The 122,366-nt window shown below is 36.8% G+C and overlaps 1 protein-coding gene across 5 annotated transcripts; it reads left to right on the forward strand.

The window, feature by feature from the left end:
• Window positions 1-4,359: 4,359 nt before the first annotated feature.
• LOC106058937 (adenylate cyclase type 9-like) lies at window positions 4,360-113,802 on the forward strand. Of its 5 annotated transcripts, none has more exons than XM_056037246.1 (11): window positions 4,360-6,188; window positions 8,203-8,410; window positions 85,247-85,330; window positions 91,332-91,471; window positions 93,771-93,800; window positions 94,310-94,409; window positions 101,384-101,512; window positions 105,730-105,812; window positions 107,335-107,453; window positions 108,425-108,653; window positions 109,467-113,802. In XM_056037246.1, exons 1-11 carry the CDS (start codon window positions 4,893-4,895, stop codon window positions 110,751-110,753), a joined length of 3,705 nt encoding a protein of 1,234 aa, XP_055893221.1. In that variant the 5' UTR covers window positions 4,360-4,892; the 3' UTR covers window positions 110,754-113,802. The 5 variants fall into 5 exon arrangements, with proteins under 5 accessions (XP_055893221.1, XP_055893223.1, XP_055893222.1 ...); XM_056037248.1 differs by lacking the exon at window positions 101,384-101,512 and adding an exon at window positions 95,249-95,260 and having other exon boundaries at window positions 4,361-6,188; XM_056037247.1 differs by having other exon boundaries at window positions 4,361-6,188; window positions 108,440-108,653.
• The last annotated feature ends 8,564 nt before the right edge of the window (window positions 113,803-122,366 follow it).

A 122,366-nucleotide genomic window follows, 5' to 3' on the forward strand; every position in this document is an offset into this window, starting at 1 on the left:
TGTTGGTTCTTAATACATTTTCTGTGCCCCTCTAAGGTTCCAGATATTGAAGCTGCAATTGCATATCTTTAAGGTCCACGTATAAATTCAAGCTCAACTTTTTTTGTAGACATTTTAAGATGTTAACTTGATCTCATCAGCTTTTTTGTCTCCCTTACAATCGTATAACTTCTGAATCTGATCAGCGTGTGCTATGTCAAGTGTGTTGTCAAACAAAATACACAAAGGTGCTTACAGTCATTCTGACTTTAATATCTTTTACGACCTAACCCTTTGCTAAAACATTAATAAACTTTTTAACATTACAGATGTACTTTCTGCGTTGGGTTTTATGAATGTAACATTTCCATCATCTCATGGAGTAAATTCTATATTCAATAAAGACTCGTTGTTAATATGGTCACAAATGCCAAATATTCTGCTTTTATAGAAACAGACCGTGCACTATCTCCTTCCATAGTTTTTCTTCTTTACACCAATCATAGCAACGACTTCCTTGTCAATTGTATTTGTACCCGGATGCTCTTATTTTCCAATTTTTCAATCCAGATGAATTCTTCATAGGTCTTTTAATATTCCTATTTCGGACTTTATTTCAACCACACATTAAATTAAGTTACAAATTTCTATTTTATTTCTATAGAATTAGTTGAAAATAAACGAAAACAAAAGAATACAGTTTTTTTTTGCTATTAAGTGAGTAACTCATTCCCATTAGAAAGCATCAGAACTATTCTTTTCACTAGCCAAGAAGAAGAATCCCCTAACAGATTCAAGTATATCATTCGACTGAACATTGTAACATTTCCTTCATCTTGGTTAGAGCTTTTTTTTTTTTGTTTTTTGTTTTACAGAAAATGAAATAATATAATAATATCACCAACAGAAATTTCATTGGCCACTTATTTACTATGCAATTCTACAAAATTTACATTAATTACAAGTGAGATTTCAATAGTATGTTATGCCTGAAGAATGTCGTTATTTGTTAAACAAGGACTATTGGTTGGCATCCTGATATTACAGTGCTAGCTGCAAATTCAATAGATTTGATTAAAACATTTTTTTAAATCGAAGCAGGGTTCATATACATACATGCAGCTGGTATACAGCTGAAAGTAACGTTTCACGTTTTCCTTGTGATATTAAGTATGATATAACATTTTAAACCTTTTGATAGAATTCAAAAATTAAAATATGTTTAGTCGAAATGAAAAACAAAAAGTAAATAGATCTATTTATTAATTGTGAATAACATGTTCCAATAGTTAGCCACTGTCGTTTATTTTTTCTTAATTTTCAGTTATTCACAAAGTGCATTTTTTTTTACTTGGGTGTCACCCCCCTAACGGGTGTCACCCAGTGCGGACCGCACCCCACTAGTGACGCCACTGTAAATCAGTGACTTAAACTCTGCTAAGTCGTTGGTTTTCCTAGTTAATTTCCTATTAAAATAAATAATAATAATCCATTCCATGCCCTAAAAGAACGAGGGAAGAAGGAGCACTTGTATAAGTTTGTCCTAGACTATGGAATAAAAAATGTTCCTCTATCTTTGTGTCTTTTTTGGGTATTTAATACGTCTTGTTTGTTGTATTTGTATTTTACTTTTTATTCCTCTGTTCTGAAGGGCCTCGGAATTTAATTACTTTCAAACAAGGAAATACTTTTTGTTAGATGTATGTGGGTCCAAATAATAACCAGAAAGACACAAAAATAGATGAAGCCTAACGTCCACTCTTCATTAGAAATAGTACTTTGGACACGCTGGGAGGCCCGGTGGCTGAGTGTTAAAGCGCTTGGCTTCTGAACCGGACGTTCGAATCCTGGTGAAGACAGATATTTTTACTTTCGGGATCTTTGGGGTGGAAAGGGGGGGGGGGGGCTTTGAGTCCACCCAGCTCTAATGGATACCTGACATTAGATGGGGAAAAGTAAAGGCGGTTGGTCATTGTGCTGGCCCTCGTTAACATGATAATCTAGTTAGCCGTGGGCTACAGAAACAGATGAATGACCTTTACCTCATCTGCACCATAGATCACAAGGTCTGAAAGGGTTACTTTACTTACCTTGCACATGCTTAGCGGGCGGATATTTTACTATTGTGGTACCGAACATTGAATTGTTTCGTTTCTAAATCTTTTAAGTTCTTCTCGAAACTGCCAGTGGTTAAGTCCCCTAGCTGACTGAGATAATTAGGTCAATAACATGCTTGATATTCAATGCAGCTTTGCACAAACTTTTCCGCGTAGAGGTCAGAGTATATGGCTGGGAGTTGTTTTTTTTGTGTTTTTTTTTTTTTTAATTTTATCAACAAATCAGTTTTTCTCAGCCAAAGCACGGATTCAGTGGTTATACTCACCATTTTGTTTTATGCTATCCCAATACTTTCAACACTGATGTTCATAGCACTGAATAAATACTGACCTGAATTTGTGTCTTTTGAATGTTTTGATATTGGCCAATGGACCTCATTCACCAATCGTAAACAAACAACATTTAGTCACGTGATCTTATTGATAAAACAATGGAAAAAAACTGTCACGTGACAACCATCATGAATTAAACATGAGATCGTAAATTATATAGAAGAGATAGAGCACCACGTAGCTAAATGTTGTTTGTTTACGATTGGTGAATGAGGTCCATTAAAAAATCTTCGTTCAAGTTAAACTTTTTAGAATGACATTTCTAGAAGATGTTTCTTTATCTTATATACCGAAAACTCAAAACATGTTCTGTGCAGTAGACAAAATTGTAATCTTGGGGTGACATTCAATATGGAAAATACCAATCCTACTCGCGATTTAAAAAAAAAAGTCATTGTCATCTTTTATTTAATAAAAAATAATAAGGCGAATTTTAATCAAAACTGTATGTTCCAATTCTTAATGTATTGTTATAGTCAATGTGATTTAAATATAGATCTAAATCTATCTCAATCTCTTTAAAAAAATTAAAAGCGATATTTTGCTAGTCGATAGTAAATCTAAAAGGCAGATCTGAATGTTTATCGGCTTTATGTTGGAAATCTACCTTCTATTGTAGATGGCTCGTAAAGTTAATTTGTTCGTGATTTTGCACTTAGTAAAGTACGAATGAAATGCAAGGACGAATTTATTCTCAAATAAAAAATCTTAATTTTCAGTTTTTATCATTATCCCTACCCAAACTAGGCCCCGCGCAATCCGTTTCGCATAGGGCTCCGCAATCTTTAGGACCGGCCCTGTTGTTGACCACTTTACCTACCCGGGAAGCACAGTGTCCAATGATGCGTCACTGTCCAGAGAAATAAACAATCGTCTCGCAAAGGCCAACAGCGCTTTTGTCGCCTTAAACTGAGAGTATGGCGTAATAGATCTCTTTACCTAGCTACAAAAAGCAATGTTTATACAGCAGTGGTTCTCACAACTCGTTTGTTTGACTCTGAAACCTGGGTGCTCTATCGAGGACAGTTAAGGCTCCTCGAACGCTTCCATCAAAGGTGCCTTCGCTCCATAATTGGCATAGGCTAGCAAGACTAGGCCTACCTTACAAATAACAAACTTCTGCTGGAGGCCGGTGTCGACAGTTAAGAATCACTAATTACCATTTGAGAGCTAGGTCGGACACTTATCCAACATAAGAGACTACCGCGTGCCAAAGGCGGTATTTATTGGCTTTAACGCTATAAAGATTAACTCAGGCGCCATTTCGCCTTCATTTGGCATAGAGGAAAATAGATGGCAGCAGATTGCTTCTGAAAGAGACAGTTGAAGAAAAATTTAAAATTTAATAGACCACCGGCAAACAAAGTATTTGTCTGCACTAGATGCGGAAAAATATGTAGGCCGCAACTGGGTTTGCGTAGTCATGTGAAACATTGTACTAATCCTTGATCTTCGGAATCGAAGACATTGCCATTATTATTATTTTATATGTTATAACTCAGAATTCATAACACAAAAAACAAAACTATTGTGTTTTCAATAAATAATGATTTGGATCTTTGCAAAAATCTCGACAATCAATAGGTATATGTGAATTAATACAACGTATAGGCCTAATTCGCCTAATAGTTCAAAAGTAGGGGGGGAGGGTAGATCAATTATATGTTTTAAGAGGTAATAAAAATATAACTCTGCTCCCTGTTATTTTCAATCTATAAATAATTGTTGTAGCAGACTATATCTACTTACAAAAAATACAACAAAAACAAGTAGATCTAGTTATAAACACGATTAATTTGTAAGAAAAACAAACAAACACAAAAAAAAAAAAACGGGTATTTTTAAACGACAGCAGCAACTCTGGTGTTCATAGGAAAGCCACCTCGCACGTTTTAAAATTTCTCCCCCCTTCTGTGTGAACACCGTAGCAGCGCAAGGCGGTGACTTTGAGCAATCACCGTGTGTGTTGTGTAGTGTTGCCAGCGATTGTGTGTATACTGTGATTGTGATGGCAGAGGCTGACGATGGAAATATATATAAATCTAGATCTAGTCTAAATATTTCAGTGACAAAATTATTTCATTAATGAGTTCTGAAATTCAATTGTGTTTCACGAGTGCATATTCTTTTGTAGATCTAATCGATTTGATAGTTACACCGGCAACTTTCTATCTCTTCGTGTGTATAACAACAACAAAACAGTGAAACGGAAATAGACTATTCTACTTTTAACTTTACTAAGTCTAAGCACTCTACACTACTTGTCTAGTTCAGTGGATGATCTAGATAGTCTTAGATATAGAGCCTAGTTTCCACACCTAGATCTAACTAGTCTTGATATAATACATATAGAACTAGACTTACTAGTCAAGATCTACCAAGGTGCCATACTACTACTAGAATCTAGATGTAGATCCAATCCAGGTCTAGGTCTAGATAAGGCTTTAATTTCCATTTCAAACTATGGCGAGTTGCAGAACTAACAACACTGAAAATAGTGATGCTAATTTTACCAAAGAACCAAGGGTTTCTTTCTCAGGAGACACATTAGACAATGACCATTGTAAAGTGACCATTCGTACCCCTAGTGCCACTTCAAAAAATAAGAAACACAAACATGATCATTTCTTACCCAAACCTTTTGAACGCTCAAATGGAAGTTTACTGAATCCTAAATTTGATAGTGAAATTCTTGAGAATTATCTGCAAAAGTGTTATTTCCCACAAGCGAAAAGGTTATTTAGACATATTGTTTACTATGTGACTATTGCTTCCTTTTGTTGGTTAGTATTTTTCGGACTCAAGCAAATAAAATTTAAAAAAGAAAACTGGCTATATTTTGTGGGCGGCTCAAGTGCCCTGCTGGCTATCATGCTAACACTTTTATTTATCACCTGTACAAGACATTACGCAGTTTACTCTAAATCAATAGCCTACATTTTAGCAGTCATATTAGTAATAACAGTGCAGCTTCCATATGTGTTTGAATCTCCGGATATATCGCCAGTAGGTACCTTCTGTGGGGTTGTGGAGATATTGATTTTATTATATTCATTTTTTCCCATCAATTTATTTGCCGCTGCTGGACTTGGATGCTTTCTGTCCATATCATATGAAATCATTATCGCTCTTAGATACCCAGAAATGTGTAAGGCTTACTTTATTATCTCAAAACTTTTGCTTCATCTCATTGTACATCTGATCGGAACATTCATATACATTATGTCAAATACGAGGGCACGTAGTAGTTTTTCAAAAATTGGTCAGTCTGTTAGTGCCCAGAGAGATCTGATGATAGAGCGAGAAATTAAAGAAAAAATGATCCACTCACTCATGCCCCCAGTTGTAGCACGCTCTGTCATGGCGGCCCACCCTTCGAAAGAGGATGAAGAGAAAGATGAGAGTGAGAAAAAGAAGCAAAGAAAAACCAAACACGTCAAGGGTGAAATCATTTTCAGAAAATTTCAAATGGATGAGATGAAAAATGTGAGCATTTTGTTTGCGGATATCGTCGGCTTCACAAAGATGAGCTCAAATAAAAGTGCTGAGAGGCTTGTCGGTCTGTTAAATGATTTGTTTGGCAGATTTGACAAACTGTGTAACGCCTCAGGATGTGAAAAGATCAGTACACTAGGAGATTGTTACTATTGTGTCTCCGGATGCCCAAACCCTTGCGAGGATCATGCGAAATGCTGTGTAGAAATGGGCCTCAGTATGGTCATCGCCATCAGAGCATTTGATGAAGATCATAAAGAAGAGGTGAGATTATTTTATATTTTGACAGATCTATATTGTTTGCCAAAGGCAAAACAAATACTTTACATTTAACTTAGACTTAAATTTGCTTAGCTAAAGAAGTTCTTGGCTTGCTCTTTGACAAATCTAACCATTATAAAGTTGTATTAATTACTGATTCCAGGGCCTGAACCAAAGATAGAGTCTGGTTGACTTTAAAAACAACAACAAATATTTTAGCTCATTACGATTTTCAAATGTTATAAATCAAATAGTGTTTGTTTATTTTACATGTTTCAGATGTTCCTAAATTATGCCCTAACCCAAACCATTTGAAACAGTGCAGGGTGGCACGAGGCAGGGTCTGAAATGGACCAATGGGGATGACAGCTCAGAGTGCATAGCACACAACTAGACAGCCATCCAAAAACTATTGTTTTTACATTATATAAAAAATATGCTGTCAAATGCAGCAGTTAAAAAAAATAAACACAGTAGCTGTAAATGTTTTTGTGACAAAACTGTTGCTATGCCTGCCTGTCTTGTGGTGTATGCACTTTGGACTGTCATCACAATGGTTATGAGTTTGAGTCCTGGCTACTTATTATTTATACAAATAAAGCACAACAAATATGTTGAAAGTATATATTATGCTAATAAAACTAAATTCTACATCTCTAGATACTTTTATACTATACCTCATCTTATGTTGTGTTATTCAACAATATTGCCACATTTTATAAATATTGTTTGTAAGTAAAAAGTACAAAAGTTCCCCTTTTAGACCATGCAGTGTATAGTACAGAGATGATGTAAAGGTCATCTGTTTCTGTGGCCTGTGGTTAACGAGGGAGTTATGTGGCCAGCACAATGGCGAAACGTCTTTACTTTTCCCCAACTAATATCAGGTATCCATTGTAGCTTGGTGGACTCAGAATTACCATAAAGATCCCGAAATTAAAAATCCCAGGATTCGAACCCTTGTTCAGAAGCCAAAAGCTTTACATCTCAAACACCATGCCTCCAATATTGTTTTTAAGTCATACAAATCAAAGCCATTTGTGTAAGTTTTGAAATGTAAATTTATTTATCTAATTATAATACATGGAGCTCTGTTACTCACAGATCTTTTTTATGTTCAGCTGAAGTTCTAGATTTTAATTTCACTGAACATTTGAGATTATTTTATTTAAATTTACGGACATTCTTGAATTCACCTTTGTCTCACTGACATGGCGGTAAAGTTAAATCTGGCAATATAACACCCTTATAATTATGGGCTACAGAAATTCCTGTTAATCTTTCAAGTATTAGCTTTGTTTGTAAGATTTGATAAATACTTCAGATCTTTTAACTAATATGCTCTACTTGTGCATAGAATTCATCTTAGAAAATTTTTTTTTTATTCAAGGTCAGTAGAGCTCTTGTAGTTAACATTTATTGTGTTTTTAAAAGCTTAGTTTATATGCATTGCTGTTTGCCAAACAGATGACTATTTTAAGTACATACATATATAGATTTTCAGCTTAGATTTTTAGGTAAACATTCAGAGATTAGAAAAAGCAAATTACAACAGTGGAGTAAACATCATTCTGATTATTAAAGTAAACATTTAGAAAGCGTTTAATGGTATCTTTTGGAAAAGAATAAAAGTCAAGCAATTATACATAGATTAAAAGATACTGTCATAAATATTTGTTGCCTTTACAGATGTATATATTTGAAATGCAAAAAGCAAAATATATATATTACTATGACATTTTTTCATTGTGTAGTTTAACCTGAGGAAAATGCGATCAATGCATGCAAACCATTTTTTATAGTTATTATGAATAAGATGTAAAACTTTTGCTTATTTGTATAAAATGTGACATTTTTTGTATTACTTTTGATTGATACTCTATGTTAAAGACAGTTTGAACTCAATAGACATTTGCTGTACATTGCCATATGGTCAGAAATGTATTTACAAATATTGATGATGATGAAAGTTATTTGTTGAAATTCATTAACCAATGACATTTTTGTTTTGTGAAAGGTGAACATGAGAGTGGGTGTGCACACTGGCACAGTGCTCTGTGGGATTGTAGGAACTGTTCGTTTTAAGTTTGATGTTTGGTCCAACGATGTAACACTCGCCAACACCATGGAATCTACTGGGGAGCCAGGAAAAGTTCATATTTCAGAGTCGACAAGAAGTTTCCTTGTGGATGAATACGAGATGGAAGAGGGAGTGGAAGTGCCAGGTAAGATTCTATAGGATTGTCAGGTTAAACTGTATGTAGATTGTCAGGTTAACTGTATGTAGATTGTCAGGTTAAACTGTATGGAGATTGTCTGGTTAAACTGTATGGAGATTGTCAGGTTTAAGCAGTATAAAGAATTTTAGGTTAAATTGTATGAAGAATGTCAGGTTACATTGTATGAAGAATGTCAGGTTAAACTGAATGAGGAATGTCAGGTTAAACTGTATGAGGAATGTCTGGTTAAACTGTATGAAGAATGTCAGGTTAAACTGTATGAAGAATGTCAGGAATGTATGTATGAAAATTATTATGTTTAAACTGCTTGAAGATTGTTTAAAGACTGTAGATTTAATCTTTATGAAGATTGTTAGGTTTAAAATGACTGATGACACTTAGTTTCTTTGTGTAAAATGGCTTCTGTCTCTTAACATTATTCTTTTATATATCACTTTTATTGGTATACCAACTTTTAACAACAGTATTAAATAACTTTTGTGTGTTTGGAATAGTCCACAATCTAAAGATCCTGAATGACTATAAACGTAAACATCAATGCGTGAATCTTCTTGTTATTGCTTCATTGAAATAATTATCTAATATATTATGACAGACTCTAACACGGTGAGGACACTTATACCATTGTAGTCTCTGGGTTTAAATGCATCGCTTCATTTATATACAGTCAAAGCTGTACAGCTTAGAATTCCACTATATTCCCATCCACATTACGTAACATGTCAGGTTGCAGAGATTTCACACTTGTAAAAGTAGAATTACTTACAGACAGGCAAGGCCTCCGATAGTTGAAAATGCAATATTGCGGTTTTCTTATTGTTTCTTTTTTAGATCAACATTTTAGCGTACACCTTTTGTTTAAATCCCATCTTTTCTAGTCATTCAGCGTCTTTATTACGTCATCAACTAATGCGCTTGTGCCAAAGATGTCGCTCGTTGGGTAATTCGTTGTGGAAAGGATTACTTTTCTAAACATCATATATCCCTCACGGATATCATTGGACTAATGATGCGTTGTTTCCCCTCCGAACTTAGGTTTGCGGGTCTTTTCAGGACTCCGGACCAAAGGTTTGGAACTCACTCCCCATACAGCTCAGGCAAATCTCGCTTCATTTCATTCAAGAAAACAGCAAAGACTTGATCTGTTTGAAGCTTACTTAATTTGGCTTAGTTTTATCTCGTATTTTTGAAAGCACCTTGAGCGTACAGTATGTCTAACAGCGCTAGCAAAGGTAAAGTTCCCCTTTCAGAGCTTGCGATCCATAAGAAAGATGATGTAAAGGTCATCTGTTTGCATGGCCTTCCGTTAACGAGGGTGTCATGTGGCCAGCACAAAGACAAAGCCTTTACTTTCCTCAACTAAAGTCAGGTACCCATTAGAGTTGGGCGGACACAATGGCATCTTAAAAATCCAGCAGCTCAAAATCCCAGTCTTCACCGAGATTCGAACCCGGGACACTTCGGTTCGGAAGCCAATCGCTTTAACACTAAGCTACCACAATTCATATTATGATTAACTCCAAGTCTATATTTGTATAAATAAGGCTGGAAATCTTGAATGCCAGAACAAGATCTGCTACATATAACTCCTTGTTAGATTGTGTTCGTGTTTAGCAGAATTCTAAATAGATTCAGAATGCAAATCTTTTCCTGCACAACTAATTGCATGTTGTATTCTACGGGAGCATATCAGTGGGCTGCTTTTAGTGGTACGGTGAAGATCTAATTAGTTGGAATTGTAAAAACCTAATTAGTCATCCTCACAGTGCGGAGCGTTTCTCAATAAGTAGCCGATGTGGCCTAGAATTGATTTTGTTTTTTGGTTCATACTCTTTGGCAAATGTTGACCATGAAACTATAGAGGCAGTCTGGGTGGTAGCAATCGTTATGATGTAAATATTGACGCTATTGAGGAGATAGGTCACATCGTCGTAGGGCACATGATGGTGTATGGCATATGTTGAGTACGAGAGAATAGAGCTCTATAGTTAGGCCTGGTGTGTGTGATGCACTCCTCAAAGTGTGGATATTTATAGGCCTAATAGATAAAAGAATATCTTTAAAAAGAAAGGTGTAAAGAAAACTTAGAGTATTTTGTCTCTATCTCTCCTTGATGTAGGGTATTTCATCACAACCAATACCGAGTGTCCTCCCACCTGCGACTTAACCAGATTTTTTGTTTTGCGTCTCTCTCTCTCTCTCACTCTCTCTCTCTCTCTCATTCTTCTACGACTATTCTCTCTCTCCCTCCCCCCTTTTCATGTAATTAAATGATTAACATAATTATTCTTGCTATTAGTCAAGGTTTAGGGCAAAGCGTAGGCTACATTGAAGCACAGACTTGGTGACCTATATTGTATAAATAAGCTTTTGTGGAAGAGTAAATGAGTAATCCTAATCCAGGCGAACATCACATACATTTAACTAAAGGGGAACTTGTCCCTCTGTTACAGGAAATCTTGTTCTTCTTTAGTCTTCTGTAGTGTATTATTACTAGGTTGATCTACTGATTCTCAAAACATGTGAACTATATCTATAGAAGATTGATAAGTATGAATAAAAAAAATAGTAGGCCTGACTTCAGTTTAGTAAAGCTGTTTAGTACAATTATATTGCACTCGGTATTATGGTTTATTGTCATAGTGTTATTTGAAACACACTACGTTTTGAAATGGCAAAGATACTAGTTCTCTTTCTCGCGCTGTCCTGGACTAGAAGCGTGTAACCAAGCTGTGTCTACCTGTAAGGAGACGGCGACCTGCAGTCTGTACGCAGTGAGATGCCAGGAGTTTGTTCCTGCTATCGCTAGGCCATGAGGCTCTTACCTTCAACTTTGCGCTATCGAGGGTGGCGCCTTTAACTTTTGGTCTGAACGCCGTGTAAAAGTTCACACCCTAGGTTTTTCTTGTTGTCTCTTGATAGTAAAAATGGAGGCTCAAGCTTACCTGAGATTGCGGATAGATACCAGAATGGGTAAACCTTTTTAAAAAAAAATTAAAACTAAAACATCAATGGGTCCTAAATAATTATTTTTGATTGAAGCCCCTAAACATGAATGCCATGGGGATAAACCGTCGTTAGTCACACTACTGACACTATGCATTGTGTCTAATATGTTTACTGAGGATTAGGGGCGCTGAAAGCCAGGTTAATGAGACCTGTGATTGAGGACCTCTTCCCCTTCGTATGGCTTCAAAAAGTAATTTGATATTCGATGAATTTTATTTTAGGAATAGAGGTATTTGGAAGAGTAAGAAAAAGCTTTGTAGAGGGCGTCCTACATAGATTTCTTATGCCATATGCTAGGACAAACTCGTATAAGGCTTGTTATTTTCATAATACCATTTAAACGTGGGACCCAGTTGTTAATCTCTCTGTCCTGTTTTAATCCCTATTTAACATTAACGATTGGATCAACACTTGCATAAACGTAGGAGGCAATATCCGTTTTGTTTCATAGAACTGCAATTTATACGATGTGAATGAACGATAGTGCACTTATGCAAATACAATGCACCGCAATGTTATCAGAATTTCAAATGTTAATGTCATGGCTAATGGAGACCTTTTATCCCTATTAGACAATTGCAAATGTCTTTTGACAACATTTGCCAATAACAAAGATAAGTGATTCGTGTAAGTTCTCAGTCGCAAAACGTGATTCTCGCGTGTTGTCAATAACAACGCAATTTTCCTCGATGTTATCAGTAAAGGTCAAGATGAGCAGTAGTTGAGAGATTGGAAGAAGCATTTCGGGTGTCACATTTGACGCACTTTCGACCAAATGCACCGGATAGTAAGCAAGTCGCTTAGTCTCTTCTCATGATGTTTCTACTCTGACCTACTTTGGGCACAGTGTAATGATTATCTAAATGCTTTTTTATTTGTCTGGTACAAATGTGTATGAACTCCCTCCGTCAGTCTGTCTGGTACAAATGTGTATGAACTCCCTCCGTCAGTCTGTCTGGTACAAATGTGTATGAACTCCCTCCGTCAGTCTGTCTGGTACAAATGTGTATGAACTCCCTCCGTCAGTCTGTCTGGTACAAATGTGTATGAACTCCCTCCATCAGTCTGTCTGGTACAAATGTGTATGAACTCCCTCCGTCAGTCTGTCTGGTACAAATGTGTATGAACTCCCTCCGTCAGTCTGTCTGGTACAAATGTGTATGAACTCCCTCCATCAGTCTGTCTGGTACAAATGTGTATGAACTCCCTCCGTCAGTCTGTCTGGTACAAATGTGTATGAACTCCCTCCATCAGTCTGTCTGGTACAAATGTGTATGAACTCCCTCCGTCAGTCTGTCTGGTACAAATGTGTATGAACTCCCTCCGTCAGTCTGTCTGGTACAAATGTGTATGAACTCCCTCCGTCAGTCTGTCTGGTACAAATGTGTATGAACTCCCTCCGTCAGTCTGTCTGGTACAAATGTGTATGAACTCCCTCCGTCAGTCTGTCTGGTACAAATGTGTATGAACTCCCTCCGTCAGTCTGTCTGGTACAAATGTGTATGAACTCCCTCCGTCAGTCTGTCTGGTACAAATGTGTATGAACTCCCTCCGTCAGTCTGTCTGGTACAAATGTGCATGAACTCCCTCCGTCAGTCTGTCTGGTACAAATGTGTATGAACTCCCTCCGTCAGTCTGTCTGGTACAAATGTGTATGAACTCCCTCCGTCAGTCTGTCTGGTACAAATGTGCATGAACTCCCTCCGTCAGTCTGTCTGGTACAAATGTGCATGAACTCCCTCCGTCAGTCTGTCTGGTACAAATGTGTATGAACTCCCTCCGTCAGTCTGTCTGGTACAAATGTGTATGAACTCCCTCCGTCAGTCTGTCTGGTACAAATGTGCATGAACTCCCTCCGTCAGTCTGTCTGGTACAAATGTGTATGAACTCCCTCCGTCAGTCTGTCTGGTACAAATGTGTATGAACTCCCTCCGTCAGTCTGTCTGGTACAAATGTGCATGAACTCCCTCCGTCAGTCTGTCTGGTACAAATGTGCATGAACTCCCTCCGTCAGTCTGTCTGGTACAAATGTGTATGAACTCCCTCCGTCAGTCTGTCTGGTACAAATGTGCATGAACTCCCTCCGTCAGTCTGTCTGGTACAAATGTGCATGAACTCCCTCCGTCAGTCTGTCTGGTACAAATGTGTATGAACTCCCTCCGTCAGTCTGTCTGGTACAAATGTGTATGAACTCCCTCCGTCAGTCTGTCTGGTACAAATGTGCATGAACTCCCTCCGTCAGTCTGTCTGGTACAAATGTGTATGAACTCCCTCCGTCAGTCTGTCTGGTACAAATGTGTATGAACTCCCTCCGTCAGTCTGTCTGGTACAAATGTGTATGAACTCCCTCCGTCAGTCTGTCTGGTACAAATGTGTATGAACTCCCTCCGTCAGTCTGTCTGGTACAAATGTGTATGAACTCCCTCCGTCAGTCTGTCTGGTACAAATGTGTATGAACTCCCTCCGTCAGTCTGTCTGGTACAAATGTGTATGAACTCCCTCCGTCAGTCTGTCTGGTACAAATGTGTATGAACTCCCTCCGTCAGTCTGTCTGGTACAAATGTGTATGAACTCCCTCCGTCAGTCTGTCTGGTACAAATGTGTATGAACTCCCTCCGTCAGTCTGTCTGGTACAAATGTGTATGAACTCCCTCCGTCAGTCTGTCTGGTACAAATGTGTATGAACTCCCTCCGTCAGTCTGTCTGGTACAAATCTTCTGCGAGTTTTTTTCTCCCACTTCCAATTCTCGGATCACTTTGAAATTTCGATAAAACATTCATAGTCCATGAATCAATTTAAAAGGTTAAGCAATTAGTTAATCAATTAGTGGTAATTAAATTTGTTTGATATCGAAAAAGGGAGTCAAGCCCTGCATTCTTGAGATATACAGTACTTTCCTTTGGAGAAGCTTTTTTTTTAAAAAGTAATTTTATACTTTACTTCTTTGGTATGAAATGTGTGTTGTGTATCTATGCTGATTTAATACGCGTACTATGACTTAAGTGAGATGTTATTTCTGAAGAAATGGGAATTTCATTGAGTTTATTTCAAAAAAGGAACGTGCGTTGTTTGAACAGGAAGTGAGGGCTGATGAAAGATGAGTAGTCACGCGTGGAGACACAATGGCAACAGCAAGTAGATGTGAGCAGTCCAGAGACAACTGTTCATTACGTTAGTTTGTGTTGAGCTGTGAAGCTCTACTAGTACTGCACTGATAATGAAAGGCTGTAGACATTTGAGCTTGGCTTGTAGACAGAAGGATTTCACGCTTTAATGAAACAATCAGGACCGGACTTAGACTTGATAAGGTTCAAAGCTATTTGAAATCCCCCTTTACAATCAATAAGGTTCTAAACTATTTGAGAGCCCCCCTTACAATCAACATGAAGCAATTTACTCCTTTTCTTTTCCTTGAACATTATATTTGTGGGAGCCCTAAACTCTAACTATGTTGCTACTAGTAAATCCAGCATTGCCAACCAGGTAGATTTTGTTTGGTGTCTGTAGCTACATCAATACTTTTGCTCAACTACTACTACTGCATTGTAGAAGTACTATTTTGGTGTAGATCTGTTATAGACTTGTTTCGCTGGTCACTTTGCAGACATACCTTACCGCCCCCCCTCCCTTTCACATTTGTAATGTATGTTATGTAATTTTTTTTTTGTTCTTCTAAGTTGCACTCCGGTGGGTGTTTAGAAAAGAATCATTTAAATGATACCAAATCCAAACGGTCACGTGATAATATTGATAAAATTACGAAAAAAAAACTGTCACGTGATAGTCATTGTGTATTAAAAATTAGGTCATAATTTGTATAGAAGAGATAGATATCCCGTGGCTCAATGTTGTTTGTTTACGATTGGTGAATGAGGTCCATTGGTGCGTGAACTTTTACCAAAACGTCTGGGAACCCCAGACCGTGGTGTTGTGAAAAGATCATGCTGTTTGCTACATTGAACGCTGTTACTCCTGTAGTGTCTCTCCCGAGTCCCACGTTCTAGTGTCATCTCTAATCGGTTGTTAGTTGGTTTGTTCACATCGATCTTTCTTTCCTTGTTGGTGTAAGACTGCGGGGAAACCAAGTGCATGGCGCTTCAATACAACCTGAAAGAGAGCTTTCTTAGTACATGTCCTTTTAACACAGCTTATATCAGCTCTGTCTGTCTGTGTGTCTGTCTGGCCAAACGTTTGTACACGTTATTTCTCCGACACCCAAGCATTACCTATTGGTAATAGTACTGTCGTAGTCGTGGTATAAGCTGAATGAGTCCCCTTTATATTAGGCTGCCGTCTTACACAAACATGAAATAGAAACAATAGATAGCCATACTATCTACCATGTTCATGGACTCTTTGCTATTGGAGTTGTTACCTTTTTTGGCTTGACAAGTATGAGAGGGCATTAGCTCACATTCAAACTAAGGACGTCTTTTGAAAGGCTTTTTATTGTTACAAATGGTTTTAGATTTTTGTTGTCAAAAATTTGTATTGTTAAGTTTAGCAAGTTCTGTCATACTAACTACTACATTTTCACAAACAAAAATGTTAACATTTTTTTTAAAGAGTAAAAATGTAGTTAGTATGCATATAGATCTAAGTTGGACATAATTTAAAACAACAATTAATACGTTGTTTTTCATATTATCGCGTGAACTGTGGTTGCATCGGTGCTACTATAGAACACTAAACTAACTGAAAAATTATTTTTTTTGATTGATCCTTTACAAAACAATTAGATCAATTAGATATTCATTATAAAACATCAGTTAGGCCAGGTTCACATCTAACTTTACATTCACTTTCACCTATCCTTTGGTTTGCTGGACCGCTGGGGCACCACACCAGATCTGTCAACCTTCCTTTTCCGTTATTCTCTGTCATTTGTCTTTAATAGAGTTTCATTCTGATGTTTTTTTCTGAAAACATTGAAACCTGCCTTTTTACCTGCCTGTGTGGACCACTTCGGGGGGCCGATATTGAGTATGTGTATCCACACAAACTGTAACCTTGTTTATTGTTAGATCTGTTACGAATTTAATTGCATGACTGATCCAAACTAATTGATACAAGTACACTTAATGTAAGCTTTTAAAAAAAATATTTTAAATGTTTTTTTTCAGTTAAGCTTGGTGTTGACAGATTGATTTGAATATTACTGGATCTAATTAGAACTATTAATAAAATATACAATTGTTTTTTTTTTACTATTAACTCGGCACTTGTCAGATAGTCCCGTAGAAATATTTCTTTAGCGACCGACTTCAATGCTAGAATCGTCAATTTTTTTTTCTCCTCTTCGCTAGAAGCGATTCCAATGATTTCGTCCTTCTAGTAATGAAGTTACAGAATGAACGCTGCTGGCGGTATCGATACACCAGTGAAATCGTTCAATGTGTCCAGTGTTTGTATTTTTGTGTGGATCGCGAGGTAAGGGTTAGTGTATGTGTGTGACAGGGCCGATGTGTAGTAGGGATGCCTGTCTGTGTGGGTGATATGGCTGAAGTGTTTGGGGCGATGTCTGTGTGTGTATGTGATATGGATGATGTGTTGCAAGGGGGAAGCTCTCTGATAGTAATCGTTGGAATTTCATGTGTAAACGTGTGTGTGTGTGTGTCCAGTTGGTGGCTGTGGGGGAGATGGGCTGTGTTGAAAAGAGTTATCGTTCCATGTCTCTACTGCTGCGATACTCCAGTAAATGTGAGTGAGCAGCTTTAGAATCGTGACTGCACTCAGGCACGAACTGACCCCCATGCCCCCAATGCTGTATGCTTTTAGCCCAGGGGACACACGAAGGCGAACAATGACCCTAGGTCTGTAACTTTGACTAAAACTGTAAACTGGACCTTGGACTATTTATTCGCCACATCTCGTAGAAATTGTTTAGGACCCTGAAGCCTAATCTTGAATGTAGATGTGACTTCATAACGTAACCCATTCTACATAGTCGACACACGACACACGCACCTATTGTGTGTACTATTAACACGGGAGAACCTGTTTCTTTTTGAACCTGCCTGGAAATAGTTTCCCTTTAAAATCTGTTCTTGGCCTTACGTTGCGCCGAGCAGACAAACTGGCTTCTTCTTTGTATGTTATCTTTTTAAAACAACAGCTGGTAAGCAAAGAACTTATTTGTGATAAAGTTGTCCATATGTCAACTCTGGAAAATGTGTGTGTGTGTGTGTGTGTTGCGTTGTCAGAGTGTCCGTAGAGCAAACAAAGTACCCACGTTATGTCTGGATAGTAGTTTCAAGATTCATAACCTATGAATCGTGACAGACTTGTATGAGTGAACTACCAGTACAAGAGTAGGTCACGTGGGCTTTATCTCGTCACTGTAATCTTACATTGAGCTACTACTGTCTGGTCCTTGTAGTAGGATTACATCATCCGAATATATCAACTAGAAGAACTATGAACAGTGTACAGGAGACAGAGAGAGAGAGAGGGAGATTGTTTATAATCAGGGAGTGGGAGAGCGAGAGAGAGAGAGAGTGAAGTTGTATATAAACTTCGCTATCCTTCACCTGTCCCTTAGTCTGTTGCACCACACATGATCTGTCGACATTTTTCTCCATTTCCTTGTCTTTTGCCTTGGATAAAATCTCTTTCAAGGACAGGCGCCGTCCATTCTTTTATGTTGTCTTCCCATCGCTTTCTTTGACTGCCTCCTCTTCTTTCTCCTGGTAATGTTCCCTGGAGAAAGGTCTTTGTGAGCCCTGATATGGCCATAAAGTTTTAGTTTTTTATATCGACTCTTTTTTTTTAACAAAAGAGTTTCAGAAAGAGAGGAGACGGGGAAAGAGAGAGAATACATATAGGGAGAGAGAGAGAGAGAGTGAGAAAGATTGTTGGCTAACTTCACAGTATGGAAACTTCATTTTATTTATTTGACTATTTTAGAGTTTATTTAAGGCAGGATTAAATAATAAATACCAAAATTAATGTAGTTTCGAATCTATTGTCTACAGTAGAGCATCATCAGTTAAATGACATTGCACGTTTACTTTATTAAATAATGTAACTATAATATTGCTGTGATGGACATTCCTCTGTGCCATTGTGTTTTCAATACTCCAGTTGTCTATCTGAAACAGATCGGTTATCTTCGACCTTGGTTTATTACACTAGTTTCGAGGGAAAGGGAATACTAAAAGCTTTGGTGCTGTCAATTATTGACCTACTTGAAGTCTTGAACCTTGGGGAGATTTGTTGAGTTAACGTCAGATCAATTCTGTGTTTGGGTTTCCCCTAATTGGCTGCCCACGTAAGCTTGTTATGTGACTGAGTCAGCAGTGAGTTTAAAATGAGTTTAAAAGAGTTTAAATACGATACTTTAATGAAGTTAGCTGCCATTTCCTTATTGGAAATCTTAACTTCTAGCATCCCGGATTTTTCTTATTCCAAGCTGATCTTCTAGACATTCGCTGGGGGCTTTTTTTTTCTCTTCGACATCCTCCAGACTCGTAAACTCAGTCTCTACTAGGTGCCATTTCGTATATTATTCTTTATGAAAACATTTCCAAACTTTTTTTTTTTTTTTGCGTTGTAACGCTAGGAGAAAAAACAATTGCATACAATCATAGAAGCGGAATGGAGAAAAACATTCTTCTATTGTCGATGCCACTTTACACAAGCTTCAATGAGTAGGCTAGAATCAATGTCTACTTCCAGCGAATCTTTGCTGGGGATTTTCTTACTAGAAATTTGATTTTTTTTTAATAGTTATTTGTTGTTTTTTTTTTCATTTTATTTTGAATACGAAACAAAAACATTTTAGTTATTACAGACATAGACTACAAAGCCTAAATTTTCAGTGAATTTTTTGTTTGTATATATATATATATTTGGAGGGGGAGGGGGTAAAATACTTGTACTAAAAAAAAAGGCTTTATAAAGATCTGAATGAGCCGAGAATCTCTTTAATCTCTGGTTTAACTCTCAATTTCTATTCAGTTGTAGTTTTGTTCCTAACAAAGAATTTAACAAGTTCAATGTTCAACTAAGTCGTTCACAAATTTTGACACGAATAAAGAACATGCAATCGATTGGCGTTTTAAACAGCAATTAGTCTATATATCTATGGTTGAACAGATGCTGCAAACAGCTATACTATATGTCTATATATCTATGGTTGAACAGATGCTGCAAACAGCTATACTATATGTCTATATATCTATGGTTGAACAGATGCTGCAAACAGCTATACTATATGTCTATATATCTATGGTTGAACAGATGCTGCAAACAGCTATACTATATGCTCTTCAGTTCTGTAATTAATAAATGTAATAAGTGTCTTAACCAGGAATCGAACCATCAGCCCTTCAGATTGCTTACCCCTTTTGATCACCCCTTCCCTGCCCTGATAATGAAGAGAAAAAAAAACGGGGGTGGGGTGGGTTCTTATCCAGCCGATTGTTAAGTAGGTGTCGTATGCAGAGATTGACGGACTCATTCTGTCATTAGTATTGAATGTGCAAAGCAAGTACTATAAGCCGATCAATATTTAATCAATAACCACTCTCTCTCTCTACATTCACCCATACCGGATCAAGCATTCATTTCTATTTAATATAAAGAAAAGCCCCAACTCCTTAATTTTCGCTACGTTCTCGCGGACCCTAATTGTCCAGGAAACACCGGGGATAATGCCACCTTGCCCGTTGCATGCAATTATTTTGTATTTTATGTGTTGTACGTCTGGAGTAGATCCAACGAATAGAGAAAACCCAGTGGGCTTTGGATTTGAACTAATCCTCTTGGGCGGCGGATTTCTTTGAGAGAACTATCTCTTTCAATTACGGCGGCTGAACTGCAAGAAGTGATCTCCAGGAAGTGTCCTACTCGATGCACTGGGAGAGACAGAGTGGGGGCTATTGATTCGGTCGTCTTATGATTATATTACTTTAGGCCAACTTTATGGGCATTAAGGCTATCGAGTCTTTGAAGTTTATGCGCAGTCGTTTTGTTGACAGTAGCAACGAATGTTTGTAATTATAAATTCTTGTGCGCGCTTTTTTTCTGTTGTTGAAGCTATCTATCTATCTATCTATCTGTCTGTCTGTCTGTCTGTCTGTCTTTATGTTTATTGTCTCTCTGTCTATATGTTTCGATGATGACCAGCATCTGTTAAGGTCCGAACGAATGTTTATTTTATTTTATTTTTTTACAAAGTCTACCTTTGCACGTAATGTATTTTTGAAAAGTATTCTCTATAGACTTAGTCCTCTCTGCCATGAATCATTCTTTTGAAATAATTGAGTAGCCTACCTTTGTTCTCTAATTGACTTTGATTCAGTCTCATTGATCACTTATCTTTTCTTGTATTCCTCTTAGTGTATTGGAAGTTCATTAGGTAGAACCTTTTCAATACATTCACTATGCCGTGTTTATAATTCTGGCATAATAAATATATTGACTGGAAGACCGCCGCATCCCTAAACGACTCCTGTATGGCCAATTAAGGGAAGGAAAGCGCTCACTAGGGGGACAAAGAAAATGCTTTAGGGACACCCTCAAAGCTTCTCTGAAAGCGTTCAGCATAAGCCCAGCCACCTGGGAGACAGAAGCACATAACAGAGCATCATTGCGTCGCGCTGTGAAAACTGGCGCACAAATTGCTGAGGAAAAGAGAACAGCGCTGGCAGAAGAAAAGCGCCAGAGAAGAAAAGCTAGGTTAATGATACTAGCTCCAGCTGGAAAAATCTGCCCGGTGTGCAGCCGAACATTCCGGGCTCACATAGGTTTCACCAGCTACATGAGGAGGCACAAAACCCCAGTGCAAAGCCCTCAGCCCCCTGGATGACAAAAGTGGTCATCATCGAACCACGATGGACGAACTATATATATTATGCCATGTTCAATGTCCGTATGAATCTTATTGACGTTTTTAATCTTTTCTTGTCTTAATGACATAGATCTAGAAACTTTCTGCTTGTCTGCCTGCAACATTGACATCAATCCCTCTGCATACCCCCCCCCCCCCCAAAAAAAAAAAAGTTTAAATGAAAACGATATTCTGCATTAAAAAAAATGTGGGGAAAAAAAGGTCAAAGTTCAAACGCGCTTCTAGCCAAATCTGGCGACCTTACAGTTGATTTCCTCCTCCTCTTCGTCCCATTGGCTGGAGACGTTTGCGTCCATTTGCAGGCCAGAAATAAAGTCCCGTCATGCTGCGGGAGTCTTGACTGTCCTGTGGACTTAATGTCCGCTTGACAGATGCTTTATTGAATCCGAGCGGAAGGGTCTATTTATAGAAATCGGCCATTACAAAGTTACGCTCGAGCATGTTTGCAGGACGTGGTCATCAGAAGTAACTTTTTTTTTTTTTTACTGTTGGAGTGGAAAGACGGACTACAGCGAGTCAAAAGTTAATTCTCTTTAAGTGTCTAGAGCACCTGATCGATATCTCCAAGAATGCTGGTCCGAATCCTCGTCTCTGATTGGGGAACAACAAGACTTTGGATAACCCAACCCGGAAGTTCACTGTTTCAGAACATATACATACAGAAGAAGATCGGACTTTTTGTAATTTATAATTCAACTGATTTCTGAGAATGCTAAAAAGATAGAAAGAATATTCGATTTATTTATTTTTAGTTAACTCTTGTACATGTTTCAATGCCATTTTAAAACAAGAAAAACATTTTTAAAAGAATTTTTTAAAAAGACAATATCTCCATTATACAACTTAAAAAAAATATTTAAAAAAAAAAAGAAAATTAATTTTAAGAATTCCATGCCCGGGTATGGAACTGGTACTATGACACCGTCAGTTCGATGTACCAACGCGCTATCCATTATGTCAGAGCTACTTTGTGTAATTGTGTTTTTTATTGGTACTTTCATTATATAACATATCAAAATAGATTTAGAATCTAAATGTAATCTATATTAGATTTACATAAAAATAAAAGGAAAGCTTAGATAATCTATCAACAAACTGAAAGCAACTTTAATAAATAACTCAGTTATCGTTACACTATGGCTGACCACGTCATATTTTTTATACGTAAATTTCTAGCTAAATTTGTACTTGAATTTCTAGCCAAATCTATTATTTTTTACTTTGAAAAATTATAACGGTCAAACTAAGAGTTTTCCCCGTGTGGCCAACGAGCTAGTATTTTCTCAACGATATTCATCAACTGTTAAATTTCTTGGAAAATCGTTAGAGCCGTTTTTGAGATCCGTTTCCAGGTTCCACCTTCCACTCTCCTCCCACCGTCCTTGAAGTTCTGACTTAAATTGTTTGTATTATTAGAATAATAAGAATAATAATTTGTATTATCCATAAGGAAATTTGTCTTACAATTTGTGCATTACACCAAACAAAACAGTATAACAATAGAAACCAAAATGTACATTCACACCAGACTCACTCGTAATTTACATAGGAAATGTTGTATATCAGTTAGTTGAATTGTATTTAATGATTTGATGGCCAGGGAAAACATATGAGTTTTTATGTCTGTTTTTGATATGGGCGTCTCTTTAGTGATGGCCAAATCCTAAAATCCTTATTTCTATGATTGTACAAAAGCACGAGGTAAAGAGATTGACGTGATGATATCGCGACCATAAGGGAAATACATTCGATGACATAGTTTTTCATTTCAAATCTGTCAAATGTAAAGTTGTTTTCTAACTACTTTGGTCTGAGTTCATCAGAATGAAATCTCCGATGTGAAGAGATTTCTGAGATGGGGAAAATGTTTGGCTTGGATTATGATTTCTGAAAAAGGTTTATCTGTGTGTTTGTGTGTGCTTTTTTGGTTTTTACTTATTTTTTATCTATTTTTCTTTTTTTTTTTTTTTTTAATTATACTTTTTTTTTTTATTGGATATAAAGAAAATAATTTCAATGACTTCCTGACAAACTTCCTTGACAGACAGTGTCGTACTCCTCATGACCATCTAGTTTGTTTTCTGCTTTAAGAAATTAAATATTACAAGACTTTACATTTGTGAAATCAGTTCATTATTTATTTGAAATTTGGTCTTCAAAGAATTTTTTTGTCTCAACCTTCTCAATAATTTTTTTCTTCACTAAATGTACAAGATAAGTTCAACAGGCGAGAATGAACTTTTTCGTTATGATTTGACCGAAACAAAGGGGACAGAATTAAAAGACTATCAAATGGATTTAAAATAGTATACAATACTATCTTTGTATGAATAACATTTCAAATTGTTTGTTAGATTTACTGCTTGAGAAGTAAAATTAAGCCTTTAAAGAGTAACGCCTTAATCCCAAGCATAGCCCTATGGTGTTCAGTGTCCATGTCCTTATAGACAAAGGTAATGGGCAATGTTAGTGGAGTTTCTTTCTCTATCGTTGCCCAATAGATGTAGCCTCAATTTAAAATGCACATGTTCATGCTTTGTTTCTGCACCATTTTCTGTATTGAACCGCGTGAACTGTTTATCCCCTGAAGCTCAAGAGTGGCGAGTCTAATTCATACGCTCCACACGCCAGAATAATCCGCCCCTCGGGTTGTATATTTACTTGATGCATACGCTGTGTATAATATTGACTTCAAAAACTGTGGCTCATGCAAATGTATATTCCGTCCATTAATCATGCTGTTAATGTTTGCTTACTCCTGAGATCAAGTAACGGTTTGAATAATACAGAATTACTTGGTGGATGCAAGTCTAGGAGGGATTGTTTGAAATGGCCTGAAGGCTTATCCCCTGTGAAGAATGCTTTCACAAACAGGCTCTAGTCCACACAAACAAACTCCTTTAATTGTTATCAGACAACTGTTATCTAATATCAAGAGAAGCCTTCGGAATACTAAAGAGACTTTTCCAAAACCAGATCTTCCAAAAAGTTTTGTGTGTGTGTTTCTTTGAAAGTTGGTTTGCTGTAGTTTCTGACTCCAGGGATTAATTCTTCGATGCATGCCAGATTATCCCTAATAACTGCCGCCTAGCGCTCGAGCGTGTGTTTCGCTATGTGCGGGTGTGTGAGTGTATATGCGTGCGTCCCGTTGGCTTCATGTTGGATCGATCTGTAGACAATTGTTCCTGGCTTTGCTTGGTCATGCATATTTGAATGGCTTTATTGCCTTGCCGTACGTATGCAAGAAACACGAAACATATCAACTGGAAGATTTGGCTCACATTTTCTTTCCTTTCATCCACTGAACTCGTGTAGTCCCCAACATTGATAAGGCTTTTGTTTCACTAAAGTCTGCTTCTAGTATAGTCATAGACTTTAAACAAGAGTTTAACAAAAGACTGAAAAACAGCTCTTATTTGTAAACGTAGTGCCCTCCCTTGACTTTTCAATGTCCTGCAAAAACAAGCCACTTGTATACATGCTGTAGACCCAGTTCTGGAGATAGAAACCAGCCTCTCCGTCTTCCTGTCATTGAACAAGGTCCTGCGAAAGGTCAACCTTCACACTCCCTGGGGAGGGGATCGTTTGCTAGTAGAAAGTTTTGATCATTGATCTTATATGAAAGGTTTGACAATAGTTTCGTATTTTGATTTCAGGTTTTCAGCCGAGCTATTCATTAAAGGATAATTTGTTTTGACTAACTAGTCACCGTGATAGCGTGAGACAACGACTAACCATAATTAATTTCCCCGCTGAGGCCTGATAATTAAATTGTGATCAAGCTCGTTCTAAGACCACGAGCAATGTTAATTAGAATACAGACTAACGAAATCTGGACAGGACACTTTTTTTTTTTTTGTATCTTCCTTCATCCCTTAATCTAATTCCTTTGCCCTAAACTAGTGGCTTGATGTTATGGGCTGTGTGTGTGTGTTTCCAAGGTGATGATGAAGAAACGGAGCAATAGAATACGTTTTAGTCTTGGAGAATGATGAAATCACGACAGATTCTGTCATAATTTATGTGAAGAACGGCAGACGATCTAGAGAAACGAACGAGTAAAGACGTGTTTTTATTGGGAATTAGATTCTGTTTAAATATAATTTAAGACTAAGATTGCTTTATTGATCCTTACGGAAATTTGTTGTGATTACAAGGACTCGTTTCTCATATAAAGACAACACAACAGAAACATACACATAAATACAACAGACACAACGTAAAGAGTAACTTTGTCTTTACGAGATTAACTTTGCCTTCACAGAATAAGTTTATTCTAGTTATTTAATGTTTATTTATTGAAACTATAATACGTCTACATCGGTTTAGCTGTACTAGCTTTTTGGCGCTACAAGCCAACGACCGATTATCATTACTTGGATCCTAAAAAAAATCTAATTACATATGTTCAGACATGCGTATTGCCACCTGACCAGCCAAATGACCACCTTCATAAGTGGCCGAGCAAGTCTTTGGGAGACAACTGGTTGAATCAGACATGCGAGCACTTAAAGATTATCTCCCGTTCTTCTGTTTGGCTCAAGTTGTGAGAACGCAGTGGCCAATCTCACGATTATGCTATTCTATCCACGGTAATTCTCAAATCTATCAGCTCTTGTGTCGAGCAGATAAGGTCTCTGTTCTTCTGTACCGTACCCTTTGTGTACATTTTGAATAGTTGTGTAAAATACCACTCTCTCTGTTCCAGCTGGGTTTGTGTTTCAACATGCACAGATATAAACACATGATAAAATGCTAATATTGATTGTAGGATTAAGTGAAGAACAAAGAGTTACTGTAGCTTTGTATTCCTTTTCTGACCATATGTTATGTGCATTATAGAAGTAGAAGACTTCTTTAGAAACAAGCATAACAAATAAAAAATGCAATTTAAAAAACTTATATGAGGGAAAGAACAGCATATTTACAGCCGTATATCTCTTATTTCCCCTTTTTCTGTAAAGATAGGTAATTAATTATCACTAATTTGTGAATTTTTTTAAAGAAATCGATTCATGTTTTGTTAGGGACAATGAATAATTGTGTAAAAAAACGTGATCCGGAAATGGAAAGTAGAAGAAATAATGTGTACGAAAATTGCACCAGACAGACAGACAGACGGAATAAGTTGATACAAGCTTTGTAAAAAGGAACTACATCTAGGCTTATATCAGTTTATATCAGATGGTATTATAATGGTACCTACTGACCTGTTTTGGTTTATGCAGGCGATGATTGAATGTTTGCAATACTTTCACCCCCCCCCCCCCCCCAATTTTTTTAACGTGAATCTAAATGTATTAATTTCCAGCATTTTTAATGGAGTGCCATTATTTCATTTAATGCCTTCTAAAATTAACAATGTTTCTTAAAATATTTACTTTTATTAAGTGTTAAGTTGGTGAATTCTTATATATTAATTGGATGAAAATACTGTATTTAATATTGGTCAGATTGGCCACATTTAGAACCTGTTTGCATAGCCTGATAATGAATGTTTTGAGTATTTGTGTTATAGTGTTCCGATTCCCCCCCCCCCCTCCCCAGGTCACGGTCTGTTCTTCATTCCTTTTCTCAGCTGTTGATGTCTGGCACTGATCTGTCTTTGGAAAAACAACGGGACATGAGGAGATGCCTGATTAGATAATTTCTTGTCTACCAGGGTTTCACACAGAAAGGTGATTGCAAGACAGACAACATACTGCTAGGAACATGTTCAATATTCCCTCCCTGTTTCTCTTTTAAAAATATGTTTTAAAAAATAGTTTTTACACAAAAATAAGTACGACAGAGCTGGGTTTCTTTTTCTGATGAATTCAGTTCTAGCAAGGAAAATGTATATGTATAATGAATACTTAGTCCTAAAAAGGGCTTACATTGAATACCTAGTCTACACAAGGCCTATATTGAATACTTAGTCCAAACAAGGCCTATATTGAATACGTGGTCTTAAACAAGGCCTGTATTGAATACTTAGTCTTAAACAAGGCCTGTATTGAATACTTAGTCTTAAACAATGCTGATATTGAATACCTAGTCTAAACAAGGCCTATATTGAATACCTAGTTAAGGCCTATATTGAATACTTAGTCTTAAAAAAGGCCTATTGAATACTTAGTCTTAAACAAAGCCTATATTGAATACTTAGTTAAGGCCTATATTGAATACTTAGTCTTAAACAAGGCCTATATTGAATACTTAGTCTTAAACAAGGCCTGTATTGAATACTTAGTCTTAAACAAGGCCTGTATTGAATACTTAGTCTTAAACAATGCTGATATTTAATACCTAGTCTAAACAAGGCCTATATTGAATACTTAGTTAAACAAGGCCTATATTGGATACCGGTACTTAGTCTTAGCCTATAATGAATACTTAAACCTGAGATTGAAAATTGCATTTATTATATGTGTTTACGTCCTGCTGCTTTTTTCCTGGCTGTTTCCGGGCATTTTGGGGAAACTTTTTAGTCTTACATTTGGTTGGTGTAGAGTTTGGCATTGTTTCACCTACTAAAAGCAAAGATTAGTGGATGTAATTATCTTCAGTTCAGAAGGAGGATCCGAAACATTTTAAAACAAACCAACATAAGCTCATTGTAAGAGAGACTGCGTTAAGACAGGGTCTAAGTAGTTCAACTAGAATGCATTTATTTCCGAAAAGGGATAAAGCCCAGTAGCACAATCTTCTTCTTTTTAAGTTTAGTAAAAGTTGAGTCGAAGACAACTCTTTCAGAAAGAACATGAGAATAATCAATGCGTTCCGACCATAACGTCCGTTACATTATGTCAAGTTCGTTAGGTGGTCATCCATTTATGACGCCCCTCACATAGGACGCATGATGACTTGGGAAAGAGAGGGTCTAATCTGTACGTGAATGTCAACACAAACACGTGACTAGCTGAGTGTGATATAAGGTAGATCATCGTTTGAGACATAGGCATCAGCAATCTATATCAAACTTATGAGGAGAATATCATTTTAAACACAATCCTCTCTATTTATCTGCTAAATGAAACGCCCACAAAACCACAGCGGAAAGTTGGGCGAATGTGGACAGGGTCGAGAAGGATCTTTAAAATGGACGTCATAAGTGGATTCCCCCTGATGTATTTAATGTAGCGTTCCATGAATAGCCAATGCTGTTAGTGCCCCCCGTATAGTTCTCCTGTCTGAATGATTAGCATATCATCTCTCCGCCCTCTACGCTGGGGTATATTCAGGCAATCTCTATCACCCGAGTGACTGAACCATTACTATGTAATAGACCATCTGCAGGCTAGATATTCAATACTTTGTGTCTGGCAAAGATCTGGATGACCCCGTCTGACATCGTAGCATGTGGAATGTCAATGGCCTGTAGTGACCTGATGGAATTGTGATATTTCTTTAGAGATATGTCCTCACTCATAACTATTGGATTTTCAACAATGGTTGGCTGGGTTAAATCTATAAATATATTCTGGTTAAGTTTTGATGCGTTTATTCCGCTTTTGTTTCCAGTGTCAATGCAATAGTCTCCCTTGTATGAGTTCTCTATAAATAGCTCTGCTTATGTTTTGGATTGTTTAAAAGGAGCTAGATCAGTAGTGCACACAACCTTCCTCTGCCCCGGGGGGGGGGGGGGAGGTATGAATTTTCGACACGTGTCAATGTCTATTGGAATCGATACTCTGCTCCTACTTTAAGCATTTTTTGGCAGCGTTTCGAGGACTGGAAAGTATTGGACCACGATCCCGATACGGCCGGCGGGCCGTAGTATGGATATCACTGAACTAGGTTATGTCATCCATAAATTTAAAAATCATACCCTGCCAGTGAAAGTTTTCTGAACAAGTTTCACAGTTTCGAACACCTCTCCATACGCCGAGCAAAAATATGAACAAAGCTAAGAACAAGCTATGAACACATTTCTAGGGAAATCTTTAGAGCCTATTTTTATATGTAGAGTTTGCAATCTAATAAGAGGAATTGTAAACATCGTGAAGATTAAATTCTAGATCTTGTATGCCGTTTATTTGTCTTAAAGTAAACCATAGCTTTGAAATATAAAAAAAAATACACAGAAAGGCACCAAGATAAAAGCGCATTTCTTATTCCATAAGCCAGAACAAATTTGCATAAGTGATCGTAATTTTAAAGTGCCATGTAATGGGTTGCCTGAATGAGCCAGGACAGATTAAGTCTCTCATTAACATGGGCTACCAGCTTAACACAACAACGTTCAGTAAAAATGTTTATTTGTCAAAGGAACGCTTGTATTGTATAAGCTAGTGTTCTTATCAAGAAAACCACCTAATTTTTACATCGCCTTCTAGAGTAGGAAAAAAAAGGTCCGAAGAGAATGAGACGAGATAAAAATACAACACACAAAATCGTTTTTCAGGCGCATTCATTATCACACACAAAATCATTCATTCGTAAGTACAATAAAATCTTGCCTGTCAGGGCTGACCCGCCATTTCCCCTCTTCCACCTTTCTTTTTGTTTTGGTTCCACTGTTTTTCTGTTGCGTGATGTTGAACAAAAAAAACACTGTAGAAATTTTAATCCGCCAAGTATGAACGGTTTATTAAAAATAGTTGACAGGAAAAAAAAGGACGGAAACGAACCAAAAAATAAAAGGAGCTGACGTCACGTTGTCATTAAGTGCCTTCCTGTAGATTGTTTATCACTGTTGCTTGACTGGAGGAATGGAGACTGGATATTCGCTCTGTGTGTGTGTGTGCATATGATTCACGTGCATCCTTTCTGCATAAAAATGCATCCGAAACTTTAGTGTGTTCTGTCTATCTGGTAACCTGCTTCATCTTCTCTGAATAACGAGTCTGTATTTTTTGTTTTAATGAATCAAATGGCCTTCTTGTTGTTGGCCTCCTTCAGCCGTAGAACGACTATGGTTCATCTCGTAGAGCTTATTGCCATGTGGCTATAGAGTCCTATTCTGGGTGCTCTTGGTCACTATCTCACTCCACATAGTCGAGACGAGTCGTTTTAGAAGGCCTGAACACTGACCTACAACGTTACTACCTGTATGCAGTTTAGACCAATAGCGTGTGGCCACGTCAAGGGCTGTACGACGTCGCAACGAGCTATTGGGCTCCACATCCCACAGGTTGCGACGTCGCAGGTCAGTGGTGAGGTCTTCATTCTTTATTACGTCCATTGATAGCAGTGCCAATGCCATCAACTGGAGACTTTTGTATTTGTTTTTTTAACTACTAGAACACGTCATATTTTGAGACGTCATTGGTTCATGGAACCAAAGTATTTATTGGAACATGAGATAGAAGCATGACTTTGAATCATTGGAAATGGGGCAAGGATTTGGTTCGTCTGAACTAGTCAGGAAAATCAATGCCTTTACATGATTCCAAAGTTGAAAAACAAATAACTTTTTAAAAAAAAGCTAGTTTAAAAAAATCAATTCCTCCCTTATAAATATCGTCATCTGTTTCTTTGGCCAACAGTTATTTACCGTGCCGTTTCCCCAACTAAAGTCAGGTACACATTAAGGCAGGGTGGATTCGGCGGCGGCCTAAAAAAAATCCCGTATTTCAAAATCGCTGTCTTCGCCGAGATTCGAAACAAAGACCGCAAGTTCGTAAGCCAAGTGCCTTAACCATGCGCCACGACACCCTCGTTAACCGCGGGCCACAGCAACAGATGACCTCTACATCATCTGCCCTGTAGGAAACTTCACTTTTTACTACTTGTAACAACACTTGTGCCAGATGTAACAACATGCACGATGTTACGATGTGTTGTTATGCCGGGGATTTTACTTGAATTCAATAGTTAACAAAAATGACGATCTAGAATTACAATTGACAACTCTTTGATAAAACAAAACTCTGGAACTTTATTTAAATACAACGTAAGTACAGTTTATGTACAAATTACAAATCAATGAGCATGAAACATATTACAAAGGCTTTAGATCAGAGCTCTTAGAAACGTGACTAGCTACAAGAACATTATTTTATCGACTGACTTTTACTTTCTTACTACCGCCAATTCTCTGGCGCTAACTCTTTTCAAAAATGTCTTTGTTTAAATTCAAATCAACCAATAGATTTCAAACATACTAATTACGTCCCTTGGGTAAATCCTGACTTGAACGTCAAGTGTCTAAATTTGAGGATTAAATCCCGAGACTCATGTCGAGGGCTTATATTACTTTCAAAAAGTGAAATGTACAAACAATTCTATAATGTAATCTGTGACACTACTACTACTACTACTACTACTTTTAGGTTTACTACTACTAGGACTACTACTACTACGACTACAATTGGTGAACCGTGTGCGCACCTATCGTCTGCACCTTTCATTACCTCGTCCTTCCTGTGTTCTAGCACCAGTTCTTCCAGGTATGCCTGAAGCTAAAATATCCGTCCAGAAATCAGAAAAAAAAGTCTATGGAAGTCATCCTCACCCCACTTTTAATGATCCACACCGAATTTCTTTTTATCTTCCCTTCCCTGTGGGTAAAAAAAAATATAATAAATAAAACCCATGTTTAGACCATTCCTCTGCTCCAGTCTAGTCTACCCTCCTCGTTCAGCTCTTCGCCTGCACTAAGTGTGGAGTAATGGAGAATGTTTATTTTTAACTTTTTCGGTGCTTTGTGAAATAGCTTGAAGTGGAGGGGAAAAATTGTTGAGTTTGGCAAGTAGCTCAAGATTTGTGCTGGAATGAGGAAAGAGAGAAAAAGCGAAAGTGGTGTGTGTGTCTATGGTGTGTGTGTGTTTTACTTTTACAATCGCTGAATTGGAAATGTCGAAATAAAATCAGCCTCAGGGGAAATAACTTGGAGAACGAGGTATAATTCCGTTTCTATATGCCCGCAGCTAAAATTTAGTTCTCATTTTGACTTCTCAACAGTTATATCGAAAGAAAAAATAAACAGTAACTACACGTAACTAAATGATACAGAACTCATGACCTGCGTTTGAACCCAGTCAGTACTTGTTAAAACGTAATTAAAACTTGTTTTTTTTTCCCTGATGAGCATGCATACTTTTTCAGAGCGCTGCTGCTCTCGGGACAGGATGTGTCTAATGGATGCTGGGAAAGCTATCGCGCCATCTTGTGTTGTCAATTATTATAAATTGAATATAAACGAGATTGATTTCATCTGCTCCAGGCCTTGTGTGTGCATGGCAAGTGTGTGTGTGTGTGCATGGCAAGTGTGTGTGTGTGCGTTTCCTTTCTCCCCTTCCCTTTTGATATATGATGGGCTTATTGTGTTGTTTAGAAGCAGCAGATAATCACACTAGATTAAAAAAAGAAAAAAGAAAAGGTATATTGAAAAAATTGGTTTGGCTGGATGATGAGTGATTGGAGGTCCAGGGAAAACACACGAATTAGTATTATGCAATATATATAACTGAATGTAAGGTGCATGTCCCACATAGAAATTAAAACCGTTTGACAAATCTTACTAAAACTTACAATAAATGTTCCTTAAATCGTGGCAGAGACCGTAGTGTATGTTTATTACCCCTCCCACAACCTGGGGAGGGGGGGGGATAAAAAAAAACAACAACCTTTCGTTTATCTGTATTAAAGAACGAAACATGTTAACAAAACGGGTAAACCCGTTTTCACAGAATTTTTATATTTGGTATGAATATGTTGGCCAAATGGGTAAACCCATTATCACAATCTACTTTTATTTTCATGGTAAAATAAAAAAAGTGTGAAGTGGAAATTAGCCACGTCTGATAAAAGATCTCAATCCAATTCACTAGAATCTAGATGAATAATACCCAAACTAAGGTCCGCAAGCCGCGGGTCATCTCCTATTCATCTTCGGGTATCTCTGCGCCGGTCGTCACGAGGTAGTTCCAAGTATTAAGTGTCTCGACACGCTTCTGAAAGTTTACACAGCACTGCATCTGTCATCTTTGCCATCAACCAGCTTCCTCCAGGGGTCTCTGGGCGAGTCTCTACGACTGTCACCACGTTTTGCCCATGTGCTTGGCACCTGTTCCAAACTCGCAAAATATTCCTTTACCTTCTTGTCTTTCCTTGAGGTTTCTTGCGAGGTCTTACCTTGTAATGTTGGCTGCAGGCTTGCGAAGGGTGAAAGGATATCCTTCATAGACAGCACAACAACACAGGTTGAATAGGATAAAATAAGCCAGTTACATGGTTTCTAAAAAAAAAATGTTGAACCCATAAGTAGTCGTTATATCACATTTTATTATATGCTGGCCAATTCGTTGTATGGACAAATTCTGCGTATAGAATTCGAGTGTTTAGAAAGCAAAGGAATACATTCATTTGGATGTGAACAAAAGTAATCCACGTTTCGCTCTCTGCCCCCCCCCCCCCGCGCTAACTCCCCATCAACCCGCTCTAGGAATAACTTCAATAAAAAGTTGCGTAACAAAATTCAGTGTGGAGATTCAGCAGAGATGTTCATGGGCTGAATGTTTCAGAAGGGTGTTCCATTGGCGGAATCTGTCAGAGGGGTGTCCATTAGGTGAATGGGTCGGAGGGATGTCCATGGGGGCCATGGGCTTGATGTGTCAGAGGGATGTCCACGGGGTCTTGGGTGGAATGTGTCAGAGGGATGTCCATGTGGTCTTGGGTTGAATGTGTCAGATGTCCACAGGCTGAATGTGCTAACTGAATCGTAGGAGTGTGGCAATTAGTTTGCCTCATGATAAAATCAATATCCCAAAATTTTGTCCATCATTTCGATTAAAGCTCTGTTCTGTTTTCTTATTGATTAGTTGTGTTGAGTCCTAGTTTCAGTGTCACACTATGTTGAACAGAGGGAGGAAGGGGGATGGCGGTGTCTATTTCCGTACCTGAAATAGTATCTTTAGTACTGGTTTTATGTCCAACTATTGTTAACGTGCCTGGTCTTGTTAGTGGACTAGATTGACTTGAGCGGCTTCTGTTTTAATACAGTGTACAGTACACATATTTTAGTATTTTTTTTATTTTTTTTTGTAGATTCTAAATACTATATTGCTGGGGCCTCTGAATGGAGACACATAGATCTATAGATTGGTCTGAGAGAGGAAGGCGAGGGCCGAGATCACGAGACTTCCACTTTGAACGTAATTGACCAATGAGAATACTCTGTTGCTGGCTCAAATGTTAGCAGAGAAAGTTGATTCAATTGATTTTTAATAGTTAAGGGGAGAGAACAGCTTTTTTTCCTATGAAATAGTGACAGAGAATTGATCCTGAACGAGCGTAAAATGTATATGTACGGTAGAATAGTTGCATTGTTTTGTGTGTGTACATATCTTTCTCTTCTTTCACACTGGGATCAACCCCACCCACCTTTTATTTTCACTCTTCCAATAAAGAAATACTACACAAAATAAAATGTTAAACTGAAGTATCCCATTCATAAGGGTCGTTCTCCTACAAGATTGACTACTTCATTGATCATGTCTGTAACAACTGTTATTCGTGGTCTCTCTTTTTTTTTCTTCAAATTTATATTGAAGAAACTTGTTTGCAAAGAAAGGAAAAAACCAGTTGTTACTTGAAATCTATTTGTCCTCGAGATGAATTAGCGTATTGAATCTTGTTGGCAGCCTACGGCGTGGGCACAATAGTGTGAAACTTTCATGGCTAGATCTCTTTCCTTTCATGTTTTCAATCAAATTAAATGAAAAAAAAGAAAATGAATCTAAAGTGTTTTTTCTTCTTGAATTGAATTGTATCCCGATGTGTTGTTCCTTGAAATCGCTTATTGATCTTTTTTTTTTCCCCTTCTCAATTTCGGAGCCTTAAAATAGTTTGCGTTTCTTTCCGTCTGCGGTCTCATCGATTGGGACGCTATGAAATCATCGTGGGGCTGATCAAAGAGCTTTGTATTGTTTAATGGGCCTTGATCGTTTCACGGGGGGGCTTTTGTTTCAGCAAGTTGGCATGTTAGGGTACTGCGCTGAACATATGTTGGGTCTCAAAGTGGTTGGCATGTTAAACTAGTGAGATGTTAAACCACTTGTTGGGTTTCAACGTGGTTTGCATATGGTTTGGATGTCTTATTGGTTGACATGTTAGCTTACTGAAAGATAGATGTTATAGGTGGTTGGCAGTGTGATTGGCAGTGTTTTTTTTGTTTTTTTTTTATTTATTTATTTTGGATATGTTTTGAATGTATTAGAGTTTAGAGTTGTTACGTAAAGTTAAATGTGGCTGATTTGATAGTGCTTCACAGATTAAGTGAGTTGGGCATGTTGTTGCTTCAAATAGTGGGTCGGCCTTACGCAAAGGCAAACTAGGCAGCGGCCTAGGACCTCCAATTGATAAGGGCTACGTCAAAATGGACGTCGTTCATAGTGACCTGCAATGCTCGAGACAGCTTGGACTTTGTTTATAATCTCATACACAGGCCCTCTTCTGGTTTCAGCTAAGACTGCATAGAGATAGAACACGTGATTCAAAATTGCTTATTCAGTTTCTGATTAGTGTGAATTTAATCCGAACTAAACAAATCGCCATGTTCTCCGTACGGGGATTTGCCTAGGCCTTTGCTACGGTCTCTGGTTTGAGTAAAACACTTAACACAAAAATTACCACCGGGCGATAGAAATAAATTTAATCCCTCAAGGTGAATCACGTGATTAGACAAACAGCAAAGAGGCCATTTATTATTTTTAGAGCATAATCTAAGACAAACAGGAAAAAAGGGGGGGGGAGAGTCTAATTAAGTTTGTGTGGTCCTCATGAGATGCTCCAGGCTTTAGTTCCATAGCAGGGCTGAGTAAATAAAAGATAAGTTGTCGTTAGCCTCCAGTGCTCACGTCTGCCCCCAGTGCTCAAGGCTGCCTCCACAACTAACGTTCTTGGGGCAGTAATTAGTGAAGGAGGCGACAGGTTTTTTTTTTTTTCCGTTGTAGTATTTGATAACATATTTTGTGAAGGAATACAGGAGGAGGGGACAGAGCGTGCTGATGGGCAAGACAAACGTTATCTGGATTTATATAGTCCAGTGCACAACGTTATCTGGATTTATATAGTCCAGTACAAAACGTTATCTGGATTTATATAGTCCAGTGTAGCCCTTTAAGCACTCTATAGTTGGAACATCCGAATAAACATAGAAAATAAAGAGAAGGTAATACAAAGAAAGAAAAAAAAAGACAATAAGATAGTTTTCTGTTGTTGGATAAACTATTTCTACAAATTTCAAGAAAAACAATCCGTGTAATGGCCATGATCAAGAATAAACATAAGTTATTATTAGTCACGTTATTGCACATCAACAAAAATGCACAAAATACTTTATCGCCTTCAGGAAAAATGAAGATATATGTATATATACACATACATAAAATCGCCTTTCTAGCATATGCCAAACACTTTATGGGCCTGAGGAAACTACGTCAATGCAAAATACACGCGTAATGCTAACCCCATACTACTGTTAAGTCTTTACCACCCTTGCTGTTAACTGCTTGTAAGGTCGGCGAATGAAAGAGTTGAATAAACTGATAGCATATCCTATTTGGGATGTCAGCTCTATGGGCAATACCATACAAACTCGGCGTCCTGGACAGAAGCAGTGTACTCGCCTTTCAAGCATATTGCCAACTCTTGAGTCGAAAGTTGATATACAATCTGGAATGGTTCTTTTTTTTTTTTTTTTTTTGGATCTAACGAAAAACAAAAAAAACTTTCAAAAAAAAAAAAAAAAAAAAAAAAAAAAAGAGACCATTCCTCCTTTATGCTTTATGAAGCTGACAACTGTTTGGTAAAAGTGAATATGTTTACTCTTTATAACTATTGAATGATAGATTCCAACAAAAATGGAACATATTTAACCCGCCCCAATGCCCCCTCCTCCCCCACCCAAAAAAAAAAAAATCCTGGCTAAGCTTTTGTATAAATCTAGTCAGAGTGTATAAAATTCGAATGATAGGCCTATAGATCTAGACTAAAAAAATGTTCCCGCACGTCGTTTAATTTATAAAACTCTTTTATTGACTAGGGCCTACATGCGGAAATACCCGAAGACGTAGTCTGTTCAGGATAAAGAGTGTCTGGTCCTCTAGCCAAATAAAATTATTTTTTTTTTACTTCATTAAATTACAACGGTCAAGCTAGATATTTCCATCTGTGGTCAAATAGCTAGTAATTTTTGTCCAAAGATATATATCGTCTGTCTAATTTCTCAGAAAATCGTTAGAACCGTTTCTGAGAACCGCGTCCATTCACCCACCCAGGATTTTGAGCGCATGAATTTGCAAGCTGTAAAAAAAACAAAAAAAACAACACGCACACATGTTCACTAAGCATTTCCCTAATATGTTGGGTAAGTAGTACACGTAGATAATCGTTATTCTTCGAATGTTTGACAACCTTAAGTACAAGGAAGTGAAAGACATCCACGCAGAGGAAATTTCATTGTTATTTAGTAGTCTGTTTAGAACTCTGCGCAGTCACGTGATATTTGCACAGTGCCAGTGCTTTACATCTCTAGAAACGTTTCAGAAAGCCGTGGAGCGCCAAACAAATAGATCTCGCCCCAGTAGCTTGGACCCATCAGGCATTGCCGTTTTGCATTGTTTGTGTGTCCACACTGTTCTAATAGCAGTCCGGTCATGTGACTACTCTTCTAATAGTCCGTACATCAAGCTAGTAGTTTCAACAGTTTCGTTTGTCACTGTTTACTTTGATTTCAATTTGTTCCCCCTCAATAGCTTCGGCGGAGGGAGACAGAAGAGATGCAGAGCCGTGGAATGAAAAGGTTCACTTAATAATTCATAGGTAAAAGCGAGCCGGGGATTTGGGTTCCAAGGTCTGGAACAAAGACAAAAAAACAAAACTAAATGGCGGCTGTTTAATGTTACTAATGGACTGCGTATTAAAGATTCATGCGAAGCCGTACAAGTAGATATAATCGAGTCTATGACTCTTCACTGTGGTTAGTTTAGACCAGATAGATTTGAGCCCAAACTTTGTGACACGATAGGCGTGTCCATTGGCTCCACTCGTACCGTATTCTTTAAATTTTTTATGTTTTTTAGAAAATAATTCCCGAAGTTAAAGACACTGTAGAGTCACTATAGACTACTTTTGACTATCACTGCCTGGTCGTGTAGTATGCACTGCATTTACCTGCGTGTGGTTGGAGTGTCGCTCCAGACTAAGGCCTCACAGTCCCAACTACGAGGAGTCCAACAAGACAAAACTTGATTCCTTGTGTATCACTTAAATCTACTGGTCCGCTGCATGAAGTGTGCGTGTGCCTAGCAATGCGATGTCACTGGGAATTAAATTAAAAGTGTCCGTCCAAACTTCTCATTTTCCGACCTTCAGTATAATTTGCAAATTTGACTAATGTGGACCACTTCCTCCCTGTCCACTTCTACTATTAACCCCCCCCCCCCCCCACCAAAAAAAAAAAAAAAAAATTTCTTCAATTATACCATGAAGCGTTAATGTAAAAAAAAAATAGTTGAGATCAATTTAATTAACAAACATCTACACACTCACACTTAATTTGGTTGCGTGACGTGAGATCATCAAATAGTACCGGTATTAAAACTAACTCTCAACCTTTGAACTTTAAAAAAAAAAGAAGAACGACTAATGAAGCCGAAACGTCGCGTGATATTTCTTCCGTCGGCCACTGATTGCTGGAGGCCCAGAAAATATTTTGACCTTGTTTGGAATATTTTAACGAGCCAGTATTATCTCTTTCTCCTCAGAGCCCACAAGGAGTTTATAGCAATGTAAGGCCCTAGGGAAGTGGCTTCTTTATGTTCTTTCATCAGTCCACATGTCATTGATGGAGAGTCTCATTCCATATTTTCGTTCATTCCTATTTCATGTATCTCTATAGAGCAATAGATGTATCTATAAAGCAAGACAACTATCTGTGTAGCTATGTATAGAGCTATTGATCGATCTTTGAAGAAATAGATCTATATTTGGAGAAATGAACTTGATACAGATCAATAGATCTATCCGTGGAAGTTTTTTTTTTAGAGCGAATGCTCTATCTACGGAGAAATAGATCTATGTTTGAACAAACGAACCTCCAGTGCATCAATAGATCTGTGGAGCAATATATCTATGAAGTCCAAAGATCTACTTATAGTGCAATAGATCTATCTATAGAGCAATACATCTATCAACGAAGCACTATATCTCTCTATTGAGCAATAGATGTATCTATTGAGCAATCTACTTAGAGACCCAATAGATCTATCAATAAAGAAATAGATGTTTTACTTTTAGGTAAACATTCTGCTTTAAAAATTAAAGACAAAATACCTGACATAAAATGGCAAACTGCAAACATTGTTCAAGTTGGCCTAATATCATTAGGTGGGCGGCTAATTCGTGTCTTTTAAGACCCTCTATAGTTCAACATCATTTCATACAATACCTGCATATTTCATGAGTGAGTCTACATGCACAGATCTTTTCAAGATTTTCTGGGTCTTTAAAAAGTTGGAAATTCATTTTTTTTTTTTTGCGTTTGGTTACTTATGAATATCAGCTAAATAGCACGTTAGTGTGACAAAATATTCAAATTCATTGAAACCAAAAACAGAAATGATAATTGTTTATTGTTTTTAATACATTAAATGATGGTGTATGATATATGACACTCTTCATTATATCTAATACCCTGATCTGTTTTTTTTTAAACGCATCGATTACATAGACAATCAATATAGATATTTGTAAATTTAAGTAAGTCTTCGATTCCATATTTCACGCCATCAGTTGCGACCTACATATTTTGCAACACCTGATGCAGTCAAAGACGTTGTCTTTAAAGTTATGTTTTCGTTGTATGTGCCGTTCATTGATCAAGTTTTTTTCTTTGGTTCTCAAAAGTGTATCTCCAGCTATCCCTATCCAGTGGCTATCTTTTGCATGCTGCTTTCCTCTAAGCTACCATAAAATCTCTCTGGTTGTGTCATTAGGTCTTCGAGATACCACTTCTGTGGTCGTTTCAAAGGCAATGTAGACATAATACCACTGGCTTGTATTCCACTAACACTTCATAGAACTTATCTCATTCTTCTCAGACGTGCGCGCGCGCACACACACACACTCCTTGGCACAACCTAAGTGTGGAAGAAATGTAGGCGAACAATAAATAGGTTGTGTGGTAAACCTCTTCGGGTTGTGTTTCCCCCCAGGTGAAACCATGGCGTGAGTACACCTGCTTGCTACTTGCAACTTGGCTAAGAAAACAGCTTCCGGGCGCGAGCACACGTTGGGTTGGTATGATCACAGTGTCAGATCCATCAACCGTATCTATCCGCCTGCCCGAGTACGCCGGGAAGCTTATGTTACCAGCGTGCTGATATATTTAGAGTCGTTGAGTCGTCTCGCTACTTATTTGCTTACCAGTGAGCGCCTGTTAACTGCACCTTCGTATCGTACACACACACACACACACACACAAAAAGAAATAAAATATGAGATAATTAGTGATATAACTTGATAAACATAAATAAAACGTTTAAAAAGTGGAGTTGAAACATAAAAATGTGAGCTTTTTTGTACATTTCAAGTACATACATTGTACACATATTGATCCGTTTCTCTGCAGTATATGTACATTTCAAGTACATACATTGTACACATATTGATCCGTTTCTCTGCAGTATATGTACATTTCAAGTACATACATTGTACACATATTGATCCGTTTCTCTGCAGTATATGTACATTTCAAGTACATACATTGTACACATATTGATCCGTTTCTCTGCAGTATATAGCAATAACTGAATAGCTTTCAATCCTGTAACTAAAGTTACCTCATAGTTCAGTGCAAGTATTAGACGAAGGTTAAAGTAAGTTTATTTGTGACTATTAAAGTTAAAGGTTACAGGTGTGTATAAGGTCAAGGCCACCCGTGTCTACCTTTACCTTGATGGTGGCTAAATTCCTAAAAGAATGAAGCAATCGACGTTCAGCGCCCCGTTTGTAACTCTCTAGAAACTAAAGTCATGAAATAATTCAAGTAAACTGCTCAAATGTACAAAAAAATAAACATTATGAATGCGTGAGGTACTTGTATGTACTGACTTGGCCTTTCCTTACTGATTGTACTTGGCTGACTTTAGCGCTTGCAACCATATGACCTCTTCAGTGGTTATATTTGTAATATTGAGTCTGCTCAGTTCCATCTATTTGACTCTCTGCTACACTGACTTTTGTTAATATTTGTATTTAAAAAAAAACAACTATCCTATAGCTTTTATTATGTGGACATATTTGCAGTGTATCTCCCCGGAAGCAGTTCAGTGACGTGAAGACCCTCGTTGTGGGTTCTTTGAATTGCATCTTTTCTGAGTGATCGCTTTTAATGGCTAATACTTTGCCCTGTTCATGAGACTTTCGTTCGAATCTACGTGTCAGTATTATTACTGATTTTACACTTGCGTATCAAGTCAGCTTGCTATGAGTGATACTTTACACCCTCCTCCTCATGTGTTTGTGTTGTATATTGTATATATATAGGCTGTGAACAATGGCCCAGAGCCCGACAGTGTATTGATATTTTCATCACACACACACCAAGAACAAAATCAAAGAGAGATTGAACAGGGTGAGAATGGGCTGTCCGTGACCCCGAGACAGCAGAGAGAGATTCTTACTTAAGATGATTGAATATATCACCCCCCTCTCCCTGTCGTGGCCCACTCGGAGATTGAACGTGGATTAACTCATCATTGTCTGGTGGCGGTGTTAATCCACAAGTTTGGCGTCAGGACGAGAGAGCGTGAGACAGATGTATTATAGTTCAAGCTTGAATCTCATTGATGGGAATAACAACCTTTTGTTTTGAAACTGCAAGGTTGTAGAAATGAGTTGTTTTTTTTCTGTTTTAATAAAATACAAGAAAGCTTGACCAAGTAGATGTCCTGATCTCAGTAGCTGACATGGCCTTGTGACATGCTCTAGTTGGATACATGCCCTTGGTAGGAGACATGACCGATTTTTGTCAATATTACTAACCCTAAATATAACAGTAATTGTGACCTTACTTTATCAATGGCCTATTAGAGTCACATCAACATCAAATCACTTTTACTTGGTTTTAACGAGCATACACAGTTTTTGCCCTTAAAAATGAATGTCCGAAATGCGATTGTTCACTTTTGACCCTTCATCACGTCGGCATTAATACTGCACCTGGCCCTGTGTAATGTCTTAGTCGTCTGAAATGAATGGTTCTAGTACATTGTAGATGCATGCTATCTATAAGACTCTCCACGCACATGTCCTTCTGAGACAGAAGTAATTGTTAATGCTATGACATTCGTTGTTTGTAAGATTTTACAAATCTTTTATCCACTAAGTCTGTCTGGTACAAATGGTGTACACGTTAGTTCTCCCTCTGTCTGGTACAAATGGTGTACACGTTAGTTCTCCCTCTGTCTGGTACAAATGGTGTACACGTTAGTTCTCCCTCTGTCTGGTACAAATGGTGTACACGTTAGTTCTCCCTCTGTCTGGTACAAATGGTGTACACGTTAGTTCTCCCTCTGTCTGGTACAAATGGTGTACACGTTAGTTCTCCCTGTCTGGTACAAATGGTGTACACGTTAGTTCTCCCTCTGTCTGGTACAAATGGTGTACACGTTAGTTCTCCCTCTGTCTGGTACAAATGGTGTACACGTTAGTTCTCCCTCTGTCTGGTACAAATGGTGTACACGTTAGTTCTCCCTCTGTCTGGTACAAATGGTGTACACGTTAGTTCTCCCTCTGTCTGGTACAAATGGTGTACACGTTAGTTCTCCCTCTGTCTGGTACAAATGGTGTACACGTTAGTTCTCCCTCTGTCTGGTACAAATGGTGTACACGTTAGTTCTCCCTCGTCCAGTTCTCAGTTCAAGTTGAAACGTTTCACAATAATTCTTTGGCCCTAATAACTCGTGGACCATTAAAAAATGAGCCAATTAGTCAATTTATTAGTGGTTATTAATTCCATTTGTTTTATATAGAAAAGGGAGGTACATCTTCAAGTAGTTAGATATATTGGAGAAAAGTGCGGTTTTTCTCCCTATATTATCTTTGTTTTTTTTTTAAAGTATATTTTTTAAATTTCGTTTGTTAAAATTTAAATCACTCATCCATTACTTTTTTATACTTTTTTATACTTGCACATTAAATGTAGGGTGAGTGGTAAAGCGCTTGGGTTCGAATCTGGTTGGAGGCTGGGATTTTTTATTTAATTTTTTTTTCAGTCCACCCAAATGTAATGAGTACCTAACAATAGTTGGGGAAAGTAAGTAAAGCGATTGGTCACTGTCCACATGGTAACCTCCTAAACCAACGGTCATAGAAACTGAGGACCTTTACATTATCTGCCCATTAGATCGCAAAGGAGTACTTTACATTCTTTTTGAAATATCATTTTATCTCCTCCTTCATGAATGACTTCTTTTCATGTATTTATTATTCTAGCAAACTCAATTTGCCTTGAGCAGCCAGATCAACTGTTTTAGTTGGCACTAATCTGCACCAATAGTACGTTACTGAATGTATGGCCTATTTTTAACTCGCTCGTTCACTGTGGTTTGAATTCGAGGAGCGATATGCCGATTTCACTGTAAGCGCTATCGTACGAGACCATATTCAATACTTTCTCATTCAGCGCACCACTCTTCAATACTAGCACTGTCCGCTGAGAAAGATTAAACCTCGGCTGCATTCTCTTACCCCATGCCATCGTCTTTGTTGTCGACACACGCTCCATTCTGATGTACTCTTTTAATCTCGTCTCAACCCCCCCTCCTCCTCCTACCCCCACACTTAGTATCTTCTATCTCCCATTATTTATTCGGACCAGATGGGGGACGTTTTCTTTTATTCACGTGTTGTTTTTTTTAATCGGAGGGTTTCTTTTTAATCGTGTCTGTTCTTCGGTTAGGATGGTGTAAACCTTTGAAATCCTTGCGCGTCTAGTCTGGCGTCATCGAGATGTTCTATCTTAAAGATCAATGACCATAGAGTCGTTTTATTTCTCTTTTCTAGGGATTCAGTTCCAGCGTTACAAAAGCTTCTGCGCTAATAGACTCATTCTTCTACCATCCCCCCCCCCTTTTTTTTTTCCCCTTCTAACATCCTTGCTTCATTGATTGCTTAAATTGTACCTTTTTTTTTTCTCTTCTCGCCGGCAACTAGAATATCACCCAAAGCGTTCAGCCAAAATTAGGCCTACATATGTCTTGTATGAAATGAACGAGGTATTTCTGTTAAGGCCAATGATTTTAGTAAGTGGAGGCCTTGGCCTCTTCAAGATTCAATATAAATTCAATATATATCTAAAACAATCAATTCACAGATCTGAGAAGAAAGATATCGAACACTGGCACGTGTATGTTTCATCTCATTTCCTTTATTTTCTGGTATTTAATCTGCACAATTTGTTTGAAATGTTTCTTTTTTTTTTTAATGTGGAGGCTCCATTCAAGAGTGACGGCCGCACAGACTTGCAATCGTGAAACCGGCCCTGATAGCAGTGCTACGTTATGGGATTAAAATACTGGATAATAGCCCAGTCTTTCGGAGTGTTACCCTGACGGTCTATCAAACCTTGTAGTATACGGCGGACTTATTGCAGTGTAGTATCTCTAACATGGAACTACATCTGAACCAACGGAAGCCAGAACTAGATTTCTATTTATCTCCCTAGGAAATTAGAGGAGAGAACTCAGATTGATTGACCACTGAAGCTGTAGATCTCTGGCCGGGATCGATCGTGTGTCCCAAAGTTGTCTTCACTCTCTTGTGATACAACACGATTGACTTGTTCGTGACGCTGGACACTGGTCAGTCCTTGCTTCATTCGGCCAATTTTTTTTTTTTTTTACATAACGACTTGACTTTTACTTAATGCTCAAGTGCTTACTTGATTTTTTTGTTAAGCTAGTGTAGTGGTTAGCGTGGCGGTAATAGTTCGCTATAGTGTTGGCAGATGATTCTACTGGTGTTTAGAAGGATGTTTTGATGGTTGATCTGATGAATGGTTGCAAAGTGTGTCGTTGAGAGAAAAACAAAAGTCACCGAAGTGTTAGAGATGGCAATACATAGGTGTGGTGTTATGCTTAATTGATTTTGTTTCAGTATCAATCAAAACACTATCACAATTTTGTTTCTTTTATTTTTCTTCTACGGCTACCATGTGTGGCTTTGGATGGTGGCGCGGCAGGGCGATAAAGCCCCAGCTACTAAAATGTACAGCTACCGAAGTTGCACAGCTGTCGAAGCGGCACAATTGCTGGAGCTCTACAGCCACTGCAGCTACGCAGTTTGTGAGGCTCGACAGCTACTGCAGCTACGCAGTTTGTGAGGCTCGACAGCTACTGCAGCTACGCAGTTTGTGAGGCTCGACAGCTACTGCAGCTACGCAGTTTGTGAGGCTCGACAGCTACTGCAGCTACGCAGTTTGTGAGGCTCGACAGCCACTGCAGCTACGCAGTTTGTGAGGCTCGACAGCCACTGCAGCTAGTTGATTGATTACCAGCCTTATTATTTTTGCGTTCAGATCAGGCGAAAATGGACTATCTCGTTCGATTTGATGTCAACGCATTGTTTGTCACTAAGAAGTAGATCTGACAGTCATTGATTATCATTGATTTCAACGCAAATGTGTTGTGGCATTGTAAGGAATGGGAGAATCGATTCTTCTCTACTACTCGCTGGCGTGTCTCTCCAGTTGGCGACCATGTTCATTGTCTAATGGGGTGGAGAAATCGTTCTGTAAGAGTTATCTCTGTGGGAGGGATGACCTGGTAAGAAGGTTCCTCCAGTTGACCCTCATCCTGGTTTCATTTTGTCCTTAAAAAAAAAAAAGGCATAAGCTACGTCATTGGAGCCTCGGTATCCTCAAACGCACACACATTAAAAATGAACTTTTTAAATGATTCATTTAGAAGTTGCGAGTAGAGTTTGACAATATTGTCTTTGATTAGCTTTCAGGTTCTCCTTTTTCTTTCTGCCTGTCATTAGGGGGTCGACCTTGTACTGGAGGCGTGATGGAGTGCTGGCTTCCGAACTGAGGGGTCCCTGGTTCGAATAGTGTCCACGCAGCTCTATTAGGTACATGGAAATAGTTGGGGGGAGGGTAGTCGTTTTGCTGGACACATGACACCCTCGTCAACCGAGTGACACTTAAACAGAGAACTTTTACATCATCTGCCCCCTAGAAAGCAAGGCCTGAAAGGGAAATTTTACTCCTTTGCTACTATGTTTATTCACTTTCAGTATTGTTTATAGAGGTCTAAAGGGTTGCTAGGAAACTCTAGAGAGAGGAGTGCTACTCAATTTATTTTTCTTAGTTTCGTCGGGGCTGAAAACCAACTGACCGTTGACCAGTCGTAACTTGCAGACAACTAGGAACGGGGGACACAACGAGCGACCAGCGTCTCAACGACGCGTCTCAATTGAGCCACGGGTCCTCGTTGATTGACTAGCGAATTATGATGGCCACGGTCTGTTAAAGTAGGGCTTGATTCAATAACCCAAATAAAGCCTTTGTCCCGGGCCACGCTACTCTGTTGACTGACGCTAATAGATACTCGAGCACGCCAAGTCCCATCATTAGATTGGTGGAGGCCGCAGGAGGCGCCCACAATTTGCATGTCTCTTGAAGCCTCAGATTGGTCTCTCGTTTCTCCCCTGACATTTTCTTGACCTTTCTACCCATTTACAGGGCGTAAGTTTATCAGCACGGAATATATTGAATGTGGCCAGCAAATGTTTGTCCTTGATTCGTAGCTTCAGACTTAAGATTGAACTCTAAACTGTTTGTCCTTGATTCGTAGATTTAGAATCAAATTTAGATGATAAGTTCAAGGACGATCCGGTGAAAACTAATGCAAGTCTTTGGAACAGTTTTTTTCAGCCATGTTCGAGTTCTTCTCTTCTCGATGTTTTAGTGCTCTCGAGAAAATTGTTGATCAAGAAGTTACAGACATTTCATAGACACTTTAAGTTCTTCAAGCAATGGTTCTGCCTATTAAGTTCTATCGATCTAAACGTCACTCAGTGTAATTGGAAACATTTAAAAAAAAAAAAAAACATTAAAAGTAAAAATAAATATAAAAATAATTTCGATAATTATTTCGGTTGTGAAATATTCATGACATTGAAATGTCATTTCAAATGTCATTTCACTTTAATTTAATTGACAGTTAACCTGAATGTGATTGTTTTCATGTAATTTTTTTTTAGTCCATAAGTTTTCCTAATAATTTGGAAAAAAGTTTTTTTTAAACATCGTAATATAATAGAAGAAAACTAATTTAAAAAAATTCGTTTGCATGTTAATGCTTGTACCGAGACCATTCGTAATATAACGATTGGTTTCGCTTGTACTGGATATGATCAGTTTCAGTCTAGGAATCTTCTAAAACCCAATTCTCACAAACAATTCGGTTGCCGCTTCAAGGGTTCATAACTTTGGTGCTTTTTCATTTCTGTGTAAAATTGTTACAGTAGAACTTTGAAGATATGAGATTTTTTTTTTTTTTACGATAGTATTTCTTTTCACGAGTATTGAAAGTTTGACCGAGCGTTCTATATTGGCGTTGGGTTATTGATTTATTTTCTTTGTCGACCACCCCGTAAACTCTGGGAAAGTCTTTGCCTTTCACTTCCAGGGAACACTTTCATAGCAGCAAGTTGCTGACCCAGGCATTTAATGAACGCGTTAACTTTGCGGGGTGCTGAATATTAAATTATCGTTTCTGGAAGGTTGTTTTTTTTTTTCCTTTTTTTTTTCAAGTTTGTTTGGAAAAAAGCATAGGGGTTGGGGGGGGCGAGAGAGAGAGAGGTAACAAACTAATTTTGATAGGAGTTTCATTTCTCTTTGTGTCTGTGTGTGTCTATGTGTGTGTGTGTTTGTAAACCAATCCGTCATTAACGTACTTCAACGGCCCTATTAGTACTACTAGGTCTATAGTTGGAGCAGGAAGAAAGGTCTGTTCTAGGGCATGTCCAGGCAGAGGTTGTTGTTGTTTTTTTAAAAAGAGCTTAGGATTTAATATTGTTGGTGAAGGTGTTCTCGTATTCTTCAAGTTTGGGATGTTCGTTTCTTCCAACATCAACATTTACTTTGTTTTAAAACTAGTGAGAAGAAAAAAATGTAGAGTTCCCCCTTACAGACCTAGTGATCTATGGGGCTGATGATGTAAAGGTCATTTGTTTCTATGGCCACGGTTAACGAGGGTGTCATGTGGCCAGTGCAACGGCCAACCGCCTTTACTTTTTCCCCATCTAATGTCAGGTACCCATTAGAGCTGGGTGGACTCAGAGGCGCCCTGAAGATCCTTAAAGTAAAATTCCAGGTCTTCACCAGGATTTGAACCCGGGACCCCGGTTCGGAAGCCAAGCGTTTTACCACTCAGCCACCGCGCCTTTTAATTAAACTAGTGATTCGCTGAATTCCATAGAACCAGAAAAAGGCGAGCGCTGGGAGTGCGGGATTGTGTTTCATACGCTACAAAACTGAGACTACTTGACCTGAAATGTTCTAAAGGTCACACACAGACTACAAACACACATATTTTGTCTTATGGTCCAAGAAAAATAACTAAAGGTGAATGATTGCCATTCAACAAACGAAGAAACCGAAAGCACCACATCAATGATGAGTGTCTGAAATAAGCTATTAGAATGTCTAACATTTCAATTTGGTGGGACATATTTATATCAACCAGAAGAACCAGAGAGGAGGATCCTAGCATTGGAATTGAGATGCTATAGAAGGATCCCAGGTACAAAGACCGCATCACAGACGAAGATATTTGAAGCAGTATCACAACGACTATTGGGCCCCACGATGACCTGCTAACTACTCAAAAAAAACAACACAAACTGAAACTTAATGGTCATATCACAAAGTCCTCAGGTCCGCAAAGACCTTCCTTTGGGGCACAGTACCGGGTAAAAAAAAAAGAAGAGACAGACAGATGGGAGGACAGCATTAAAGAAATTCTATCCAAGGCAGAAGTCAGAAAGGAATGGAGAAAAACAGTCGACAGATCATGTGTGTTGCCCCAACGGTTCAGCAGACTATGGGATGTGAAAAGGTGAGATTTATTTAAAAGCTTTCCAAAAAAATTCTCAGCTTAACAGTAAAGAGGACTTTTAAAATGGACCGACTATTTACCAAAAGTCAAAAAAGGATCAGAGATAGAGAGAAAAAAAAAAGAGGTCGTGCCTATGACCTTCTGCTATCTTTCATTACCAGCGTTTGTCTACTTCCAGACTCGACTGGAACCACACGCCACGACATGACCGCCAACAAAATAAGTAGCTGGTTGAAGCAAAAGGAAATCCTTGCCGGTCACTAAATCCTTCCTTGTCTGGACTGGTCAGCCTCACCTCCCCTCACCTCTATACCCGAGTTGAACTTGCCGCGCGGATTATTTACATAAGGAATTGATGAGATCGTGACGCCCGTCGATCAGCGTCTCGGGAATAGATCAAGACAGTCAGAGGCGGAGCTCGGTATTTTCCAATAGTGGGGGTTCTCAAACTCTCGAGCCGAAACAAAACCATGTCTCGCCACTGTTAATTAAACCTGAAGGTCCAGTAGATGAAATGTAGAACTAGCTCTGGATGAGCTCCTTGTAATCTCAATCAATGTTTGACTTGCCTTAGTAGTAATGTCTAAGTTTTGACTAACACAGCAGACTCTGATGCCAAGACATTTTTTTCCCGAAATGACGTCATCGTTAGACAAAGTACTACATTCTTCAAGCGCGCTTTTTTTTTTCATTTACCAACTTATAATTCTACTTTCAGTTATGAAAATAAAGCCAATTTTTTTTAAATAAAAGGTCATGACGTATTAATGATATGCTCAGGGTTGATTAACGAGATAAGATGTTATTTTGAAATTGGAGTACAAAGTCTATATTTATAAATCGAGGTCGACAACTGACGTGTTTGAAGTATCTGACAGCTTTTTATTTATTTTTGTATTACTATCGTCAACGTCTTCATCAATATTTCTATCGTCGTCAGCATCATCATCAATATTCCTATCATCATAACAGCCCCCTCCCAAAAAAAAAAAGTCCCATGTTCTCGAAATTTCGGAGAGTTTGAAATTTTTTTATCCTGTCATCAAATCTTCTCATTGTCTTTAAGGAACGAGATACCTGACGAAAACATTTCAAATTACAGTAGTTTATTTCCAGACTTTCAAAAAGTTGGTTGGACACTTTTCCATTAGTTTTGCTTTGAAAACATGGCGCTCTAGCAATTGACCTAAAAAAAAACAACATTATCGAAATATAAGCTATATTTCCAAGCCTAGCCATCAGAACTATCTAGAGCGAATAAACACTTCCACGTCTTGCGCAAGCCTTGTATTAAAGCCAGCCAATGGGGAATCTCGCCTTGACGCTTGAGTGACCAGAACTGTATTTTTTTGAGCAAAATCAATTCACTAACCTGCTCAAATTGAGTTAACTGCTCTAAAGGCTACACGTTTGTCTGTCAAACGCTGATGTTTATATATGGTGGGCTAAGGTTAAGATTAAGGAGTAGATCGGACGCTGAATGGGTAGAGGGCTCTTGGGTAGCAGTTCGATTGTGCGCTGCCCTGGTCATTTCTTCCTCTTCTTTCATCGGATGACGTGTAGATTAATGTCTTGTGTTGGGCTGATGCACACTTGAACGATTTCCAAGTTTCACATTGCACTGATTTCTAGAGCCGGCCCGTCAGTTTTAATTTCTTGAATAATTTATAGCGAGTTCTCCTAATGGGTTTATGCTGTCACATGACGTCAATCAGCGCACACCGCGTTTTCGTTAAATGCCACATTCGAAAAGTTGGTTTTTTTTTTTTTTTTTGCTTGCATTGCCTCCCTTACTTTATGCCAGCAGTACTTCTCAGAGATCGATGGCTATATCAAATAAATAGATCTATCAATCTTAACGATTAAAGCCCTATCTTAGAATTATTAACGGGGGCCGTAGCTGGGCGTTGGTTTTCATGTGTACGGACGTTACCCCCCCCCCTTTTTTCTCCCACTTTTGTTGAGCCAAAGCTAAATGTGATCATGGTAACATTTAGAAAATATTTAATAGATCAACATTTTGTTTGCCAGCGCCCCCATTTTCAATGCGTACTATTAACTCACACTTTCATCTTAGTAACAGTAAGTTCAATTTTGACAACTTTTCATTATCATGTCGAGATGAAATTTAGCATTTAAACTTGTGCTTCCTGATAACAGGTTATATTACAATTTTAGAAAGACCATTTCATTACTTATTGAACTAATGTAAAAAAAAATATTTACCTGTATTTATCTATGGGATTCTTGGGAACTAATAATTAGGTATTTTTCTACAACTGAGTATTAGTCTTAGTTCTTCTGTATTTATCCACCCCCATGCAGAAGCAAGACTCACGTTTATTATTAAAGTTTGAATTGATTAAACAAAAATACATATTGCTTGTGTAGCCTTCCCCGTTTCCTATATACAATAAATCCCTCCTTCGTGAAAAGAGTTATCTAAGCTTGTAATAAGTGCACTTTATCAGAGCCATTGATACATGTAACCCTACAAATACAACTCCCACGGCTTAGTTCTACTTGGCAGTTTGATGTACACATTCATTTTTAATCAACATGAATTTTTTTTTCACGTGAATTAGGTCAAGAAGGCCTATACCCTGTCCTGCCACGTCGCAACATTTGGGCCGTGAAGACCAATGGCTCATTGCCACGTCGTACAGACCTGTGACGTGGCTACGAGCTACTGGATTAAACTGCCCACAGGTTGTGACGTTGCAGGTCAAGTGTTCTGGCTCTCTATGACGATTTGTATCGATTAGGTCCAGTACTGCCTCGCATTTTAACTCTTTCTCTCCTAGCTGACTATACCAACTTTGATTTGAACCCATTAAACTAAATTATTTTTTGGCTTTATAAACTTACATTTGTATTATAAAAAAAAAAAAAAGAGCATGCATTCTTCTGTAATTATATACCTAATATGACATTGCCTGATTACATTCATAAAAAGGTATTGAAGAAAGAGTTAATACAAAATGCCATGCCAGAAACAAACGTGAAAACAGATACGCGTTTCAATTACAATTGTTAAACGAGTCCAATTTTAGTGTCAAGAATAGATTGTGGACGTGATGTATACGTTTTATGCAAGTCTTATTAGTTATTACCTGGATAGATGTCAGTCTGACCGGCGCCTTCGACATAGAGGTCACGGTCTGACCCCCTGCTCCTCCCTTCCCCCCCCCCCCCCCCCGGTAGCCAAAAAATAAAAAAGGAATATTAATTTGGAAACAATGTTGGTTTTCTTGCCCGATGAGATTTGAGCTCATCTCATTTATCATTGGATCGTAGGCGCTGCAGTAAATTTTGATGGAATGTTTTGATTGAACAGATGAACATGTATGCAGGTGAATGACATCCGAGCTAAAGATCCTGCGGGAAGATTGTCAGCCAATCGTAAAGATTGGCATTCGTTCGGAAATTGTGCTTAAGTTTGTTCTCTAGGACAGTGTTTCCCAAACTGTGATCCGCGCAACCCTAGTATTTTACGAGACCTGCATATGTGTTCCACGAACTACTGGAATAATTAACTAGGGTAGGCCACCACGCGCATTAATCTGTCTTATAAATGAGCAAAGTGTTTAGCTAAATGCTTAGAATGTGCGAGGTGTTCCGTTAAGAAAAAGGTTTGGGAAGCACTGCTCTAGGGCATTCCGACCTTCAAATTTTTTTTAAAAAATTGTGTAACAAATTGTTTATTTTTTTTTAAATCAACTCTACGTTTGATTAAGACAGCATTAAGAAATATTTCAGCTTTCTGTCTATGACAATTTTGTTTTGGGCCAAATGAAACGTGGACACCGAGTAAAAATATTTGAATCAATCATTCAGAAAAAAAAAATCATGTGTTTTTTTTTTCTGCTAAATTAGCTCGATTCATTTTAACCCTGAAGACATTTTATTTCATAGAAAAAATATTCTATTAAGGCTCAAGCAATGTTTCATTAGAGATACACAAGACGCATCGGAAGTGTTTAGAAACTTTGAGAGCAGACGTAAGGTTGATGAATGAACTGAATAATGTTATAAGTTGAATTAGGTTTATAAACCAATTTTTAGCGGCCTCCGAAAGGGGAAAAGACGCTATTAGTTTTGTGTGATTTGTCTGTTCGTCTGTCCCGCTTAGATCTCAGAAACTAGAAGAGAAAATGATATGATATTTTAGATCATTCAAAGTTCTCATGCAACGGCATTTTTTTTCTTTTCCGAAAGTGAACCATCTAATTTTTTAAATTATATATGCAAGAAGATTTTTCAAAAAATTACACCACTTTTCAATGAAAAACTTCAGGGGAGGTATCATTTTAAAAGTTTATGGACTTCTTCATTAATAAATCAAGCTTCATTCATAGATTCGCGCATTGGTTCAAAAAATTTGCACCTAAGGTCACAATGGTAAATGTGTCAATAAATATTTTCTATTTATTAACTAACGCATTGAATAGAATACTGATGCAAATGTTATTTTTAAAAATGAATTTTCGTTTCAGATATAAGTTTTAAAAATAACGAAATACTTCTATAGCGCGCAGTTTTGACATATCGTCATTAAAGGGTCCTACACTTGACAGTCTAAATAAGACTAAATAGAGCCTAGATCAAGATATATATATATATATATATATATATATATATATATATATATATATATATATATATATATATATATTATAAATGTATTGATAATTTGAAGAAAAATTTAATTATCAAGGCAATAACTTATTTTCTGACAGCTTAGGGGTGCAGATTTATTTATTATGTAAACAATAGTATCACATTAAGTAATGAATCGGATACGAACAGCATAGTACACCATAAAAGTTCCCCTTTCAGACATTGTGGTCCATAGGGAAGATGATGTAAAGGTCATCTGATTCTGTGGCACACGGCTAACGAGGGTGTCATGTGGCCAGCACAACGACCAATACACCAGTACACCATTACCCGGTAACAAAAGGCCTACTATTCATGATCATAGGTTAGGTTAATAAGCTGAGTCTGGTTTATAAGCTCAGTTGGTTTTATAAACTCAGTTGGGTTTATAAGTTGAATTAGGTTTATAAACCGAGTTTGGTTTGTAAGCTGAGATTGGTTTATAGTTCAAATGAAAATGAACTAAAAAGAATAGTGTTTTATGTATTAAAGTCAACAGGCCGTAAATGGCTTACGGGTTGTAGTCTGTCCACACACAAACCTATAAGCGTAAGTATAGTATTCACACTGAGATACGTAGTGTGTACAGCTAGTATTCACACTGAGATACGTAGTGTGTACACCTTGTATTCACACTGTGATACGTAGTGTGTACACCTTGTATTCACACTGTGATACGTAGTGTGTACATCTTGTATTCACACTGAGATACGTAGTGTGTACATCTTGTATTCACACTGTGATACGTAGTGTGTACATCTTGTATTCACACTGAGATACGTAGTGTGTACATCTTGTATTCACACTGTGATACGTAGTGTGTACACCTTATATTCACACTGAGATACGTAGTGTGTACACCTTGTATTCACGCTGAGATACGTAGTGTGTACAGCTTATATTCACACTGAGATACGTAGTGTGTACACCTTGTATTCACACTGAGATACGTAATGTGTACACCTTGTATTCACACTGAGATACGTAGTGTGTACACCTTATATTCACACTGAGATACGTAGTGTGTACACCTTGTATTCACACTGAGATACGTAGTGTGTACACCTTGTATTCACACTGAGATACGTAGTGTGTACATCTTGTATTCACACTGTGATACGTAGTGTGTACATCTTGTATTCACACTGTGATACGTAGTGTGTACAGCTTATATTCACACTGTGATACGTAGTGTGTACACCTTGTATTGACACTGAGATACGTAGTGTGTACATCTTGTATTCACACTGAGATACGTAGTGTGTACATCTTGTATTCACACTGTGATACGTAGTGTGTACATCTTGTATTCACACTGTGATACGTAGTGTGTACATCTTGTATTCACACTGTGATACGTAGTGTGTACATCTTGTATTCACACTGTGATACGTAGTGTGTACATCTTGTATTAACACTGTGATACGTAGTGTGTACATCTTGTATTCACACTGTGATACGTAGTGTGTACATCTTGTATTCACACTGTGATACGTAGTGTGTACATCTTGTATTCACACTGTGATACGTAGTGTGTACATCTTGTATTCACACTGTGATACGTAGTGTGTACATCTTGTATTCACACTGTGATACGTAGTGTGTACAGCTTATATTCACACTGAGATACGTAGTGTGTACACCTTGTATTGACACTGAGATACGTAGTGTGTACATCTTGTATTCACACTGTGATACGTAGTGTGTACACCTAGTATTCACACTGAGATACGTAGTGTGTACAAGGGGCCAAGCGGGGCACACTGAGATACGTAGTGTGTACAGGGGGCCAAGCGGGGCACACTGTGATACGTAGTGTGTACAGGGGGCCAAGCGGGGCACACTGAGATACGTAGTGTGTACAGGGGGCCAAGCGGGGCACACTGTGATACGTAGTGTGTACAGGGGCCAAGCGGGGCACACTGAGATACGTAGTGTGTACAGGGGGCCAAGCGGGGCACACTGAGATACGTAGTGTGTACAAGGGGCCAAGCGGGGCACACTGAGATACGTAGTGTGTACAGGGGCCAAGCGGGGCACACTGAGATACGTAGTGTGTACAAGGGGCCAAGCGGGGCACACTGTGATACGTAGTGTGTACAGGGGCCAAGCGGGGCACACTGTGATACGTAGTGTGTACAAGGGGCCAAGCGGGGCACACTGAGATACGTAGTGTGTACAAGGGGCCAAGCGGGGCACACTGTGATACGTAGTGTGTACAAGGGGCCAAGCGGGGCACACTGTGATACGTAGTGTGTACAAGGGGCCAAGCGGGGCACACTGAGATACGTAGTGTGTACAAGGGGCCAAGCGGGGCACACTGAGATACGTAGTGTGTACAAGGGGCCAAGCGGGGCACACTGTGATACGTAGTGTGTACAAGGGGCCAAGCGGGGCACACTGAGATACGTAGTGTGTACAAGGGGCCAAGCGGGGCACACTGAGATACGTAGTGTGTACAAGGGGCCAAGCGGGGCACACTGTGATACGTAGTGTGTACAAGGGGCCAAGCGGGGCACACTGTGATACGTAGTGTGTACAAGGGGCCAAGCGGGGCACACTGTGATACGTAGTGTGTACAAGGGGCCAAGCGGGGCACACTGTGATACGTAGTGTGTACACCTTGTACTCACACTCAGATACGTACTGCGTACACCTAGTATTCACACTGAGATACGTAGTGTGTACACCTAGTATTCACTCTCATGTACTTAGTGTGTGTACATCTAACCTGGAAATGTAAACTCTCGAACCTAATTTCATCACGTCTATCATGGCCAGTGTCTCGGCCAGTCCTGGTGAATGCTAGGTCCAGTTTTGCTTCAGTTGTCATAATGGACTGAATGGGAAAAGAAAAAAAATACAGATCTTCTTTAGCGTGTGCCCCGCTTGGCCCCCTTCCCCCATGCCACACTAAAACTCGGTCAATAGCAGGCTATCGATCCACTCCCCCAATTTTATCGCGGCAAATTGGCTTTATAAGCTTCTGGACACAAGAACTAGCAAGTCTCTAGTCTAGATTAATGAGCTCCGGTGCACGGCTTTGTTATGGGATACCATTGGGAATAATCTCTTAGGTAACACATGTGCGTGTCCTGGAGGCAGTGGGGTTGCGTAGAATCTACTAGAAAAGAGCTATATACATATATTTATTACAAGCCGGATATGACCCGCGGCATGCGGCCTTAGTTTTGGTATTACTGATCTACTGGTTTGAATTTAGATCTATGTTAAACATGAAGAATGTTCTATTCCCATTTTTTTAAATTTTGCCATGAAAATAAAAGTAGAGATTGAAAATGGGTTGACCCGTTCAGCCGACACATTTATTTCAAATATAAAATACTGTGAAAACGGGTTTACCCGATTTGTTAAAAAGTTTAGTTTTTTTTAATAGAGGTACAATTAGGTACTTTTTGTATATTTTTAGAGCCCTCCGGTAGTGCTTGGGACAATTAATCATACACTAATGTCTCCACCATGATCTAAGGAATATTTATACCTAGTTTTATCAAGATTGGTCATACGGTTTTGATTTCTATGCGGGACATACATACATGCATATGCCTTACTTTTATTATAGATATTAATCGGATATTATTTAGTATCATTCTTGTCATTTGTACAATACCTCTATTCAATCACTTGTTGGTCACATGGGGAAAAATCTAAATTGACAGTTAGAATTTTTCAATGTAAAAAAAAAAAACCTAATAAATGTAAATTAGGCTTGATTGGACTTAGAGATAAAAACATGGCGTAGTTAACTGGTCATACTGGAGGATACTGGTCGTAATGGTAGAGACTTTATAAATGGGTCATTGTTTTCTTCTCTAAAGACTGTTACTAATCAGATAATATTTTAGTTTTTAGTTTAAAAAAGACTAATTTTCTCTTGTAGATTTATCAATGTTTAAATACTTATTTTTTACTTCCAATTTTCTGCGTTTGCCATGGGCACTTATGGTTAAGCATCACTGTAACGATCTTTCCTAAACGGTTAATGCCGCTTTGAATGTTTGTATATCAAAATCAAGATTTGACCACTGACCTACACATACACACTCGTCTGCTAGAAGAGAAAAGATTTGTGATCTGTCTACCTACCTCCCAAGCTTCTCCCCCCCCCCTCTTTTTTTTTCACCCACATGCTATTTAGTTTCTATTTATAGAACGCTTTTTTAAGTGACATTTTAACTGAGTGCTATTTTAAGAAAACTTGCAGCCTACCATGGCATCCATGTTTTATTTCAACGTCTTTTGTTTCTAAACTTTTTGTTACATATAGGAGAATTAGGGACAAGCAGTTTCTATGTCTAGCCAGATGTGTCTAAACTTTTTGTTACTTATAGGAGAATTAGGGACAAGCAGTTTCTATGTCTAGCCAGAAGTTTCTAAGTTTCTACTATGTTGAGTGGAAACTTAATTAAAAACTTAACATCGATATATTGAGAGCCAGAATTCAAAGAGAGTCAGTGTGTGAGAGAGAGAGGAGAGAGGCAGAGAGAAAAAGTGTGTGTGCGTGAGAGTATGACAAAAAATAAAGTGTACGTGTGTGAGAGAGACAGAGAAAAATGTGTGTATGGAGAAAGAAACAGTAGGAGAAGAAATGTTGCTATTTGTATCCCAACATAGTACTTTGAAACAAATCTTACTTGCTGGCGTGAGGCGCGTGTGTGTCAGTCTCTACACATGCATGACTGTGAGTGTATCAGTGGATACTGAGGATGTAGAACAGGGGCGCAAGTGATCAAGGTTATAACCTAGTTCTACGTACTAAATGTGTGAATGATACAAACGTAGTCTTTTTAAGGGACTGATTAAAGACATTTCAGAAAAAAACTGGCGGCCTTAGAGAATAGATTTGTGTACGAATCTATATCAAACTTGAGTTGATCAATGATCGCCACTTGCACTGGCAGACGTGCGTTATTCAAACTTCTTGATCCAATCCCGCTTCAATTCGTGCGCCTACCTCCCAGATCCTTAGTTGACACTTGTGCACAAACAGCCCTCTGATATTGCCCTTACTAAATGTAATACCGTGATATTGTGGTTGAACCAATTAAGAGGCATTTATATGTCTTTCCAAAACAAGACATTGTTGAAGGGTTTTTAACAAACCTCGTCTCAGGCCAGTGAAATACTGAAGCTTGTCTTCGAACTGGAGCTCATGAAGTGTCCAGTAAATTCCGTGGCAGAGAAAGATGTGACCTACACAATGTAGTCGCGGTGTACATAATGTGAAGCTGTTGTGTGCCAAAGTGACGCAATAATAAAAACTAAATAAGTTTGAACAAAATGTCGTGGATGTTTTACGCTTCAACGAGACAGAACACAGCCGGTAACAAGCGGACGGTCTCGGGCGGACAGGGAGAAGTTCAATCATATCATCCGCCTGTACACTGAATATGTTTGAAAATAAATCCATAACAAGCAAAATACAAATATATATATATATATATATATATATATATATATATATTATATATATATATATATATATATATATATATATATATATATATATATATATATATATATATATATATATATATATTCAAAAACAAAACAAAGCTTACATTGAATGTATCAATTAGTTTGGATCAGTCATGTAATTAAATTGTAATAAGCCACAGACGACAATCTATAAAAAGGACTAATTCAGCTTATAACACCACTTCTTTCAAGTACTATTTCTTTCCCTTCTTTAAAATATCTAACAAAGTAATTTATTACCAATAGTTAATTAACTAATTGGTTAATTTATTTTATTGATTCTTGTGTTGTCAGGTAAAAGAAATAATTGTGCAAAATTTCAGCTTGATCCGAGATCGGGTGTCGGAGAAATAACGTGTACAAACTTTTGGCCTGACAGACACACAGGCAGAGTGCTTTGTAAAAAATAAAAAATGTCACTTTTTTGTGTGTTTTTTATAAATCTTAAGATGTGTTGACCAGTACTCTTCTCCTTCTCCATACTCTCTATACCCCTCCTCCCTTTTTTTTTTTTTTGTTCACCAACTCAGCAGGCCAGCTGTTATTGTCTTGTCAGGTGGTCTCTCACTTGGAAGGAGAGTAGAGGTCGGGATGTCATTGACAGGGGCTGATGGGTCTGATTAAGCCTATGGACAGTGTGTTTCTGCTCCCAAAATATCTGTCTACATCTTCCTTGCTATTTTTTTTTAATCCTGGCACTTTCACGGCCTTTTTTTTTTAATATGTCCACAGATAACATGTGACATTCGATTCTTGTTTCTTGCAAACAATTGTCGTTTTTTTTTTCTTTTCTGTGTTGCCCAGTAATTAGTCCAATGGCCTTTGGTTATCTTTGAACTTTTTGTGTTCAGTTTGCCAGTGTTCTGATCTTTGACGACAGGCTTGGCATTTCTTAGCATTGGGCGTAATATAAGTGGAATGTTAGAATCATCATTCCTATGAAATCGTTTTGTTATTCGCGTTGTTCTATTTACAATATTAGGCTGGTTTTGGCTTCAAAGTTGTTGTTTTTTTTCTAAAAGAGACAACAGAAAAAACAAAGCAAACAAAAGGCAGACTTCTAAGTGTCAATCTCTTCAGACATTCAATTCAGCTGTTTTCATAGAGACCTCCTCGTGTGCAGGAAGGTTGTGTGTTGTGTCTGGAACACAAAGGAATAACCTTGAATGGCTGGTTAATGGTCTGTTATGGTGGTTTATGATCAATGGTCTATTTTTATGTTAATGTTGACAATTTATATGTGAATTGTCTTTTAAATGTCACTATATTATTATCACTTCTGCGTAGTCTGTAAAGATTCCCCTGTAGTCTTGGTTCGTTGTTTAAGTTTAACAATTATAATTATTATTGTTACCATGGTAAATGTGAGCAAACAATCTGGCCCTGTCAGAACATAGTCAGAATTTCATAGTGACGTGGCAGGTCTGTAGCAGTACCTCTCTTTGACTAGTCAGAATATTCCTATGTGTGTTCAGGGCCTAAGATGTTTACCTGGTCACTTGTCACTAACCTGTTGACTATCGCAATAGGGTTTGCTATTTCATTTAGCTTGCATGTTCGCTTGGTCTCTAAGCGTAGGTTTCAGTTTAGTTCTTTTCGTGTTCAATCTTTGTAACGACGTGAAATAAATCAAACTTGCCAATTTCTGTCATTATTATTATTATTATTATTATTATTATTATTATTATTATGTTAGAAAAGAACGAGTATTCATTCTCTGGCAAAGCCAGGGTCGAGTTTCCTTAAAGGGAAACAATATTCATTGTAGTTCCATAAACGCTTAATCTCCAATTATTATTATTATTATTATTATTATTATAAACGTATTTCAAATTCTTTGGCGTTGCCAGGACCGTGGTCCATTAAAGGACACATTTCATTAAAATCCCGTTAAGATTGTCCACTGAGAAATGTTTGTGTTATGTGGCAGGTCTGCAGCAGAATTGCCCTCTGATAGGTAGGGAACATCTTCCTAGGTAGTCCAGGGTCACGAAGATCTGTGCAATGTCATTAGTCACTGCTATTATTAGTATTATGTGCCAATGTTTAACGACACAATATTTTCAATTACTATTTGGGGTATCATTTGGAGCTACACTGTATTTTAGTTTTAAACATTGAAAAAAAAATCTTATTGTAAAACTCATTTCATTTTGTAGTTTGTTAGAGTCGGGTCTCTTTGCCTGACTACAGAAACTGATGTGTTTACATTTCTGTAGCCGTTCAACTCTACCATTATCAAACCTTTGTAGTTCTCTTCGGTGGTTTCTCCACTCTCCCCCCCCCCCCTCCTGTTTAATATGTTCTTACGGTGTCTTTGTCACACTGCCTGAGTTGTTCTAATTAAATCTTCACCGCCCTGCCCCTCAGTAGTTTCTCGGATGAAATTTTAATGACCAACGGATCCAGCGAAACCCTAACCCGAGATGTCTAACGACCGGAGCCCCGTGGAAATGTTTACAGTCAAGCCCCTGGTTCGTTTGTCGTCGGGTCCATTCCCGCCTCATTGATATCTTGTTAACCTGATTGGAATACACACGCACATTTTTTTTTGTCCAACTTGGCCACTTGTTGCACTGCAGCAAGACGACAATTTTCTAGATCTAAGACTTTGAAATCTTTAGCGAGAATTAGTCATACAGCTTCAATTGTTTAGAGATTGTCTTAGACTTAGAGATCTTGTACTAGACTTGTGATACAGCTTAAATTATGTAGGGATTGTCTTAGACTTAGAGATCTTGTACTAGACTTATGATACAGCTTAAATTATTTAGGGATTGTCTTAGACTTAGAGATCTTGTACTAGACTTGTGGTACAGCTTAAATTGTTTAGGGGTTGTCTTAGACTTAGAGATCTTATACTAGACTTGTGATACAGCTTTGATTGTTTAGGGGTTGTCTTAGACTTAGAGATCTTGTACTAGACTTGTTGTACTAGACTTGTGATACAGCTTAGATTGTTTAGGCGTTGTCTTAGACTTTTGAGATGTTTTACTAGACATGATACAGCTTAGATTGTTTAGGGGTTGTCTTAGACTTTTGAGATCTTGTACTAGACTTGTGATACAGCTTTGATTGTTTAGGGGTTGTCTTAGACTTAGAGAACTTGTACTAGACTTATGATACAGCTTAGATTGTTTAGGCGTTGTGTCTCTGTGTTAACAAGAACATTTTTGTGTGTGTGCTTTTCAACTGTTTGGTGAGTGAAAGACTTGTTTGAAAAGTGGCTCGACCCAGTCAATACACACTAGAAATTGAGAGTCATTTGGATGTTTCTCATCTTGGACCGAGATCTCTGGACTAGCGCAATGTCGGACACAAAAAAAGTCTTCACTTGTTGTTTGCGAGTGGCTTGGTGGGGTTATGTTTTTTTTAAAACATGATTCTGGAAGAGCTGGAAGTATTTATGGAAGATCAATTTTATTTTAAGCTCGAGGGCGTTATGAATTAAATGTAACAGATAATCGTAAAAAAAAAATAAAAGCTTTCATCGACTTTCTCTGAAAGTCTTTGCCATGCTTTCTTTGACGCTGACCTTTAGCAGACGAGATCAATTGTTCGGTTCAAACCTTTCTTCTAGACATAGCTCTCTTGTTTCCTTCTACCAAATTAAGAACAAACTTTCCGGACGTCTTGTTTTTTTTCCTATTTTTTTCCTATTGATTAGAGACTTACGTTACCATGAGAGAGAACTGTTCAAGTTTCAGAAGACAATGATGCATGAGAACTTACGTTAGTAGACTCGTGATCAGAAGTATTAGAACTGGTGGACAGGTCAAACAGTGCCAAGAGTTACAGCCAGACAACCAATCATATAGTTGCTTATCACCTCTGTCCAGACTGGTGTTCCGTGTCGGTGATCAAGCTACTTTAGTGTTTAATATGTCATTTATACGAGGGATATAACCATCTTGACAATATTCTAAAGTAAACATGGTCGTCGTATGTTGTTTACTAGCAATCGGTTTGATAAATCTCTTGAACATTTCTGTGATGTCTCTTGGCGTGAACAAGTGGATTCTTTGCTCCACGACGTCACGAACATTAAAGAAACCAAGAGTTTTTTGTGACTCAGTTGAAGATTTGACTGCTGAATCCAAGGAAATTGAGTTCGAATCTGGGTGAACACTGACGTTTTTTTTTTTTTTTTTTGTTTCATTCGGGCATTCGATACTCTTAGCTCTTATAGTAGTTTAAAATTTGGTTGCAGAAAGTCAAAGAGTATATCGATTGGCTAGTAGGAGAACACGCTGGTGAAAATACATCACCAGCTGCTACAAGTAGACTTTCCTTTACTAAAACTTAGCATGCTTTGTGGTCACATTACGGCCCTTCCGGTAGCTTCTTGATGGGGATCTTTCCCAACAGTAACTTTAATAGATTTTTCTTCAAAAAGAATGCCAATTGTTAAGGAGTGTGTGACGGTGAGTATAAGCTAGCTATTGGTTCTGAATAATACAAGATAGGTGGCATTGTCGACAGTGGTTTACGACAGACGACTCCAGAGCGTGAGACTGAAAGGTTGTGTTATTTTAGTGAGTTAGATTTTGTTAAAAATAATATTATTATTAAAGTCTTGTACATTTTTTTTTTGTGGTATATCAACTTCATTTTGTCGATATTATGATAAAATGTATCTTCAGTTTTGTTCACTTGGAAGTTATTGAAGTTATTTGAAGTTAAGGTCTATTACGCCTACAGCTGCTTAGTTGTCCACCAAGTTCTGTGCTACAACTCCAAGACCGTCATCAACACCAATTAATAGAAATAATAATACGATATATTATGTAAGGTTTCTACCCGTCATTTAGTGTAAATCCAATGAGACTTGTGACTTGCCCATTCACTTTTGTTAGCACGTAGAAAGATACGAAAAAAAACAACCTCCACAAGAATAGTTCCATTGGCGTCATTTGAACTACTAATGGCCATCATTTATCAACTTGATAGTAAGGACGCCATTCTTTGTGTCTGAACTGGAGGAAATGGACCTATGTAACATGGCGCGCGATATCTTCCCAAGACTAGTTGCACTGACAGATGGTCAACTCGACAGGTGTTTTCCTAGGGGAAATCATTGGATACTTACTTTGGCACATGACTACAGCATGCACTTTCTAACGTTGAGTTCATTCCCTTAAAAACTTTAAAATAATCCTGCTGGCGATTTCCCCCGGCATATGGATCTAGATTTACTTTTTTGTATGTTAATAGATCCTACGTCTTGAAGGCGCAATAAAATGATCGAGCTTCGTTGTTTGGTCTTGGCAGTGCATTGATTTCCCTTTTGTTTCATTGCTCCATTTGTCTTCGCTTGATGAAATGTATCGCTGATGATCAGTTGCAAGGCGTCAGGCCTTGTATGGGGAACTATATTTCCGGTTTCAGACAGACGTACTATTTGGATACCACCAATAAATATTCAAGAAACTGAAAAGGATTGAAATCAAAATGTAAACGTTCTGGGACATAATTAAAACAAAAAGATATAATGTTCATTAAGTTCCAAACTAAGAAACACATGTTAATTTCCTAGTATTAACTCTTTCTCTCCGTAATTATTTTCCACATCTCTAATGGAATTATTCATTTTCTCATTTGTATTTCAGTATCCTTTTATAATTAAACTTTAATACCTTTTTTGTTTGTTATCAGAAGATGTTATATTTGATATAGAATTATAGGATAAGGCATACTCTTTTTACCCATTACAAATTAATGGTTATAAACCAAATGTTAATTTAATTTAATGGGGACAAATCAACGTGGATATTGTCAATTAGGAGAGAAAGAGTTAAACTTTTAATCCCCAAAACAAATCCACAAATCCATCTTTTAACAATCATGTAGAGCATACGTTTTAATCCTAAACACACAGACCTAGATACTTCCTATTTGTAAACAAGTCAAACACCCAAAACCCTTGTCTTGGTTGTCACTCCAAGTATGAAGTGTCACAAGTATTTTCGTTTAGACACAAAGGGGAGACTTTATGCCTTCAGGTTAAATTTAATGAGTTCTATAAGCCGCTAAGCGTCATTTTTGTTTCAACCTGCCTGTACATACGTTTGTTTTAGATTGACTTGTTTAAAATACACACAAATAAACGCAGGCTAACAATAGTACTTGTAAAATTATTATTTTTTTTTTTTGGGGGGGGGGGGGGGGGAGGGAGGAAGAGCTACATATAAAATACCAATTAAAATTAGCTACACAAGTTTCAAATGTCTACTTTTTGTCTGTACGTGTCTGTCTGTGCATGTCTGTGTGTACGTATGTGGGTGTACGTGTCTGGGTGTACGTGTCTGTGTGAAGCTTATCATCATAGACCCTGTAAATAACGCACAACAGATAACGGGGCTAACTAATATTTTTCTATGGTAACGTAAATATATCCGACGATGGACAACCGGCAATCATGTGTCATCTTCCCCCCCCCCCCCTACCCCGGCACGTTGTTCTACTCCCCCCCCCCCCCCCCAAGATGTCGTCGTGTCCAGAAATGATTCCATTCAGCATCCAGTTAACTTGATTCATGACCACAAGATGAAGGGAGACAACAAAAAAAGTCTTAGGGACGCGACAGTGTAATGTATTGGGAGTCGACCCAGGAGGAGGTCGGGATTGAAAGGCAGTGTTAAACTATGGCGGTACCGTAACTTTCCCGGCAATCAACTAACACATTTTTTTTTTTTACCCGGGGAAATGTATGTGGGGAAATGATGGACTGCGCAAGGTGTACGGAAGCTTGTGAGAAAACCGTAATTAAATTGACTGGCATGATTTCATCTAGAGTTACTTGATCAACTTTGTGAAGGGGAAAAATAGGATGGGGGGAGGGGTTGCCCAGATGTAAAGTGGACTGCTGTGGCTGAAAGACACAACCAATGCTCATCCATTGGTCAAAATGGATTTTCCATAACCGCTTGTATTCACTTGGTCCATAGCGCAATAACATATTTTGTACTTAAAGAAAATGTAGCTTATGAAACTATTGGTCCGAATAGTATTTGGTCTTCGTGAAGCTTGGTTGGAAATGTCTTTCTAGCCAAAACTGAATCCTAACTTATACATTAAAAATACAGCCAAATAAAATATTCAGAAAGACACAAAGAGAAAGGCACATTTCTTATTCCATAAGCTAGGATAATTGCTCTATCTTCGCAAGTACCATTTGAACATGGAACGGGCTGCCTGATTCAGCCAGGAAAAACAATGACTTCCAAAACACGACTACACGACTAGGTTAATGTATACGCGAAGGAATGTTTGTATTTATTAGATGTATACTTTTTTTTTAAAATGATGGCATTCTAAAATAATTTTTTTTTTTATTTTATAGTTGCTCTCTAACTGTTAACGGCATTTTTTTTTTTTATTTTATTACATTTTAAATTTTCATTTAGATCAGTTTTACTTTCGTTCATTGGCTTGATTATGAGTCATTATTATAATCTCGCAGATATTGTTTTTCAACAAAAATATATTACGTCACCTAAAAAAAATATCTGTTCTGAATCAAGCTACTTTCGAGATGATATCTACTTTCAACCAACCACATTCAACTCTCTGTGTAGACGTCACAATTAATTGATACCTACATCTACCTCTTTGAAAGAAAAAAAAACAACAACTGCTGCTGATGGATGACGTAATCTAATTTTTGTTGTTGTTGTCCAGAGTCCTCTCCCTTGCATTCTCTGTGGGGTAACATTGGAGACGCCATCTGTCGTAGGCAGATCGAGATTGGGCAATGTGCTGGGCCAGCATGTTTTTACGAGCATACATTTGAGAAGATGAATATGTGCAACGGGTTTGATTTGTCCCCTGTGTAAGTGTGGGGGCTATTTCGCTTCCTAGTTTATGTGTTCCGGCGCCATTGGCGATAGGGTAATAAGTTGATTTACATTCTCCAGACAATGTTCTTCTGGGCAAAAGCGTGACATTACATGAGACTGTATGTCTGGCAAACCATAGGGGAGTTTATTCGGAGTTTATGCACGCATATAGTCCTTCTACTGTGCTGAGTGATTTTATAACTTTAGAATGAATGTTCCTCTGTAGCTTTTCAAAATCTGCATATTATTATTTTGTTTAACCCAACTAGTTGTTTGTTTGCAGCTATGATGAAAGAATGGTTCGTGTTGCTGACTGTATCGGGACAAATGACTGCATGAGATTTATGGTGCAGAATGTTTCGATAACAGACCGCACCAGTAACAATTTTCAGTAAGCGACTTGCAGTGTCGCTCCTTTGAAGGTTATCCATTGGTGGTCAATCTGGTAAAAAAACCCACTAAAAACTAAGGCGGTTTTTCTGTAGTAGTGTTTATGATACTGTATTTATGGGCTGTTAAAAAGAAAAAAATATTGTTATAATAATTACAAATGGTAGAGCCTAGTCTACCGAATGGAACATGTCCTGCGAAACAATTATCTAAGGGGGATTAATTTCCCTTGTTAGTATAAAAAATAATTTCTAGTAATTAATTGATTGATTGTTTTTTTTTTAATTTGATTCATGTCTTATTAGGTACAATAAGTAATCGTAATGCTTCCACTAGATCTGAGAAAAGGTGGGGGGTGGGGGGAGTAAGGGGGAGGGAGTGGATAACGTGTTCAACATTTGGCGCAGACAGTGAGTTCATAGAAGCTTTGTATAAACGACCGCCATATCGACTAATAAAGCTAACAATGACGTGAATGTATATATGTGCATAAACCCTAAACACTTTTCCAAGCTAAATAAATATCACATCCCCTAGGCAAACAAAAACCACATCCCTAAGCTAAATAAATATCACATCCCCTAGGCAAACAAAAACCACATCCCTAAGCTAAATAAATATCACATCCGCAAGCTAAATAAATATCACACCACATTCCCGAGCTGTATACAAACGCCACATGCTCAAGCTAAATAAATATCACATCCGCAAGTTAAACAAACACCACATTTCCAAGCTAAATAAATGCCACATCCACAAGCGAAATAAATATCACATCCGCAAGTTAAGCACCACATTCCCAAGCTAAATAAATGCCACATCCACAAGCGAAATAAATATCACATCCGCAAGTTAAGCACCACATTTCCAAGCTAAATAAATGCCACATCCACAAGCGAAATAAATATCACATCCGCAAGCTAAACAAACACGCTACATCAAATACCAAGATAAGTTCTAAATATAAACATTTCTTAAAACCAATATCTTTAACGTTTATTCTGAACCACTACCACCTACATTTGGAAGATGTTATAGATGTACAAACAGCTTCTAACAATGATTAATTTCTTATACCATAAACTTCTCATGTTTACGTATTACTCTTAAAACAGTGACGTAGTGCACAAGGCACATATTTCTTTAATTTTGGGAGGTAGAGAAGCTGCCACACTACTCCTATTGTTACACAGGCGGTCATTTAGAATGGCCTGGGTGAAACAGTTTGAATTGGATGAGTTCATTCAATACCAGCAGCTAATTGACATTTCCAATTCAGGGTTCAACCGTGTCTTCTCCAAGTAAATCTAATTCCTTTCACCACATTTGCTAATGGAATGTATTTACAGGAAGCAAGTGCGACAAGAAACAAAAATAGCGAACAATAGAAGAGAGAAATAAGGGAGACAACATTTAGCAGAAACAAAAAGTTCATTCCATTCGATTCTCTCCTCCTTGTTGCATTATAATCTATTGGTTGGCCATTTCGTCAACTTTTTCTTCCATCCAGGTCCCCCATGAGTTCTCTTCTCTTGCTTGTTGATGGGCTCAGGGTTGCGTGCTGGCATCTTATTTGTGGTCTCTGGGAGACAGAGTTGGCTAATGACGAGCCCCCAAAACAAAGGCAGCGTTCCAACACTCTTTTTAGATTAATCAGAGATTGATAAGAAATTGTTGGCATTTTGTGTATATAGTGTAGAGGAGTTTCAATAAAACTACTCTCTCACAAGGTATTGTGCTAACGAAACTAGAATGACAATTCTTACCCATGAAGCCTTTATTAATCTCACGGCAAAGACTTTGAGGTCACGATTGTTATAAGCATGATTGATAAATATTCGTGCTCTAAATGTCTTGCTACAAAGCTTATATTCACTTTGTCCGTCTGGGTGGAATCTTGTACACGTTATTTCTGCCACTTCCCATTCACCAATCTTTTCCAAAGTTTGCACAATTATTCATCGTCGATGATAAAAAAACAAACAATGAACCAATTAGCTAATCATTTAGTTGTGCTTAAGTAGTTTTGTTTTTTTATAATATAAAAAATGTAAAAAACTAAGTGGAAATTAACCCTGTCTTGAGAATAAAATAAAATTTAAGGAACAATAGACTAAAAAAACCTTCTACCTGTACTTTAATAGCCCAGTGGCTAGCATGTCGGCGTTCCATCGTTTAGGCTCGAGTTTGAATTCAGACTCGAGCTGCTTTCCTTTTTTTTTTTCCTTGAATTGCTTATGAAAAGGCTGCACGGAAACCTTCTCCCAGATACTCCGTCTCGGTAGCCTTTCGACAAGCATTATAGGACCAGAGCACACTGCGCATACTATAAACATGAAAGTTGCGCTAAACAAAAACAATGAATACAAAATATTTCCAATCGCAGAACTTTGTTTTTCTTGACGTTGTCCTAAAGTTTCCCAAGTTTCTATTTCTCTCTTTCTTTCTCTCTCTCTCTCTCTCTCTCTTTTTCTCTCTCTTTCACAACTTCTTGCTTTCTTTCTTTCTTCCTCTCACTCTGCCTGAAAAACCCTTCTGTCTGTCTGTCTGTCTGTTTTGTTTCTTCATTCCTCTCTACATAAAAAAAATAAGTTTAATTTGAAAGAAATGTAAGAGGCCTAACTCTACCTCACGCTCTAAACTGCCTGGGATCTTGTGCATCCCTTCAAGTGTTGGCAGGAAGGTCTCAAGAAATGAATAGCTAATTCTGGAATCCACACCCTCTTTATTTTTTTTTTTCATCTCACAGCAAGTGGCCAAGCGAAAAAAAAAAACGTCCAGGTTTTGTGTGTGTGTGTGCGTGTGCATGATTTAACTTTGTCAGTCGTTCCGGGTGTTAATCGCAAGTCTTTGGATTGTAGCTCCAAACATCTAGTACAACCAAACCAATGTTGGCGTCATATTACTTTTTTTTATTAAGAACAAAAACTCAGTATAACTTTTTATTATGCACACAAATTCAACTTGAGATCTAGCTCTAATATTAACAAAATGAAAATGTTCTTTAGACAAAATCTTAACTCACTGCAAATACACGTTCTTGCGTCTCTGATTTTGTTTTCCCTCCACTTATATTACAAGTTGAATGACGCCAGACACTCCTATGATTGCATCATTCTACACTACCAAAAACAAATGCGCCCTCGCCTCGTCGTGAACATGGTAACACACGCACACACCCCATAGCTGGGGTGACAACTTCTTCATTGCAAACATTTTAGCTTCATAGATTCGTTAGTCCATTATTTACCATAAGTCCTCCACCCCTCCTTCCCTAGTTTTATTTTTTTTAGTATCCCCGCTTCTCTCCCCACCCCACCCCCCTGTCCGGAAGAAACAGTGTTAAAATCTGCTACAACGTCTTGTCAGTGGTTCCTTGGAATGAACTATTGGCTGTTTCTGAAAATTGATTTTTTTTCCCCGAGTAGATTTTCTTTTTCTTTTTTTTTTTCAAAGCTTTCTCTCCCCTAGTACTCTGTTACTGAGTCAAAAGTCGAAAGATTTGGTTCGTTCAAACGAGTGACTTTCTCTCCCCCAGTACTCTGTTACTGAGTCAAAAGTCGAAAGATTCGGTTCGTTCAAACGAGTGATTTTCTCTCCCCTAGTAATCTGTTACTGAGTCAAACATCGAAAGATTTGGTTCGTTCAAACGAGTGACTTTCTCTCCCCTAGTACTCTGTTACTGAGTCAAACGTCGAAAGATTCGATTCGTTCAAACGAGTGACTTTCTCTCCCCTAGTACTCTGTTACTGAGTCAAACGTCGAAAGATTCGATTCGGTCAAACGAGTGACTTTCTCTCCCCTAGTACTCTGTTACTGAGTCAAACGTCGAAAGATTCGATTCGTTCAAACGAGTGACTTTCTCTCCCCTAGTACTCTGTTACTGAGTCAAACGTCGAAAGATTCGATTCGTTCAAACGAGTGACTTTCTCTCCCCTAGTACTCTGTTACTGAGTCAAAAGTCGAAAGATTCGGTTCGTTCAAACGAGTGACTTTCTCTCCCCTAGTACTCTGTTACTGAGTCAAACGTCGAAAGATTCGATTCGTTCAAACGAGTGACTTTCTCTCCCCTAGTACTCTGTTACTGAGTCAAACGTCGAAAGATTCGATTCGTTCAAACGAGTGACTTTCTCTCCCCTAGTACTCTGTTACTGAGTCAAACGTCGAAAGATTCGATTCGTTCAAACGAGTGACTTTCTCTCCCCTAGTACTCTGTTACTGAGTCAAACGTCGAAAGATTCGATTCGTTCAAACGAGTGACTTTCTCTCCCCTAGTACTCTGTTACTGAGTCAAAAGTCGAAAGATTCGGTTCGTTCAAACGAGTGACTTTCTCTCCCCTAGTACTCTGTTACTGAGTCAAACGTCGAAAGATTCGATTCGTTCAAACGAGTGACTTTCTCTCCCCTAGTACTCTGTTACTGAGTCAAACGTCGAAAGATTCGATTCGTTCAAACGAGTGACTTTCTCTCCCCTAGTACTCTGTTACTGAGTCAAACGTCGAAAGATTCGATTCGTTCAAACGAGTGACTTTCTCTCCCCTAGTACTCTGTTACTGAGTCAAAAGTCGAAAGATTCGGTTCGTTCAAACGAGTGACTTTCATTCCGTTCCGAGTTGACCGAGAAACACACGTTGGACTCTTGCGATGAATACATCAGTTTGGAGAGCGGCCAGACGTCCACTATTGAAGTGACTATTGTATCATGTGGTCAAGGTACAACCGCGTTTAGGTGTGTAATACATTTTCTGTTCATATTTCATATGGTTTTGGGGCATTGTAATTACATAACGATCGCTAATTGAAATGAGCATTCTCTGCTTCGTATTGGAAATAATTAATGCACACATTATTAACTGAAAGAAAGATTTTAGAAAGATCAATACTCACATTGTGTACGTGAAGATTAAAATGTTGATAACTAGATTTTATCCTAACTACGTTGTTAATAATGAATAATAATGTACGCTCCCAGTAGGTCGCCAGAGATACAGTAATAATGTATGCTCCCAGTAGGTCGCCAGAGAGACAGTAATAATGTATGCTCCCAGTAGGTCGCCAGAAAGACAGTAATAATGTATGCTCCCAGTAGGTCGCCAGAAAGACAGTAATAATGTATGCTCCCAGTAGGTCGCCAGAAAGACAGTAATAACGCATGCTCCCAGTAGGTCGCCAGAAAGACAGTAATAATGTATGCTCCCAGTAGGTCGCCAGAAAGACAGTAATAATGTATGCTCCCAGTAGTTCGCCAGAAAGACAGTAATAATGTATGCTCCCAGTAGGTCGCCAGAAAGACAGTAATAACGCATGCTCCCAGTAGGTCGCCAGAGATATAGTAATAACGCATGTTCCCTGTAGGTCGCTGCATAGATAAAATAATATGTTCCCCCTAGGTCGCCAGAGATACAGTAATAATGTGTGTTCCCCTATGTCGCTGCATAGATAAAATAATATGTTCCCCCTAGGTCGCCAGAGATACAGTAATAATGTGTGTTCCCCTATGTCGCTGCATAGATAAAATAATATGTTCCCCCTAGGTCGCCAGAGATACAGTAATAATGTTTGTTCCCCTAGGTTGCTGCATAGATAAAATAATAATGTACTTTTCCAGTATGTCGCTGTAAAGACAGAATATTAATGTATTTTTTGTCTTCACTTTTCTCCCGTCTTCTATTAGAGAGACACCACTGAGCATCCCTACTGATTATACTTACATACCTTAGAAACAATAAATTGTCCATAACATCTGTTTGTTTACGTTGTCCCTAAGTGTTTTCTAGTTTTTATTTGGGCCTTGGTACTTTCCAGTTCATTTCGGGCCCTGGAGATTTTCCACTAGTGTACGCGTCTAGACAGCTCATTAGTTTCTTTTTATTTATTTTTTTACACACTGTATCAATAGGATATAATTATCTATGTGGTCCGGAACATAGAAAGGATGTTGAACTACATAATCTTTCAGGCGTGAGCTAAAAATAAATTTATTGGTTTTGGTTTTAAAACTGGTATTTGTAGAACTTAAGTGAATGTAGCACATTATTCTTATTAACACAAAAGGCCATAGGGCCAACAATTATCGGCGACCATTGATTCCATCACATATAAGTTCATTTTATTACTCAAGTCTACGGAGCCACCACAGTATATTTGCATTCACTGAAAACCTCTCATTTTTGAAAACCATATATATATATATCCGTTTTACCTTTTTTTCCCCCACCTCTGGTAGAGACGTTACTATCTTAGCTGTTTCAGCTCCCGACTTCTTTATTTAGCCCATTAACTGTCAGCTGTGTCCCGCGAACATACTTGAAATACAACGGGTCAAATTACGGGCCTTTGTAATGTCCAGCATACGATTTAAGAATAACGCTGGCATGGCTGTACGTATGATCGTCAAGTCTCATCGCCTGATGTAAGTACTAGCATAGCGTCTGTCCGGTCAAAGCGTCTGGCACTAGCCTCGAAATGTCAATGAATCGATACAGTGGCCATTGTTTATCGTTCATCTGACTGTACAGCACGTGAAATTATGGGCGTAAATGTCGTTAGTTACATTGGTGTCAGCAGTGAGGAAGAGAGTTTTTTTGTTTTTGTATTTTGTTTCTTTTTGGGAAATGTCTTACAATCAAGATGTCTTCCTGTATGTCTGTGTCTTTACGAGGATAGGTATCTTTGTTTCCAACAGAATGTCGTTAAGTTTCGTAACATTCATCCCACTAGTAGATGAAGACAAAATAATAATTAAAAATTTAAGGAGAAACGAAACAAACAAAAAAGTAAATCTTATAAAATTCCGTTATAGCTTTGTGCAGTGTTCGATTGAGGTGGACCAGATTTTTATAAATGCAAAATTTGAGTTTTTAAGCAATTGTATCCTTCATTGGATCAGATAATGTTTGCATGCTAATGTCGCCATAGGCTAGATCTGTGACTTGAGAGAGTTTTAGAACTTGATTGATTGATAGACTGTTCTCCATTCTTTTATGAAAGACGTTTAACTTTCAATCTTACGCTGAAGTCAATGGATTGAATAACTCAATGGATTGAATAAATCTTGTAAGACGAGAGCATTGTGTACTCATTGTTTATTCAAATAGAAACACTTTATCTTTTTGTTTCGTTCCTAAAATTAGTGATGTAACCTTCCCCCCCCCCTTTTTTTTTTCAGACCTTGCGATATGCAGGGCAGATAACTTAAAGGTCATCTGTTTCTATGACCGACAGTTAACGAGGGCGTCATATGGCCTGCAAAACGACCAATCGCCTTTCCTTTCCTAACTAATGTCAGGTACCCATTAAAACTTGTGCCCAAATACTATCAGTTACCCACTACAGTGGGAGCCCAACTAATGTCAGATACACATTAAAAATGGGTGGATTCAGTGGTGTCCTAAAAATCCGGAAGCTCAATATGCCTGCGTTCCCTGAGATTCCAACCTGAAACCCCTTTCGTAAGCCAAGCGCTTTACCACTCAGCCAGCACGCCCCCAAAGTTAGTGACATCACGTGATCTGTGCCCACGGCACGACATGGCCTAAATTGTGCCGATGTGCCTAAAATCAAAATCAACTGATCTGTGCCCTCTGCCGTTTCTCTTCAACGATCTCAGTTCTTCAATTCTGCTTTTACATGCCCTGATTTACCTGCCTAATTTCTTAGCGTAGGGCTTGCTGAGAAAACACAGAATAAAAAGTCTTGGCAGTGAAAGAGAACATTCAGACAGCAATGTAAGTTAGCTTTATAAACTAGCAACGTAAGATGGCATAATAAGATATCAATATATATTTTTGAATCATTTGTCAGTATAGTTAAGGCCAAGTGTTTGGTACAAAGAGGAAGTCCCTTCTACCTCACTTCCTGACCCAATAATTTTGACTCCTGTAGATTAGAAAAGTTGTACAAACATTGGCAAATAAAGATTAACTTTAAAGTGAAATCTATTTTATCTTCACTTATCGCGCTAGTGTTTAAACTCTGTGTCACCCTAGTGAATGTGATTTACAATAGAGTGTATGCTTTGTCTATCTGAAGTCTTTTGTCTGTGGATAGCTTTATGGATTTATCCCATTCTTCTAACCCTGCCATTGATATAGCCGCATGTATTAGTTGCTCTGAGATCACATTTGAAATCCAGAGCTCTGCAAACAACGGACCTGGTTTCTCACGTGTCTGTATGGAAATTGCTTTGAGTTGACCAGAGAGACTAAGGCCTCCAGCATCGATCTTACACACACACCCCCCACACACACACACACACACACTCCATCCAGCCCTCCCCCAGCTTGTCTGCAATTCAAATCAAACGTTAATTTTTAACAGATCACTATCGACTTCTTGGACATGGGGAAGTTTCCTTCATTCTTTTAGTCGACAAACGTGTGAGCTGGAGAGTTGGCAGCTTTTTTTCACAGGAAATCAACACTTTTGTCAGAATAGCCAGAGATTCTAAATTTTTGTCAGTTTGTTTCAGAATAGCCAGAGATTTTACAATTTTGTCAGTTTGTTTCAGAATAGCCAGAGATATTACACTTTTGTCAGTTTGTTTCAGAATAGCCAGAGAGTTTTATAGTTTTATTTTTTTAAACGGAAAGCATCCTCTTTATTGCTAAGCGTGTGCATTTCTATAGTTATGAATAAAGACTATGAATTAGATGTAGACAATGAGAAGACAAATGCTTCTGCAAGTGGGACAGAAAGTGCTCTTCTTCACTGAAAATAGAAATATCGAGATCGATGTTGAAATTTGTGTTGATTTTGTAGCAGCTGTGGCAGCCTATTACGTAGTACTTGGCTGTAAGAGTTTATAAGGCCGAATTTTGTCTTGGGGAGGACAATCAAGTGTTTTTAGCATTAATATTGAAACATATATAATTGAAATGTAACGCATATTTTAAGGTATAGACTATACACAGTAGCGATTCAAGCTTTTTTATTTATTTTTTTTGCTTGGGAAAGAAGCAAGCTACAACATCTGTTGTTCGGTTAGATGATCGACGCCAGTAGGCCATGTGACCAGCCATGCTTTAAGAAAGTATGTATCGAAAATGATCGATAAACGAAATTGTGTTATTGTCTGGCTCTATTACCGAGCATGGAGATGTGGGCGGGACGGCGGGTAAAAAGCTACCCCCCCCCCTCTCCGATCAGATTGACAATTTCGATCATATTGAAATGTTTGGGAGACTACATTTGGATCAGGAGGAAATGAAAGCTAATCTTCAAAGTTGGGGGAAACTAGTAGTTCTGGGTTACATCACCTCAGTTCTGGTCTAAGTAATGTATGGTCTGTCATTTTGGTGTCTGCTAGTCAAGAGAGGAACACTTGCTCAATCTGGCTAGTTTCCATCAAGCTTCTCTCAAACTGACCATTAACTCTATGATAGTGCCACTACCATTCGTCTCACCAAAACTGATTTTTTTTTTTCGTTTTTTGTTTTTGGAATCGAGCAGATTGTCCTCCCTTTCCTTTTTCAACTCTGTGTGTATTGGGAGGGGGAGGGGGTGTTGAGTTATCGCTCAATTGATTATTTGAATGGTTCATCTGTCTCGCGGCTCGTTGATTTCTCCCCAAGTGTCAGCCTTTGTTACATAGTCAAATCAAGGGATATAGTCAAGTCTGCTAATGGTTGGTCTAAGGTACTCTGTGTGTCTATTAGTCTGTTAGTGGTTTATCTAAAGTGCTCTTGGATTTTACTAGTACTGTTGGTACTATGGTACTCTGCCTGTGTGTTAGTGGTTTATCTTAGGTACTCTTCGAGTCTACTAGTCTATTATTGATTTATCCAAGGTACTCTGCAGTTTAATGGTATTTTTTTTAGTTGTTTCTATGTTTGTTTCCGTATTTTTTTTTTAGTTGTTTCGTATTTTTTAGCATTTCATGTGTCTCAAATAGTATATCAGTGTACTCTTGAATTAAAAATGATTGTAACTAGTCAATGGTGACAAAGTTTGTGGGTAAACAAAATTAAAAAAGTCGGATTTTAATGACGAAATGTTTCAACTCTTGATGCTACAGTAACGGCCTGAATGGTTGATTGCTTTGTCTCTATTTGGCTAGACCTGGTCTTATTGTTCCCGATATTAATAGGCATCCTTTTCTTGACATCATTAAAAAAAATGTGACATCTTTAAAGCTATGACTTACTAGGCATTATTTCTTCTCTGTAGAGTAATTTTTTTTGTTCAGTTTTTTCATGGTTTTTATAATTGATAGATATAAACCTTGCTATAAATCTGTTTCTTTTAAATCCAACTTGGTTGAATGGCTTCAGAAAGTTGGCATTGGGACATTGTTTGAGAGTTCCCATGTGTTTAGATGTGTTTAAAAGAAGACATGTTGCTCTGAATGACTGGTTGGGCATTACAAACAAAAACGTATTCAGCTCTGCGGACAAGTTAACTCTTTCTCTCCTAACTGACCATACCAACGTTGATTCCATCAGAACGTGTTAAATAATAACGGAGAGTTAAGTAGGCCTACTCGAACACACATTTTGAGTACTTTTTTTTTTCTTTTCATTTTGGTGATCAGTGATTTTCGGTGGTGCCCTTGACAATTGATTTGTATGTCAGTCTGGACTGGAACCAAGAAGGAAATGGCTTTGGGATTTATTTTTTTTAACCCCTTCTTTTTTTGTCAGTGTGTGTGTGTCTGTATATTCTATTTTATTTGGTTGATGTGTGTGTGTGTGTGCGTTGTGTATTCTCTGCTGATTCCCCTGACCGCCATGACAGTCCACGAGGGATCATGGGAAGGTGTGTCTTGGACCGGAGCGTGAGAAGAATTAATGGACTCTCCACAACGAAAAACAAAAAGCTTGACCAGTGGCCGGAAATGGCGGCTCATTCGTTTTTGTTTCAGCGCATTCTGTCCACTGTCGATTGTTTTTCCCTTCTTTTTGAAGCTATTTGTAGATCTGAATCCATGGTTCATGGTCTGGATAGAATAGACTGTCTAGGGGAGACTACTCTGCTGATTGTCTGACAAAATAAAACAACTTCCCGGAAATGGTTTTCTTTCTTTCCAGTGTTAGTGCACACTTTCCCCTTCATCAAATTTCCTTCATAAAGATTATTATTATTAGTAGTAGTATTTTATGTTAGAAACAAACGAGTAGTCCTTCTTGGCACTGCCAGGGTCGAGTTTCGTTAAAGAGAAACAAAATTCATTGTAGTCCCTTCATCAGTTTCCACAGACGAATTTTCTGGTGATGTGACAGGTCCGCAGTGGTACCGCCCTCTGACAGGCAACGAGAATGTTTCTAGGAATGTTAAGGGCTTTGAGGTATTTGTGAGGTCAGTTGTTATTATCCCCTCGGTTGATATAACAATGGGGTATATTGTTATTTTGGATAACTTCTATAAAGGCTTTATCTTCAAGCCTAGGTTCCCGATATTTCTTTTGTTTTTCCATTTCATACAAACATGGAGCAGGCTCGTGTCGCAAGAGAACATGTCAGACAAAGACCCGAGAGCGAAGAAGGCGCACTAGTCTAAAAAAAAAGGTTTTGAAAAGGCGTAACTTAATGTGCTCGTTGGATTGGGTGAAACATGTGGTTTGTCTGAGCTCAAAACCCGCTAAACCGTCACACGGCATAATCATAAATCTCTCTCCATCTATTACAGCTTAACAATCTAGACTTTCAAAATACTGTTGAATGTCGCTATTTAATAAAATCTGAGCATGAAAGTGTAAAGGACGTCATTCTGAGGTCATCTGGCATCATGACTTTCGTTCGCCATTTTTTATCAGAATTGTAACAGGATTTCAATGAAATTGGAAGCAGAAGTGAGATTCCAAGTAGAATTTTTTTTTCTTTTTTTTTCTCTCTGAATTCCCGCCTTCTGTCTTACTTCCCATGTCAGAAACAACAGTTACGTCCCTGGTTAAAAGAAACGGTCTCAGCTAATTGTCACACATTCTCTCTATGCACAAGGAACAAAATCCTTTTCCAATTGTCGATGACAATTGCCGAGCAGTTTATTCCTCTCTCCCTGTCCGTTGTGGACTCAAGGGTCATCCAGCGCATGTATGCCATTCAGTTCCTTGTCTTGAATTCAATCGATCCTAAGTTGGGATATCACCAATAACTTTTGAAGCCGTTTAAATTGCTGAACTAGCCAGAACAGGGGAAAGGGAAGTAACCGAACCAATCAATGTGACATTTTACTCTCCTTCGATAACCTTACGGGCGACAAGCGTTGACGTGAGACGTTACCTCGAGGTTGGAGTAGAAAGGGATCGATCTCTGTTCCATGGTCAGTGGGCGGAACCTGGACGTTGACAAGGACACAGTGCAAGATGGGAAAACTTGTCCGAGTTCTGATCTCTCTTGATAATGAGTGTTTTATGTTGTTTATGCTGTTTTGTCTGTCATTTCATTCCGGGACTGTTTAACATTGTCTAGCGTATCTATTACGTTTGGGACATTGTCACCAGAAGTTGACAAACTGTTGAAGTGATTTATTGGTGTGCTATATTTAAAGGCATTTAAAAATCGTTATCATTTTGACAGATTTTGACACTCGTGTGACAAAATGTTTAACTGCTATCTTGACGATATGGTTCGTAGCCCTGACCTGGTCAATTTTTTCAAACTTTTGTCACCCATATCTGTTGGAAGCTGAGAAATCTTCCATTTGATTAATATATGTATATGTTATATGTAGTATGTCAAATCCAAATTTAAACTTGAATCTACCAAACTAGATGCATTATGTCTGTTGATATTCGGTCGTTGGTTTGTAGCTCCAAACATCTAGTACAACTAAACTGTTGATGGTGTATTGTGTTCTTCAGGCTGAACGTAAATAAAACTTGAACAGACGTCTTTGGAAACAAAACTGGGTGTAACTTTCATTCACAAATATACACAGACTTTCAAGTTCTATGTAGTTGTATGTAGAACCCTACTGGAAACACACATGAAACAAACTAAATTGAAACAAGAGAGAATGCACTCGTCTCTCGCTTGTTTCCTCCTCTTCAACTTTGCACCCCCCTAGTTATAACCTTAACTACGACTGACCTCCCCGTGGCTACATCAGAATCTATTCAGCCCTCACCACTAAACCATCCGCCTAGCCTAACTCACTGTTACATCAGAAACACGCACACACTCCGTAGCGATGTCAAAGCTAAACTGACCTAACGAGATGCAAGACACCAAGTCCAAACTGACCTAACGAGATGCAAGACACCAAGTCCAAACTGGCCTAACGAGATGCAAGACACCAAGTCCAAACTGACCTAACGAGATGCAAGACACCAAGTCCAAACTGACCTAACGAGATGCAAGACACCAAGTCCAAACTGACCTAACGAGATGCAAGACACCAAGTCCAAACTGGCCTAACGAGATGCAAGACACCAAGTCCAAACTGACCTAACGAGATGCAAGACACCAAGTCCAAACTGACCTAACGAGATGCAAGACACCAAGTCCAAACTGGCCTAACGAGATGCAAGACACCAAGTCCAAACTGACCTAACGAGATGCAAGACACCAAGTCCAAACTGACCTAACGAGATGCAAGACACCAAGTCCAAACTGGCCTAACGAGATGCAAGACACCAAGTCCAAACTGACCTAACGAGATGCAAGACACCAAGTCCAAACTGACCTAACGAGATGCAAGACACCAAGTCCAAACTGACCTAACGAGATGCAAGACACCAAGTCCAAACTGACCTAACGAGATGCAAGACACCAAGTCCAAACTGGCCTAACGAGATGCAAGACACCAAGTCCAAACTGACCTAACGAGATGCAAGACACCAAGTCCAAACTGACCTAACGAGATGCAAGACACCAAGTCCAAACTGACCTAACGAGATGCAAGACACCAAGTCCAAACTGACCTAACGAGATGCAAGACACCAAGTCCAAACTGACCTAACGAGATGCAAGACACCAAGTCCAAACTGACCTAACGAGATGCAAGACACCAAGTCCAAACTGACCTAACGAGATGCAAGACACCAAGTCCAAACTGACCTAACGAGATGCAAGACACCAAGTCCAAACTGACCTAACGAGATGCAAGACACCAAGTCCAAACTGGCCTAACGAGATGCAAGACACCAAGTCCAAACTGACCTAACGAGATGCAAGACACCAAGTCCAAACTGGCCTAACGAGATGCAAGACACCAAGTCCAAACTGACCTAACGAGATGCAAGACACCAAGTCCAAACTGACCTAACGAGATGCAAGACACCAAGTCCAAACTGACCTAACGAGATGCAAGACACCAAGTCCAAACTGACCTAACGAGATGCAAGACACCAAGTCCAAACTGACCTAACGAGATGCAAGACACCAAGTCCAAACTGACCTAACGAGATGCAAGACACCAAGTCCAAACTGACCTAACGAGATGCAAGACACCAAGTCCAAACTGGCCTAACGAGATGCAAGACACCAAGTCCAAACTGACCTAACGAGATGCAAGACACCAAGTCCAAACTGACCTAACGAGATGCAAGACACCAAGTCCAAACTGACCTAACGAGATGCAAGACACCAAGTCCAAACTGGCCTAACGAGATGCAAGACACCAAGTCCAAACTGACCTAACGAGATGCAAGACACCAAGTCCAAACTGACCTAACGAGATGCAAGACACCAAGTCCAAACTGACCTAACGAGATGCAAGACACCAAGTCCAAACTGACCTAACGAGATGCAAGACACCAAGTCCAAACTGACCTAACGAGATGCAAGACACCAAGTCCAAACTGACCTAACGAGATGCAAGACACCAAGTCCAAACTGGCCGTACGCTTTATGTCAATTTTTGTTTTTGTTGTTTGCCATATCTTTCCCTAAACCCATGACGTCATAGCTGGTTATGGCATCGACCTATTGACATCTTGACATCTAGACTAATTGACATCTGTAATTCCATACAAATTGTCACAGCTTGAAACTAAGATATCAGAATGATGTGTGAACACATCCCCCCCCCCAAAACAACAAAAGTTGTCTGTCTCAGTCTCATTGTCTCTGCCTGCGGTAAACACACACACACTTCAATGGTAAGGAAAAGGGTTTCCTGGGGTGCGGGTCCCGGAGACGACAAAGTGGATTAAAGAATCCTTTTGAAGCTTGTCCCAGTGAAGTGAGTTTTCCTGTTTCCAGACTGTCCCACTGTGACGTCTTACACTGGCTTCCCGTTAGTAGAACGTCACCCTTTGACCCCACGTGACTGACGGTAGTGTGACGTCACTTTTTACAGTTTTGTTTGGCCCTGGTCCTCTGTCCACCAGAAAGAAGCCCACACTGTATTAGACGGGTTCAATGCTTATACAATAGATTGAACTGCAGAGACTGATTTCTACCTTTTACTTTAGACGCCCCCCCCCCCGTTTTACAACGCTTATCAAAGCACTCTGTATGTTTCTTGTATGTTTCTTGTATGTTTGGATTTTTGCAATCGATTTTTCGGCCACTTCTACTCATTCAATAGTCATCAAATTTTGCATACAAGCTCATTTTCGATGACAACGCACGAATCAATAAAAAAAAATCAAGCAATTAGCTACTCAATAAGTCGTTATTCATTAAGTTTGTTTTTATATAGAAAATATACTAATGTAAAGGAATATCAGTCTTGGGTGGTATGTAAATAATAACACTGTGTGAATTCTCTTGGCACATAGTAAGGCCTAAGTGTGACCTACAGACGTTCAGTGTTTAGGTCACAAAACTTCTATTTCTTTGTTTGATTAGCAGTAGTGGTTCAAAATGGTTGCACAAAACACAACTCTTGAAGAAAACGTTTTATTGATAAAGTATTGTGTTGTTGTTGTTTTATTTTTTGCTTCCTGACAACATTTACAGCGTACCTCAAATTCTCATGCGACGTACTCTCTTGGAGTGAAGGATAGGCCGGTGAAGTCTTTAATGTCATCCTTCTTTCTCTTCTGTAAGTTCATAAACTATCACTTCCTCTTCCATAGAAACAAGTTGGCTAGGATTGTTGGTGCTAAGTACAAACTCCCTAGTAACAAGTTGGCTAGGATTGTTGGTGCTAAGTACAAACTCCCTAGAAACAAGTTGGCTAGGATTGTTGGTGCTAAGTACAAACTCCCTTGAAACAAGTTGGCTAGGATTGTTGGTGCTAAGTACAAACTCACCGGAAACAAGGAAGACGTCAGACGAGACTGTTTCTCCTGCTATTCTTTGATGTCTTGGTTCTAGTGTCCGAAGTGTTCGTCTTGCATTGTCACCTGCAGTAGTGTCACGGTTATACGACACTGACTTATTCAAATAGTACTGTAAATCTAATCTATATCGAAATATTGATGATCTCTGTATGAATGCTCTTTTTTTTAAAAAAATTCTGCACTAGTGAGATTTGGTATCTAATAACTTATTGATAGTGTGTAGTGTCAATTAGAGCCTTTATGATATTCTGATCTCCCTGGATCTTGATCAATTTGTCAAGGTGAGATTCTCATTTGCTTATAGCTAAGCAAACATTTATAAAGCAACTGACTTGAACTGTCAAGAGGAAATCTAGTTGGTGCTGTCAAAGTATATGTATAGACAGAATTGAACTTTGGTAGAGTATAATGTACAAAATGTGTGTCTGGACCCTTAAAAGTTTGGTAAAGAGATCCTCAAATCCCTACGAACACTAGTCTTTGAAGGGTACGACTGATCAATGTAGAACCGTCGTCACCTTTTTGTTAAGTCTGAAGATGAAATTTAGAATAAAGCTTATCTCAACATCATTTTGTAGGAGCGTTATATAGTTGCATTGTACGGAACTTAAAATAGGCAACTTGTAGTATGTTATTATATTGTTTGAAGACAGTGTATATGGTAGTGTATTGTTTGAAGACATGTGTATATGGCAGTGTAGTTTGAAGACATGTGTATATGGTAGTGTATAGTTTGAAGACATGTGTATATGGTAGTGTATAGTTTGAAGACATGTGTATATGGTAGTGTATAGTTTGAAGACATGTGTATATGGTAGTGTATAGTTTGAAGACATGTGTATATGGTAGTGTATTGTTTGAAGACATGTGTATATGGTAGTGTATTGTTTGAAGATATGTGTATATGGCAGTGTATTGTTTGAAGACAGTGTATATATGGCAGTGTATTGTTTGAAGACATGTATATATGGTAGAGTATTGTTTGAAGACATGTATATATGGCAGTGTATAGTTTGAAGACATGTGTATATGGCAGTGTATAGTTTGAAGACATGTATATATGGTAGTGTATAGTTTGAAGACATGTGTATATGGTAGTGTATAGTTTGAAGACATGTATATATGGTAGTGTATTGTTTGAAGACATGTATATATGGTAGTGTATAGTTTGAAGACAGTGTATATGGCAGTGTATTGTTTGAAGACATGTATATATGGTAGTGTATTGTTTGAAGACATATATATATGGTAGTGTATAGTTTGAAGACAGTGCCTATGGTAGTGTATTGTTCAAAAAGCCTGCACATAGTCCTGTAACTTAACTAGTCCATTGTTTCTCACTTCAGATATGCGAGGGAGAAAAGAACTGATAGAACACTATGACCCTGCCATGTCCAGCTTTACCATCAAACACAGGGAGGAGACACGCAGTGAGTGACTACATGGTGTACCGTCTGGGTTTATAGCCCCAGTATTGAGTTTCGTTCCCACATTTTGTTCTGTCTTTCTTTATTATTTCTTTCGTCTGAGACAACTTCCTGCTTTTTTTTTTTTAATAAGAAAAAAAAAGGGGCAACAACTGGTTGCGAGATCTTAATGATTACCTTGCTAGCTTAAGAGGATTCCTTTGTCTGACATGTATGACACGTGATCAATAGAGCCCCCATAAACTGGTCATCTGATATTCAATCAAGATTTTGTCGGGAGTCTTCCCTAGAACTAGAGAAAGTAAGAATTCACAGCTAGCACAGCAGCTTGGGATTGTAACCCTCCCCGGACTCCCAGAGAGATGCTTTGTAGTTAGATATGTAGATCTATCTTCTGTCATTGTAATTAGATGTCTATATTACGGTATATCTTCTGGCTTTGTATTGTCTTGAACAGAAATACTGGAGACAGTTAGGCTGTGTAAGAAGGGTCTTATAAGACTTTGATAACTTGAACCTTATTAACCCTAGATTGTAATGAACTCGATTTATTCTAGTTGATTGCAGGTGAAAAGATTTGAAATCATGCCCCTCCCTGCCCATTGACTGGGTAAGACTTTATTGTCATGGACTCTATCAGTGTGCTCTATTTCACCTGGCAGTCCACGTAGGTCACATCAAAGTGACACATTAATGTCCCCCAGGTGGTGTTAATGATAATATGCACTGTACAAAATATGTCACCTTGCTTTCTATAAAGCATTGACTTTCTTTTCAAGAAGTTGGAAATAGGAAAAAACGAACACACACACACAAAATTGTGTCCTTGAACTGTTGAATACAGAAATAAATGCAATATAAATAAAACGATATATATTTACTAGTAGTGCAACAAAACAAGATTGAACATGTACACAAATCTGTCCAGTGTCTTGGTTTCATTGGCAACATGTTTAGTTTGGAGTATTTGATCATTATTATTTTGTATTGGCATTTTTTTATTGCTTTAAATCTGCATTTTAATTTTAAAATAAGTTTCAAATTGTGTATTTTGAAATCAAACTTTTCATGCAAACAAAACCACTCCTTTTATAATCTAGATTTAAATTTATTTAGGAAAACTAGCAAAATATTAAAACACTATTACATGTGTATCATAGAATACGCCGCTATTTTGCAGGGCCGGCCTTAGGTGACCGCAGTGGGCTCCGCACCTATGCGACCACAGTGGGCCCCGCACTTTCATAGGACCCGCGCTAATTCTAGGTGTATAAATTAAATTAAACCATTGTAAAACTTATAACAGATTTCCCGCGGCCTCCTGTCGATTTACAAGCAGCTCCTGAAAATCGCCCGAAATTGCAAAATATACGAAAAAGTCCTGGAAATATCCGGAAATTATTAAAATATTTAGAAAACTCATACGAATCCCCTGAAATATATAGACAATAATTGTCATTTTGGGGTGTCATTCAATAAGGAAAATTCCAATATACGCGCGATAAAAAACGACATTATCCCGTAATTTTGGAATCTGTTAAAAGAAGCTTCTCGCGCCTCAGACTAATGAAGAATTACTTTAGTTCAACAATTCTCGTAGATAGATGGAGATATATCTATGGTGTTACTATTGAGCGTGATCTATGTAGGAAATAAAATTTTCATGATACACTGTGTGACTTCGCTACACGCAAGACTCGTAAAGTTCGTGGGATAATTCTATCCGCAGAAATAAAAGAGTGATCTTTCCTTTACTTCTTCTTCTCGTCCAAACTCTTGAGCGAAGAAGAGAATTATATATATAGATTATATGCATTCTTTATAAACAAAACTTATGTAAGGGAAAAATAGTAAAATCACTGCCATACTTACATTAATACTACAGGAATAAGGTCCCCTTTTCTATATTTATATAAAACAAAATAAATTACTTACCACTAGTTGATTAATTATTGTCATCGACTTTGAATAATTGTGCACAATTTCAACTTAGTCCGAGAATGGACAGGCGTGGAAAAAACTTACAAAACGGGACTAAACGTCACATATACAGCCACTTCTCTCAATACCAAGCAAAATAATTACCAATAATTAATTAACAAATTGGTTAATTTTTTTTATATTTAGTTTTGTTTTGTTAGATACAATAAATAATTGTGTAAAGTAAAAACTTGATCCGAGAATGGGTGTGGGCGAAATAATGTGTAAAAATAAATTGTGCCAGACAGACAGAGAGTTGATGTAAGCTTTGTAAAAATACCCGCAGCCTTTAGTTTTTAGTCGCAAACATTCATCGTCATAATCTCTCTGCAAACACCAAATGTATCCATTACATGTCTCCCTTTGTTAACTACACCATTACATGTCTCCCTTTGTTAACTACACCATTACATGTCTCCCTTTGTTAACTACACCATTACATGTCTCCCTTTGTTTACAATGTTGGTAAACGTCACACTATGCCATCAATGCTAGTACATGTTTCACTTTGTCACCAATGCTAGTACATGTTTCACTTTGTCACCAATGCTAGTACATGTTTCACTTTGTCATCAATGCTAGTACATGTTTCACTTTGTCACCAATGCTAGTACATGTTTCACTTTGTCACCAATGCTAGTACATGTTTCACTTTGTCACCAATACTAGTACATGTTTCACTTTGTCACCAATGCTAGTACATGTCTCACTTTGTCACCAATGCTAGTACATGTCTCACTTTGTCATCAATGCTAGTACATGTTTCACTTTGTCATCAATGCTAGTACATGTTTCACTTTGTCACCAATGCTAGTACATGTTTCACTTTGTCACCAATGCTAGTACATGTTTCACTTTGTCACCAATACTAGTACATGTTTCACTTTGTCACCAATGCTAGTACATGTTTCACTTTGTCACCAATGCTAGTACATGTCTCACTTTGTCACCAATGCTAGTACATGTTTCACTTTGTCACCAATGCTAGTACATGTTTCACTTTGTCACCAATGCTAGTACATGTTTCACTTTGTCACCAATGCTAGTACATGTCTCACTTTGTCACCAATGCTAGTACATGTCTCACTTTGTCATCAATGGTAGTACATGTCTCACTTTGTCACCAATGCTAGTACATGGCTCACTTTGTCACCAATGCTAGTACATGTCTCACTTTGTCACCAATGCTAGTACATGTCTCACTTTGTCATCAATGGTAGTACATGTCTCACTTTGTCACCAATGCTAGTACATGTCTCACTTTGTCACCAATGCTAGTACATGTTTCACTTTGTCACCAATGCTAGTACATGTTTCACTTTGTCACCAATGCTAGTACATGTTTCACTTTGTCACCAATGCTAGTACATGTTTCACTTTGCCATCAATGCTAGTACATGTTTCACTTTGTCACCAATGCTAGTACATGTCTCACTTTGTCATCAATGCTAGTACATGTTTCACTTTGCCATCAATGCTAGTACATGTTTCACTTTGCCATCAATGCTAGTACATGTTTCACTTTGTCACCAATGCTAGTACACGTTTCATTTTGTCACCAATGCTGGTACATGTTTCACTTTGTCACCAATGCTAGTACATGTTTCACTTTGCCATCAATGCTAGTACATGTTTCACTTTGCCATCAATGCTAGTACATGTTTCACTTTGCCATCAATGCTAGTACACGTTTCATTTTGTCACCAATGCTGGTACATGTTTCACTTTGTCACCAATGCTAGTACATGTCTCACTTTGCCATCAATGCTAGTACACGTTTCATTTTGTCACCAATGCTGGTACATGTTTCATTTTGTCACCAATGCTGGTACATGTCTCACTTTGCCATCAATGCTAGTACATGTCTCACTTTGCCATCAATGCTAGTACATGTTTCATTTTGTCACCAATGCTGGTACATGTCTCACTTTGCCATCAATGCTAGTACATGTCTCACTTTGCCATCAATGCTGGTACACGTTTCATTTTGTCACCAATGCTGGTACATGTTTCATTTTGTCACCAATGCTGGTACATGTTTCACTTTGTCACCAATGCTGGTACATGTCTCACTTTGCCATCAATGCTGGTACACGTTTCATTTTGTCACCAATGCTAGTACATGTCTCACTTTGCCATCAATGCTGGTACATGTCTCACTTTGCCATCAATGCTAGTACATGTCTCACTTTGTCACCAATGCTGGTACATGTCTCACTTTGCCATCAATGCTAGTACATGTCTCACTTTGCCATCAATGCTAGTACATGTTTCACTTTGTCACCAATACTAGTACATGTCTCACTTTGCCATCAATGCTAGTACATGTCTCACTTTGCCATCAATGCTAGTACATGTTTCACTTTGTCACCAATGCTGGTACATGTCTCACTTTGCCATCAATGCTGGTACATGTCTCACTTTGCCATCAATGCTAGTACATGTCTCACTTTGCCATCAATGCTAGTACATGTTTCACTTTGTCATCAATGCTGGTACATGTCTCACTTTGCGATCAATGCTAGTACATGTTTCACTTTGTCACCAATGCTGGTACATGTCTCACTTTGCCATCAATGCTGGTACATGTCTCACTTTGCCATCAATGCTAGTACATGTCTCACTTTGCCATCAATGCTGGTACATGTCTCACTTTGCCATCAATGCTAGTACATGTCTCACTTTGCCATCAATGCTAGTACATGTCTCACTTTGCCATCAATGCTAGTACATGTTTCACTTTGTCACCAATGCTGGTACATGTCTCACTTTGCCATCAATGCTGGTACATGTCTCACTTTGCCATCAATGCTAGTACATGTCTCACTTTGCCATCAATGCTAGTACATGTTTCACTTTGTCACCAATGCTGGTACATGTCTCACTTTGCCATCAATGCTGGTACACGTTTCATTTTGTCACCAATGCTAGTACATGTCTCACTTTGCCATCAATGCTAGTACATGTTTCATTTTGTCACCAATGCTGGTACATGTCTCACTTTGCCATCAATGCTGGTACATGTTTCATTTTGTCACCAATGCTGGTACATGTCTCACTTTGTCACCAATGCTGGTACATGTCTCACTTTGCCATCAATGCTGGTACACGTTTCATTTTGTCACCAATGCTAGTACATGTCTCACTTTGCCATCAATGCTGGTACACGTTTCATTTTGTCACCAATGCTGGTACATGTCTCACTTTGTCACCAATGCTGGTACATGTCTCACTTTGCCATCAATGCTGGTACACGTTTCATTTTGTCACCAATGCTGGTACATGTCTCACTTTGCCATCAATGCTGGTACATGTTTCATTTTGTCACCAATGCTGGTACATGTCTCACTTTGTCACCAATGCTGGTACATGTCTCACTTTGCCATCAATGCTGGTACACGTTTCATTTTGTCACCAATGCTAGTACATGTCTCACTTTGCCATCAATGCTAGTACATGTTTCATTTTGTCACCAATGCTGGTACATGTTTCACTTTGTCACCAATGCTAGTACATGTTTCATTTTGTCACCAATGCTGGTACATGTCTCACTTTGCCATCAATGCTGGTACATGTCTCACTTTGCCATCAATGCTGGTACATGTCTCACTTTGCCATCAATGCTGGTACATGTCTCACTTTGTCACCAATGCTGGTACATGTCTCACTTTGTCACCAATGCTGGTACATGTCTCACTTTGCCATCAATGCTGGTACATGTTTCATTTTGTCACCAATGCTGGTACATGTTTCACTTTGTCACCAATGCTAGTACATGTTTCATTTTGTCACCAATGCTGGTACATGTCTCACTTTGCCATCAATGCTGGTACATGTCTCACTTTGCCATCAATGCTGGTACATGTCTCACTTTGCCATCAATGCTGGTACATGTCTCACTTTGTCACCAATGCTGGTACATGTCTCACTTTGCCATCAATGCTGGTACACGTTTCATTTTGTCACCAATGCTGGTACATGTCTCACTTTGCCATCAATGCTGGTATACGTCTCTGTCCATTAGATATCAAGACTTATTTCATCATCGGACGTAAACCCGGTAAAGTCGGTATACCTGGCCTGGAGCAACTGGCTGACGAGAGACCAGCTGACCTGCACGTGGAGAGAGCCATCAGCCCGGGAAGTAGCCCGGCGAACAGTGTGGTAAGGTTACATTTTGTACTGCAGAAGTCCAGTCCCATTTCGTTTTTTTTTTCTTTTGAAGTAATTACAAATAGAATCTCCAGCTTTGCTCATCTCCTCTGGAATAGCAGATACTGTTGATAAAGATATCAAATGATTGATTTTAAACCAAGCTCGCCCTATTTGAACTATGGGCTACCGTGTTACAATATCCTGGCCTCTTTTTTTTTTAATTAGCAACTAAAGTGTTGTTCTTCTAACTCCTACTTCTCCACCCCCACCCCACAAGCACTTTTTTTTACAATTAGCGACGAGAGTGTTGTTCTAAGTACATCTCACTCCACACCACACGGGCCTCAGACCTTTTTTTAAATGAAATCATCTGGGCTGCCACTGTCACTGATCTGAAGTAGATGAAAGTGTACTATATTGTCACCAAGCTTCTGGCAGATATTGACTTAGTGACGTAGGTGTGTCCAGTCTGGTGTCATGGTCTACTGTATTAATGTCATCCTAGACTAAATCATGTTAAGGTTAATCCAATTCATTTATTTAAGTTTTTTTCTACGGCTTAAGTTACGTTTGTATTTTATAAAGTCTGCACTTAAAATTATATGTAATCAGGCACTTGTGTATATTATGTTGATCTAGAGTGTTTAGGGCTAGCGGCTGTTTTGATCAAACTAGTATTTGAAAATTGATAAGTTTATGTAGAAAGGTGGGGGGGTTTTTATGCAAAAGCCTGTTGTATTATATCATCTTAACAGACTTAAAGTTCTCTATCTGGACTTAGGGTGGATTCTTGTTCTAGAAATAAAGACATTTGCTCTTTGAAGCAGGTTCTGCTGTTTTAAATCATGATGCTGCTGTCGAAGACGGTTGCTTAGATATGTGGGGCTTCTGTGGAAGACATAAGATTTGCTATTGAAGACACATTTTTTTTTAATCATTAAATTTTCTTTCTTATAAAAATCATTCAACTTTTTTTTTCCTAGGGAGCTCCGCAGTGGTCACCCAATCCATTCTTAATTTTGAAACCAGGGTTTAGTTTAGTGATGCCAACACGGGTAATAGAGACACTGGTTCAGTTTAGTTTGTGTTTACTCTTTGACACCGTGTTCTTGCTTTACAGTTTTGTTTTGACAGAATAAAATTAACACTAGAGAAGCAGAATACTAATATTGTTCCGGGCTTTTTTTTTTTAGTTAAGTATCTTAGGGTTAACAAGAGAAACAGGAAAAAAACAAATGTTTAATCAATGCCTACTTAATGTTCATATAATAAAGTAGACTAAGCAGTCATATTTAATTTGTCTTATTCTTATTAATACACGTTTAGACCTATTTGGAAAAGAGGAGGGGGAGGGCATAGGCAAAAGCGATATTACTGTTATAAAACAAAATATAATATAATATTGTTCGTTTACGGAGATCCAATACTGGGTCAATAAGATTTTTACAAAATATGATGTCACGCAGAACTAGCATATTGAGTATATGTGCAAAATTTCACCTACTGAAAATAAATGATTGAAATTGTAATTATGATTCTAACTATGAGGTGCAGGAATAGAATAAAGTTGATTTCAAATGGCCCACTCCAAATAGTTTGTATTTAATCGTTCACACTATATTTCATGTTAATTTTGATTGGTGACTGTACTTTGACGTCTACAGTCGTTTTAAATTTTTTTTATGACCTTTCAGTTGTTGTTTTTTTACTATTCAATAATTTGCTTTATTTTTGTTTTGTTGGATATTATTGGAGTTTATTTCCCTGTACAGAATCTAACTTGGATAAATTTAAATAAATCTGAAAGTAGCTTCAGAAAAAAAAAAAGACTACAATAATTACATAATAATGTTTTCAATATTTTTAAGTTTAAAAAAAAAAGCTCTTTCAAAGAAGTCATTTTCATATGTCTTCAAACATTTTGTGCTAAAAAACGGTTTTCTGAAAATGGGGATGATTCTACAAAGATCAAGTCCATTACTAATGCTGTACTGCCTCTGGTAGATGCCAGGAATGGCTCTCACACTTCAGTAGCCCATCCCTTCTTCTTTAACTTTATTTGACCTGCTATTTAATAGACGAAGTTGTGCATTGTTGATTCAAGGAGAATGAATTTCTGAAGCTCAGAATGCAGGATAATTCCCAGACCCAGGCTAAATGGAGCTTTAAACAACAGATCTCCACTCTTAGCTAGCCATAGGAGTGCCATCGTAAATGTGTTGGTTATGGAAGGTTCAGTTAGTAAAAGTTTGAGAAATACTCCCCTTAAGTTATATTGTATTCACTCATTCTCTATTTTCTTCCACAGATACCAACAGTGAATGAAAGTAACAATGAGGTATGTGTGCTCTGTAGAGATGTGCTCCACCTATTTTTATTATATTAAGTCTAATCTATAGGGCACATCACCAGCTACCCTATGAAACCTATACCACCAAAAAGATTCTACAGGGGCATGTTAGGATGTAGGCAGGGGCATTGGGTCAGTCTAACCTCGGAATCTTAGTGTTACAGAAACAAAATAAGTCAGGAAACTTTTCCTCTGGAAGCAGAATTATTGAAGTCATCATGACATAGATTAGTAAAAGTCACACTATGCTAATTATCCAGATCACCTTAAAGGAGAAAAATGAGGCCATTTAAAAAACAATGCAAATATATGATATAGACTTCCAAACAAAATCAAGAACTCATCGACTGGTAGGACAATCAAAACCATCTTCATGAGCAGCCAAACTTCAATGATGAGTTTTTTAAACCCATGTCTAGTTTGTTTTTTGTTTTTTTTCAGATTTCTTACTCTTTAAGGAGATATTTCTAACTGAATTGCTTATTTTGTTTCTGTAGACCAATGACACAACTGTGGATCTCTTCTCCAAACGTATCCCAGACATCATGACTTCAGATGACAACAGAAACAAGAATGCTAAGACTGCGGACCAAACAGGTAGCTACACTTATAGAGCAACTTAGAAATATTGTCTGGAATGAATTATAAAAAAGTTAACCCTCGATAACTTGCATTCATAGAAAATCATTGAAATGAACTCTTAAATATAAGTCATCTTCTGTTTTTAAGTGGGGGGGGATTTTATTTTTCAATGTCTGGGTTTGTTTGCTGGTTTTTTTGTGTTTTGAATCAAGATTGTGTCTCTTAATTCACTGGAGACATCCTTTAGGTACTACATCTGATGTACAGCTTAAAATTTTTTTAATAGCCAAAGTTTGATATCATTCTAAATGCTTGTGTAGTGTGTCTTGTGTAGTGTGTCTTGTGCAGTGTGTCTTATGCAGTGTGCTTTCTTTTGTAGGGTCTTTTTGAGTAGTGTATAGCCCACTCTAAAACTTTGCTTCATAAACTGAACATGTTCTGAGTTGTAAAGTGCCAGGGTGACAGGCTGAGGTGGGTGCAGGTTGATGGACAGTGTTGATGTCAAGTTTGCTGGGAGTTTAAATTAAGAAAACAAATTTTTCTCTTCCCCTAATTCTCAGGTGTCGCCATTGATTAAAAATTGATTCTACATTTTTTCTTTACATTTAGTCTTATGGTTTAAAAGTACAATTCTATAAGTGAGTTAGGGTGCACTTTTTTTTTAAGAATAATTATTATCTCCAATCAACTCATTGATCTAGTTGTGTTTGCATTTTTTGTGTTTTACAGTAAACTGTTTTTGTTTTTAAATTCATTATTTTCTCAAATTTAAGATAAAATAGAAAAATGCAGCGAGTGAAAAAAAACTAAACATATATATGTATATCTTCCATTCTCTTTCCCTCTACTGGCAGTGGTTGCACCAAGTGAGTTGACTCAAATGTGATATATTGATGTGATTGTTTTGTTCTATTGTATGTCACAAGACACTGGTGTCAAGATGTGGTGCTGGTCATGGTTGCACGGCAGAGTTTTGTTTTCTAGCATGCCCAGAACTTTGTGTGGCACCTTGAAGTCTGTGTTTATGTGGCATGTTGACTTTTATCCAAGTCTGATTGCATCATATGGCATGGTGAATGCCTCTTGTATTATGTGGCATGTTGATTGTCTGTTGTATTATGTGGCATGTTGACTTTTATCGAAGTCTGATTGCATCATATGGCATGTTGAATGCCTCTTGTATTATGTGGCATGTTGATTGTCTGTTGTATTATGTGGCATGTTGACTTTTATCATCTCTGATCACATCATATGGCATGTTGATTGCCTGTTGTATTATGTGGTATGTTGTTTGTCTGTTGTATTATGTGGCATGTTGACTTTTATCAAGTCTGATTGCATCATAAGGCATGTTGAATGCCTCTTGTATTATGTGGTATGTTGACTGCCTGTTGTATTATGTGGTATGTTGACTGCCTGTTGTATTATGAGGTATGTTAACTATCTGTTGTATTATGTGGTATGTTGACTGCCTGTCCTATTATATGGCATGTTGACTGTTGGTTGTATTATGTGGCATGTTGACTGTCTGTTGTATTATGTGGCATGTTGACTATCTGTTGTATTATGAGGTATGTTAACTATCTGTTGTATTATGTGGCATGTTGATTGTCTGTTGTATTATGTGGCATGTTGACTTAAAAAAGTCTGTCAACATAAAATGAAATATTGTAGTGTGTATTAAATCAGTCTCAAACTATTTGCTACATGTGCTAAATGCTTTAGTGGTATTGAATTTTTTAATATAAAAAGGTTGTGAAATACTTGTCTAGTTTTAATTCTGCCAATGATCTAATAAAAAGATGTGTACAATAAGTTAATTGACTGGGATCACTCAACTCAAGAAAACATAAAGAAACTAGAACAAATACAAAATAGAGAAGTGATATTTATAACAAACGAATATTCAAATTTGATTAGAGTAATACAATTGTAAAAAGAAAATCAATAAACTTAGAGGCATGTTAAGACAGAAGAATAAAAGTAAAATAGCAATAATACATCAAACACTGAACCATAATTTACAAATAGAAAAGCAAAACCTAATGAAATATTTAGGAAGATACAAAGATAGAGGCACATTTCTTATTCCATACACTAGAACAAATTATTGCTTATGCTTCTTCTTCCCTAGTTTCATTAGAGAACGGAATGGGTTGCCTGAATCAGCCGGGAAAAAACAACGACTTAGCAGAGTTTAAGTCATTGATTAACATGCATGACTAGATTGAAACATGAAATGCATAGAACATAATTATCTTCTTTTTTTTTTGAAGTAACGTCTCTATTAAGATAAGAACATTGACAGTATCAGCTGCATGCTCAACTTCAACTCAAGATGATTATTTGTAGTTCAAGTTATGCAGATTAAGCTTTATTTTTTTACATTGAAATAAAGACATGAACACTTCAATGTAGATTTATCTGGTTTAAAAATAAAACATGATCTACACATATAATGTTAGGTTTAAAGTCAACATTTTAGTAGAGCATGAATATACAAAAGTAGTGAAGTTAAAATGAAACCAATACAGTATATATATATACACCAGTAATCTTAGTGTTTCTTCTGTAGTGCCATAAGTAAAAAGTATTTTCTGAGTTCTAAACAACAGAGCTGACAGGTTCGTGTCACCTGATTGCTATTGTCATCTGCTTGTTGTCTTGTTCCTGCCACAAAGCTTGATTGATTGGCATATGATTAACGTCACGCTGTATACCATTAGCCTCTTCAACCCAGACTTTTTTTTTGGTTATCTTTGACTTTGATAAGACAATCACAGCCCCATCTAGCCGGGTCAAGGGCAACACTCCCAGTTTGTGGGGAGAAAGTGAAAGACTGCAGCAATCTGGGGTGAGCACGGAGAACATATATCTCAGTTAGGTCTCACATACTATGGACCCAACCATTTAAAGCATCATTCATGGACTGCATGTTGTTTTTATCGTATTGATATCACCAAGTAATGACTTTCTAGTTGGACCATTGAGAACAAAGCCATTGACAACAGAAGAACTTGTCAATCGTATTTGAGCTGCTCTATGTTGTTTGTTTCACTGCTTTAGAAGATCTGGGTTTTAAAGTTACTTATAGACTGAGGTAATTTCATGTAAAAGTCTCATTAGATTTAGTTTGATTTTGTTTTGCATCCCATGAAGAGTAGAAGAAGACATTGCTGAATCTCAACTAGATTAAAATGTTTGCATTTGGTCATTTTCCTGTTGGTTTATCTAGAGTAAGCTTTCTAAATGACCAAAACATCATTACAAAAAGACATAACATACAGTTTACTGGTCTATTCAAATACACACAGTCACACACCAACATACATACATCTGCTCATTAAGCTCTCTCTCAATACAACTTATCAAAACTTTGTCTGCATCTCATCAAATCTTCACTGTGTTTTTTTATTTTATTTGTCTGCCATTATCTTTGTGCTCTATTATTTTATCTTGTCACAATGTGTGAGTGTGTATGTGTGTGTGATGATGTGAGAGAATCCTGTTCATTCCGGTCTATCCAGTATTTTAAAAAATCTTATTCATAATGCAAGAGCCAACAAAAGAAAAACACCCTTCTGTAGTCATGGAAACAATAGTTTTCTATTTTGCGCCTATTATAGATGTTTGGATAAGAGTTACATACAAACATTTTTTGTTACACTTGAATGATTAACGATGCTTCACTCTGGTGGGATGTCATGGAAAACAACTTTCAAGAAACATATTTGAGATTTGGACGCACAAGTTATTCATTAATTGCTATCTATAAATACATTAGATGTAGATTGATAGATAGATTGATAGATAGTCCTAGTAAAAAAATGTGATCACTTATAGTATGTTTATGCATCTAATCCATTTTGAAAAGAGGTTTTTGAAAAGAAACAGTATGTGTTTTGTAATGTCTTTTCTTTATAATTGCATGACTATTAAATATTCTTTTTTATTTTTATTCTATCATCACACTTAAGATATATGGAGAAGTTAATTATAGTCCTCCAAAAGTGTTCTCTTGTTATTAAAATAGATATTTAAGGAATGGGTTCGCATATATATAAAAACTATTCTTTTGACTTTACGATTAAGATTTTTGTTTTTGGTATGGTATAAAGAAGACATTTCACTGTAGACAGTATCATCTATTGTGCACCTTTTATATTTCTGAATCCCATTGTACACTTGTCTTCATTGTGTTTAAAATATGTTTTAAAAAATGCTTATAGTTTGTAACAACTATTTATAGCCTCCCATTTCATATAACTAAGAACGCATATCATATGCACATATGTATGAACCATTTTTAAAACAAGATGAAAAGAATAAATCATTTTATTCAGTAACTGTTTAAGAATAGAATGCATATGTAGTATAGTTAGATATTTTAATTTTCTCCTGCAATGTCTATCAATAATTTGGTCTCTTAGTGGTCAAGTTGAGGTCACTGTGTGTTTAAATGTGTTTAACTGTTACGTTATGTAAGAGTATGAGAATGCCTGACCCTCAGTTGCCACCTCGCAATTCTCATTTGCTTATGTTGCATATTAACAGGCACTTTATAAAATATGTGTTGAGATTTTCATAGTATTGTGATTATTAGTTTTTTAACTATCACATTAAATGCACTGCTCAAATATTGATGGCCAAAACATTTATTTGCCAAAATATTCAATGATAAAGTACCCATTGCTAAAACACCAATGGCTAAAAACACTAATTGCTAAAAACATGCATTGGGTAAAACATCCATTTGCTGAGATATTCATTACTAAAATACCAATTTCTAAAACAGCTTAGCTAAAAACATTCATCACTTGAATAGCAGCGTCAAAGCATAAGACCGTAACAAGTACAGTGATTAAGCTTTTCATGTATTAAAGAAACTAAAATTCCATAGTTTGAATGTTTTAGGACAAAGCCCCTACTACCAGCTACTGCTACCAGCCCATACTACCAGCTACTGCTACCAGCCCCTACTACCAGCCCCTACTACCAGCCTCTACTACCAGCTACTACTAGCAGCTCCTACTCTTCTATTCGCTCTCCACTTAGGTTTTTAGTTTTAAAAAAATTCCAATACATTTTCATTTAGACTTCATTCTTGCAAAGTTCACAAATAAAATCAGACGCTAAGTGGAAATCTTGCACACTAGTAGAGCTAATGGCCAGTCCAAAGACTTCCGACCGATCGGGGAAAAAAACTGTAACAAAAGTTGTGTATTAGCTCATCCCAGAGAAGAAAAAATAGCGCTAATGCTTTCTAGATCTTTCTCTTATTTTTTTTCTTTTGCTGAGGGTTGGATATAGAATTGGTCGGGGGGGGGGAGGCGGTTAATTTTTTTTTTTCCTGTTTTTTTTTTTGTTCCCTTGTTAATTATCACTGGAAAAATGTCTACATTATGTGTGAAATGTCTTCATGTTAATTTATTGATTTGTGATGAGAACTTGGGAAGTGAAACAGCTCCACAATGTGAATCGCAAATATGTTTTGAGTGTGTGTCTGTGGCCAGAAGCGAGTGGTCTATGCTACACTTTAATGCTACAGACATAATTAGAGTTTAAAAAAAAAAGCAGGTTTTTTTTTATTAGAACCTTTTAAGATCTGGAATGAAATGAGTCTCCATGTAATGAAGTATTTTAAAAGTTTTACAGCATATGCTTTCAACTCAGTCATTACTGCTTCAGATTTTAATCTAATGCATCGCTTTGACAAGACTTGCATTGCAGCTTCTATTTTTTTTTTTACTTGCTTCTTTACAAACAAAGATTTTTTTTCTTTAGCACTAAACTAAATTTACATGTGATGTGGTAGCGACCTACAACTTCCACAGGAATCTAAATTATGACTTGCACATGACTCTAAAATACAACTTCCACAGGAATCTAAATCATGACTTGCAGATGACTCAAAAATACAATTTCTACATGAATCTAAATCATGACTGCCATAAGACCCTTAACTAAGACTTTCACATTGATCTAAATTATGACTGCCATCAGAATCTAATCATAACATCTTTCTCATTAATCTAAATTATGACAGCCATAGTAATCTAATAATAACATCTTTCTCATTAATCTAAATTATGACTGCCATGGAAATCTAATAACATTTCTCATTAATCTAAATTATGACTGCTATAGACATCTAACTTAAGACTTCCATGGGAATCTATATTACGGCTCTCATTGGAATTATGGCTCGAAGTTTAATAGTATGATTACTTAAGAGAGACACCGAATACAAATATAATTTTTGTTTTTACATTCATACAACTGCTGTGAATTTTCAGTTGTAGGTGGAGATGAAGTCATTAATAAATTGTGCTGAAAAATTTCTGTAAAAATATTTTTTTGTTTGCAATTTTATGGTTTCTTTGACTTGACAAAACAAAGTGTATACAAATACTCCACATTACAATGATTAGCTAGAATCTAGATCTATATGTTTCAAAGGTATAAAAACAGAATATTATTTTGTAGACTAGAAGCCAAAATTGAAATAATATCTCATTTTAAGAATGCCTAATAATAGATCTATAGCTGTATCTAGATCTAGATATCTATATTTTCTTTAGTTTAGAAAGTGGTAATTTACTGCTTATTTTAATAATTTACTTTTTTTTAAGAAATTTCACTGGCCTTCTCATTTCTTTTTTTTTCTCTCTACATTGTTACATAAGATCTAAATCTAAGACTCTCTCCACTTCTCATAGTCATTGCTCTAACTAGTATTTATTTTTATATTGTTTTTGTCTTCTGGTGCTGTGCTATAAATAATGCCATTAGGAAATGTTGATACATGTTTAGATCAATATTAGTATATCATGTCAGTTTTTAGCAGAATTGACACTAATCATCAAGAATTGAAGACTATGTCTTGATAACTAACAGGCATTGCCCCTTTTTTTCTAATAGACTCCCACCATTAGCTTTACACAAGCCAACTCATTTAATCCATAATAATGTATGTATATATAAACCAGAACTGTGTGTGGTGAAGAAGGATACTATGTGGAAAGTAGTCTGTGGGAAGTCTGCCTGTCCTCCTGTGGTCATGACATCATTTAACTCTGCCACAGCCACACAGCCAGCCACACAGGACCTTGTACCTTGTAATGTTTCCCTTTTTATTTTGCTCCTATAACTCTTCCCCTGTTAGTCCGCTACTTGGTTGTAGCCTGGCTGCCATGTAAGTAGTTGCTAGCTTGGTGCTGCTATTGTCTTTCCAGGGCTGGACTTCTGGGAATGTGGCCAAAATGTTGAAAATGTTTTTTATATTAGCCATGGAGACTTTTATTGGAAATTGATTTTGATGAAACTAATATTTGTGGGGAATTCAAATGCAGCAACAAAAACAATTTGGTATTGGGTTAGAAATTAGTTTTTTTAACTCAACTTTCTGAATTAAAAATATTTTTTTAAATCTTAAAAGTATTTGTTAAAATATATATTGAATACAAATGAGTTTGATTTCTACTTATTTGCAGCTAAGAATGTATAGTTAACAAAACAAAAACTTTTGGACTTACAAAGTTCAACTAGCTATAATTTGTATTATTGGCTGAAAAAAATCAACACATTTAGGATCTTCTTCAAATTTGTTCAGTTAAACTAAATTCTAATATTGTTGAAAATTATAATGGCCATTTAATTGGTTCAGACTGAATCTAATTTAAAAGGTGTACTTAAAGAAACACCTATTGTTTTTTTTACATGTCGCAAATACACAGAATCAACACTATAAAAATGCTTCTTTCCAACCCTAGGGTATAGTTAGTGTGTAAAGCATTGTTACATCATCAAGCTATTTCAAAACTAGATTTGAATCACTAGTCACTGATTTTAGTGGCATGTTTTTTCTACATTAGCAAACTATGTCTCAATAAATTGTATGTAGTTAACAAACCTTATCTTGACAGAAATAAAACTCATCAGCACTTTCCAATTCCTTGTTTTTGATTCACTGTAAGTTTGTACTTGTAAAAAAATATCACTGTAATTAAGTCTGTAGTTCTAAAAAATAAGATCACTGTAAATAAGTCTACAATTCTAAAGAAAGATCACTGTAAATAAGTCTGTAGTTCTAAAGATAAATCGCTATAAATAATTCTGTACTTCTAAAGAAAGACCAGTGCCCAGTAATAATAAAAAAAATTTATACCCATCACACATATTTTGTTATTTTTATAATTCTCAAAGAAACAAAATAAGGTGAAATATTTAGGATTACCAAGAAAAGAAAAAAAATGTAATAAGGATTACACTGAGTCTAGGAAGATGTATTTACAAAAAGATGAATGTGAAGATGAGAAGCTTCTGTTAAGACCAAACTTGAACTTTTGTACTAACGTGTTTACTGTATGTGGGGACACTAATATCAAAAAAATGTGCTTGTTAAATCTTGCTAGTCTCATTTCAGTAGCCAGCCTTGGTGCTTGTGTTATGGCTCCAGATAATGTTCAGCAGTCCTAACTTGTAGATGTGTGCAATAAACAATAATACTCCATTAGGTTCTAGTTTGTTTTGTCGTTTGTTTTGCCAAATAATATTTTCTATTTACTGCTTGTACTTCACACCTGCACTTAGTTGCTTCCATTTGATATACAGTTGTGTGTGTGTGTGTGCTAATGGGTGTTTATAAGGGCTCAAGTTCTAATGTAAAATATACAAATATAAAGGTGAGGGTGAGAATTAATCTTAATGGAATTTTGATCAATGCATATGTGTTTTCACTAAGATCATTTTCGTTTAAAAAAAATTGTTGTGCCAAATGTTTTACATGTTTCAGAGTTGAAGATAATCTACTAGTCCAAACCTCCCACAGGATCACAGGGGATGGCATTGGGCAGGGTATGAACAGGAACTATCGAGATGACAGTCCAGCGCTCATATCGCACGATCAGGCTGCCATTAGTGCTTAATAATTACTTTTTCTCTTTATAAAATATATTACCGTTAATATTATTTGCTTTAAAATGCCTTGTTCTGCTTATGAAATAATTATGGAGCTATAAATAAATGGTGTGAATCAAGCCTTCAGTACTCCAGTAACACTTTTAGAAACCTAAACTGTGCATTGAATTAAGTATTATCATCATCTAAACATTCTCTGCACAAATAAACATTTTTCCAAGAAAATAACAAAAAAAGGACAATCATTAATTGATACAAATAGATTTTATGTTGAAGTAGAAATACTTTCTGTTATGTGACTTGAGTGGCTAGACATGAGAATTTTTTTGTTCTCAATAACATTTTGTTTAGATATGTTTCTTATCAGAAACTTAGTTTCATAACCGGGGTTGGGGGGTGTCTATCAGAGGAAGTATTGAATCAATGGTTTACTTGTTGTTTTTTTTTGTTTTGTTTTTTATGTTAATGGCTAATTATCTCAAAAGTAGTTAATCGGCCTAAAAGTTGAATAGCTTTGAAAAGAAATAAAGGTATCCCAATTTCTCTCATCTCATGAATGCATGAATGATTGACTGATTGATCAGGTTTAGAGATTCGAAAAAAATGTAAAGAGGGATAATATCAATTAATAGAAAATGTTTTATAATTCAGCTTGTGATTTTGAAAAATGTGCTTAAGATACAATGTGTAATTATACACTTTTCTATTGAAATAATTCATTATTTCACTGATTCTTTCTTATTCCCTTTCCACTGTGCTATTAGAGCTGGCCTATATTTGTGATGTACTGAACATCATTGAAATATCTTTGAACTATCAATCAGTCATTCTATGGTGTGATGCTAAACAAGATGCAACCAAATAATTTTTTTCTTCAAGAATTTATAGTTTGTTTGTTTTTTATTTTAGATATTTATGTAATGTACTTTTAATGTGTATTATTTAAATATAAAGTTCTTAGCATTATAAATCTAGGTCAAATCATTTATAAACAGAATCCACTGGTTCAATAATCTACAGTAATCTACACAATTTAATATTTCAAAGTGCAAAGTGTTCACTATATATATTTCTATAGTAAATGTGAAATATAAAGCTAGTAACCATATAGTGAAGAGTGTATTTGAATATTTCTGGATCATTTTGTATGTTTAAAGAATTGATCTCTAGGACTCATCAATCTGCAGCTTAAAGAAAAATAGCAAACCCAAAGGACAAAATTATTTAGAAAAATGCATCGCTTTTATTTCTCTGGTTAAGGTTAGAGTTAGGGTTGTCATTTTTTAAAATTTGTATCTCCTTTGGTTATTGGGTAATTTTGAATTAAAAATACAAAACTGTGTGGGCCAGTTTTAAGTCGGATCAATAAGAAATTAAATATACAAGATTCTAAATGGTTAAAGTGAAGTGGACATATCTGCTTTCAAAATATCATTCAGTTTTTTTCATTGTATAGTTTGGCCTTTGTAAGAAATCAAAATATAAATTATATCAAGACAAAATTAATCATATACATTTGTGAACCACTAATATACAGATTTTTGTGTGCACAAGGTTACAAATTTAATATCTTATATACTGTCTACTATTCAACAAACTTTTGTTAACTGTGACTATAAAAGATTTGTATGAACTGTTTTAGTACCTGATATATATTATATTGTGATTTGATTTATATCACTGTAACACTTCTTCTTAACTTTTTTTAAAGTTAGGCTTAAATGTATAATAATTAAAGCAATAAACTTTATGTTTGATGCAACAGCTTTACAATGTTTGCTAGGCTGGGTTTTAAGTATATTATTGTCCAGATAATGGGTTTAGGTTTGATGTTGTTTTTATGTTGCCTGTTGACTGCAATGCATAGACGAAAAGACAGAAAATGCTACATTAAGCTCATTATTTATTCATAGTGATATAGAAATAGTTCCAGTTCTAGGTCTGATTTTTTTTTTAGCTATTGCTATTTGGTAAATGAATATTTGAAAATCAAAGCTGACACAGAATAAATGAAACAAATATGTTTTTTTCATAAAGGAAATGTACCTATAAAGAATTCAAAAGAAATGATCATCAAAGAACCAAATGTGATTTAGTCTTGCTACTTGCTAGAATGTTTGTTTGTTTTAATTACAAGGGGTATTTCTTCAGTTCAAAAACAAATGTTGGTTGTCTTTCTCAGAATCATTTTTTAATTTAAAAAAACTAAACAAAATTTAAATAATTTTCTACAATTTTTCCATCCTTTTAGTAAAATGTGTATATTTACTACACAATTGCAATATTTATTTATTTATGTTTGAATGAATTACTAATGCCATTTTATAAAATTGTTTTGTTTTGGTAGTTAGACTCCTGTTTAGTTGTTCAAAAGTCAGTCAATAACTTAACCTACTTGTCTTCTCTCTCCTTGCAGATACTGCTACTGTAGACACCAGTCTGTTGAATAAAAATAGAAAAGTGTCATTCACAGCAGAACAAGACAAACTACTCATTGAGGTATTGTCAGGGGTGACGTGATTACACCCATGTCAAATATTTACATTATCTTGGAAAATACAAATTTGTAAAGCAAAATAAATAGGTGTAGAGGGAGGGAGGTCTAAGGCAGTTATAGATAAATCTGAATTTTTTTCAATATTTTTAAAATGCTTTATTGTTTTTTTTAGCTATTTCTATGATTTTCAGTGTCTATGGTTTTGATGATAAATACATGTGTTAAGTCTTAAAGAATAAACTCACTAGTGATGTTCTCACATAACGTTGCAGTGCTTCCCCAATATAAATATCAAAGACACAATGTAATCAAGATAAGAATAAGATAATCAAAATTAAATTTTGTTTCTGTTTTATTTTAAACTTTACCGCTATCAAGAAATTGAAACTTCTCTGACCTATGTAACCCATCTAGCATCATCCAAAATATCTGTGCCTGTTGACTGTTTTTTTTAATGGCAGTGCCATCAAGGTGAAAGTGGATTGTTCCTTTCTCTTTACTCTAGTTCTATCTCTCTTCTGACAACTTTAAGATGTCTTCGTACTTGCATCTTCCTGATCATCCATTTATTATTATAGTATTATTTATAAGTTAAGCCATTCACACTAGTTCATATTGTTCTGTCTTCATTCCTACTTTGGACAAAATAAATTAAAACTTTTGATTTTTGTTCCAACACATTTGGTGAAACTTATTTATTAGTTATCTATCATTTTTTGTTGTCCTCTTTTTGTCTATACGACATGGCCTAAAGTGTGCCGATGTGCCAAAATCTCAAAAACTTTCTTTTCTATGAAATAAATGGGGCTTACGATATTGTTGAATTCAGTAGAAATGCTTGTAGCTCTCTTTTTCCTGATCAAGATGAATTCTCATTGCATGCAAAGCAGGTTGTGTTATAGCAGTTAAAAACTATATCATTTACACACTGAATTATATGATCGCCTTACATGGAATTATCTAATGGGAACCTTTAAAGAATGTTTATGTAATGAAGCTTTAGGTTTATGTCAAAAAATATAAAGGTCCTTTTTTATGAAACCAATTTTAATTTTTGCTGTAAAAATACCTCATAACTGTTTGGTTTTGATCTTAATAGGATATAAGTTCTATACCCCTTATGCTTTTCATTGGAAATATTCATTCATCTATCTTGTTTTTTAAAAATAGTGATGTAGTTTAGATAGGCTGCAAATCACAGTAGTCTTGAGTTTTCAACCTAATTTCTACCTTTGTACTTAGCAATTAAAATATCATTCATTCTAATTAACTCATTAATAATATGCTAGTAAATTAAACTGATTCAATTTTTTTGTCTCATATTATTTACAACTAGGAGTAAAAATTATTTTGAAGTCACAACGTTGTGCAAATAAGGAAAAAAATTAATTATTGAACAATTAGAACTTATTTAGAAGCCAAGTATTATTCAATGTAAGAGAACTAATGATATAAATAATTCATTGAAATGAGCATCACATTTTAAAAGGGTTTTGATTGGCTGTTTTGTTTCCTCTCAAACAGCTGATGGAGAAAGAAAACAAAAACAACGAAGCATTTTTCAAGCCCAAAAATTTAAATAAATTGACATTGACCTTTGACCGGGAAATGGAAAATATTTATCGGCATGAATTTAAGGACAGGTATGTTTATTTTATTTAGAAAGCAAAACATTTGTTTTCTATCCTGGGTCAAATACATGCAGTAGGTTTTTGTGTGGGTATGTCCCTTGTCTAATGGATACACTAACTTACTGAACTGTCATTTCAATTATACATTTGGGGGGGGGGGCTTCTGATCAATAAATAGTTTTCTTTCCAAGCCTAGCTATCCATGATAGCCAACAGTGTAACTTATGGTCAGTTAGTAATGTGACCAACTGCCTACATTTTTACTCATTAATGTCAAGCAACCATTAAATCTATTTGGGTTTGAACCATAATGCCCAAAAATAAAAACCAGGATGTTATCTTCATACCTCCTGGTTAGGAGGCTGGCTTTTTACCCCTTGACCACCATGCTTCTGTTAAATGAACTAATAGGTTTCTAGACCTTTCTTTTCTATCCTTGACTGAAAGGAGTATAAATAAGTAAGATTAATAATATGAATTCATGGATTTCTATCCACTGTATATAAGATGTGGACCTCTATTGATCAAAGCATGGAGGAATATCCTAATCCTGGTAGAGGAAAACATTTTTGGTTTTGGTTAGCACTCAAACTACTTTATCATTTATAAAATATCATTTGAACAATACTGTAGTTTTACATTTCTAGACACTATTACGTAATAAAGTTGTTGTCCTCTATAAATTAGAACTTTGAGTGAATAGATAAAGTGCTTCATCACAAAGATTTGGGATTCAGATAACCAATAAAACATGAGTAGTTGACTGCCACTAAAAACAACTTTATATTAGCATAATATGACAATTTAAAATTTTGATAAAACAAAATAAAAATATACTGTTTTATGTATCCAAAAAAAAATAATTAAATAGCTTTATTTGGGGGTGCCAACTCTGCCTTACATATTCAAAATTTTGTGATGAAGTCTCTTTTACATGTATAAACTGTATACAATCCCTTAGATAGCTATGTGAAAATATGTAGTGTATATTTGCGCAGCCACCTTTTCCAAGAGAACATGCTGTCATCTCCTCGTTACCAGATGACAGTGGAGGCGGCCATTGCTTTCATTGTGTTAGTGGTCCTGGCTGTGGCCTGTCACATCATGTTCCACTTCACTTGCACACTGGGCTTAATTGTGCTGACTGTGGTGGGTCTTGTGGTTCAAGCCTTGGTCTTCATTGATGCTCTGACCAATATTATTAGTCTGAAGGTAAATATCTTTTTGTTTTATTGAAGAGGACAAAACATTCCATTTTTTTTCTATTTTAGAAATTACTGCTACATATGTCATCATGTATTTTTATGTTTGGTATCAGTTAATATACATAGCAAGGTGTCACAAAAGGGGCCTGTTCTTGAAAAGACAGCATTCTCCCACCCCAAGCAGGTGCCAGCCTATGAACCCAAGCGCTGTGACGTTAAAACTTAAGTCAATACCTTTTTTGATGACAATGAAAAAAAAGTTAATCCATTCTGAAAATCTTAATAGATAGAATTTGATAAGCAAACTGTATTACGAGTTGAATCTCACTTAGGTAATTAGAATTTGTTTTTTTCATTAATGCCTATAAAGTATAAGCGTATAATTTACCCCTTACAGGACTCCTCCAGAAGCCAAGCACCTGACCACTCAGCCTCAGCCCCCATGCCCCATAAATTATAAACATAACTGAGTGCTATTAGGTATGCAATTTACATGTATTACATTAATACAGAACATGTGACGCCGCTGACCCCAAACTGTATTGGCACTGCCGTTCCTTTGGATACATCAGCTGCGTGGAGAGGGGAAACTGATGTGTGGGCGACATCGTTCCCACCATAGCTAATGCCCTGGCGTTCATCTCATTTCCTGAGATGATTCATAGTCGCTTTGCGACTGAAGGAGGCCATAGACATTAATATAAAGATCTGTTCTAACCTTATATTTTCAAAAAAACTTTAAACTTTGAACCTAGAAGATAAATTGGCTTGAATTTTACACAATTTTATTCAATGTATTTTTTTTTCTAATCTTATTTAGGCTAAAAGTGCTTATTGTCCCTTGTACTTACGGATAACTTTGAGTTGGTACTTTCGAAATGCTCTGGGTGTTATCCTTGCAACCATCCCATCAGCTCTGGTCTACCTCAGCATGTCATGTGATCTGATTTCCACCAATAATTGGCATGATCGATTTTTCTGCTTTGGAGTCGTGGTGGCCCTACTTCAGTATTGCAACTATAGCATGCTGCGCTCATACGCCAAGTCCCTGATGGCCATCATCATTGGCTCCATTCTTATAGTGCTGCTATTCATCAACATCTGTAACTCCCACTTTCCTGGCTCTGCTGCTACCCCGCTGGTCAATGCCAGTTTTTTCGGCAATGCAACTTATACCATGGTCACTGCCAGCAGCATTGCAAACACCACATCGGCCAAAGGCATTTTATCTCTGCTTCCATCTGACAATCCTGACAATCTTTTGTTTTCTGGCTATCACTTCTTACAGTTTGAAATTATTCTCAGCATTTTGCTATTGCTTCTGCTGATCACCATACTGAACTATGAGTTTGAGAATTCGTACAGATTGAGTTTCCATGCAAGTGTGAAGGCTCAGAAAGACAAGGAAAACATGCAGTTGAACAAAGATCAAGCGGAGTGGCTTCTCCATAACATTATCCCAGCTCATTTAGCAGAGATCTTCAAGAGTAACCGCAGCTACTCCCGCAACCACCAGGATGTGGGCGTTATATTTGCTACCATTGTCAACTTTAACGAGTTTTATGATGAGATGTATGCAGGTGGCCGGGAGTACCTCAGGGTCCTTAATGAGCTGGTCAGTGACTATGAGGTCATGCTGAATGAGCCAAGGTTTAAGGATGTGGAGAAGATTAAGACGATCAGCTCCTCTTTCATGGCAGCAGCTGGGCTGAACGAGGAGAGCCGAGCCAAGAACAAGAATCCTTATGCCCACCTTTATGCTCTAATGGAGTTTGCCACTGAGCTCCAGGTGGTAGTCAACAACTTCAACGAGAGTATATTCAACTTTAACTTCATCTTGAACATAGGCTATAACTATGGACCTGTGACCGCTGGGGTCATCGGCACCACCAAGCTCTTGTACGACATCTGGGGTGACACTGTGAACATAGCTAGCCGAATGTACTCCACTGGGGAGGATAACAGGATCCAGGTCCCCCAGGGTACAGCCGAATGTTTAAGTCCCATGTTTGACTTTAGTTACAGAGGAGAAATATTTGTGAAGGGAAAAGGCATGATGAAGACGTATTTACTTGAAGACCGAAAACCTGGTGCTCATTGGGACTGAATGCTTGTGTTTCTTAGCAATATGTTTTTCATTGGAGCTGTCTTGTATTTTATCCTGCCTCAAAACAAAAAATTATATTATTTTAAATCTATTTTTCAAAAGCTAAAGTTGTGCAGTATTTATTGTCCCTGACATTTGATTGATATATTTTGTTGCAACAAAAGCAAATACAAACCACAATTATTGACCCCTCAGTTTGACTTATTTGAACTGTATCTTTCATGTACACATTTTTATATTGTGAATATTGGTCAGTCATATTTTTGAATTACATCTATGGTCTCTACTTAGCAGTCAAATATTGACTCTTTTAATCATAAAAGTTCAATTTTTTTTTTTAATTAGCAGTCTAATATTGACTCTTTTAATTGTAAAAGTTCAATTTTTTATTGAATCAGCAGTCAGCTACTGAATGTTTTAAGGTTGAATTTTTTTTTATCTTTCACAAATGGGCAACTTTTTAGCCTGCAAGTAAATTTTTATGTCATTAATCATGGCTTGGACATCATATGTTCTTTCAATTTTTATCTTTGTATATCTCAATAGCTAAATATTATAAATAAATTAAAGGATTCAGCCTCAAAGATTCCAGCATTAATGTATATTGTTTATGGTTGTTTATATAATAAGTATCTTTAATATGTGATAGACATTACATTAAAACACATTTTTGTATTTAATGTCAGGTGTTTTATAGTTCTAACGAAGAAGTTCTTTTTTTCTGATGCTTTATTTCATAGATTTGTCATGGACATAACCAAAATGAAAACCTTCTATTTATTACATTGGCGAGATGAATCTAGTCTAATTTCAGGTATTGCATCCAATATTGTCTTGATATTATTGCCATTGTCTAGTGTACAACTTATCCCATGCTGAATGATATACAAAAATAAATGCCAATTTTCTTTTAGTTTTCTCTACCTAAAGAAATAAAAACTTTCTCTCAGTTTGGCTTTTTTTTTCTAATTGTGACCAAAATTTAATTTAAAAAAAAAAAGAGAATATATGTAACTTTACAAAAAATGAATCTCGAAAGTAAATGTTCATTAAGTTCTTTAATTAAATTTGTTCTAGGAAATGTTTTTTAAAAAAATGGAGCTGTTCTAAAAGACATTTGGACAGGCTTAGTCTCAGTGGACCACAGGCTAGTCAGCATTAGGAAAGAGAAAATCAAATAGTTTCTTTGTTTCTCTGCTCCTGCAAAGATCTTTCTTTTTTTGCCCTTATGTCAGTAATTCATTTACCTCCACACTGACTGGATCTCACTTTACGTCAAGAAATAATTAGAAAGTCTCAATACATAAGGCACAAAACTAATTGACAACTAAGACTTGATTGTAAGTAGAAGATATATTCTGTCAAACATTGTACTCAGCATTGGGATCTGTTGTATGTATTTTGCAAGATTTTGACAAGTCAAACATTATAGCTGTTGTAATTGCTGTGCTGTTGATGAGATTGTGAGGATACTTTGTAACAAAAAGTGTTTTTAATTTCGTGTGTCCCCCAACACTGCAATGATATGGTTGTGTTTTTTTTTTGCCAATATTGAATCAAGATTGTGAATATTTACTTTTATTAGGTGCTTTAAATTTTCCTTTTTAGCCATTGAAGCTTTTTAAAACTGATTTGTGATGGTATATGCCAATGGAATCATTGATATATTTGATTTGGCTTTCTTAGGAAAGAATAGAATGGAGAATTTTATTTATTTAGTTTCTTTCTTTTTTCGTCTTCCAGTTTTGTACAAACCCTGTGAATTTCAATTAGATGCCTTTAGCCTTAAGCTTTGTGTTTTTATTTTTTTAGCCAAAACGATGAGACTAGTAACATCAAAGTTACTAATAACCCAACTGAACAAAAAAAAGTTAATTTGTTTTATTTCCTGGTTAACCAAATGTCTGGAAAAAAAAGGTTTTTGACTTCTGATGAATAATTTTGTACTTGAAAATATTGTTTATATGTGATTTTATTTCAATAATAGAGAAAAAGTTTTATAGGGCATTGTGGGAACTTCTCACAAACCTGTTTGCTCAAGTTTGAATGGGACAGTTGGCAGAATGTCTGTGAATTTTTTAACCTGATTTTGTCTGTTTGCAAGAGATGTATGAGATTTATCTTGTGGATGTTTGAGAAAGACCTTCAGTGCTAAAAGTCAAAATGCTCACACTTGAACTTTGATGCCTTACAATCACATATACAAGTTTAAAATAAGGGAGCATACTTAGCAAATAATTGTTTCAAAAATTCTCATAATTTCAAGATAACATGGAGACTTGAAAAGTCAAACAGGATGTGATTGTAATTATCAGAAGTGAGCGTTCCATACTTTAAATTAATTTAGCCTACTGGTCGACAATTAACAAATATTTATATATGTTTTTCAGGGTAGAGTATGTAGTGCAAACTATCTCAAGCAATGTAAATTTTTTAAATGTTTTTGTTGGCAAAAACTTTTTCCTGTTGTTATGTTAGTTGTTTGTTTGTTTTAATTCTCTTCAAGTACACAGTGTGTTTCTCTATTCATGTGAACTGTTTGTGTTTGAAATATTTCAACTCTTTATGTAATAACTGTGTCAGTCTGCTCATGCCTCTATCATTATTTATATACATTTATATATTTACATTTATAACAAGAAATTCCTAGCATATTTACATAGTAATCTGTTCATCTGCGTATTGTTCATTTGATAACATTTGTCCCATTCTGTGCTCCATACTTTTTCTCCATAAGCATCAATGAAATGTGCTTGACTTCAGAAGAAAAAGAAAAAAATTTTGTGAAACAGTTTGAGAACGTCCACATAAAATGTGTGAATAGTGCTGCTATTTTTTAAATCTTTAGTGCGTCCTGACATTAAAAACTAGTAAAATATGAACTTTTACTAAGATAAAAAAAAAGATGTAAAATTTCTTGATTGAATTGTGCACATTCTGTATTGCAATATGTTTTGTTTGTATGTGATTTGGACATTTTATTAACTTGCATGTGTTTCTTCTCGAGTGTCATTCTAATCAAGGTTTAAAATATTAATTAACAAGTTGACCATTGTTTTTTGTTGTTGGTTTTTTTTTCTTAGCTAATTGAAATTTCAGAAGGTATTTTGGAAAACAAATTTTTCATTGAGAAGGGAAATAATGAAGAATTACATATATAATTTGTCCAAACACATTTATAATGTGTCCTTAGAGATATTTTTTTTTGTCATAGTTAATTTACACTGGCCAGTATTTTGTTTACTTCAAAAAAAGGATTGCTATATTTTGCGTTAAATTTTGGATTAAAATTGAGTCAAATCTTATTCAATGGATCAGCCACTTATAAGGGTCTAATTTTAAAGTAATGAAATATTCTCATAAAACTTATGCTTGTAGGCCGGAAGCAATGTGATTCCAATTTGATTGGACTGAATTTGACATTTTCTTTTAAGTTACATTTAAATTAGGGAAGAGTGCAAGATTTCTTTTATGGGGTGACAAAACCAATCTGTCAGTTTAATTTATTAGCACTAACTGATACAAATTATAACATTGAACCTTGAGATAAAATACAGTTCAACCAGTTTAAAAATGGAATGCTTTTATGTATAGTTCTTGTATCCTTTCACCTTCAATCTGTGTAGAAATAAATCAGATTTCTCTTGACAATTTCCCATTATATTTTGTCCTTAGAACGCTTAGAGTACCTGGGGCATAGAGTGATGTTTGTTAGATACCAGTATAAGTTATTTACTAAACTGTGAAGATTTAAGTCTATTAATACTCACTGGTCTACATCTAAAATAAAAACATTATTTGTCATTTCATGTTTGCTTGATTTATTTTTTGTACACAAGAGTTTTACAGGTCCCTTGATCATCAGCGCCAAAATAAAGTCACCTTACTTTATAATCAATTTTAATTTAAACAGATGTCATAGATATGGCAATTCATATTTTGTGATACAAATTTACTATGAACTATTGTGTTACTTCATTGATGTTCGAATTTAATGTCAGGTTGAACAAAAATGTGAACATTTCATTGTAACTTAGGTCAGACTATGTATGGTTAATGAGAAAATAGAAAGATGTGGACTGTAATGGAGTTTGCTGGTTAGAATAGATTTGTAACAAGAAATAGTAGAATCCTTTCTCAGTAATCTAAAGAAAACATGAGAGTCTTCAAGACTGTCCTGAGTGTAGTTTTTGAGCAGATATGTCTTAGCTCTGAGACATCAAACTTCAACACAGTTGTTTACTTGTTGTGCATACCAAATTAAAATAATCGCAGATAAAGAATTTTTCTTTCAATGTTTTTTTTTCTTCTAACTGACCGGTAAATGATACATATGCTCAAAGACTGTGATGAATTTTTTTGTAATAATTTTGTTTAGATATTTTAGTAACCTTAAAAATATGTTGTTTTTTTTTCCCTATATTTGTTCATGAGTTGCTAAAAATGTGTGTCATTTTTTTTTGTTTTATGTAGGCTAAATTTTTTTTTCTTTTTATGTTTTAGTTGCTTAAATTTTTCTCTCTAAAATGTTGATTGAAACTAATTGGTCCATTGACTTGAATCTATTTCAATAGCTATCAATATTAACACAACAAAACAAAGACAAATGTCTAGACTGCATATTTATTAAGAATTATATCAGCATTGTACGTCCATCTTTGTGCTTCCTTCAAGTGTAACCCAGTTTTCCAAGGCAGTTCTTTTGTTTGCTTGCTCTTGAGTGGCAACATCAAAGTAGACTAAGGGAGGTAATTACATAATGTAAAAAGAATCTGCCATCCTTGGTAGTTATATGACAATCATATTCAATCATATTTATGTTTTCAAATCTGTTGTTTTATAAGAATAGTGTGTCTTTTTTTTAACTGATAAATATAATTTATTAGTTATTTTAAAATGGTTTTAGTAAAGATGTTATTTTGTTATTGCTTTTTTAATGTGCTGGCAATAATTTGTATTTGTCCAGACTCTTAATTTTCAGCCTTTTTTTTTTTATTATGATCTATTATTTTTTAATTTTTTTTTATCAATGTGTAAAACTATGCTTTTAAGTAACCTTCCCTAGTTTTAGACCTAGTAGAATTAGATGTATTTCAATAGTGAACATTTCTGTACAGTTAGGGCTGCACTAGAGTTATGCTGTTTAGATTTTGAGGATGAAAAGGCAGACTGCTTGACTCTTGTTTCAATGAAATTAATACAAGTGACATGATTTACTGTTTTGTCTTCTGTGTGACTTTATTAAACCACTTATATTTTTAAACATAAAAAAAGAATGTGTTGTTGTTTTTTTACTAAGCTTATATCAACTCACTCTGTCTGTCTGTCTGTCACATTATTTCTCCCACATCCATTCATGGATGAAGCTGAAACTTTGCACAATTATTCATTGACATAGGCAATAAATGAATCAATTAAAGAATTACTGATAATTCATTATTTTGTTGAATAGCAACAAGGGGAACTAATACTTAAGTATTCACAGATATGGCTAAATTTAGGCTAGATTTAGCCTCCTTAAATAATTGTTAACGCTATTTCTCCCTCACACATTCTCCGATCAAGTTGATATTTTAATCAATTATCTATTGTACCTAACAAAACATGAATCAATAAACAAAAATGCTCCCTTAGTCAATTAATTATTGGTAATTAATTATTTTGTTTGATATTGAATAAGGGCCATAATGTGTATTTAATTGGTTTTAAGGATGGAGTTCTTCCCCTTTAGAAAAGCTTCGTGGTTTTTTTAAGCATTTTTTTTTCCAGATAACAATGTTCATCTGATATAAATGATTTGTTAAAAAGATTGTTCAGTTAATGAGAAGGATAAATTAATATTCTACCGCACTTTAAGACAGTTAGGCCTACATACAAACAAATGGCTAAAACTCAAAGGAAAAAAATGTTTTTAAATACAAGTCACAGTCGAATGATAATCCAACATACAAATTGAGATTGTTTATAAATTTATAAGTTTATATCCAGCCCATGATTAGGTGCTATGCAGTGCCTTGAGACTTCTGCTCAGGAAGTCTTGTTGCCAGACAGCAGTGACTCAAATATCTGTGAATCAATTAGCCTAGCGATGTGACGTCGATGACATCTCACATTTCCTGGTTCTAATTTTATATTTAACAAATGCATATTAGATCAGACTAAACAGGAATGAATAAGTGGACAGCCTCTGAACTGAAATATTTAGACTCTCAGAGTAAGAAACATGTGACATCAGTCTTGAGCAGATGTCAACACTCCACTACAATCCTCGCAAGCTAAAAAACAATGTGTTGTAGCAGAAATGGGTGGTGGTCTAGTGATTTTCAGAAGTTAAAACCAATAAACTAAAGCCCAATGTAAGCCAATTATAAGAACTTGTAATACTTATATAAGAGCTTATTTCTGGCCATAGAAATGATCGCGAGTCACATAAGACTTTCATGTGACGGGATTGCACTGCAAAAATACAGCGTGCTTCTTTTTTTTTTTTTAATAATCATTGAAAATTTCAAAATTAAGAAAGAATAAGGGGGCCAACAAGACGTTCTATGTAGAGGCCTACAGGTATTAGAATTTGAAGAACTCTAGTTTTATCTTATGTTCATTAGAAAAAATCGAAAAAAAATAATTCTAAAACAAAATGTTAAATTTTATCGAAGACATGCTTCATTATTATATCACCACAAAACAAATGTACTAGAAATAATAAAGTAGAGAACACCTTGCTGAACCATGGAATACAAGACGTTTAGGACACGAGGCCTTCATCAGCGACAAACAAAGAAAAAGACGATAAACGCAAAGTTAATATCTATCCCATAGGCTGATTTCAGATATTAGAGACCTCTATCCTTTTATAAAAATGCCCTTGATAAATGTCATTTGTTTTTCTAAAACCAAGTAAATGTTTTAATGAAAGAGGTTGATTAAACTTAATATTATTTCGTTTCTAAATATACACTCATTGTTCCTATACCTCCCATACCGTGGAGGAACCATCACCGCCTGAGACAGATGTGACATGGTCAGCAAGCCTTTCTCACATCCCCATCATGTGCAGGTACGTTCGCGTGAACATACAGTGGTAACCCAAGGGGCCCTATTCGCTCTCGTTCTTAGCTTCCCCGGGCAGACGCTGAGGAGTCGGGAGCTGGAATACTCCGTTAAGTGCTTCTAAGGGGCTTTTGCGTGACACTTATGAACATTCAACAAAGATCTACATTATTCACATTGGCATTCTCCCATATGATAACACATGAAGAATCATATTTAACTCAATTTTCTCCTTTCTGTAATATTCACATAGTGCACAAACAAAATAGAAGGTCCACGGTGTTGTAGTTCTTCTCTTATCTTATAAATTGCAGACGTTACTTCAAAAGAGAAGATGATAATGTCTTACGTGTGTCCTTGTGTCAATCTAATCATGCATGTTAATCAGTGACTTAAACTCTGCCAAGTCGTCGGTTTTCCTGGCTAATCCATGTTCAAATAGCACTAGGAAAGAAGAAGCATTTGTAATAATTTGTCCTAGCTTATGGAATAAGAAAATACCTTTATCTTTGTATCCTTCTGAGTATTTATTAAATTTTGTTTTTGTATTTGTAAATTATGGTTCAGTGTTTTATCTTATCTTATCTTATATAATACAGACGTTACTTCAAAAAAGAAGATGATTACGTCCTACGCGTCATGCATTTTGTCATGCATATTAACCAATGACTTAAATTCTGCCAAGTCACTGGTTTTCCTGGCTAGCTCAGGCAACCCATTCCATGCTCTAATAGCACTAGGGAAGAAGGAGTATTTGTACAAATTTGTCCTAGCATATGGGACGAGGAATGTGCCTTTATCTTTGTGTCTTTCAGAGTATTTTATTAAATTTTGTTTTTGTATTTGAAGATTATGGTTCAGTGTTTTATGTATTATTGCTACTTTACTTTTGAGCCTTCTGTCCTGAAGGCTTTCTAAATTTAGTGATTTTACTAAAGGTGTTACTCTAGTCAAATGTGAATATTCGTTTGTTATGAATTGCACTGCTCTATTTTGTGTCTGTTCTAGTTTCTTAATGTTTTCTTGAGTTGAGGGGTCCCAAACAGAGGATGCATATTCTATTATTGGCCTAACCAAGGTTAAATAACATTTTAGTTTTATGTTCTTATTTGATTTATAGAAATTTCTTTTAATAAATCCTAATGCTTTGTTTGATTTTTTTGTAGTTTCATCAATATGTGGATTCCATGGCAGTTTTTCATTTATTATAACACCTAGGTATTTTGCGTTTTTAGTCTGTGTTACTGGTTTGCCATGAATAAGATAAGTGGAATTAATTTGTTTTAGTTTTTTTGTTACTCTTAACAACTGACATTTTTCTTGGTGGAAAGACATTCTCCAATTTGATTCCCATTTTGTAATTCATCTAATTCTCTTTGTAAAATATCTGTGTCTTGTGTTGTTTTTATTGTTCTATATATTATGCAATCGTCTGCAAATAATCTGACTTTTGTTCCTGAACTAATGCAATTTGGTAAATCATTTATGTAAATTAAAAATAGTAGTGGACCCAAGACTGTTCCTTGAGGTACACCTGAGTTTACTGTTATCGGTGTTGATTTAGAGCCATTTATTATTACAGTTTGTTCTCTCCCTATCAGAAAGTCTTTAATCCACTGATGCAGTGGACCATTAATGCCGAAATATTTTAATTTTTTAAGCAAACTATGGTGGTGAACTTTGTCAAAAGCCTTAGAAAAATCTAGTAAGATAGCATCTATTTGTTCACTATTATCTAAACCTTTTGAAAAATCATCAATTAGTCCTATTAGTTGTGTTTCACATGATCTATATTTCCTAAAGCCATGTTGGTATGGTGTGAGGACATTATGTTTGTCTAAGTGGTTTATGATGTTGCTACATATTATGTGTTCTAGGATTTTACATGTGATGCTGGTAAGTGATACTGGTCTGTAGTTTCCTGGGTCAGATTTTTCTCCTTTTTTAAATAGGGGGGTGACATTAGCTTCTTTCCAGTCCTTTGGTACTCTGCCCTGGTTAAGTGAAGCCTGAAAGAGTATTTTGAACACTGGGGCTAGCTCATTACTTAGTTCTTTGAGTAATCTAGCTGGAATACCATCAGGTCCAAAAGCTTTATTTGGTTTGGTGTTGGCTAATAGTTTTTGAATTCCATTTTCTTGTACTACTATATCTTCTATGTTGTCTACTTGGTTCAAATTCAGTAATATGTCTTTGTCTCCTGGGGCTGAGAATGCTGATGCAAAGTATTTGTTTAGAATGTTTGCTTTAGTTTCATTATCATTATGTATTATGTTATGTTCATCTTTTAATGGCGCTACGCCTGTTGTTTCCATTTTCTTAGACTTAATGTATGACCATAGGTTTTTGTTGTTGTCTTTAGATATTACATTGTTTATGTATTCACTCTGCAGCTGTCTGCTTACTTTTTGGGTTAAGTGTTTAATTTTTATATACTTTTTGTAAACTCTTTCTGCATTAGTTTCTTTAAATTTTCTATATAGGTTTTCCTTCTGTTTACAAAGCTTCTTTAGTCTATTATTAAACCAGCATTTATTTATTTTGTTTGATGTGTATTTAGTTGGTATTTGATTTTCTATAATGCTTTTAAGATGGTTTTTAATGAAATTCCAGAGGTCATCGACTGGTTGGTTAATGTCTTTTTCTAAAAAGAATGTTTGTTGAAAGTTTAATGCAGCTTGGTGTAGTTGTGTTAGGTTACATTTATTCCAGAGTAAGATTTTTCTTTTGGGTTTTATATTGGCTACTGCTTTTATCTGACTGTGTATTTTTATGATCTCATGGTCTGATAGACCAGGGATAATATCATAATCAACTACTAATCCAGGTCTGTTGGTTAAGAAGAGATCTAATGTGTTGTTTAATCTAGTTGGCTTTTTAATGATTTGATCTAAACTTAGGTTGTGTAAAGTTTCTATGAAAAGCTCATTTATGTCCTTAAGGTTTTGGTGTTTATCTATGGTTAGTGTTTTCCAATTTATATCAGGTAGGTTGAAATCACCCATAATCCAAAAAACTGCATTTTTATTTGTCTCTTTAAGTGTCGTAATCTGATTACATAGTTCCTGCATGTATTCTAAACTAGAATTTGGTGGTCTGTAAATGCTGCCTATTATTAGGGATGTTGAGGTGGTATTAATTTTACAAAATGTTGATTCTATATTTTTTGAGTTAGGTAAGGTAATTTCTTCTGCTATAAGAGTGTTTTTTTATTGCTAAAAGAACTCCTCCATGATTATCAGCCCTATCTTTTCTAAAAATTTCATAATTACTATTGAAAATTTCTGCATTATAAATTTCAGGATGTAGCCAAGTTTCTGTGCCTGCAATTATGTCTGGTTTCTCACATTCTAATAAAATTTCTAAATCTGCTGTTTTGTTCCTAATGCTTTGAAAATTTATTATTAAGGTTTTAAGGTATTTTGGTGTTACTTCTTTAGTAGGTTTGTTTAGTGAGGCTGTTGTATTAATTTTAGTAGATTTAGGTTTAACAGGAGTGGATCTGGCTAGTGGTTGGTGAGTTTGGTTTGGGATGGTGTTTAGGATGTTGTATGGGTTAGAAGTGTCTGCATCAAAGGAATCAAACAGTCCTGATGTAAACTGAGGTAACCCACACGGTACACAGTGCCATGATGCATCTTTGTTGCCTAAGGCATAATACACAGGTGTATTCATATGGAGACATGATGCATGGTACCATTCATCGCAGGTGTCACATTGAATGGCTTTCTGTTTCATGGTGCATACTTTTTTGCAGATGTTGCATCTATCTTTAGATCTAGGCCCTGGATTTGACTCTACATCTCCTGCTATTAATATTAACAGTGATAGGTATTTATTTCTGCTGTGTCTGATTGAGAACTTCCATTTGTGATGGGTAATCTTCTTTAGTGTTATGGATGTGTATGTTAGGTTATTTTTTAAGTTGCTTTGATCTAAAGTGTGATGATTGATTATGACTGTTGTTTCTTTTTTAAGTTTAGTGTTGACTAAGGTAGATCTATTATTGCTACTTTACTTTTTTTTAAACTTCTCTGACTTTTATATGCATTAAAGTGCTGGACTCTATATCTCCACCACATCAAACCGCTGAGCAGAAATCATTCCACCTTCAATGTCTAAGGGAAATACACCAATTGAATTGGTTTGACTACATACATACAGTATCCATGCCATAGCAAAAAGATCCCAACTATGGTTGGCTGGACATGTAGTCCGCTGATCTGATCATTCCAATTTTTTTTTAATAGGGAGCTGTGAGTTGGAAAGTTGAAAAGCAAAAGTTTCTTATGGTTTCTTCTAATCTTATTTTTGTTTAATATGGTGCCCCTCGCGTATCCACGTGTAAACGTAGTCCTTAATCTAAATTAGAAATTGAAACTCTGACCTCACTGATTTCTCTGGCCAATTCCAGCAACAAGACAATCCAGTCCATGCTATAATCATCTAATGGTACTTGGAATTTTTTAATTTTTTTTAAGTGAAGAGACCTATTTCACCATACTACTGCAATCTAGTCCATGCTATAATCCTACTTGGGAAAAAAAAGAGTGATTGAAG

Source organism: Biomphalaria glabrata, chromosome 8 (assembly GCF_947242115.1).
Source record: "Biomphalaria glabrata chromosome 8, xgBioGlab47.1, whole genome shotgun sequence".
In the NCBI taxonomy this organism is placed as follows: domain Eukaryota; kingdom Metazoa; phylum Mollusca; class Gastropoda; family Planorbidae; genus Biomphalaria; species Biomphalaria glabrata.

Excerpts from the sequence above, each read along its gene's own strand:
- LOC106058937 (XM_056037246.1), top strand. The coding sequence starts at position 4,893 with ATGGCGAGTTGCAGAACTAACAACACTGAAAATAGTGATGCTAATTTT. Across the intron at positions 6,189-8,202 it reads ATGAAGATCATAAAGAAGAG|GTGAACATGAGAGTGGGTGT; the intron begins GTGAGATTATTT and ends GTTTTGTGAAAG. Across the intron at positions 91,472-93,770 it reads GTAGCCCGGCGAACAGTGTG|ATACCAACAGTGAATGAAAG; the intron begins GTAAGGTTACAT and ends TTTCTTCCACAG.